We start from the raw sequence: 144,179 nt of genomic DNA on the forward strand, positions 1-144,179 counted from the left end.
ATGAGTTGTTCTTAATGAACAATTTTTTTAGCATCTTTTTATTTTAGCATTTTCGCTTTTGTAGCGTCTTAACTCCTAATGTACGTGTGCAACTGTCATTTATAACTGGTTCCGTGTCTTTTACTAAATACCATACAAGATGACATTTGCGTACTTGTATGAAAATGTACTATACTATAATTTCAATAAATATTTTAATTTTAATGTAATTGTATAGAAACATTCTAAACAAAAAAAATAGATATTTTATAGGTATATTACTAATATCGCTCGAATCGCTCACAAATAGCTATTTTTAAAGACCTAATAAATAATCTGACTAAATTCTAAGCACAATTTAAATTAATAAATGTTCTATACCAACCAACATTCAGGCATCTGGTGACGTTCATCCACAAAAGCACACATACATTATTATCAACATGCTTAACATTCCATTGCACAAGAACCCAATGGACCCTTTTTGCCTAGGTCAGTCACATTTTGTATATACATTACATACGTGATAATCCCTTGTCGTCAAAGGAATTTAGATATTTATAAAGCTTAATTGTGAAATACTTGCAAAAAATAGTAGAATAGTTATTTGTTATACAAGGGGGCAAAGTTGTATTTTAACGCCGAGTGTGGAATTGAACAACGAGCAAGTGAAAGGGTTCTATAGTTGAACCTCGAGCGAAGCGAGTGGTTCGAAAATAGAATCCTGAACTTGCGAGTTTTTTAACACACGAGATGTAAAATCCATTTGCACCCGAGTGTAACACAAAACTTTTCCCCTCACTACAGCGAGGAAACTACAAAGCAAAAAATGCGTTTATCGCTGCTTCCAGTAGTTCCACAGGTGGTAAATCATCTTTATTACTAGATTCACCTACTTTTATCAATTTTAAAGGAGTTGATTTGACTTTATTCAAGGTCAAATCACTTTACCCACTAGTGGATAAAATGCGTTTTTACCCGCTGGTATTAAAGGACAAAACACGTGTTTCCGAGCTAGTGAGGGGAAAATGTTTTTTTTTAATAATGTAACACTTACTGTTCTCGTACAGAAGTGACTCGATAGTTGCCACATGCAAAACTGTTTACATAGACGGTGGCGCCCCCATTAATTTCTACTCTTTTTCGCCAAGCTGTAGTTATTTTGAAAAAATCTGTCAAATTTTAGTATTGCTCTTTCAAATAGCTTTCAAGTGTTCAAAACAAAAATTATAGACTAAGGGCCAGTTGCGTCAACCACATTTGACAGACACATGCACGAGCAGACGTCTATGGAACTTCCCATACAGTAAAATTTAACGAACGCTTTAACGGCGACAGACGGTTTGATGCAACCGGCCCTAAGCTTTATACTCGAGCCTCCAAAATGAGTTAGTTGTCATTCTTGATTGGTCACAATGAACAGTCACCGGCAAAAACAAGTAACGATTTCTGTACCTTGTCGCTTTTAATCATTTGACACTTCTTATGACATTTCAAACAAGATGTTAATGTGGTATTGGCTTCGTGCGAAGTGCATGGAGGGGGTAAGCAAAGCGATCGCAGTGCTTGCGGTGGTCAAAATCGACACTGATTGTGGTTGTCATCTATCAAAACTCATAAAATATAATACAATGTGTAATGTTTGATATGAGGCATCAATGTTGTTTCGTTGTTAATTGTAAAAATAATGGCATAAATAGTCGTTGCACGTTCTATGCGTTTCTTAGAGCACACTGGAAATTGGATCAAAGAACTAAATGGATAGCTACGGTGAAAAGAAAACGTAAGTGACATGTCAAAACAAAACATTATAATATATTATATTTAAGCTTTGTTTACCTAATATTGTTCAATACGCTGTTAGTATTTTTCCTACCGTAAAAGATTATGCTTAAAGATTCAGGCCTGGCCTGGGAATAGGCCCGTGTCGGATATTTCTGCGGCCGCGGACATGACTAAGGTACTTACGTTTAGATTTGTTTTATATGGCATTAACGGGACGGAGGTTTAGCGAATACCATATCACTAGCTCGTAGAACTTGTACCATTACTCCTATGTTCTTCAAGATTCCTTATATGCCCTGCCAGCACCAATTTATTGACTCTTTCTGTAGTCTGGGGTTGGAAGTTTATACCGTGAGTAATGGCTTTGGAAACTGATTTTTGGTATTATATCCATGTCTTTATAATCTATCTACTTGAAATAGTAGCTCTTGTTATTCGATTTATTTAAAATTAACGAAAAATCGTTAAAATATAATGTTTGTTTACATGTCATTTTTTGACATTTTCCACTTCAAGTTCACATGGTAGTTTGCGTAATTGTCGTGCACGTAGCCAATAGTATGAATTTTCTGAGATGAACCTTTCGGTTTTGCCCTAATCTGTTAAACAAAGGCCTTTGTTTCTATTATTCGCGGCGGTTAGCTCCCGTTTCCACAGCACGTGCTAAAGTCTCAGTGTAGTTAAAAAGCAACTATCATGATAGCAATAAGGTTCAAATTTATTAAACAGTTTGCAGTGTGCAGGTAACTTTTTTTGAAGATGACAAAACGTGTTATCTCCGAAAGGGCTTTTTATGGATTTGAACCTTATTGCTATCATGATAGTTGCTTTTTAACTACACTGAGACTATAGCACGTGCCGTTTAAACGGGAGTTAACCGCCGCGAATAATAGAAACAAAGGCCTTTGTTTAACAGGATAGGGCAAAAGCGAAAAGTTCATCTCAGAAAATTCATACTATACAGATATCATCACTTATTTATGCAGGTGACTGAACTAGTATTAAAAACGGTATTTATAAGAAAATTCATACTATTTGAAAGTTTCACATTAGCACGTGCCAGATTGAAATGAGATGAAAATATCCGTCTGGGTGATAGCAATGATAACGTTTCATACATATAAAAGTCACAATGTTTGCCTGGACAATTGCCATGATAAAATACAAGCAGGTATATGCCAACATACAATATTTACAGGTTTCTGACAAATTGTAGAGGCAAAGAATTATGACATTACTAATATTTTAGCTCTCAAAACAAGTCAAAATCAAAACTGTACGAAAAAGTTCCCTCGATATTTGTGCAAAAATTAAGTGAATTGCACTTTTGCACACTCGGCCAAATTTAGGGCCCATTTAGACGGTACGAGAACTCGCATACGAGTTTTATTACATTGCGCTATTTGATGGCTGTGCAAAATTGTATGTACCCTCAACAGCCCGAAATGTAACTAAAATCGCATGCGAGTTCGCACGCCGTCTAAATCAGGTCTTAAGACATTTTAGCGATATTAAAAGAACTGCCGGCGGAGCCGAATAGCAATCGTCTAGACGCCGACCGATATGCAGTCTAGCTCGGTCGCGCCAATACGCAAGAGCGATAGAGATAGATAGCTACGTAACAGATATCGTGAACGTTTGTGCATTCGGCTACGCACGCTGATAGGATGAGTAAGATGACCCGAAAATGGACAGTGATATCATTTGAATAACGCCCTAGAATTATTTAAAATAGGGCTTACACAGTTAAACACACAACAGTTAAATCACAATTTGTACGAATTATTCAACATTAGGGCCAGCCAATTCTGAAATTTTACACAAACCAAGACTATATTTGTTATGCGTTTAAAACAGAAAATATTATATTTTACAATACACGGCTTGTGTTCATCTTTACCAAAGAATCAGTTCTCTTTTGTACAATTAACCAATTGGAACCCTAGGCCACTGTAGAACTATGTCATAGTGACATCTCTTACTAGATTATAAGAAATCTCTTACTGCTTGTCATTTTGACATGGTTTTAGAGTGGCCTAGGGTTCCAATTGGTTGACTGTACATGCCAACTTTCATGGTTAACTGTGAGACAGACAGAAGTAATAAAATAAGAAATCCTGGTCGCGGCACCAATTGAAACGAACCTCTCTGAAAGTGTAACATAAAGTCAACTCACGTGTGTTTGTAAGCTTTAGCTTAAGAAATCCATAGACATCAATTTAAAAATTAACATTATTTAAGCTCATCAAAGTCATCAGAGATTGAGATATTTTATTCTAACATATATGTAGATGGCGGTATGTGTTATGAAAACATTGAGCATTTAATAGTTGCTTAAAATCATGCTACATATTTCCATAATTTATACAATAACATTTACCAATTTCAACACATTAAACCGACAAATACATTGTAACAAGGATTGCGGTATAAGTAAATCCGATTTTAGTCATAACATTATTAGACAATCACCACGCAATTTTACCAAGTATCTGAAATATAACTATGGCCAGTTAAATGTGTTGAATTTAAACTTTGTCAACATGAAATAGGTATACGGGAACAGTCAGAGTGGCAGATTAACATACCATATGGCCAAATTACCACTTTTCCTCGTAACTATACTGAAACGCACCCAACTTCTCAGTAAAAGCGGCAAAGTCGCAACTACATTTTTTAAATTTGCCGTCTTTACCCACAAGATCGTACCAGAGTAGGTATACCTATTTGATGTAAACCATAAATTTATCTCAGAACTGTTCGAGCCCTACCTTAACTTGAGAACTTGACCAGGAGACCTAGCAGGCAAGCACGGTCGCGTGATAAACTATATAATATCAGGCCGTCCTTTTCACACTATTTGTAAGTGCGATTTACAAAAAAAAAACGGTTTTTTCTGACTTGAAAAAAAAAAACATGAAAAATAAACCTTGCAAAAACACAGTTTTTTTCTGGAATATTTTTTTTCTAATTTTCACGGAATCTGTAGTTGGTAGTTATCGCCGTTTACTATTGACGATGACGACATCACCGTCTCCCCAAAAAATGTTTGTATTCTTAATGTTTATCGAATTAAAATGTACGGTATTGTTATTGAAACGTTATAAATCACAAAAATATTTTACTGTCGTAATATTTGTTAGAAAAAAAAAACATATTTAGAAAAAAAAACAATGATGCCAGGCCCCGTAGCCGAATGGCATTTATGATGCGAAACGCCGCAGAAATGTAGTCTGGCTCTGTCGCGCCAATACGCAAGAGCGATAGAGATAGATAGCTACGAACGAGATATTATCGTGAGCGTTTGTGCATTCGGCTACACACACAGGTTTTTTTCATGTTTTTTTTTTACAATTTGAAAAAAAAATTTTTTTTTCTATTTGCAACCCTAGGGACGTACCGATGCGATAAAGTTTATTCAACTGGCGTAGCCCGCTAGCCGTCTGTGTGGACCTAGCTCGGCGGCTGAGGCTCGGTGCTGACGATGACCTGGACGATGTATCCGGGCGTGATCTTCGCTTCCTCGATGAGAAGGCGGTCGCCGAGCAGCTTCCCGCCGTAGAACCAGCGCTGCCGCCACGGTTCTATGTCTTCTTGAGCCTGGAGAAGTAAAATATAACGAACAAACGGTTTGGGCACTGTGAATATAAAATAAGTATTGTAATTAGAACGGTATTGTTGCTGTGTTTAATTGGACACTGATAAACAGCATTCGAAAATTAAAATTGAAATAGATATCATACACGAAAGAAAAAACGACAAGGCCCACTGGTGGCCGAGCCGGGAATCGAAACTAGGTCTTCAGCTTACGCGGCTAACGTCTTTACCACTAGACCACCCGCCGCGGGTGTATGATATCTATTTCAATTTTAATTTATATATAGTAGATGACTACTTGGACAAAAAAAGAACAAATAAAAAAAATATTCAATAAAATAATTTGATTTGTTCCCTAGTTGTAGCATTCGAAAATGTCAATGGTTTTCAGCAAGCGGGTAGGTGAAGGTAGGTTGTTCCAGCATTTGGTAGCCACGTATCGAAAACTACCACAAAAATCGACCGATTGAAGCAAAATATTGATAAAGGTAAAAAATTATAATATGAAAATACTTAAAAAATATCTCAATATCTAAGTAAGTAAGTAAACACTTTATTGTACAAGAAAATAATACAGCACATAATATTTAACATAAAAAGTTTCAGTACAAAGGCGAACTTATCCCTTTAAGGGATCTCTTCCAGTTAACCTTCAAGCATTTGAGGGAGAGTATCTATGATGACAAGACGACCGGTCTGGCCTAGTCGGACCCTGCCTGATGAGCCGATGGTCCTAGGTTCGAATCCCAGGCATTTATTTGAATGACGAACACAGATATTTGATCATGAGTCATGGATGTTTTCTGTGTACGTATCGTCGCCTAGCACCCATAGTATAAGCTTTGCTTAGTTTGGGGCTAGGTTGATCTTAGTAAGGTGTCCCCCAATGTTTATTATTTATTACTAGCTTTTGCCCGCGGCATCGCTCGCGTTAGAAATAGACAAAAAGTAGCCTATGTCACTCTCCATCCCTTCAACTATCTCCACTTAAAAAACCCACAATTCGTCGCTCCATTTTGCCGTGAAGGACGGACAAACAAACAGACACACACACTTTCCCATTTATAATATTAGTGTGGATTACAGTTAGTGTACTCACATGTAGTTTGTTCTTGCACTGCGCTATACTGTGCCTGGCGGTGGCTGCGAGAGTCACGTCACGACATGTGTGCGACAGTCGAAGGCGGAGCGCCACCTCCGCGCCGCCCTGTAAATAAAATGCATTATTTTATATGATTATCAATAACGATCACCTTTTACAATATACGTTTTTTTTTAACAGGAATGAAAAAAATGTATTTGACAGAGGTACAGGCGAGCTGCGAAACCGCATGGAGAAATTATGAATGCACTTTCGCAGCTCACTATACGTAAAAAAAATTTGATGCTCTATATATAAACAAAAAAATGACGACGGTACAGTACGTTGAAGTTTCGCGTGACGTCACGCCTAGGCACAATTTTTACTTAGAAGTGACGTCACAAGCCCCCACTCCGGAACTTTGATGCTCTATATATTTGTAGTTTTTCATTAATCAGAAAAAGCCAAAAATATGTGTTCAGTATTTTTGGACGATCTAACTGACGGACTAAACAATCCCATTTTTTAAATGTAGTCGCCATCCCTATTGTCTCGCGGGTTAGACGTTCTGCGTAAACGTGTCTCTGCGGAGGCAGTGTGTGCGTTATTCTTCGGTCGAGCAAGTTGCCTCCGCTGAGGCACGTATACATAGCACGTTTGCCTCGCAACATGCCTCGCTCTGCGTGGACCCGGCTATTTGACAATAATACTGACCTCCACGGGCTCAGACCATTCTGCGGGCGAGTCGCGTCCACTCGCCTCCTTCACCATGTTTATGGGGGGCGACAGGCAGTAGATGGGTACCTGAAATATAAAAACTGGCAGTGATTTTTAACTCTTTGAACGCCCAGGTTCAAGCTATATTGGTATATAAGGGGATTTTGAATTATATAAGGGTCGTCGTCTGTCGTACTTGCGACGCTATTAATCTATATGATAATAGTTTTTTTGTGGTAGCAGTGTCTGCACACTCTCGTGAGCGAGGACCCCGCTAAGTCCGTTTTCACATTATCCGATGCGATGTAGGACTGATATCCCATACATTACCGGCGCCATTTTGGATTTATTCTATTGAAATCCTTCCGACATTCGATATCGGATCGGATAAACAAAATTTTCAGGATATGGTGTCAATAACAACTTCATCAAACCAAAGACATGTATAGAACTCCGTATAGACAGATAAAGTCTAAGAAAAAAACGTACCTCAATACCATGCAGAAAAAGGTACGGTGGCCTAGATGGCATTACACCTTCGGGGTACGCTCAGCTAGATGGCGTTATATTTGACATGTTAAAACATATCAAGCTAAGAATATGGGCCAAATTGTCAAAACTGAGGTTCAAAAGTTTTAAGCCTGTGTCAAGAGATGACAGTCTATTGAGTCTATGCACTGTGATACACATTTTACTTAAGTTTTAAGCCTGTGTCAAGAGATGACAGTCTATTGAGTCTATGCACTGTGATACACATTTTACTTCGACAGTAACTCTCTATAATACTCGATCCTCTTTGATCAAACGTACAGTCAATCTATTGGAACCCTAATAGGCCGTCAAAATGACAAGCAGTAAGAGATTTCTTACAATCTGATTTATAACGTCACTATGACATACTGTACAAAGTTTCAATCCCGTGGCTCTTATACTTTAGATTTTATTATTATCTAAAAGCCAGGGTTTATAGAATTAGAAACTCTAGAGGAGATCTGAAAACTTTTGAGGTCAGCCATAATGGTATCGTCTTGGCAACATTTTACATGAAATGTTTTGGTGAGATCCATTTAGTCTGCAGTTACTACTAGGTAGATCCGATATTATTTCATACGCTAGGCTCAATTACGTATAATTTCACGTAATAGCTGAGTGATGGAATCGACTCCCGTGAATGGCGATCGGGTATCGATTGTGGACAGTTTGATGGCGTGACTCATTGTTGGTCTGTCCGTATTCCGGTAGGTATTTAATAATTATAAATATGGTTATGTTTTTACAATGAGGACCAATCAAATCAGCTCCTTTTTAGGGTTCTGTAGTCAACTAGGAACCCTTATAGTTTCGCCATGTCTGTCTGTCCGTCCGTCCGTCCGTCCGTCCGTCCGTCCGTCCGTCCGTCCGTCCGTCCGCGGATAATCTCAGTAACCGTTAGCACTAGAAAGCTGAAATTTGGTACCAATATGTATATTAATCACGCCAACAAAGTGCAAAAATAAAAATGGAAAAAAATGTTTTATTAGGGTACCCCCCCTACATGTAAAGTGGGGGCTGATATTTTTTTTCATTCTAACCCCAACGTGTGATATATTGTTGGATAGGTATTTAAAAATGAATAAGGGTTTACTAAGACCGTTTTTTGATAATATTAATGTTTTCGGAAATAATCGCTCCTAAATGAAAAAAAAGTGCGTCCCCCCCCTCTAACTTTTGAACCATATGTTTAAAAAATATGAAAAAAATCACAAATGTAGAACTTTATAAAGACTTTCTAGGAAAATTGTATTAAACTTGATAGGTACAGTAGTTTTTGAGAAAAATACGGAAAACTACGGAACCCTACACTGAGCGTGGCCCGACACGCTCTTGGCCGGTTTTTTTAGAAATGTTTATTATTTGTTATTACTATGAAATTTATATGAAATAATATAAAGTCACGATAGTATAACGAGCTGGTTAATCGAGTTACCTGCTCTTTTAATTATAGTTTTGAATGATTTATAAAATATTATGTAGCCTAATCAAAATAATAATAAGGAACTTGACTGTACTCAAAATAAAATATTTTATACCATTCACGAAATAAAGCATCGGATAAATATAAGAAAAACATGGATAGAAGTAGGTAGAAATATATAAAGTAAAAGTAACTGAGTTGACCGTGACGTCACTCAATTCGATTACATATTCATTCCATATTAGCAAGACGTTGAAATTCGTTTTGACAGTTCTTAAAAAGAAGCTGATTTGACTAGGAGGCAAGTAGCCTATTACTGCGGAATAAAAGCTTACAAACTGAATACATTATATTCTATTTTTATAAAATCCAGCAACCTCATTGTCTGATGTCGCCATTACTGTGTGGGTGACCCTCGCTGTATTATGTACCTATCTCTTTTACATATATATGTGTGTTTGTCAGTTTCAGGTCAATCGAACTAATATTTAAGGGAGTCGTAGGTGTTATTGATTCTGATAAATTGAAATGATGACCTCTGTCGGCTCGGCTGTGACTCCCTTTAGCCATAAAACTTGTCGGACGTTTGTTAAAAAACTTGTCTCGTTCTTACCAACACAAAGGATGGACGAATCAACTGGACAATTATCAACGACTTGTTAGATATGACCAAAGAGGATCGAGTATTGTAGAGAGTTACTGTCGAAGTAAAATATGTAATCACAGTGCATAGACTGCCATCTCTTGACACAGGCTTAAAACTTTTGAACCTGTTTTGACAATTTGGTCAATATTCGTAGCTCAATATGTGTTAAAATGTCAAATATTAATATTAGCGACATCTAGCTGAGCGTACCCCAAAGGTGTAATACCATCTAGGCCCCCGTACCGTTTTCTGTATGGTACTGAGGTACGTTTTTTTCTTAGACTTTATCTGTCTATACGGAGTTATATATGTCTTTGGATTTGACAGCTGTTAATTAGTACGCCAATGAATAACTTGTTTGAAATATTTTTTTAATAAGCAGAAAAGTTTAAGTCGATAAAACAGTATGTAAATTAACAAAAGTAGATTGTGTCAAGAGATATTTAACATATTTACGATTGGGCGTAAGGTACAGCGGGGCAAATCTCGACTGGGGGGCAATTGTAACTGATCCAATTTTTCCATTATTACACTATGATGTTGAGTTCTGCATGTATCCACTGGCCACTGGACACGCCTACCATATATAACCGGTAGTAGTGTATTTAATAATGAAAACATTGTAAAACATGGAAAAAATAGACGTTGCATTTAACCCCCCAGTCGAGATTTGTCCCGCTGTACCTTACATACGAATACATAAGTACGTACAATGTACAATGCACTGGAGTAAATATTAAATAAGATAAGAAACCAGATATACATTCATATCGATAATACAGATTACGTTGGGTGCAAACATTAAGATATTGAATATATTATAGATGTTATTTCAATGTTAAATATAACTTGTATAAAGTACCTACCGAGAATTTTGATCTCAAACAGTATATTATTTGTCGTGGTAAGACGTCAGCGGTGTTTTTTAAAAAATGGTGGCAAACAAACACCCCCCTCCCTCCTTCAATCCGGAGTTGACGGAGTTACCAATGAGTTCTGAACTTATGTGCGAAATGCCATTTGATATTTGCCAGTCGCTTTTCGGTGAAGGAAAACATCGTGAAAAAACCGGACTAATCCCAAAACATCGTGAGGAAACCGGACTAATCCCGGCCTAGTTACCCTTCGGGATGGAAGGTCAGATGGCAGTCGCTTTCGTAAAACTAGTGCCTACGCCAAATCTTGGGATTAGTTGTCAAAGCTGACCCCAGGCTCCTATGAGCCGTGGCAAATGCCGGGATAACGCAAGGAGGACGAGGATGATGATGGCGGCAAACAAGCGTACAGTTACAGCCCAACAAAACGGTACTGGAATGAAATGAAATATTTATTTTCCAAGTAGGCATATTACAATGCGCTTATGAACGTCAAATAAAGCTACGCCGGCTCTAACCCTACGCCTCAGTCTCGAGAAGATTTCAGTCCCCCCTCAGTTGGAGGGGGGTATCCACTATGGGACCGGCAAGAAACTCGGCGGGCCACTTCTTTTCAAAACATTACATCTTATACTTAACATGCATTAATACGGAATACGGTATTCTGCGGAAACTTGAATAACTAGCGACGTCACATACGAGTTTCTATCATTTAAAAACCTGTAGCGGGTTCACTACTGTCTTGCCGAAACTTTTTTCGCATATATTTGATTTGTATAATAGTTCTTGGCAGAAGCACAGTATAATAAAGAGTACTATCGTACAGTATGGCCACTCCCGCCCCCGATGAAAGCGCCGCCCACCCCCTCTCGGTTACCTCACAGTTACCGCCTGTCAAAAACGCGAACAGTCGACCTGTCATATCTCACTCATACAAGCATGTTACGCGTTCACCTACACGTGCTTAGAATGTGTGCAAGGAACGCGCCTCTTTCATATATTTGATTGCCAGTGTCCGAGATGTGGCAGAAGTCACGATTGGCAAAAACACCTTACGCAGAATATGTTTTGGCATAAATCATTTCGCAGATAATGTTGATGAGCATAATAGGCTTCTAGTCGAATAGTACTTTCGCAAGTAATAATTATGCATAATATTTAGGCGGCATAAAGTTGCACTTTGCTTTTTGATAGCGAGTCGGATGTTTTGGGGATGCAAGATTGCCTCCTCGCTTCGCTCGTCATCGTACCCAACGGGGCCTCTGGGGTTGTATTTCCTCTTCCAACACAGGCATTTATTTACTTACCGGGTGGCTCCATCCCTCGTAACATGTACGTTATACAAATAAATAATTTTTGAATTTGAATTTTTCGACAGTTATCATAAGTAACCCACATCTTAAGAAAACCATCAGTCTTAATTATCAAAACGTGTACATATTTATGACCTCGACGGAGCCTGAGTCAGTGTCAATGACCTCAAACCTGCAACTTTCATTTTAAGCGCCTGTCATAACAATGGCGACACACTTTAAAAGGACACGGGATGTGATACTCATGGAACTCTAATGATGGTTCAAAATATACAATAAGGGCCGATTTAGATAGTACGAGAACTCGCATACGAGTTTTATTACATTGCGGTATTTGATGACTGTGCAAAATTGTATGTAACCGCAACAGCCCGCAATGTAACTGAAATCGCATACGAGTTCGCACGCCGTCTAAATCAGGCCTAAGGCACCAAAAGCAAGTAAGCTATCGGCCGTAGAAACGAACAAAAGATCACCGTGTAAATAACCTAACCACAAAATTAACACATACATACAACATACAATCACGCCTGTATCGTATCCCATAAAGGGGTAGGCAGAACACATGAAACTACTAAAGCTTCAGTGCCACTCTTGGCAAATAAGGGGTTGAAAGAAAACGAAACTGTGACATTGCAGTGACAGGTTGCCAGCCTCTCGCCTACGCCACAATGTAACCCATATCCCACAGTCGCCTTCTACGACACCCACGGGAAGAAAGGGGGTGGTGAAATTCTTAACCCGTCACCACACAGGCTACAAAATTAAAATTTTGAAAAAGCCCCCGACCGCGACACAGTGGACCGATTTTCATAAAACATGGCAAGAACACTCCCGACTAACTCGGCTTTCAAACAAAAAAAAACTAAAAACTGAAAATAAATGTCATATACAAGGAAAAAATTACCAAGGCCTCCAAGTGTCCGATGCTGGATTCAAACCAGCGTACTCCGTTATAGCCACGGACGGACGGACGGTTTCGACCCTTGCTGCCGTGACCGGTTGGCTAAGTGGTTTAAGCATCCGTGGCGTAATTGATAAAAATGAGGTTCAAAAGTTTTAAGCCTGTGTCGAGAGATGGCAGTCTATGCACTGCGATTACACATTTTACTTTGACAGTAACTCTCTATAACACTCGATCCTCTTTAAAATAAGTGCATTATTTTTGGTTGAGATTGGACTACACTGTATAAGTAAATACACTGGTTATACATAACATAGTAAACTAAAACTGCCGGTCCCATAGTGGATACCCCCTCCAACTGAGGGGAGAATGAAATCTTCTCGAGGCTGAGGCGTAGGGTTAGAGCCGGCGTAGCTTAATTTGACGTTCATATGTGCATTGTGATATGCCTACTTGGAAAATAAATATTTCATTCATTCATTCATTGCAAAAGCTAAAATGGTGACCCTTCTAAGGGACCGGCCACATCAGAGCGTTGCGTGTCTCGGGGCGCGCAACGGACGTCCGCGCCACGCCACCTGAGTGTAATTCAAAAAACGTCTCCTCAGTACATTTTGTATAGGAAGGACGTAAGACGCGTTACACTCAGGTGGCGTGGCGCGGACGTCCGTTGCGCGCCCCGAGACACGCGACGCTTAAGTGGGAACGCTGGCTAACACTCTGTCAGCTATTTCTGTCCAGAGAAAGTTGTATTCAGAATATTCAGATGCTTGCACAGTCAACCAATTAGAATCCTAGGCCACTCTAGAACCCTGTCATATTGACACCATGCTTTATTTGCTATAGCAGTCACTTTGACTTTTACTGTGAAAAGGTTCTACAGTGGCCTAGGATTCAGATTTGTTGACTGTACAAAACAATTATTGTGTTTCATAAAATTTTGAAAACTAGATAGTAAGAATTCTGAATTTGTATTTATTATAGTTATTAGTATCTTAAATAGTTAGGTAAATATATTTATATAAGTCCCTATTTTTTCTATAACATAGTCCAATAAAATCAAGTCTTTAGTGTTCTTTACATATCCCGCACCTTTTTTGGTCTTCTCTGTTTGGCCTAAAGGTTGACTGGTAGAGAATACCATGTAGCATTAAGTCCGCCTTTTGTAACTGTATATTCTTACTGTGCAATAAAGTTTAAATAAATAAATTCTGTGTACTGATTATCTAATCTTTGGTTTAGAGTTCAATCTAGTGTTTAGATCCCTGATAATATTGATCAGTTATGCAACACTTACAAGAACAATGAAGATCAATGGGACAATTTGTCAGGAAGACAACCCTTTGAACCCAGGCCAGGCACCTACTGGGAATACTAAGCACTTGTTTTTGCTTTTCTTAGTCTCTGTTGTTTAATATTTTAATATTTATTATACTTTTTAGTGCTTTGAAGAAGTATTTCGTCACTACTTTGAAAAAAACTTGTATCTTCTTCTGTCAATGAAAAGAAAATTGTAGTAAGTATGTGTAGAATGCATATAGACTTACTGCGTTTTAACTTTGAGGAGAAGCATGAGATACGAGATTTTTTCAAAGTAGTGACGATTTGGACAAAAACATATTGTCATAGTGAGCAAGTTTTTGACCTTTAAAAGAGAATGTCAGTAATATGTTTGCATATTACTTCAAATTATATGTTTTCAATGCTGTCACCATTAACATCATTTAACATTAAGATGTTATCCTTGAGTAGTTCCCATAGCAAGTTCAACTAGTTGTATTTATTTATGACAATTTCATTCAATATAACCTAACCACAAATTTAATTTTTGAAAAAACCCCGACATAGTGGTCCGATTTTCATGAAACATGGCTAAGAACACTCCCCAACTAATTCAGCTTTCAAACAAAAAAAAAAAAACGAAATCTGAATTGATTCATCCGTTTGGGAGCTATGATGCCAAAGACAGACACACACACACACACATACACACACAGAGACAGACAGACAGGCAAACTTATAACACCCAATTGTTTTTGTTTTGGGGCTTAAAAACACAAGTTAAAGGAAAAGAGAAATTAATAAGTATAGAAATTCAAGTTTTGGAGACATAAAATAGTAAATATATGTTTTATATGGTGCATAACAGTAGGACAATAACAAGGTGATAAGTTTATCACACATTTCTAATCATGACTGACCTAGGTCATAGACATCAATGAAGTTGACATTTCTACTAGCATACTGCAATAAGGAGGATTTTTAAGGCAAGGTATGGGTAAAATCTTCACTTATACACATGCTGTGGCCCATAACAGTGTTTTAAAATCAATTTATGACTCATGACCCTGACTTCTCTCATTGACAAATCCACTATTACTAGTCAAAATGTGAGAAAAATGCTGAACTCACCTGATACCTAGTCCCCCACTCATCATAGCACTCTGTGAGGTAGCCATTAGGGACGGACACACTAGCGCCGTCCAGGATCGCCTGCGCCAGCTGGAAGTCCATGGCCTCCGCCGCCACGGCCGCTGCCCGCAGCGCGTCCCAGATCTCCTTCCGACCCTCAAAAGCTGGCGCTGTGTCCCAAAACTCATCCCGCTTACTCCGCAGCTGGCCCTCAGTAAGCGGCACGTCCGACTTCCACCTGATCGTCTCATGGCACAGCGACTGGTTCTTCCGCAGACCACCTAAAAGAATGCCTCCGTTTAGTCACAGTTCACACCACGCATTAGCCGTCACCACGGCGACAGAACTGCTACGGACCGGAATTAGGCCGAGACACCGTCCCCGAAGACTCCTCGCCCACGGGCCCGCTTCTGCTCCTAGTTATTCCGATGCAGCCGCCCATTATGATCACATTCTACAATTGCCCATTTAACAAATATTTACAAAAAAATATTAACAAATAACATTTTATCTTCTACTGTCAAAGGATTGTAGCTGTATTGGTTTTGTTATTGCTCCGGATATTTGTTTTACAAATTAATAAATATCACTGGTACTATTACTGTTTATTTTTTATAATTTCGAACTTAAAATTTCATTCTCTAAATTAAATCACATAATATTTCTTCCTGTACTTTATTTTATTGATGGATTTCTCATTTTTTGATTGAACTAAACGCAAAGCCTAAGAGACATCAAGCAAATGTTTTTACCGTTTGTTGCAGTTCACGTCAGCGTTTTTAACCATACCTCAAACAACAAAAAAAGTCAGTGTTGCTAGGTACTAGAAAAAATCCTTTATTTTAAAGAATTTATTGTATCTCTTTAAGAACAAAATTAAAACAATAAAATAAATATTTATTTCATAGAAATGTTTTTTAAATATAAACCCAATACAAAAAAACTTAATAACCCTTCAGGTGGCGGAGCTACAAGTTGCATAGGGGATAAGTGGCACGGTCGTTTTATAAAACATTCCGTTAAGTGGCAGGGGCCGGGAGTCGGACTCTGAGAAAATCAAGCCGATAAGTGGCAGGGACCGGCTTCCGGACCCCGTGCGACGATGTACCTAAATATATAAATAAAACCGTCTATAACTGTATCTAGCTTCCTCACACTTGCACGAACCATTCGTCACTAAACAAGGACGCCATTCAGTAAAGGTCCAACACCCTCAACTTCAAAACAGCTTGAAATATGACCCAATTTGATTGGACCAACCGCCTGCCATATTTGAGACACGTGTTTAAAAACCGTCTTTTTTGCAAAAATTGTACTGTAATTTGTGAAAGAAAGGGATATAAGTGTAAATAAATGTATATTTAAGTCCCTGAATTACTTTTTTATACAATTTACTGTTTGTTTTCCTAAATAAAGTTAATTTAATACATGGAAGTGGAAAACGTAGCCACCTGATATTTGATCGAGTCTAGCAAAATTCACATAAATGGAATGTATTTTTTGCTATGGAATGATTTTAGCCGTTTCATAATGAATCCAGTGATATAGAGTGTGGCTAATGAAATATTGCCCCAACTTTTGGCGGGAAATTCAAAAAATCTTGGGCTGGTCACACTTGGTATAGTAGGAGATATAGTTTTGATACTAGAAAATATTTTTGTTTTCTGTGCACACTTATATTGAAAATCAATAGAAATTGCTAATATATGTACAGAAATTTGACAAAATCTGTTAGCATTTGACGTATTAACCTAAAAGTTTTACGATGGTTATTGGCATTTAAATATTAATAATTAACGTGTATTACAAGCAGTAATGGGGAATGCACTATCGACATTTTTGCCGCTCATGTATAGACATGTTTCACCAAGATATTTTTATATATATTTTATATTTTTATTGCCATATAAGCAGTGGTGGCCGAGTGGATATGACGCCCGACTTTCAATCCGGAGGTCGCGGGTTCAAATCCTGGCTCGTACCAATGAGTTTTTGGGAACTTACGTACGAAATATCATTTAATATGTACCACTAGTTTACGGTGAAGGAAAACATCGTGAAATTCAAAGATTTATGTGAAGTCTCCAACCCGCATTGGGCTAGCGTGGAGACTATATAGCCCGAACCGTCTCAGACATGAGAGGAGGCCTGTGCCCAGCAGTGGAACGTATATAGGCTAAATTATATTATTTATTTTATTTTTTATATTTTTATATCAAATTACTACTGACCAGTCACTTCACTGATTTCTTCTAAATATTGGTTTTTCGTAAGTCGTTACGTTCCAATATTTTTATTTTATTAATGCTTTCCAGAGCTTCGAGTTTCTCCTTGTCTTTAAACTCTTTTCCTGTTTATGAAATTTAAGTTTTATTATATTCACATACTTAATCAAAGTTATAGGCAAATGTTAGAACTAGTACTTAAAGTATCAAAATAATAATAGAGCACCAACCTACTATATTGTTTACGACTTGTAAACATTGCAGTTTTTCATTATATGCCGCTTCACGTCGACTTCGCTCTTGGTTGTAATTATTTATTAGCTTAAACAGCAAATTGCGGACCTCGCTTGGTATCGTCATTGTTATAATATTTAAGATTTACCCTTAATAACCCGCGAACAATTTGAATAAGTGACATAAATTGACAGCAGACTTTTAGCCTTTTTTTTAAACCATAGACAATTGGTGATACCACAAGGAAATATCTGTCAACAATATTTGGCTAGCCAGACTCTATAGTTTATGCACAACATCCCTACACTTTTTGAGAAATTATAATTTTTGTAATACAAGTGACATTCGCGATGACCAGTAGTACTTGCTTTACGGTCATTCCAGAAAAATAATATAGCTTTATTTCTAGTTTGGAATTTGAAATTTTCGAGTATTTCGAGAAATCGGGACATTTTCTAATTTGTCGGGATTCGGGAACACATGTTAAAAATCGGGAAAATCCCGCCAAATCCCGACCGTCTGGCAACCCTAATGACCACCCGTGAGGGCCCCGCCACTCAAGGGTAAACTTTTTCTGTCATTTTATCGGTATCCTTGCCACTCAACAGCTTTTTATTTCAAGTCCGGCTCCCGGTTTCCTGCTACTTTACGTGCGGTCGGCTCCCGGATTTCGCCACCTGAAGGGATAAAGAAGTAAGCATTATATTTGTAAATGATTAATTTATGGAGCTATTAGAATTTAATCTAATCGTCACTTTATTGGGCGAAATTGAGAGAAACCTCATGGCAACACTACATTTGACGTCGGTAATCGGGGTAATCGTGACACTGACAAATGACAATAAACTTGACAGTTCAGATTGTGGCTTGTGGATGGATTGTTTTGAAACTATTTTGAAACTATATATATCATTTTGGGATGGTTTTCGTAGTTTAGGATTAATTATACGGCTTCCATTTGTTAAAAGACATGAACGGTATAGATCCGCACAGAGTTACATCGGTAAAACATCCTAGTTTTACATATCGGTACTATAACTCTTATTAGAGATAAACAATAAGTTATTAGACCTATCTCTTTCCAGGCTCCTACTACCGCTTACTACATATCCGAATTCATATCAGAAGATGAAGAGAAGTCTATACTTTCGAACATCTACGCGTCACCGAAGCCAAAATGGACGCAGCTCAGTAATAGAAGACTTCAAAACTGGGGCGGGATTCCACACAGCAAGGGCATGATCGCGGAGACAATTCCAACATGGCTGGATTCTTGCTTACAGACCATTCATAATTTAAACCTCATGGGAGGCCACAGGCCTAACCATGTTTTAGTGAATGAATATTTGCCTGGGCAGGGCATAATGCCCCATCTAGATGGTTCTTTATTCTACCCAACAATAACTACGATTTCTGTAGGCTCTCACACTGTTTTGAAGTTCTTAGAACCAAGTGAAGATGCTGAAATGGCTCAGAGGCCTGTTTTTTCCTTCCTTTTGGAACCTAGAAGCTTATTGGTCCTTCAAGACAAGCTTTTCAGTCATTATTTACATTGCATTGAAGAGGTTTATGAAGAAACTTTGGATGATTCTGTGATAAATTTACAGCAGTGTTCTGACAGATATGTAAATGGATCAACCATAAAAAGGGAGACAAGGATATCATTGACAATTAGACATGTTCCTAAAACTAGTTCTTTTAAAATTAATATTGGAAATAAAAGATAACATTTTGATATCTTATTTTATTCAATGGTCACAAAATTGTAACTTTATTGATTGAAGTTGGATAATAATTATGACACTTTCAATATAAAAACTTCTTAAGGTAAGTTAATTTGCATTTTCAATACATGCAACAACTGCAAATACAAAATTTTACTTTTAATAGCCATCCCACAAGTTTGAATACCCACTTTTGCAGTTCTTTTTCAATTTCAAGGTATATAAAATTGTTTAAAATATAACATTTATCTGTCAATGTTTCACACGAGTCACATTATCAGTTGTTGTTGTTGTTGTATGTCCTAAGGCACCCCATAGGTGCATAGGGCCTCCACAAGCTCCTACATTATCAGTCTATACATTAAAATCATTAAAAAATGGAATTAATATACTCAATTTATTAAATACTTATTCAACCTCCCTGCTCCCCTTCCAGATTCAAAATTACAAAAACACAAATCACATTTTTTTTCAAAATCAAGTTGGCTGCATTTCTTTCCACATTATGCATTTAATTTTTTAACATCATTTTTGTATATTTTTGTCATGGGCTTATCTAAATTACTGTTTAGTTCTAGATATCTTCAGAATGGTGTGGGGTACATGGGGCGGAGGCTGCTTGCCTCGGAGGCCGGCCACCCTCCGTGTGAAAGTCAAGAATCAGCAAAGAGTGCCGGCAGCGCGGGAGCAGTGAACAGGGTAACACTAATAGTAAATATTTATTTATGTAAGGTACGGGACAAATCTCGACTGGGGGGCAAATGAAACTGGTCCATTTTTTTTCCTTGTTTTACAATGTTTGCATTATTAAATAGTGTCCACTGGTTATATATGGTAGACATGTTCAGTGGATACATGTAGAACTCAACATCGTAGTGTGTCAGTGTGCCCAATCGAGGTTTGCCCCGCTGTACCTTAAACCTTTGGGAAACAAACAGGCAAATACAATGCATATAGTAAAATCATAATACACATACCAGCAGCGGCTGATCCATACAAGCCGATTCAAATTGATTACTATTGGGTTGGTAAGAAAGTAATGAGCGAATCATAACCAATATTGTAATTTTTATTTAATTTATTATTTTAATCATTTATCAAAAATATAATGGTCTTCGTTATCTACTACTTGTCTCCATCGTTCTGGTAAAGAATGAATAGCATCGGCAAAGAAGTTCTTAGGTTTAGATTCAAAAAACTCAGCTATGTACTGTCGTAGATGGGCTTGATCATCGAACTTTTTTTCATTCAAGGCATTGCTTAGCGATCTGAACAATGCGTAATCCGTAGGTGCCAAGTCTGGAGAGTACGGTGGATAAGGTATCACTTTCCAACCTAGCTCCAATAGCTTTAGCCGAGTCACTTTTGCAATGTGTGGGCGAGCATTGTCGTGTAAGAAAAAAACTTTAGCATGCTGTGGACGATTCTGACAGATTTTTTGGTTTAAATTTTCAAGCTGATTACAGTATACTGATGCGGTAACAGTCATTCCACTTGGTAGGAGTTCCCAGTGAATAATACCATGAATATCCCACCCAACGGACAGCATAACTTTTTTCGGGTGAGGCTCTGTTTTTGGTGCCTCTATTCCTTTTTCGTTTGGAGCTAGCCACTGACGTTTGCGTGTGTGATTTATATATAAGACCCATTTTTCATCTCCAGTGATAAGATGGTCCAACCAGTTGAATGTGCGGCGAAAAGACAGAAGTTGTATGCAGATATCGGCACGGCGGTTTAGTTGATCTCTATCAAGTTCGTGCGGTATCCAAACACTGTATTTGTAGTTTTTTCCCAACTCGTGTAAATTTGTTTCTATGGTGACATGAGAGCAGCCTAACTCGGTAGCAAGAGTACGACTCGTTAGCCTCGGATCTCCTTCAATTAAGGTTTTTAGGGTCCCCCCACATCTAGCGTCTCGCGAACGTCGTCGCCTCTCCAACGCCTGCGCGGCGTCGACGCCGCGCTTCCGCAGCGCCGACGCGACGTTGCGGCGCCTCTCGAACGTCGACGTCGCAGTTACGTCCGCGCGGCGTCGACGCCGCGTTAGCGCCGCGCCTCCTCGACGTCAGTGGCAGTAAACCAAAAGTAGCTTATACGTTAGTTCGTATGCCTTAACCAATTTTTTGAAAAGTTATTTCTATAATGTAGGTGCATCAAGGCGACTTGTTTACAGAGGGTCTGTGGCCTGTGTTGTATCAACTACGTTTGACGTATTGCTTCCCTGTCACACTTACGATTCCCAAGTGCGACAAATGTGTCGAAAGATTCACGGCAGGCCCTCCTCAATGAATGCTCTTGACACGTATCTTTATCTAATCTAGGTAATTATCGGAAAAACTGTCATTTCATAGAAATATTGTAAAAACACTAAACAGAGAATGTGTCGAAGAAACGGGATCAAAAAGCAATATTTACGCGTCTAGCGACCGTCATGATGCAGAAATTTAAGGTTTTTGATGAGTAGATTACGTTTATTTGCCATAATTGGTTAGTTACTAAAAATACCGGGAATCCGGTATTACAATATTAAATAAAGGTTTTGAAATCTACCCCAAAAATCCCGAGATACTGGGATCCCGGTATTGTAAGGCCTAGCTGGACGTTGGTCGCCGCTGGCATCGCGGAGGCGCTGCGCGGGCGCGGCGTTGGCGCTGCGTCGACGCCGCGCGGACGCCACTGCGACGTCGACGTTCGATAGGCGCCGCAACGTCGCGTCGACGCTGCGGGAGCGCGGCGTCGACGCCGCGCGGGCGTTGGAGAGGCGACGACGTTCGCGAGACGCTAGATGTGGGGGGACCCTTAATTTGGCTACATCAATCTTCACCGGTCGACCAGACTTAGGTTTATCTGATAATGAAAAGTCGCCACTACGAAACCGCTGGAACCATCGTTTCGCCGTGGCCTCAGACACAACTTCAGGAGCAACACGCTGACATATATTACGCACTGCTTCGGCGGCTGAATGGCCAGACTGAAATTCATATAGTAAGCAATGCCTTACATGCACTTTTAATTCGTCCATTTTCTTCCTTATATTAGCTCGGCGACAGCTAGTGAATGACTGACGAGAAACTGTGCGACTCGTCCTTTATATACTTTCGACCATAGAAGATTCTAGAACTCTCTCAAAAATTTTATGTGGAATTCAATCGATCGCTCATTACTTTCTTACCAACCCAATAGTTAAGTACCTAATGTTACCTAATCTTCCAAGCCGAGACATATGCAATAATTGCCTGTGTACATGAGAATATAGTTAGACAAATCCAAGGTAAGACTATCTATATACTCAGCGACAGTCAAGCGGCACTCAAAGCCTTCACATCGCCCAGAGTTACCTCTAGACTGGTATTAAACGGCATCCAAGCTCTTAACAAGCTTGGAAGGCAAAACAAGGTGCAACTGGTCTGGATACCGGGGCACGAAGGCTTCATTGGCAATGAAAACGCTGATGAACTTGCCAAGGCCGGATCTGAAGACAACTTCATAGGTCCGGAACCTTATGTGGGCCTTTCACAAGGAACCATTAGAACGGCTATGAAAGACCAAACAAAGGCTAGTCACCAAAAAGAGTGGGATGCCCTGGTTGGTCTGAAGCACTCAAAGCTCTTTATGCAGAGGGTAGACTCTGGATGGAGCAAAAAGCTAGGGAAGCTAGGTAAAAGACACCTCCAAATTATAACGGGGGTGTTCACAGGCCATTACGGGGTCAAAGGAATTTTGGTTAAGATGGGACACGCCGACAACACTGATTGTCGCATGTGTGGCGAAGGGGAAGAGACCGTCAGACATTTAATGTGTGAATGTCACGCCCTCGCCAGACAAAGAATGAAGAACTTCGGAGCAGGCTACCTGGCACCGAAGGACTTCAGAGAGCTACCCATGAGCCTCATCACCCGATACGTGGAAATGGTCGAGAAGCTCCTGAATAGCTGAAGGATCTTAGGATCGTAGGGGGTAATTGCACAAAAGATCCCGATGGGTCGAAGTGTATCCGTAAGGGCCCCCGCAGATTTAAGATAAGATAAGATAAGATAAGTACCTAATGTAAAGGTAGGTTTATTTTTGCTCAGTGTTGCCTAGCAGAAATTTTCACCAGCTACCACTGACACACACAACACAAGTCAGAGTTGATTTTAGTTGAGCTCCCAATATTTCCATGCAGTTACTGCAATGTAACATAACATGTAATGGGGAGCTCAACAAAAATTAACTAGTTGATCGGTCTATATCCTGGTCGAAGACATATTTAACCCCGTATAGACAGATAAAGTCTAAGAAAAAAACGTACCTCAAAGCCCTAGAGATAAAGGTGCGGTGGCCTAGATGGCGTTACACCTTTGGGGAACGCTCGGCTAGATGGCGCCATACCCCCTTATTTATAAACATTCACTAAAGTTATCAAGCCGAGTTCGTTTGTCCCTTTCCGAAGTATTGGTGTGACAGAAAAGGACAAACGAACTTTATCGGCTTGATAACTTGAGTGAACGTTTATGAAAAAGAGGGTTAGTCTGTATTTGTCCTATGCAAAGAAATATATCGTCACTACTTTTAAAAAAAATCGTATCTCACGTTGTTTCTCAAAATTAAAACGCAGTAAGTCTATATGCATTCCATACATACTTACTACAATTTTCTTTTCATTGACAGACGAAGATACAAGTTTTTTTAAAAGTAGTGACGATATGACTAATTGACTATTGTCAGGAGGGCGCTATTATTCTGATGTATTGATTGACAGTTCAGTTTAGTATTTTATTTCTTTATTTCTTTATTTCATTGTAGTCATGTGCATGATACAGTAGGTGTTACAAGTATATATAGGTAGGTACATGACGCCCTGTAAGGACACACAATATTCTTAAAGCTATACTTATGACTTATACAATATATTATCTAATTAATAGTTCTATTGCAATTTTATTAAATAATTGAAATGAGTAACAGTTAGTTTTATTTATTTCTTATTTATTTTGAGTCAATAGTTCATAAAAAGAAAAAATAATAAGGAGAATTCATAATTAAATTTTGTTATCATTGTGGAATTATAATGGGATTATAGCTTCACATTAAGAATCATTAATTAATTGCGTATATAGAATTATAATAATAAGAAATAAATAAATAAAACATTCATTATAAAAATTATTATAAAAATATTAGATGTCAGACAATAAAATATTAGATACAATGAAATATTAGATATTAGATGTGACGGGTAGTAATTTACATCAATGTTTTGTCTTCTAAGAATTCATCACAGAGAACCTCCTATAGAGTGGCAGTCTTGTATATTTGGTTCGCGATACGAGTCACCAGTGTTTGGGGTGCGAGGAGCGGGCGGGGAATGTGTTAAGAGCGCTATGACAAAAAAAGGCGATATATTGTAAAATGCACAATATTTATCGACAAAATTGTACACTTTACTCATACTAAAAGACAGTGAAAGTACTTGTTTCAGTTAGAACATCTTATTAACTGTCGGTTAAATAAAAAACATATGAAAAAAAAAGCTTTTTCAATTAGTAATGATTGTTTTTCTGATGCTCGTTTAGGAAAAACCGCGTGAAGCACAGAATTCGGAGCTCTTATTATGTACAATTTGATAAGATCACTCTCATAAATGAGGTAAATTTAAGTTCCAAATATCTTGTACTTAAGGCCCATTAAACAATATTTATCATTTAATCCTTTGAAATTGAGAAATTGAAAGTAAAACGAACTCAATTTTGTCTTGAAAATACATCGAAACAAGTGATCATTTCTCCGAAAATCTACATGTTATCGAAGTTATTTTAGTATATAAATAATCTGCACAATGTGCTTAAACTGCTGTTATCCATTTGTCGTTATAATATTTTATCATGATTTTTTGCCAATTTTTTGAAAACTAGCCTTCCTGTCGCTATTTTACCGGCGACGGACGCCTGCGATTTCAGTGCCGCGCCGGAGCTCGAGCAGGTAAGACGTATGTCGCTTTGGTCTCCGAGTTTTCATCGCAAACGTCGAGAATATTTATTGTTGTGTGGGTCGGACGCCTTGTTTCTACACGGGCTATCCTCGCATTGTGTGTGTGTAAACAGCGACCAACGAATTTGATCCTAGATCCGTAAATATTTGCTTTTGTCATACTTTGTTATGTTTGAATGTTAAAGTATTACAACGTTGTGATGATAAAAATGTGAAAATTACAATACGGTCAAGATGATAAGACACATCAAGATGGTACTCGGGATCTGATGATGGAGCCAGAAGGTGGTCACCAGTACCAGTGAACCATGTAAGTAAACGACTTCGTGTTTAGGCTCGTTGGGTTCGTCTCAACAAGACCTTTGACAAGAGGTGGTACTCAGGGTCTGATGATGGAGCCAGATGGTGGTCACCAGTACCAATGAACCATATAACTAAACCCAGAGATGGGGAAATCGTAATCGATTCCGGATTACACGATTACTTGATTTTACTTTGTAATCTGACACTACTGGGTGTCAGATTACTTGTAATGTAATCAAGTGAAACGGTAAATTACCATTACATGTAAAGGAATCACTAATCATCTATACAATCATTACTATTACCAATAACTCGGAATCATAGTCGATTCAAAATAACTGAAATTATTGACTTGATTACTTTCAGATTACGAATATGTAGTACCTCAGATTGCCGACTGTCACTTTGACACAAAAGTCATCATGGGTGTCGTAAAATAGGTTTTAGGGGGTGCTGATTACAAAATGAATGACCAATTTGGAATCTGGCAGTGCTGACTGTCACTTTGACACAAAAGTCGTCATGGGTGTCGTAAAATAGGTTTTAGGGGGTGCTGATTCCAAAATTAGTGACCAATGTGGAATCTGACATTGCTGACTGTCACTTTGACACAAAAGTCGTCATGGGTGTCGTAAAATAGGTTTTAGGAGGTGCTGATTCCAAAATTAATGACCAATGTTCAATCTGACATTGCTGACTGTCACTCTGACACAAAAGTCGTCATGGGTGTCGTAAAATAGGTTTTAGGGGGTGCTGATTCCAAAATTAATGACCAATTTGGAATCTGACATTGCTGACTGTCACTTTGACACAAAAGTCGTCATGGGTGTCGTAAAATAGGTTTTAGGGGGTGCTGATTCCAAAATTAATGACCAATGTGGAATCTGACATTGCTGACTGTCACTTTGACACAAAAGTCATCATGGGTGTCGTAAAATAGGTTTTAGGGGTGCTGATTCCAAAATTAATGACCAATGTTCAATCTGACATTGCTGACTGTCACTCTGACACAAAAGTCGTCATGGGTGTCGTAAAATAGGTTTTAGGGGTGCTGATTCCAAAATTAATGACCAATGTTCAATCTGACATTTCTGACTGTCACTTTGACACAAAAGTCGTCATGGGTGTCGTAAAATAGGTTTTAGGGGGTGCTGATTCCAAAATTAGTGACCAATTTGGAATCTGACATTGCTGACTGTCACTTTGACACAAAAGTCGTCATGGGTGTCGTCAAATAGGTATCCGGAGGTGTTTGAAAACTAATGACCAATTTGGAATCTGACACTGTTGACTGTCACTTTGACACAAAAGTGATCATGGGTGTCTTCAAATAGGTTTTCATGGGTACTGATCTCAATATTAATGATCAATTTGGAATCTGACATTGCTGACTGTCACTTTGACATAAAAGTCGTTATGGGTGTCGTCAAATAGGTTTCCAGGGGTACTGTGCAATGTCAGATTCCAAATCGGTCATAACTTTTTAAATCATTTCATTAATTTTGGAATCAGTACCCCCTAAAAACTATTTGACTACACCCATGATTCCTTTTGTGTCAAAATGACAATTAGCACTGTGAGATTCCAAAATAGTCGTTAATTTTGGAATCAGCACCCCCGGAAACCTTTTTTACGACACCCATGACGACTTTTGTGTCAAAGTGACAGTCAGCAATGTCAAGATTCCAAATCGGTCATTAACTTTCAAATCAGCACCTCCGGAAACCTATTTGACGACACCCATGATCACTTTTGTGTCAAAGTGACAGTCAGCAATGTTAGATTCCACATTAGTCATTATTTTTGGAATCAGCACCCCCTAAAACCTATTTTACGACACCCATGATGACTTTTGTGTCAAAGTGGCAGTCAGCAATGTTAGATTCCACATTGGTCATTATTTTTGGAATCAGCACCCCTAAAACCAATTTTACGACACCCATGACGACTTTTGTGTCAAAGTGACAGTCAGCAATGTCAGATTCCACATTGTTCATTAATTTTGGAATCAGCACCCCCGCAAACCTATTTGACGACACCCATGACGACTTTTGTGTCAAAGTGACAGTCAGCAATGTCAGATTCCACATTGGTCATTAATTTTGGAATCAGCACCCCCTAAAACCAATTTTACGACACCCATGACGACTTTTGTGTCAAAGTGACAGTCAGCAATGTCAGATTCCACATTGTTCATTAATTTTGGAATCAGCACCCCCTAAAACCTATTTTACGACACCCATGACGACTTTTGTGTCAAAGTGACAGTCAGCAATGTCAGATTCCACATTGTTCATTAATTTTGGAATCAGCACCCCCGCAAACCTATTTGACGACACCCATGACGACTTTTGTGTCAAAGTGACAGTCAGCAATGTCAGATTCCACATTGGTCAATAATTTTGGAATCAGCACCCCCTAAAACCAATTTTACGACACCCATGACGACTTTTGTGTCAAAGTGACAGTCAGCAATGTCAGATTCCACATTGTTCATTAATTTTGGAATCAGCACCCCCGCAAACCTATTTGACGACACCCATGACGACTTTTGTGTCAAAGTGACAGTCAGCAATGTCAGATTCCACATTGGTCATTAATTTTGGAATCAGCACCCCCTAAAACCTATTTTACGTCACCCATGATGACTTTTGTGTCAAAGTGACAGTCAGCAATGTCAGATTCCAAATCGGTCATTAATTTTTAAATCAGCACACCCGAAAACCTATACTCGTGGTATATGCACTTGAAATGTGAAAGTGAAAATGCTAGAATGACATGTAAACCACGAAGTTGTATAGTCATATTGTTCATTGGTGTTGGTGACCACCATCTGGCTCCATCATCAGACCCTGAGCACCACCTTGAAGTAATTAGAATTGTATTTGTCTTATTTTATCATCATATTAATATATATAATCGTATTAATATATACGTGTAATATTTATAATATTATTAATAAAATGTCTATGTCTATGTCTATGTCTATGTCTATGTCTATACTTTACTCTAATACTTATCATATAACAAAAGCAAATATTTGGGATGGGATCTACTTTTATAATTATTACTTTAATTTTTTAAATAAATTTTAACATAATTGATATTATTTCGCGCTATATTCTCGTATTTTCGTACAAAATAATGTTTATTAGAAACCAAAAGTTTATATCGAGATAGTAGATTGTGGTTGTTATCAAAATTCCATAGAAAGGATCAAGATTGTTTTGTCCATTATTGTAGTGCGAGCGAGTGATAAGACGTGCTAGAAAGGGTCGGCATATTGGGCTCGCGCGGCGGGTAAAATACCTAATTTCGCCCGACGCCGAAATGTTATAACGCTCTTAAGCGCGCTGTGATTGGCCGTTTCAAGGACGGCGGGCAGTCGCGCCAGATGAAAAGGGACAGAAGTATGACTGTCCCTCTACTGACGCGTAAGTGGCCAATGTAAGTTGACCTATGCCGGCTCTGAATAAATTATAAATATGACTTATTTGTGGAATGTAATGCCGTCTGTTTTTAAATTTGAGCTTCTTGTTACCTTTCCACACCATTTCACACTACAGGTGGACATCTTTAAGGCATCAAAATACCCTTTTCCAATTTTTTTGTGCGAAAAACACGCGCTGCTTTCGGGTCTGTTACTTGGTCGATACTGATCAGGCACGGCGAGCGCCCGCGCTTATATCAGTGCAAATACTAGGAAGGCTGGCCACCGCGAGTCGTCTTGTAATAGATGTCTATAGGGGTTGGTCTGTGGAATTCATTTACGGAGTAATATGCTTTGTCAAGTAATATTTTCTTAATGGCAATTTTAAATTTATTATCATCGGGTTCCTGTATAATATAGTATGAAGATAACCTAACCATAAAATTAAAATTTTGAAAAAACCCCCGACCGCGACATAGTAAATCGATTTTCATGAAACATGGCTAAGAACACTGCCGACTTACTCAGCTTTCAGACAAAAAAAAAACTAAATCTAAATCGGTTCATCCGTTCGGGAGCTACGATGCCACAGACAGACACACACACAGACAGACACGTCAAACAAACTTATAACACCCCGTCGTTGTTGCGTCGGAGGTTAAAAATAGTTCTAATGAAATTCCGCAAGATGGCGCGTAGTTATATATTTCTGGGCAGACTTTATATGTTTTTTGTTGAATGCTTGCTGAACGTTATTTTCAGAAAGCGGCCGTGTGCGGCGTTTACCAAACAAACGGCGGGTATGAGCTCTCCGAGTGGGCCGCTCAACTCGATGCAGAGTCCGGTAACAAGCTGACCAAACAACTTAATGTGTAAGTCACACTATAGGTACTTATAGATTAAATATGAGATCATACCATCCCACACATTAAAATGCGACAGTCTAAGAACGCGCATACACTACACCACACATAGATGGCGCCACAAAAATGCCTTGTTGCCATCGATTAATACGATTCGATTACCGACCATCTTGAACTTCTCGGAATCTCACTGACTTCGAAACTTAACTTCGGCCCGCACATTGAGTCGAAAGCTCAGTTAGCTGCAAAAAAGCTGGGCATCCTCAACAAGGTGAGGCATTATTTTACACCTAGGCAGCTGCTCGACCTGTACCAAGCACAAGTCCGGTCGTGTGTAGAATATTGTTCTCACCTGTGGGATGGTTCAGCGAAATACCAGCTTGCGGCGCTCGAGTCAGTCGAGAGGAGGGCCAAGAAGATCATCAATGACGACGAGCTGACCAATTCTCGACTACATAGCCTGGAGCATCGTCGGAAGGTTGCCAGTTTATCGGTATTTTACAGGATACATTTCGGTGAGGCGCTGAGGAACTGTACAACCTTGTTCCTCCGTCCCCATTTCACCATAGGACCACTAGACAATCGGCAATGCGGCATCGCATCATGGTCAGTATTCCACTAAGCACTAAGCGTTTCGCTTCAACATTTCTTTTGCGAACCGCCAAGGAGTGGAATGCCCTGCCTGAGTCTGTGTTTCCGCAACGAGTACAATCCAGTTCTCTTTAAAGCAAGAGTAAATAGGTATCTCATAGGTAAGCGTGCTCCACCGTAGACCGCATCATCACTTACCATCAGGTGTGATCGTGGTCAAACGTCTACCTATCCATACCTACTAAAAAAAAAAAAAAGATTATTTTTAGATTGGCGTTAAGTGTCACTTTCGAGCCATAAATCTATGTCAAAAGTGACACTTAGCGCCATCTACAAGTATAATCGAAAGCACAAGACATTTTTTTTGTGGCGCCATCTATGTGTGGCGTAGTGTATGCGCGTTCTTAGGCGGTCGCATTTTAATGTATGGGATGGTATGATCTTCTTATGTTTAATCTATGGTCACACTTATTTACAAGTTTCATCACTGTTGCAATTCAGTAAGTGCATAAAGGCGTATTGGGAGTTATAAAAATAGTTATTTGTTATACAAGGGGGCAAAGTTGTATTTTAACGCCGAGTGTGGAATTGAAAAACGAGGAAGTGAAAGGATTCTATAGTTGAACCACGAGCGAAGCGAGTGGTTCGAGAATAGAATCCTGAACTTGCGAGTTTCTTAACACACGAGAAGTAAAATACATTTGCACCCGAGTGTAACACAAAACTTTTCCCCTCACTATAGCGAGAAAACTACAACGCAAAAAATGCGTTTATCACTGCTTCCAGTAGTGCCACAGGTGGTAAATCATCTTTATTACTAGATTCACCTACTTTAATTAATTTTAAAGCAGTTAATTTGACTTTATTCAAGGTCAAATTACTTTACCCACTAGTGGATAAAATGCGTTTTTAGCCGCTGGTATTAAAGGACAAAACACGTGTTTCCGAGCTAGTGAGGGGAAAAAGCTTTTTCCCGGGAGTTATGTAATTTCTAGTATCATAATGAATTTGTATCTTCTTACAGTTGGTTTTATTGCAAGTGATCAAAAACAAAGTCTGTAACTCGTGTCACATCTCGGACACTGGCGATCAAATATATTTTATTTTATTTATTTAATTAAGAAACAAACAGTCTTATATAGTTATATATAAACACAGGATTTTTTTTTAAAACTAGACTTACAGTTTCCTTAAAGAAAATATTTAAACATCGTGTTCAGTAATAATTGCTACTTACACAAGCAGAGCTATTTGAACAGAGTATAACAACAAAAAAAATAAAAAAAAAACATATTTTACTTTTTTTTTTTTTACACAAAAAATATAAGCACTAACGTTTTGTATATATGAGTTCAAAACATGTTTCTTAATTGCGCCAACCTAATGATTGGTGTCATTATTATTACATTGCAAAGATAATGTTTTAAATCTATTAAGTTTTTCACAGAAAAAATCAAGACTGAAAAATTTTTCGTTGTACAACCTGCACGCCCTTCTGACAAAACTATTTTTTGCGTATGCAGTCCGACTGCGAGGTATGTAAAAGAGGGTTTTTTCCTGCAAGCGCGTTCACAACGTCTAGGCACTCTAAATGAGAGGGAATTTAATATAAACGGAGCATCAATTAAATTATTAATTACTTTATAAAGGGTTAAGATATCGGTTCGTTCCCGGCGATAACTAAGAGACGTTATATTGTGTATTCTCATGGCGGTGGCATAATCGGAATATTTATTTCTAATTCTGTATTCTAATGTTTTAGCAAATTTTTTTTGTACCTTTTCTATCCTATCACTGTGTATTTTATACAGTGGGCTCCAAACCGCACTAGCGAATTCCAACCGACTGCGAACATAACTGTTGAACAGTACCTTATACGTCAAAAGTCTCTTAAAGGGTTTGCCTACTCTTAATATAAAGCCTAACTGTTTAAATGCTTTACTTAGCATGTCATCTATGTGAGGAATAAAGGTGAGCTTCGAGTCCATAATGACTCCAAGGTCTCGAATTTGGTGAACTCGGCCTAATTTTTTATTACATAGGTTATATTCAGAAATAATACTATTTTTCTTGCTAAAAGTAATTACAAAACATTTATCGGGATTTATAGACAACTTGTTGGCATTACAATAGGACTCAAAATTATTTAAATCATCTTGCAAAATATGGCAATCATCTATATTACGAATGATTCTGAATATCTTTGCATCATCAGCATATAGTAATAAGTTTGAGTTTTTTATACATTCAGAGATGTCATTAATATAAATGATAAACAACAACGGCCCCAAATGGGATCCTTGCGGAACACCAGACGTGATAGCCTTGTACTGTGAAGTATAACCGCCCACTGCCACTGCCTGAGAACGATTCTCTATGTAGGATTTTATCCACCGGAAAAGGTCACCGTGTATACCGATATGCCATAGCTTCAACAGTAAACGCTCATGGCAGACTTTATCGAAGGCCTTGGCAAAATCGGTATACACGGCGTCCACTTGACAGTTATTATCTAGTGCGTTTAATAATATTTCAGTATAGGATATCAGATTGGATTCAACACTCCGGCCTTTAAGAAAACCATGCTGGTTTGGAATTATATGACGATGTATGGCAGTGGACAGTTGATCGGTCACAATTTTTTCCAAAATCTTGCCAAATTGGCACAATTTAGAGATTGGTCTATATTTTTCAATGTCATGGCTAACTTCACCTTTAGGTATAGGAGTGACTAGTGCACGTTTCCACATGGAGGGAACACACCCTGATGCAAGCGATTTTTTAAATAGTAATGTAACCGGTTCAACTAAATTGGAAGCACATTTATTTATAATTATAGGATGTATTAAATCTGGTCCGGCCCCTTTGTTTACATTTAAGGTTTTAAGATATTTAAGAACTAATTCTTTGGTGACGTAAACTGAATCAATTTCAAAAACCGAGTCATTTATTGGTGGAAGGTTATCTAAATCAACAGAACTGCTAGGTGGTTTCTCAAAAACCGAATGAAAGTGTTCATTGAAGAAATCGCATATTTGTGTACCACTCGAAACCGTCACACCCTTATATTGCATAACCTGTGGAAGACCTTTTTTAGAAAAAGTAGATTTTATGTAAGTCCAGAAGTACTTGGGATGAGTATTAATCTTAGTTTCAGTATAACTAATATAGTTTCTATAACATTGAGTTTCCAATTTTAGTATTTTTTTCTTTAAAAATTTGTAAGAGTCATGGTCTAAAGGGTTACCATATGTCTTCCACAGCTTATGGTATTTCTTTTTTTCATTTAAAAGTCTTCTTAGTGGTTTAGTATACCACGGGGGCTTCGAATAAGAAGTCCGTTGGGGAACCCTAGGAACATGTTTTTCTAATAAATTATTTAGTATGTCATAAAATATCGATACACAATCGTCAAGAGGTCGGCCCGAAAAGCGTTCCAACCATGCAATTTTAGATAGCTCGAGGTTTATTTCATTGAAGTTTGCGTCGAAGAATCGATGTACGAATGTACGGGCCGGCACAAGAGTACTAAACGAGTGAACAATTTTAAGTTCTATTTGAAGAGCCTTATGGTGCAAATCTTCTGGTGTTAAAGGATCATCGCTTGCGGATATTATGCAGTTTTTATTACAAAAAATAAGATCCAGAATTCGTTGATTAAAGTTTAAGCAACCATTGTACTGTTCTAAACCTGAAAATGAAAGAAACTCGCTAAGTAACTGTACATGCAAAGTGCCACCCCCAATAAGGTTCATTTTAGAACAATTTGATGTTTCCCACTGAGCATCTGAGATATTAAAGTCACCTGTTATGAGAAAAACATCATTAGGGTTTTCTATTATTAATTGACTGCAAATATCAAAAAAGTTTTCCAACGCATCCTTATACAGTGGACCGTGAGGTAAATAAACACAGCAAATATTCAGGGACGACTGGCCCTGTGCGGCGCGCTGAGTTAGAGGTATAGATACCCAGACACACTCGGAAGCGGCAGGCGACGGGCGCGGCCAGTCGCGGCGCGCCGGCCGATGCTCACGGCGCACCGCCACCGCCACCCCACCACCGCGCTCCGCGCCGCTCGCCTCTGCAGATCTATCGCAGCGATATAATACGTACCTGTTGTCGAACAGTTCCCCGTCATAAATATTTGAATTCAACCAGCTCTCGGTCACACAAATGAAATCATATTCCGACATTGAAACATGGGAATAAAAACATTGCGTTTTTGTGCGTAGTCCGCGTACGTTTTGATAATAACCGTTGAAATTAACAGTATTCGTTACGAGTGTTAAGAAATACACAGCCATTATTACTAAGCATTATTTTATAATTCAAATTATAAGTTTTTTCGTTATACGTTGTGAATTATAGGTATTTGAAAAATAGAAATCAATATTGGTTAGACGTTGTGAAGCAAACAAGAAATATTGGCAACAATTTATTTGTGAATCGGGTGACAGAAACAAAATATTTACTTTTTTTGTATAGGCAGCGCAGGTGGTACATTTAACTCGTACATGTTCGAGGCTCATAGTGATAAGGAAAATTACATTCAATAAATAACACAGGTTCGGGTTACAAACAACGACAAAGTTATTAGGCGCAATTAATGTAATTTTGATATAAAGAGATCTCAGGATTGATAAGAGGGACAGTCATTTTATTTTATTAAAATCGAAATTGTTATTTATGATCATAACCTTAGAAGTTTCGGTTTTTCTAGCAAGGATCTTACAGTCTCGTATCCATAAATACATGATTTTATTATCCTTCTTGAGGTCTCGTGCGCGTTTAAGCAGCATCTTGCTGGCCGGAGTGAGATGATCGCCCAAATAAAGATTCAATGACGGCCCGTGAAGGCCAATCGAGGACGTCGTGATGCCCTTGCGCGCACGGACTGCTGACAGAAGCTGGTCCTTATAAGCACGCCTGGTAAACTTTACGATGACAGCTGGCTCGCGGTACGTCGTCGTTCGCCCCTCGTCGTTATCGCCGCCGATGACCTTGTCGTCACCATGCTGGAAACGTCGTACTCGCTGTATGCTGTCGACAAAATGAGCCTCGAACTTTAGCCCTACTACAGTATAAATGTCCTGTAGGATGCTGATTAAGTTTTCTCCTTTCTTGAAGGGCAGGCCAGAGATTTCAATATTGTTAATCCGAGAATACTGTTCTCGCGCATCAAATTCCTGTTGGAGGGTGCTTATCATTTTTGTCGCCGTATTAAGATCCGATTGTAACTTAGCCACGACTTCGGTTTTTTCCTTCAATTGAGTTATACTGTCCTCTGCCAAGGACACGCGAGATTCCATCTCACTTAACTTTGTATTTATTTTGTCGATACCATTCTTGCACGATACCAGGTCAGACTTTATTAAACGAAAATCGTCACGAAATTCATGGATCTCTTTGAGGATGGAGGCAAAACCCTGCTGTAACTCGGCAGATGAAGCACTGGGCGCAGCTGGTGATGAAGTAGGGTCCTGCGGGGGTCGAATCTCAGCTGGTTCCGCATCCGTAGTGAGATTATTGCAAGCACGGCACGATGCACACCGCCATTTCTCTTTTTTCTCACTCGTCATTTTGCGATGCGTAGTTTCAGCGAGACCAGCACATCCAAAATGTAAAATCCCTTTGCAAGCACTGCAATTTACTCCATCCATAACTTCAAGACGACACTTAGCACAGATCATTATGAAAAATTATGATTTTATTAAAGCGGGACTCTGTCCGAAACAACTCTGTTATAGTGTATTAAAGTCGATAATCGTATGACGCGATAAGATTCACACGACGTAAACAAATGAGTCACACGGTAGGCCGCACGTAGCAACCGTTCGGGACGAATACCTGGCGATAACTATATGGCGATATATGAAAGAGGCGCGTTCCTAGCACACAGTCTAAGCTCGTGTAGGTGAACGCGTACTATGCTTGTATGAGTGAGATATGGCAGGTCGACTGTTCGCGTTTTTGACAGGTGGTAACTGTGAGGTAACCGAGAGGGGGTGGGCGGCACTTTCGGCGGGGACCAGGAGTGGCCATACTGTACGATAGTACTCTTTATTATACAGTACTCGGGGCGTAAAATGTAGTGCAAACTAGGGTCTTTAAATCTCTCCAGAAATCCGTCTCAAATTAACTATACTCTCGTTTGCAATGCTTAACAATAAACATCATCATCCTCCTTGCGTTATCCCGTCATTCGCCACGGCTCATAAGAGCCTGGTAGTCCGCTTTGACAACTGATCCCAAGATTTGGCGTAGACACTAGTTTTACGAAAGCGAATGCCATCTGACCTTTCAACCCGGGACTTTTTATTGGGATTAGTCCGGTTTCCTCACAATGTTTTTCTTCACCGAAAAGCGACTGGCAAATATCAAATGACATTTCACATACAGTATAAACTAACGAAAACCATTTACTGTAACCCGTAAATGTCCAGGTGATACTGAGAAACTTTTACTATGGGACCAACACCCAAAACGCGAAATAAAAATTTACTCTCCCATAGGAAATACTTACTATAAAAATAAAACTACCTATGAAACTGTCAGAAGATATTTTCGTGATTTCGGGGTTGATCCCATAGTAAAAGTTTCTCAGTATCACCTGGACATTTACGGGTTACAGTAAATGGTTTTCGTTAGTTTACATACTGTATAGATTTCGAAAAACTCATTGGTACGAGCCGGGGTTCGAACCTACGACCTCCGGATTGAAAGTCGCACGCTCTTACCGTTTAGCCACCACAGCTAGTCTCATAGACAATATTTTTATTATGATTCCCGCCCGTGCCCTTGCTACTGTTTGAATGTGGTTATAAGAACTTTGTGACAGGAGCCAGTAATGGTTGTATAAATTACCTACTATTTCTACACTACAAGATATAACCTAACCACAAAATTAAAATTTTGAAAAAGCCCCCGACCGCGACATAGTGGACCGATTTTCATAAAACATGGCTAAGAACACTCCCGACTAACTCAGCTTTCAAACAAAAAAAAACTAAATCTAAATCGGTTCATCCGTTCGGGAGCTACGATGCCACAGACAGACACACACAGACAGACAGACAAACAGATAGACAGACACACACACAGATAGACACGTCAGAGAGCGTGTTGCTCTTTCCAAAGGCTGGTTTTTCAGGATCTGGAAGTCACATTAAAAAAACCATGACTGATTTCCAAAGAAAAACACCTTGAGATACAAAATCAATCATAATCTATGTAACTTCCACTATATTCTAGAGTATTGTTTTGTTCTAGGCTGGGAGCTGATTTCAAAGTGGGCCAGGCGGTGGTTGTGTCAGATGTGGGCCAGTACGAGGCTGTAGCTCTCAGCAGCTTCGGGCCCAAGGAGGCTGCCGAGGATGAGCTGGAAGGTCTACACGAGGGGAAGGTAAGGACCGCCCTTGCAATAGTTCCTTTTCATAGAGTACGTCACATATTTACATACATACAATTATAAGATGTAATGTTTTGAAAAGAAGTGGCCCGCCGAGTTAGGAAGATCAGCGCTGACCCTGTGGTTAGCATTACGCTGAGGCGGGACCATTTCGTGGTAAACAATTCTATCAATGTGTTTTCTTTTTCTTTGTTTTTTAATTATTATTTTTTCGTTTAACTTTTGAATATGCTTGTATTGTTTTATATGTGTATGTTGTTTATCACGAATAAATGATTGGATTTGATTGGATTTGGATTTGGAGTTTCTTGCCGGTCCCATAGTGGATCCTCCCAACTGAGGGGGGACTGAAATCTTCTCGAGGCTGAGGCGTAGGGTTAGAGCCGGCGTAGCTTTATTTGACGTTCATATGCGCATTGTAATATGCCTACTTGAAAAATAAATATTTCATTTTCATTTACACGCCTGTATCTCATAAAGGGGTAGGCAGAGCACATGAACTACTCAAGTTTCAGTGCCACTCTTGGCAAAAAGGGGTTGAAATAAAACGAAATTTTGACATTGCAATGACAGGTTGCCGGCCTCTCGCCTACGCCACAATTTAACCCATATCCCACAGTCGACTTCTACGACACCCACGGGAAGAAAGGGGGTGGTCATATATTTATAATATTAATATAACTTCCAGGAAAACGTGCGGTGGGGTATAGGCGCCGGTCACAAAGTGCTAAGTCCGTACGGGTTCCACAATCTGCAGACTTGGTACGACCCCGGACAACACCCGGACGCTAGTGCGGAGAGTTTCACGCTTGCAGAGTGGAAGTAAGTGCATACGCTCATTTTATAATCTGTCGGTTGCGGAGCCTTTTACTGTGAGACTTTTTTTAGGCTGTGGTTGCGTCCACAGTATAAAATCTTTTGTGTTTTTAATCTGTCGGTTGCGGAGCCTTTTACTGTGAGACTTCTTTAGTCTGTGGTCGCGGTCGCAGAATGAAAACTTTTGTGTTTATAATCTGTCGGTTGCGGAGCCTCTTTCTATAGGAGTGTTTTAGTCTGTAGTCTTCACGCCTGCCCGGGCGCCAGTGCTGAGAGCTTCACGCTCGCAGAGTGGAAGTAAGTTCATATACTCATTTTATAATCTGTCGGTTGCGGAGCCTTTTACTGTGAGACTTTTTTAGTCTGTGGTCGCGGCCACAGTATAAAATTTTTTGTGTTTTTAATCTGTCGATTGCGGAGCCTCTTACTATAGGAGTGTTTTAGTCTGTAGTCTTCACGCCTGCCCGGGCGCCAGTGCTGAACTTCACGCTCGCATTGTGGAAGTGTGTCCATGTATTATTGTTCTAATCTGTAATTTGCCGCGACTCTTAATATAGGAGTTTAGTAGTCTGTGGTTGCGGTCACAGTATAAAACATTTTTGTGTTTTTAATCTGTTGGTCGTAGAGAGTTTTACTATGACAGTTTTTTTAGTCTGTGGCCACCACGCTTTCCTGGACGCTAGTATTGAAAGTTTCACGCTCCCAGAGTAAAAGTAAGTCCTTATACTAATGTTATAATCTGTCAGTTGCGACGCCCCTTTAGCTCAGAACATATAATACTAGAGAGCGGAACAGCCTCCGGCGGAAGTTTCCTAGTTAGCTCATTGAACATACAGTTGTCGTTGTATGCGTGATGACCCGATTCGCTAGTCGTTCGCATGTACACATCATGGAACAGGAGCTTCAGCGGGAGTTTTAGTGAATCGACCACAGACTTAGTATTTACCTGTGAAATGTGATCCCATGGGCTTGGAAATTATACAAGTCACTGCGATATTTACAAATAATTATTGCACAATTCGGCATTTTGGACAATAACTGATATTTATCGGTGAACAGCGCGCGTGTACACTCGATGACAGCGGACGGCGAACTGGCGGCGGTGTAGACCCAATGGGCCTACATCTGCGACCCGGCCGCGCGCGGCTTGTCCTCTCTATAGTATTTAATGTTCTGAGGAATCGACGCAAATATTTCTAAAATTCAATTTACCTCCTCAGGTTCGATAAGTTCCGTCACCGTCCCCCCCTCCCGCCGGGGGGGCAAATCCCGGTAGAGTCCGACGATGGCAAGGAGGGCCAGATCCGAGGGCAAGCCCAGAACTGGGCCCGATATCTGTCCGACATGCCGGCTAACAAGATGACACCCACGGATGTTGCACAGGTAATAACTTGCAATTACAAAAATACACAGACATACAGTCACCTGCAAGAATATGTCACACAGCGACCGCAAAAATATCCGACACGACCTTATTTTTAGAGCCATAAGAGCCTGTCACATATTTTTGCGGCCTGCAACATGCTCAAGTTTCAGTGCCACTCTTGGCAATTGAGGGGTTCATAGAAATAGTTATTTGCTATACAAGGGGGAAAAGTTGTATTTTAACGCCGAGTGTGGAATTGAAAAACGAGCAAGTGAAAGGATTCTATAGTTGAACCACGAGCGAAGCGAGTGGTTCGAGAATAGAATCCTGAACTTGCGAGTTTTCTAACACACGAGAAGTAAAATACATTTGCACCCGAGTGTAACACAAAACTTTTCCCCTCACTACAGCGAGGAAACTACAACGCAAAAAATTCCACAGTAGTTCCACAGGTGGTAAATCATCTTTACTAGTAGATTCACCTACTTTTATCAATTTTAAAGCAGTTAATTTGATTTTATTCAAGGTCAAATTACTTTACCCACGAGTGGATAAAATGCGTTTTTACCCGCTGGTATTAAAGGACAAAACACGTGTTTCCGAGCTAGTGAGGGGAAAATAAAATTGTGATATCACAAGTATTTTATGGACAGCCAGTAAAACTATTTGCATTTCTCCGTGCAACATAGGATATGCATAGACGTTCATACTTTCCGCCACACACCTGTGGCCCGTTTCTCGAAAGGTACAAGCCTTGTATTACAAGTGTGTTTCCATAACAACCCATACGATTTGACAGTTCGCGCACTTGTAATACAAGGCTTGTACCTTTCGAGAAACGGGCCCCTGGGTGCGTAGCCGAATGGCACTAACGCTCACGAAACGCTCACGAAACGAAACGCTAGTAGATATCTATCCCTGTCGCTCTTGCGTATTGGCGCGACAGAGCCGGACTACGTTTCGTTTTCGTTTGGCGTCGGAGAAATGCCATTCGGCTACGGGGCCTGGTCCACTCTCAATAATCATCCACGATGCCAAAGTGTCAGAAACCATAGTAATATATATGTCTAACACATAATTAAATTTGATTAACACTAACGTCGCATTTGCTTCGTCAGATTTGCCATACAGTACAGTACATACAAAAGTGTTTTCGTCAAATCATCGAATATACATTTCACAACCCACTTTTCATATTTTCCCAGGAAGCGATAGACGTCCTATGCCCGCTAGGTGTCAGAGTAACCGCCCACGACAGACATTGGATCGAAGCTAACAACATGCAGGCGTTCCTGACCGTAGCTAGGGGTTCTTGCGAACCCCCCATCTTTCTAGAGTGCGAATACAAAGGTCTGGAAAGCGGGAATACTATTCTGATGGCAGCAAAAGGCGTCACTTTCGATAGGTAAGCTATAGATGTGCTATACCCGCTAGAAATAAAACAATATGCAGGCCGTCCTTACCGTAGCCAGGGGTTCTTGCGAACCCCCCATCTTTCTAGAGTGCGAGTACAAAGGTCTGGAAAGCGGGAATACTATTTATGGCCGCTAAAGGTGTCACCTTCGATAGGTAACTGTCAGAGTAACAGCTTATGACAGACACGGGGTCGAAGCCAACAATATGCAAGCGTTCCTTACAGTAGCCAGGGGTTCTTGCGAACCGTCTGGAAAGCGGGAATACTATTCTGATGGCAGCAAAAGGCGTCACTTTCGATAGGTAAGCGATAGAGTTACAATAACCGTCTAAGATAAACTCTGGATCGAACCCAACAATATGCAAGCGTTCTCAACTGTAGTCAACTGTAGTGAGTTATAGAAAAATCGTTCTCCCAAGGGAATAATATAGAGTGCAATAAAAATCGAGCTCTCAGGGAGGCGCTCTTAGCCTCCGCCAACCTAAACCCATATGACGTTTGCGCCTTTATACACATTTTGAGTAAACCAACTTCAGACACGGCGAATATGGTGTATTGGTTGACGGACGCTATTCTTAACAATGTAATTTGAGGTTTGAGGCCATGCAAAGCAGACTGACAGGGCCGATATGTAATTTTTATAAAGGTCCTTTAAAAATAAATTGAAAAAAAAAGGGAATAATGAAATTTCTTGTACCGTACTTAACTTTTTTGCATCTAGCTGCTTGCTACTAACTCGAGTCTTTAAATCGTTCCGGCAAGCCGTCGCGATTTAACTTACTCTCGTTAGTAATATTCAACTTCCTCCCCTTGTTGCACAATGTACTATTTTCATCACACTCGTTCGTAAACGGTGTTATTACATGCCTGCATACTGATACGTAATGAGCTATTTTACCTCCCCTAGGGTGGTAAAGTGAATATCTGGTGCCTTCCACGACCTGTCAAAAATTACAAGATAGCGGACGAATGTTCGAAATGTCAGCGTCGGTATTTCAATACAGTTAGTTTAAATTTTGGGTCTTACTTCGCGAGTGTGATGAAACTGTTGAAAAACATTGTGTATATCACGGGCGGTTGAAGGATTACATATATAAATAAATATTGGAGAACACCTTACACAAATCAACCTGGCCCCAAACTAAGCAAAGCTTGTACTATGGGTACTTATATACATAGAAAACATTCATAACTCAGGAACAAATATTTGTGCTCATCACACAAATAAATGTCCTTACCGGGGTTCGAACCCGGGACCGCGGCTTAGCAGGCAGGGTCACTACCAACTGCCGCCAGACCGGTCGTCAAAAACAAACTCGAGTTATTAAAGCTCTCTTTCGGTGATGGGCTTCGTACGGCCTCTTGTTCGTAATCCTTCACTTTCCGCCCTTAATACAATGTCCTATTATTTTCTGTGGTCGCAGCGGCGGGCTGTGCCTGAAGCGGCCGGCCGACATGATCGAGAACCGCGGCAGCATGGCCGGCGCCGCCGCCGCGCTCGGCGCCATACAGGCGCTCGCGAGACTCAAGGTAACACTTCAGGACACTGTTTTATGCCTGTGTACAGCTTGACAAATAAATATAGTAGTGTATTAGTACACATGGCGCTATATTACCGCACTAGTATTAGTATATTCTTGCCCATTCTTGGTTATCATATGGAATTATCCTATGGGGGAATAGCACAAATGTAGAGTCACTATTCCTGTTACAAAAAAGGTGCATAAGAATATTAGCAAATATAAATGAAGAAGAGAGTTGCCTGCCTTATTTCAAAAAAATGAATATTTTAACACTTACCTCTTTGTATATTTTCGAATTATGTAAGTTTGTTAAAAAACAAAATCAATTATTTGAGCGTACACGAGACAATTTTCCCAGAAATCAAAACCTAAGGAAAAGAAATAAACTAGCAAGTACTTTTACAAACTTAAAAATAGTAAATTCTGGACCGTATCATATGGCAGTAACAGTGTACAACAACATTCCTTTAGAACTCAAACAGATAGAGAAAGAGTCAATATTCTATTCGAAACTCAAAAAGTTTCTGATTGAAAACTCTTTTTATAATATAAAGGAGTATCTTACTAATACGTTTTAATATTTTACTGTGTGCTAGTTTTTAAGACCTAGTCTGTAAGTGCTTACATTGCTGTGCCCTAACGGGGTTTATGCTGGAACTTAAATATGTGTTATAAAATCTTGTAAAACCCATAAAAGCAATAAATAGTGTGATACTATACAGCACGACCACGGATGATTTTATTAATTCTGATGCGGTACAAATTCACGAAAAAAAATGTACTTTTTTGTACTGACGTTTAAAAAAAACGTACCCTTATGATTTTGGAGTTTCGACATAGGGCCCGGGGTCGTGCTAGGTAGGTACTCCCTGGCACGACCACACTATATTTAATGAGATTTTAAATTTCTGTTGCAGTACAAATTCACGAAAAAAAATGTACTTTTTTGTACTTACCTTATAAAAAAAAATACCCTCATGGTTTCGGAGTTTTGACATGGAGTGTGGTCGTGCTAGATAGGTGGTACTTCCTGGCACGACCACACTATATTTATGTTTAATTTGATGGTCAAATTAATACTAAACAAGTGTTTTGAAATTGTACTATGTAAATTACTTCAAAAACTTAGTGCGGTCGTGCCAGGGAGTACCTATCTAGCGCGACCACTACCCATGTCGAAACTCCGAAACCATGAGGGTACTTTTTATAAAAAGGTAAGTACAGAAAAGTACATTTTTTTTCGTGAATTTGTACCACTACAGAAATTAAAAAAATCATTAAATATAGTGTGGTCGTGCCAGGAAGTACCACCTATCTAGCACGACCACACCCCATGTCAAAACTCCGAAACCATGAGGGTATTTTTTTTAAAAGGTAAGTACAAAAAAGTACATTTTTTTTCGTGAATTTGTACTGCAACAGAAATTTAAAATCTCATTAAATATAGTGTGGTCGTGCCAGGGAGTACCTACCTAGCACGACCCCGGGCCCTATGTCGAAACTCCAAAATCATAAGGGTACATTTTTTTTAAACGTCAGTACAAAAAAGTACATTTTTTTTCGTGAATTTGTACCGCATCAGAATTAATAAAATCATCCGTGGTCGTGCTGTATAGTATCACACAATAAATAAATTATGAATATGAATATGAATATGAATATTAATATATATCTCGGATCGTGGGCGTATCATACCAGAACCGTTGTCAGGACCTTCCGTAGCTGTTTATGAGAGCTTTCAATGAAATACCATGTTCATATCACAGAATTTACTGCACAAAACCGATTATCAATCAATTCAATCAATCAATTATTTATTCGTGATAACTACAAAATACACAAGTAAGAAAACAGAAACAGCAAATAATAGTTATTTGTTATACAAGGGGGCAAAGTTGTATTTTAACGCCGAGTGTGGAATTGAAAAACGAGCAAGTGAAAGGATCGCGAAAGGAAGCGAGTGGTTCGAGAATAGAATCCTGAACTTGCGAGTTTTTTAACACACGAGAAGTAAAATACATTTGCACCCGAGTGTAACACAAAACTTTTCCCCTCACTATAGCGAGGAAACTACAACGCAAAAAATGCGTTTATCACTGCTTCCAGTAGTTCCACAGGTGGTAAATCATCTTTATTACTAGATTCACCTACTTTTATCAATTTTACATCAGTTAATTTGACTTTATTCAAGGTCAAATTACTTTACCCACGAGTGGATAAAATGCGTTTTTACCCGCTGGTATTAAAGGACAAAACACGTGTTTCCGAGCTAGTGAGGGGAAAAAGAAATTAAACATAAGTTACCACGAAATGGTCCCGACTAAGCATAAAATGCTAACCCGAGGGTCAGCGCTGGTCTCCCGTCGGGACCATTTTGTTGGTCACGAACGCAGCTGTACACATCAATTCACATCAAATCACATCATAGAATACATTACGCCTATTATTTCGAGCAAACCGCCGGATTAGACCAATGAATCTCCAACAACGCCAGCACTCCTCAACCATTTTCCCTGCGGATCGATTGATAGCCTCCAATCATCTGTTCTTCGATTCTGTTCTTTTAGACAGTAGCGTCCTCTCTGAAGTTTTGGCAGAACTCAGTCGAATACCAGCCAGGTTGTACAAAGTTGTAAAACCCTTGTTTGCTCTATTTGTCAAATATAGCGTCATAAAACGTATCTTAACACATTGGACACCGCGTACCCGACAATCGGGTACTCGTAAACTTTACTCAGATGCCGGCATACCCGATAGTCGAGCAAGAGCTATAAACCTTCACGCTTGCCCGACTATCGGGTTCGCGGCGTCCGGCATTGAGTTGCACGTCGTTGCCCAACTATCGGGTACTGCCGGTTTCTGGGGTATTGTTCGAAATTTAGCCTGGTTGCGAAAGTGTAAACCACATTTTGGTCATTCTCCGACATATATAACAATATATTAGGTAGAGCATAGCGAATGATATTCCGCTTTGTGTGGTAGGGCACAGAATAGCGGATATCATCTCGCTCGAATCTAGAGCAGAGCCCGACTGGGGAAGTACCTCCGCCTTACAGAAGACCGCAGCCAAATAGCACTAGACCCTACTCATAGTGTTGTGTAGGCAGGGACCCGGTCTAATTCCTTGCCATCAGATATGTTGAAGCGTATTAAGCAATTTATATATGGTGGTCTTCCTGCCGGTGAGTAAGGCTGCCAGAGCACAACGAGGGTGTGGTGTGCTGATGACGGAAGGACCTACGGAACTAATTTATTCCGTCTATTGTCCTTTGAGTCGTCGGCAACCCAAACCCTCCTTAGAACTTGTGCACTCTTTTTTGCTGTGTACTTAACACAGCAAAAAAGAGTGTACAAATTTTTAATGGGCAACTGGGCTTTCTGGTCGGCTATACGCGCACGTGACACACCTTGAGTTGCAGGCGTCCATAGGTGACGATGACCGCTTTCCATCAGGCGGGCCGTATGATTGTCTACCGCCGACGTATATAGTATAAAATAGTTATTTGTTATACAAGGGGGCAAAGTTGTATTTTAACGCCGAGTGTGGAATTAAAAAACGAGCAAGTGAAAGGATTCTATAGTTGAACCACGAGCGAAACGAGTGGTTCGAGAATAGAATCCTGAACTTGCGAGTTTTTTAACACACGAGAAGTAAAATACATTTGCACCCGAGTGTAACACAAAATTTTTCCCATCACTACAGCGAGGAAACAACAACGCAAAAAATGCGTTTATCACTGCTTCCAGTACTTCCACAGGTGGTAAATCATCTTTATTACTAGATTCACCTACTTTTATCAATTTTAAACCAGTTAATTTGACTTTATTCAAGGTCAAATTACTTTACCCACTAGTGGATAAAATGCGTTTTTACCCGCTGGTATTAAAGGACAAAACACGTGTTTCCGAGCTAGTGAGGGGAAAAATATTTTTCAATAGTTGTATTAGGTACCATTAAGTTTCTAAAAGTCACCTAAAACCATATCTTAACAGCGCAAGATAAAATATCTGCCCTCACTGCTGCATTTTAAACCTCATTTAATCATAACACGCTTACACAGGCACGCTTTATGTATTATATAAGTATTTTATGAAGTTAACACTTTCGCTACCAAGAACCCGACTGTCGGGCACACCGCTCGTAGAAGCGTAGCCGATTACATGGGGAAACCCGTATGTAGCGAAAATGTCGTAGCGCCGCGTAGAGCCCGGTTTCGAAAGTGTTAATCAGTTGTTTTCGATAATTGTCATTGTCATTTTTCCTTCTCCTTGCAACATTTTTACATGTCTCTGTTTGGCCCGATGGTTGACTGGTAGTGAATGCCATTAGGGATTAAGTCCGCCATTTGTACATTTTTGTTTTATTTGTGCAATAAAGTTTAAATAAATAAACACTTTGTATGTTTCAGGCCAAAGTGAACGTGTCTCTAGTGGTCCCGCTCTGCGAAAACATGATCTCGGGCCAGTGTATGAAAGTCGGCGACATAGTACCGGCGCTCAACGGACTCAACATACAGGTAAAAGCTTAGGCAGCGTCCCCACTTAGGCGTCGCATGTCTCGCGGCGCGCAACGGAGGTCTCCGCCACGCCGCCTGAATGTAATTCAAAAAAACCGGCCAAGAGCGTGTCGGGCCACGCTCAGTGTAGGGTTCCGTAGTTTTCCGTATTTTTCTCAAAAACTACTGAACCTATCAAGTTCAAAACAATTTTCCTAGAAAGTTTTTATAAAGTTCTACTTTTGTGATTTTTTTTGACGCACTTTTTTTTCCTGTAGGAGCGATTATTTCCGAAAATAGTAATATTATCAAAAAACGATCTTAGTAAACCCTTATTCATTTTTAAATACCTATCCAACAATATATCACACGTTGGGGTTGGAATGAAAAAAAAAACAGCCCCACTTTACATGTAGGGGGGGGGGGGTACCCTAATAAAACATTTTTTTCCATTTTTTTTTGCACTTTGTTGGCGTAATTGATATACATATTGGTACCAAATTTCAGCTTTCTAGTGCTTACGGTTACTGAGATTATCCGCGGACGGACGGACGGACGGACGGACGGACAGACATGGCGAAACTATAAGGGTTCCTAGTTGACTACGGAACCCTAAAAACGTCTCAGTACATTTTGTATAGGAAGGACGTAAGACGCGCCCCCAGGCGGCGTGGCGCGCCGACGTCAGTTGCGCGCCGCGAGACATGCGTCTCATGAGTGTGGACGCTGGCTTACCTTTTATAGTGCTTCCACACTGCTGGCTGTTATAAATGTTATACACCGTGTTTTTATTGAATTCCGTTAACTTCGGCATATAGCTAGGTCCATTATAGGAAACAGAATGACGTAGTGAGTTTTCTGAAAATTGTATTTTTAACCCCCGACGCAAAAACGAAGGGGTGTTATAAGTTTGACGTGTCTGTCTGTCTGTCTGTGTGTCTGTCTGTGGCATCGTAGCTCCCGAACGGATGAACCGATTTAGATTTAGTTTTTTTTTGTCTGAAATCTGAGTTAGTCGGGAGTGTTCTTAGCCATGTTTCATGAAAATCGGTCCACTATGTCGGGGTTGTTTTTCAATATTTTTTTAAAAAACCAGACGTCTGCAATAGATGTTACTTCAATTGCTGTTGAGAAACGTGGCTTTACAATTAACTCACACTAACTAAGTGTCAAAACTATGACATGTCAATCGCATAGCCCGTTTCTTAACAGAAATTGATGTAACATCTATCGCAGATGTATGGTATTTTTCAGAAAAAAGTTAAAAAACACCACCCACTCACACCGTGTTATACAGAGTGGGGCCTGCAACAAAGGCGAAGAATTGAACTCTAGGCTATTCTCCTTATACTGATCAACATTTGTTCGGCGACTTTTAAAAATAACTTGTATTTTGATTTTTATCACCCTTGAAAGTTTTTTCTAAGAGGTAATGTATTGCGAATTCTGTTAAGTCTAAAGTGTGACAGACAACGTCAATGACAACAATAATGGCGTACATTGAAGCTAATATTTATTTTGTATGAAAAATTAAAAATTTAAAGACTTCATAATTTTTTAAAGTCACTGAACAAATGTTGATCAGTATAAGGAGAATAGCCTACAGTTCAATTTTTCGCCTTTGTTACAGGCCCCACTCTGTATAACATTTATAACAGCCCAGTGTGGAAGCACCGTTAGGTTTTGGACAAAGAGGATCGAGTATTAAAGAAAGTTACTGTCAAAGTAAAATGTGTAATCACAGTGTATACACCGCCATCTCACGACACAGACTTAAAACTTTTGAACCTCAGTTTTGACAATTTGGCCCATATTCTTAGCTTGATATGTGTTAAAATGTCAAATATTAGTATTAGCGCCATCTAGCTGAGCGTACCCCAAAGGTGTAATGCCATCTAGGCCAACGTACCTTTTTCTGTATGGTACTGAGGTACTTTTTTAGGGTTCCGTACTTCCGTAGTCAACTAGGAACCCTTATAGTTTCGCCATGTCTGTCTGTCCGTCCGTCCGTCCGTCCGTCCGTCCGTCCGCGGATAATCTCAGTAACCGTTAGCACTAGACAGCTGAAATTTGGTACCAATATGTATATCAATCACGCCAACAAAGTGCAAAAATAAAAAATGGAAAAAAATGTTTCATTAGGGTACCCCCCTACATATAAAGTGGGGGCTGAATTTTTTTTTATTCCAACCCCAACGTGTGATATATTGTTGGATAGGTATTTAAAAATGAATAAGGGTTTACTAAGATCGTTTTTTGATAATATTAATATTTTCGGAAATAATCGCTCCTAAAGGAAAAAAGTGCGTCCCCCCCCCCTCTAACTTTTGAACCATATGTTTAAAAAATATGAAAAAAATTACAAAAGTAGAACTTTATACAGACTTTCTAGGAAAATTGTTTTGAACTTGATAGGTTCAGTAGTTTTTGAGAAAAATACGGAAAACTACGGAACCCTACACTGAGCGTGGCCCGACACGCTCTTGGCCGGTTTTTTCCTAGACTTTATCTGTCTACACCGTGTTTTTTTTTTGTTTTACTGTAGGTATATCACTTTTTGTTAAATTCGCAAAAAAAATATTTCATCGTTTTCATACATAATAAATGAATTTATTAGTGTGAGAGACCCTTAAAAATTACATTGAAGTTAGTGTCAAGTGATTGACGGCACATGTCAAAACAAATAACACTAGGAATTGGTAAAGGCTGTAACACACGTGTTCAGTAATTATCTTAATTTTTTTAATAACTCGATAACCGTAAAAGTTAAGACGCTTGTTTCTTAGAGAAATTAATTGTATTCGATCTAAAGAACCTTCCCTTAAAGTTAACGGAATTCAATAAAAACAGGGTGTATACGGAGTGAATTATATGTCTTTACCTGTGGTAATGTTATTGTGTAGATCGAGGACACAGATATGGAAGGGCGGCTGATGTTGGCAGACGCGCTAGTGTACGGGCAGGCCAAGTACAGGCCATACACCATCGTCGATGTAGCCACGCTCACACGTAAGTTGCACCATAATAATGAGTACTATCGTACAGTATGGCCACTCCCTGCCTCCCTGCTGAATATGCCGCCCACCCGCTCTCGGTTACCTCACAGTTACCGCCTGTCAGAACAAGCCCCACTCATACAAGCATGGCACGCGGTCGCCTACACGAGCTTAGAGGCATTTTCAAAATTTAGGACCCAAAATTTACACTGGTCAAAAAGAGAAATAAAAAAACAAAGTGTGATGTAAAGCTGCATTTTTGGTATGTTATTTGGGATCCTTGGGGGAATGTAGGACTATATTTTGCAAGCAAAAAAATGGTGTGCTAACTTCGTAATTTAAAAAAAAAAGTAAAAAAATCAGACTTTTTTTGGTTATTGCCGTTTTATTAAAAAACTATGCATTTTTGGTCAAAAGTTGCTTTGTAATGTTGAAAGCGCATTAAATTCCAAACAGTTTGAAATCTTTTTTATCAATGTCCGTCAAATATTTTTTGAGATATGAAGCGTCAAAAAAGAGCATTTTTCCCCTTTATATGAAAATATTCGTTTTGCTAATATTTTGAGACAGATATCAGCAAAACAACTCAGGCTATTACATAAATTGTAAAATAAAAATGTAGAAAATTTCACTAGCTTTCATTTAAGACCAAAAGAGTGCCAGTTATTTGAAAAATAGGATTATATCATAAGTCTAGTATAACTGGATCAGAAATAATCGGTGGATGGTAATGGCCAAATGGGATAGTTTACATATATTTACAGGAGGCGTAGCGGAGAACGAATTATTATTATTATTTGGGGGCTGTTCAAGTATTACTCAGACACATATTTGCGTATATCAAATCAACACTTATTTAGTAAGTTAAGTTTACGGTCAGAAAGAGCTTAGGATCGCCGCTTGGCGGAAAAAAATATTTACGAGTAGAAAACCCTCATTAATTGAATCAGATTGTTCCGAAATTTATTGTTCTTGTACGGACTGGTTTTTAAAGCATATCACTGAGGGTCAATAACATCGATGCAATCTCACGAGCGTTGTCGTGGACGTGTCCGAATCATACTATTCTCCGTTTAACGAAATATCAGTACATAGTATGTGTTGTATTGCACGCGCAGGTCTCTCACCGCCGCGCAGGTGTAGTCGGACCATAACTCGACAGAATACACGCTTGTACAAAAACTGAGGAACAGCTGTATTTTTACGCTGTCACTACATTTGGCGAATCTTCTAGCCAACATGTTTGCCCTTACTGCGGTGGCTCGCCTCTGCCTTTCTATGTCCTCGTGGTCTTTTAAACTGGACAACAAGATGTGGCCAAGATATTTGACTTCGTGTACTCTCCGCAATTGAACTCCATCAAGCAAAAGAGGTGGTACATGTGTGGGCATATGTGCTGCCTCCATGAGCATAAATTCAGACTTGTCCGGATTGTATCTCACGTTATGCTGGCTGGCGTATCTCTCGCATTCTGCAAGTAACTCACGCATAGCTCCCACAGATGGTGCTAGTAGGACCATATCGTCTGCATATGCGATGTGATTTATCATTTGCCCATTGATGGAGCAGCCAACCTCGGTACTGGTCAAAACCTGCGACAGCCCATCCATGTACACGCTGAAGAGAGCCGGAGACATACTGCCTCCTTGTCTCACGCCACAGTTTAGCCCGCTGGCTGTGGACAGAGTTGACTTCCATCTTACTACGTTCTTCTGCTGGGAATAGGTACCACTTCTCCAGTATCTTAATAATTGGCGTGGGCGCTTTCCTTCCCGTAGTTTATTCCACAGCAATTGGTGGTCAAATACAACTCAAGTGGACTTTCTATCACTACAGGAGTTATGCCAACAAGATGCAGAACCAGGACCCTCAAAAAGGAAAAAGTAAAATGTAACTAATTCTGTTTTATTTTTCTAATTTACTAAACTTCAAAATTTTACTGTATTTTATTTCTTCATTAGTAATAGTCATATCGATGCAAAGTTAGCTTAGACAATTTTTTCAGATAAACGGATGTCAAAGAAAGTAAGATCGAATAGATAGCACTTTCAACCTAAAACTTTTACCGTAAACTATTTTACCTTAACCAATGGGTGATTCTCCGAGACCCTAATTTTCAATGTCCGGAGGCTTATTTCACTGAAAACTTTAGCTTAAAATCCTGTTTTTTTTTTTTCAGAGATACTTTACATCTCTAGTCGACTGGGTCATCGATTAGCTTTAGTATAAGGTCATTGTAATTTTTTATATTAAAAAAATATATCCGTTATTCTTACTACTCTGTCGTGTCCGTTCTCCATTTTTCTCTAAACATGTGATGATAACTTCAACTCAGTCAACTTAACGAATATTTTGATTGAGTACATGGATACATTATTAGTTACTACATTACTAAAATTTAACAAGTATTTTTTTATCTATAATTTTGTATTTAAAATTTAGGAAATAAGAGATGTCTGCGACAAAATTCTTATTTCTCTGGTGCGGGTTTTATTCGCCTGTATCGTAAACGTATTAAAGATTGTAGACAAACTTCCCCCCGCGGGGAATATTCAATCGCGCTCGGAACGTGGTACGAGGTGGAAGTGTCGGCTGTTGCACGTGGCTCCGGAATTACGAAGGTAAATATCTTATTCCTTTGTCCGTGGTTCAGGTATCATTCTTATTACTCTGTTCGATTTTTTGGGATTTGTGTAACTTTTAAAAATGTACTTTTTTGGTTAATTAATTGCTTTACGTACTATCTATTCATATTATTAACGACAGCCGCGTTGTATATACACATTATGAATCATTGGTTTTTTTTCGATAATTTCTTATTCCTCTGTCCCTTATTCCTATGGATTTTGGACAATGGAATAAGAATTTTCTAAATTTTTCTTGTTTTTCTTAACTGACTTTCAAAAAGAAGAGTAGTTATCAAGTGATTTCCTATATTTTAAAGTACCTTAATAAAAAAAAATAGGTCTTTATAAAAATATTAATAAAAAAAATTTAGATCTTTTTAGCACCTAGTGCATTTACAGTCTGAATGTTATTAATAAAAATAAATATAAAAATATTCTAGAATACTTTTTTGATAGTTTTGTGAACAAGAGTATAATATATAATTTATAAATATACGGTTTTTTAACATTTTTGTTAACCTATCCTGACTTATCTTATTCCTCTGGGCCTAAATTTCTTATTCCTCTGGACCAAAAAGTTAAAATAAATTTATTTTATGAATGAGTTCACAAAAATATGGGCCAAAACCATAGTTATGTCTAAAAATAAATCTATTTTCACAAGAGTATGTATTGGTCAAATTTCAAAAATAAAAAAGGACAGAGGAATAAGACAAAAATCGCTGTCTCGTAGAATGACCCCAATCTACCACACTCTTGGCTTCTCTATTTATAGATTTTTTTTTGTTTACCAAAGTAACTATTCGTCTTACTGACCTTTATTTGCACTAAAACTAAAGCAAAATAATTTTTATATAATGTTATATTGCAATATATATCATATCATGAAGTATTTTGCAGATATTTGTCTAAAAATATTGGCAAAATGCTACATTTTATAAATTCGTCAAAAATTAACCTTTTTGACGCTTCATATCTCGAAAACTATTTGACGGACATTGATAAAAAAGATGTCAAACTGTTTGAAATTTAATGCGCTTTCAACATTACAAAGCAACTTTTGACCAAAAACGCATAGTTTTTTTATAAAAAAATAAAAACCAAAAAAAGTCCGATTTTTTTACTTTTTTTTTTAAATTACGAAGTTAGCACACTTTTTTTTTGCTTGCAAAATATAGTCTTACATTCCCCCAAGGACTCCAAATAACATACCAAAAATCCAGCTTTACATCACACTTTGTTTTTTTAGCCGATTTTCATGTAAGATTTGACCGGTGTAATTAGCGTAAGTCGTTAACAAAAATTTACTCGCTGTCATTTTTGTGACGACAGTTAAGCATAAAATCTGTCTAAAAATTAACTTTTTTCACGTTCTAAATGTAGATTATCGTTTAAAGTCTATGTGATTATCCCAAAAACAATATTTTTATTGAAATTTCATGCTTAATTATAATTATCGTCACAAAACTGACAGTGAGTTAATTATTGTTAATGACTGTTTCACCATGATATCACACCTCGGACACTGGCGATCAAATATATGAAAGAAACGCGTTCCTACGTACACAGTCTAAGCTCGTGTAGGCGGACGCGTATGCTTGTATGAGTGAGATATGACAGGTCGACTGTTCGCGTGGTACAGGTAGCACTACTTCCAAAGTTATCGTCATATGTTGTTTCATTACCTACCTACACCTATACTTACTATCCATTCACTCCAAGTCTGTTATCCTATAACCTCGTAAGGCCCAATGTACATTACAATGTACATAGTTATTGCAATCTAATTTGAATCTTTCAAGAACCAAATAAAGTAGATTTTCCTTTGTTACATTGATTTATGAAACGAAATTCTTATCAATTTACTTATAGAACAAGGTTCAAAATAAAAATGTGAAAACTATGGTGGGCCTTACGGGGATAAGACTAAATTGAAAATCGCGCTGTCTTATCATATATAAATGCACTGACAAATACACAAGTTTGTTGCACGATTAAAAATCGTACGCAATTTTTACTAGCGCCATCTATCCTCCGATTACATCATTTATATCATTCACAGACGGAATCAAGATGGCGACTGGCGGCGGCTGCTACGGCTGCTTCTCCAATAAAGAGTGGCTGTGGGAGTGTGCTAAGCGAGCTGGAGCCATATCCGGAGACCGGCCTTGGAGATTCCCGCTCTGGGATTACTATAAGAAGCAGATTGTTGGTATGTATACTGAAAGACAACAGTAATATTCCATTGACAGATGGATTCAAGATGGCGGCTGCTTCTCCAATAAAGTGGCTGTGGGAGTGCGCCAAGCGCGCTGGCGCTATATCCGGGGACCGGCCTTGGAGATTCCCGCTCTGGGACTATTACAAGAAGCAAATCGTTGGTATGTATACTGAAAGACAACAGTAGTATTCCATTGACAGATGGATTCAAGATGGCGGCTGCTTCTCCAATAGAGTGGCTGTGGGAATGTGCCAAGCGCGCTGGCGCTATATCCGGGGACCGGCCTTGGAGATTCCCGCTCTGGGACTATTACAAGAAACAAATCGTTGGTATGTATACTGAAAGACAACAGTAGTATTCCATTGAGATGGATTCAAGATGGCGGCTGCTTCTCCAATAGAGTGGCTGTGGGAGTGTGCTAAGCGAGCTGGAGCCATATCCGGAGACCGGCCTTGGAGATTCCCGCTCTGAGATTACTATAAGAAGCAGATTGTTGGTATGTATACTGAAAGACAACAGTAGTATTCCATTGACAGATGGATTCAAGATGGCGGCTGCTTCTCCAATAAAGTCGCTGTGTGAGTGCGCCAAGAGGTCTGGCGCTATATCCAGGGACCGACCCTGGAGATTCCCGCTCTAGGACTATTATAAGAAGCTAATTGTTCGTATCTAAACTAAGACAACAGTAGTAAAGTCTATTGCCAGATGGATTCAAAATGGCGGCTGCTTGTCCAGTAAAGTGGCTGTGGGAGTGTGCCAAGCGCGCTGGCGCTATATCCGGGGACCGACCCTGGAGATTCCCGCTCTGGGACTATTACAAGAAGCAAATTGTTGGTATCTAAACTGAGACAACAGTAGTAAAGTCTATTGCCAGATAGATTCAATATGGCCGCTGCTTCTCCAATAAAGTGGCTGTGGGAATGTTCCAAGAGGGTTGGAGCTATATCCGACCGGCCCTGGACTGTGGGATTACTACAAGAAGCAAATCGTTGGTATATAAACTGAGTGAGACAACAATAGTGTTCTATTGACAGATGTTTTGAAGACGGCGGCTGTTTTTTTAACAAAGTGGTTGAGGGAATGAGCCAAGCGAGTTGGGGTTATATACGGGGAGGTTCCGTTGTGGGATTACTATAAGAAGCAAATTGTTGGTAGGAGAAAAAAATCTTTGGTTTACAATATAAATAAATAAAAATGCCTATTAAGGATTTACCCTGGTATTCTGTAGTTTTGAGTTAGGGTTCGCGTACCTATACCTACTTGTGATATGAGACGATTTTTCAATTTGTCTGAAATAGGTATATGGATGGATGAATCAACTTTTTCTTGCCTGTTATTGCCATGGTTACGGTCCCCTGAGTCACGCTGGTTTTATGCAAAATTATGCTACTTAAACTATGAAAACATGCATTTTCTGGTGTTAACAAGCGCTTTCCTTAATTTGCATAAAGCCAGCGTGACTCAGGGGACCGTAACATGTAGTCCATGTTTGTTGTTACAAACTGTTGTTGTTACAAAAGCATAATTTCAGTAGCAAAATTTTGCATAAAACCAGCGTGACTCGGGGGACCGTAACCATGGCAATAACAGGCAAAAAAAAGTTGATTCATCCGTATATCTTTTCTAAAATTTCTACCGGCTGTCCAGCCTGTACTTTGGTCCAAGAATTGTTACTAGGAGTCCATTATAATAACTACAGTCTAGAATACAAATACTCGTAAGGTGTTTCAGCGCCGATTTCCGCAAACTTTTCTTGTCAGTCCTGCGGTAGACTGTCGTTCTCGCATTGGTCTAATAAGTCATCAGAAAAGGTGCTCTTCTAATATTACACCATAAATCGTCTGCAACAGACGTTAAGGCCAATGATGATGATGAGACTACAAATAATAAAGTCACCGTGTTCTATTCTATTTCAGATGATCCGTCAGTGGACTTGAGGAACCGCGGCTCAGGAAAAGCAACGCCTTGCATCGGTGCAGCCTTCCTACAGGTACCTACGCTAATTTTAGTTAACATAATTTTTAAGAATAAGTGTGCCGTTCAGATTTGAGGAGTTCCGTCTTGGCTGATGATGGCTTCTCTTACCAATCTCGGTAAGGAGGGTAGATCGCGCGCTGTCTACGCAACTTTGACATCCACCCGCCTTCGTTAGTTTTCCGTGATCATGATGCATGCAACTGCGCCGAAATATCGGGAGCTCGACAAAAACCAAAAAGGTAATCACGGTCTATATGCCGGTCAATATAAGTCTAATGAAAATAACCGTGAATCATTCAAAACTCTTAAAGCTCGGCCACACATGCGCGTTTTGATAGCGTAGGCGGAGCGGTAGCGGAGCGCAACGATAGCGGTGCGCCGGACGAACGCTGGCGGGAACTAAAGAGCGCGGATTGCGAGCGGACGAACGCTACGCTATCAAAACGCTTTATGTGTGGCGGAGGCTTTATACTTATTCTTTTCCAGCAATTCGTCTGCGCCGACTGGCTCCACTTCGACATCACCGGCGTGGGCAAGCTGGCGCACGACCCGCCGCCATACCTGTGCTCCAAGCGCATGAGCGGCCGCCCCACTAGAGCGCTCACGCACACGCTCATGCACATCGCGCACTACGATGACAAGTGCAGGAACAAGCATCAATAAAGGTGCTGTTAGGGTCCCCCCACACCTAGCGTCTCGCGAGCGTCGCGTCGGGCCAACTGTATGGGCAAAGCCTGACGCTGCGTCGACGTCGCGTCGACGCGGCGTCTTTTTCCATACAGTTGGCCCGACGCGACGCTCGCGAGGCTAGATGTGGGGGGACCCTTACACAGCCAACACAATTGCCAGCAATTCACATATTATATTGCCGCAATTCGTCACTACTTTGAAAAAAAAAAAACTTGTATCTTCTGTCAATGAAAAGAAAAATGTAATAAGCATGTATGAAATGCATATAGACTTACTGCGTTTTAACTTTGAGCAGTGTGAGATACGAGATGTTTTCAAAATAGTGACGATTTGCTCCTTAGTTGGTGCGTCGCGGCAAGGATTCATGGAGGATCACATAACTGCACTGATGAGCCCCGCAAATTTCTTTGCAAAACGTATACTGAAGTAAATTAAAAAGTTCGCAAAAATATTCGTGAAAATGTGATTTCTGTCACTTCTAGGCTGTGAAATAGCGCCATCTAGGTTTATCCATGAATTGTGGGATATTTCAGAGGTACATTTTTTTGTACGAGATCATCAGTCCCGGTATATATCGTGCTTGATAATATGTAGAGAAGGCTCACTGCTTCGATGTTCACAAAACCCCGCCTTTCATAATTCTTACCTACATTAACAAACGGACCTCACTCGAGCAGTCGACGTTGAGTAGTATAGTGTCGCGCGAAGGTCGTCACTACTGAATGGGCCGCGAGTGCGGGGCCGCCGGCATGTACTTGTAGCTCGGCGAAAGAATCGCGGAGTGAGCCGCCCCTGTTAGAGATCGTTCACGAAAGCTGGCACGAATGTAATGGACAGAACTTTGATTTTATAAAATGACACCAGCCGGCGTATTATGCTTCCAATTTTATCACTTATCCACGTGGATATCTGTCACTCTCACATTGACATACTTGCCAAAGCGTGACGGATACTTTATCCACATAGATAAGTGATAAAATTGGAAAATGAAATATTTATTTTTCAAGTAAGGTCAGGTGGGGTAAGGGGGACTATGGGGGAAGGGAAACACTGATCGGTAACTCTGAATTCATAGACTGTAGCTGGGTCATTTGGTGGTCGGTAAGGTACTACCTAGGATTTAGTTACAAAACAAAAACAAAAATAGCGCTAGCTCTAAGGAGTGTGCGTCCTTGACAAAAACAAAAAATCAGTTGTCGTGCTACAAGACCACGAGTTGGACGAGTATTATTTGTGTAGTGATTTGAGTAGCAAAAAGTCATGTCCGAAGACTTTTGATATCTGTAAATATTCCTTTATATGTTTAATGTTCATGTCTGGTATTTGAATTTGAGAAAACTATGCTGTAAATATGAAAATTCAACGTGATTCATAACACAACCTACAAATGACATACCGGGGTAACGGGAACTACCATAGCCGGGGTAAGTGGAACATATGTTTCCTTTTCCCGATTTCAGGGGTCATGAACATTTTCAGAGACCCATATTCTATAAGTACAGAAATTTTGTATTGATCCAAGCTTCAGTATTTTAAATACGAATAATTACTAATAATTAATAGTCTTTTTTTAATTTGCAATACTGAAATTTGAATTTTCGAAAAAAACTTGTAAAAAAAATCTTTAATAACAATTATAATTTTTAGTTAACCACCCCTGTCTCAAGCCCATATGTTCCCCTTACCCCGAATTTCAATTTATGTAAATATTTTCTATTTTAAACTATATGTCAAAGAACCAAAGTCTCCATTTGATTGATGATGTTTTTTTTAATTTACATTGCCGGTATAATCCACACTAGCACCAATACTTTGAGATTTTAGCGAAGTGTTTCCCTTACCCCAAAACTCGGGAAAGGGAAACGGCAGGACCAGCCTAAACATTTTATAAATTTCCAGCTACATGCAATAAAGCTAGTTTAAAAATTAATTTCGCCCTAGAAAGCAGACTTAAAGAAGCATACTTTGTGTCGGTCAAGATGAATATACGACATTAAATAAAGTGATTAGAGCTCGATGTAAAATATAAAAAATGAAGTATGTTTCCCTTACCCCACCTGACCTTAGGCATATTACAATGCGCATACGAACAGGAAACATAAGTCGCCGGCAGTGTCTATTCATAGTCTATACACAGTTGTAACTGTCAACGGCTACCATTTTGTCGGTTAACCGTTTCTGTGCGGATGACACGAGAGGCGTGTCATTTTGAAATCGACAATAGTTCGCCGCCACAGCGTAGTTTTCGAAAATGAAACACGCAACGAATCGATTTATCTGTCGCATTTTTCATTTACTCATTCGTGCCATCTCTTATGAACGGACCTGTACGTGAGGCAATTCATTGTCTCGTCTTCCAACATAAGAATGTTTAACCTTTTGAACGCCAAGAATCTACAAGGGTCGTCGTTTGTTGTGCATGCGACGCCAATGACCACTAAGTGCGTTTTAACATTATCCGATCCGATATTGGATGTAGGACCGATATCCCATACATTACAGGCGCCATCTGAGTCTCACCATAAGGAAGGGTTCCTTTTGTACCTTTTTGGTACGGAACCCTAAAAATGGTGAGCGTCAGGACCCCTGGACCACCACAGATATTTGATGTTTAGTACATACTAAAATTTAGTACCTATTTGATACTATTTGGTACCTGAGTACATATATTTGGTACCTCCACTGATGTAGAAAAATCGAGCGAATAAAGTGGCCAGACCAGAAAGTGGTAAACCAAAAATGGTCCAGACATCCTGACGTCAGAATGTCTGGCCACTTTATTCGCTCGATTTTTCGATATCAGTGGAGGTACCAAATATATGTACTCGGGTACCAAATAGGTACTAAATTTTAGTATGTACTAAACATCAAATATCTGTAGTGGTCCAGGCCCTGTAGCCGAATGGCATTTCTCCGACGCCAAACGAAAGCGATACGCCGCTGGCTCTGTCGCGCCAATATGCAAGCGCGATAGAGATAGATATCTACTAGCGCTTCGTTTCGTGAGCGTTTCGTGAGCGATTGTGCCATTCGGGTCCTGACGCTCACTAAAAATGGTGTAGACACCAAAATGTCGATTGTTGAATAGCGAATATTCAAAACGTTTACCATGCACAAACGGGTCTATCAAAGGCTTTGCCAACTTAGTTTGTTTACAGAATATAATAGTACAAGAACAGAAGGCTCACTCCTTTGATGTTCACAAAACGCCGCCATTATAAATTCTTTCCTTATAATTACATCAAACGGACCGCACGCAAGCAGCCGACATTGAAATCTATTGCGCCGCGCGAAGGTCGTCGCCACTGAATGGGCCGCGAACTCGCGGCCGCCGGCATGTACTTGTAGGGCGGCGATAGAATCGCGGAGTAAGCCGCCCCTCTGGTCTATTTGCTAATTGCGCTCTCACCAATCGCCATTTTGGAGTCTACACCGTTTGGTGACCAGCACGGGAAGCATGGTCGTGCGATAGACGATAAAATATCAGGCCGTCCCTATCGCACTTACAAATAGTGCGATAGGGACGGCCTGCTATTTTATCGTCTATCGCGCGACCATGCTTCCCGTGCAGCATTCAAAGATAAAACATAGGAGTAGGTATTGTGTTCTACAACGGTACATTGTTTACAGGATTGGGGAGCACAAACAAGCTTCGTACCAAGTCTACCTCAGGATGGATAAATTGTATTGTACTTGTAACTTGGCGCCGTGATGTGTGAAAATTGTCTTGGACGATTTCTTAATTTTTACAAGCTAGTTGCGCCAAGTAGCAAAAAATGTATCTATAACACGTATATTTTAATAAGTTTAGTTCTATTATAATTTTCTTATTACTCTATCTTTAGGTATTTAAATCAATGTAAGCAAAATCTACCCACAAAGGTACCCTTTATACCAGTTGAGGGTAAATTAAAACATAACACTGCCAAATAAGAAGGTCGATCAATCACAGATTCACTTCGTTTTTATATCCTGGTCGGTTAACCGACAAATGTAACTACCCGAAAAAGTACAAATTACTCGTTTACGTTCATTTAAATACCTTAAAGTACAGATTATAAATGTAGACAATTTTTCCTTAAAAAAGTAATACAATCAGTTCAAGAAAAGTTGACAATGATTTCGACAACCTCGCCAGCACTATTCTTATTTTAAACGTCAAACTTCGATTAAGTTATGTCGTTGAGTCTTTTACACGTTCGACCCAGGCACTGCCTTACCAAAAGCCTCCACTACGCAGGTAGTTAACTAATAAATCGACTTCTTACAAACTTCTTATGAACGTTTTGAACACAACTGCCGTGTTTGCCGGCCTATGCCAGTAAATTTGTTTGAACACGTGTCACTGGCATAGGAGTTTGTTTTGATCACAGACCTTGTGTCACCGGCACCGAACGTGTTAACCCTTAGGGCTCAAAATCCTTGCCAACTTATGACTCAAAGATATTATAAACTTTTCACACACCACAGCTCGTGTACAGTAGTCTCAGGGATCGAACAATGACAACACACATTACAGCCATTCAGAATGTAATTGTTTTATGCAATAAATATAATTTGGAAATACTAACAGAGTGTTTTACTTCATTACATAGATTGAGAAATGTACACATGACATCCTACTTTAAGTACAGTTTGTGTCTATTAGAGGTATATAGAAAAAGGTCTAGTGATCAGGAGGCGACTAGTGTTTCTAATGTTCAGATACTAAAATGACAGATATGTCAAATTTACAATGTCTTAAGCCAAATAGTGCTTTTTGTAATACTTTCTATTACTCAGAACCTTTTAGATTAACTGCAAATGACATGCATGTTTCTGATCAGGATAATACGACACCTGTGAGATTATTGAATCACATCATTACTGAAGCAATGTAAAATACAGACAACACTGAATAGTCATTTAAGTATCTGAAAATTATAAACAAGGTTATTTTAGGTAATAGGCGAAATTATTCGAACCCGGTCGGAAATGAAACACCGATGCTTATTGACCTAAAAATGAAGAAACATTTATTTTCAGTATGTCTTTTGTATAATTTAATAACAGAATGAATCAAGTGTGTCGAGAGGATAACAGAGCGGAGTTTCCATTTCGATAGAATAAGTTTCACCAACAATAGAAATATAATATTTATCAAGTCATTTACAGTTACAAATGCAGTACCAATAAATCTAATTTCGTTTACCGAGTTAGTTAAATTTAAACATTTATTATGATCGCGAACGCACAGGGAGCCGAGCGCTCGCCGCTACGGACTTACGGGCACAGTATAGTATATTTTTTTGGGATTTTTTAAGTTTTTATTCATCACGTACTTTATAAATATCTCATACTTGAAAAAAAAATGACATTAAAATGTATCGGGTGCGGCGACACGGCCGCAAACAAGCACGCAGCAGGCACGCACTGGGCGGCTGGCGCCGCGCGCGTCACGCTGGCGACGCGCAGCGGACACGCAGCGAACACGCAGCGGACACGCCGGCCACACGCCGGCAGCACGCGCACGCGAGCGATCAGCCGCCGCTACCATCACATTGCGACGTTTCACACCTATTCGTTTCCCTTTGTACCGCTACAGTTAAAATTGTTTCTTACATAGTAAAATTAACGGAATAGTTTAAAATCTAAATAAAAAGGAGGCGGAGGCGCCGGCGCGCCTGTAGACGCCTGGAGACGTAACATTCGACTGAAACGATGTCAATTATTAAATTTATCGCAAACACTAGAGAAATGCAGGTCCGATACGATGGTAATATTGTGTGTCATGAAACAAAATGTATATTTGAATTCTCTGCTTTTTACACACACACTAGCCGGCGGCTCACTTCGACGTCATCATGGTGACGAATTCTGAAAACAAAAAAAGAAGAATTAGAGTCGGTCTTGAAGGCCGAGGGGAGTGGCGAGGCATGTTAGTAGGTACGAATAATTAAACACGACAGATAAATTAACCGATACGATTTGAGATGCACTAGAAGGGCCGCTAAGTTAGGGAGTCCGATAGATAGATAAGTATCAAACCCTTCGGATGGACAGTGACGACAGATGTGCTGATGTACGAAACGAACAACATAGAGACCGGTAACATTCGCCTGGTCATGCCACTACGGGGTCGGGAGAAATACCACCCTCCGTGGTATTTCCACAACTAAACGCTATACAGATATTAGACACATGCACCAGTATTAACAGAAAAACCTCCTAAAATTCCCAACGTAGAATCTCGATTGTAACTTTGAGAAGCCAAATTTCGCTTTAAAGTGAATGAGGGCATTCCAGAAAAATCTACATTCCATTATATTTAATAAACGTCTAATAAAGTTATTCTAAATATCATTTGATATTCAGCATGGTAATTTAACTTAGCTTGAAATTTAACGGTGTCTAACACAGGTTTCTACAATAAGTCGGCTCCCATAATGCATGACGGCATCGACAAACGTAGACCTTTTTAAAGAATGCCCCTTTGCAATAGTTTGTCAGAACATGATGGCAAGTTATTCCCAAACACAAAAGCGGCCATCATTATCCGATCTAACTTCTCAACAAAGTTACAATCGATTCCAGTCAAACCCAGAGCCAGCAACAGATTCGGTTGCCGAGTCGTGTGCGAGGACCCAAGAGTGAGATGCGGGTGGGCGGGGCAGCTAACAGGGTGAAGGAACAGTAAGATCAAACCATTCAGAACAGGTAGGTACCTATTGTCGTAGGCCGTACTACTAGGTATATCACAGCGTTATCGGTTAGTTACGAGGGGGTTTGGTCGGCGGCCCGCGAGAATACGAGTTTGGCGAGGGCATGGAAGTCTGCAAGAGAGAAACCAGCTGTAGCTTGGCCCGCCCGAGTACTACAGGCAACATCAACTAGCGGAATACCACGGAACTACGCATCTAAGGGAGCACTACACTCGCTGGAATAGTTTACATAATCAACTCGTAAAATGCCTGACATTTATCGCTTTAGAAGATCGTATCAGATATTTTTAACCGACTTCAAAAAAGGAGGAGGTTCTCAATTCGACTGAATGTTTTTTTTTTTATTATTTTTTTGTATGTATGTTACTCGATATCTCCGAGAATCGTGGACCGATTTTCAAAATTTTTTTTTTGATCGAACCGGTATAACCCCGAGATGGTCCCATTGGCACCAAGTCAGGGTCTGATGATGGAATCCTGGAGAAATCGAGGGAACTCTTCAAATGTTATAGGCACATGTAATGTTTTTAGTCTATTTTTCAAAGGTACACCAGTATTTACGTCTGATGGTAATAATTTTATGTGGCTGAGCTGATGATGGAAGGTCAACTCCTCAATGGTTAGGAGTTTAAGGATAATTCTTTCACTACTGTATATGTATTCGGACTGATACATATAATATCACTAGGAACCACTAAAAATCAACTGAGCTGATGATGGAAGGTCAACTCCTCAATGGTTAGGAGTTAAAGGATAATTCTTTCACTACTGTACATGTATTCGGACTGATACATATAATAACACTAGGAACCACTAAAAATCAACTGAGCTGATGATGGAAGGTCAACTCCTCAATGGTTAGGAGTTTAAGGATAATTCTTTCACTACTGTACATGTATTCGGACTGATACATATAATATCACTAGGAACCACTAAAAATCAACTGAGCTGATGATGGAAGGTCAACTCCTCAATGGTTAGGAGTTAAAGGATAATTCTTTCACTACTGTACATGTATTCGGACTGATACATATAATATCACTAGGAACCACTAAAAATCAACAAATAAATAAACTTTTTAACAAAAAATAAAACCGCCTTCAAAAATAAGCGCGTTACAAAACACGGAGAAACTAAAAAGCCAAAAATAATAAACCTTTCAATTCAGATTTCTTATCGTATTGCAATAAGCTAAACATCCAAATTATAAACAAATCAATTATTTTTGGAGTCGGTACCAGCCTGTGTATGGTTGGGTGGGGCAAACAGGCAATAGCAAGGCGACGAACAGGTCTGGTACCGACTACAAAAATAATTGATTTGTTTATAATTTGGATGTTTAGCTTATTGCAATACGATAAGAAATCTGAATTGAAAGGTTTATTATTTTTGGCTTTTTAGTTTTCGTATGTTTCTTCATATAAAACATAATTGCCTGACATACTGCATTCTTTTCCAATTTACGCTTGCTTAGTTTTCGTCAAATTAGAATAGCACCGCGAACAAAAAGCGCAAAAATGACGATGATTTTTAAGTCCAAAATCTTGTCATTACAGCATTTCATTTTCATACCCTGTACGGACAAATTCGAATTTGCGACTTTTGCGAGGATGCCGTTTGGTCTGAATACTGCGTTAAATTTTGCGCATGCGATACGGTGTCATGCGCCTCGACTCGAAATTTACTCTACGCGTTGTTGACAACCGGCGCATCGCACGTGATATTGGCGCGCGCCCAAAACGCAACGATCTTTTATAATCGTAGAAACATTACACTGTATCCATGCAGCGCTCGTGTTTCCCGTATACATGTCACATTCTTTTTACAAGCGAGCATTTTTCCCTTAATTATTTTCGAGTGATGCTACAGCGATTTTGTTATCGATCTAGAATTTTCTACTGGGACCGTGATAAAAGCAACATCGCGTGAGCAGATTCTGACATTCATGTCGGCCATATTTACAGCATCAACATTTAAACTTAATGATGGTATGTAAGCGCTCGGGTAATTTATGACTTATCAGAGACGCATTCGTATTTAAAATTTTGGAGGTTCGTAAATCACGAGTATCATAAACGTTGGGAGCGAGTAAAGTTTGTTCGCGGGGGGAAATTTATCGAGAGTGGAAATAGCTCCACCACCGGGTTAGTGCGCATGCGGGAGCCTAGAGGGTGGTATTCTCCTAGCTTACACATACTATGACCATTTATACATGTTGCTGAGCCAAAACGACTTGTGTCTAAGTCTACTTCGTGGTTCAAACAATCTGGAGCAGTTTTGGCTCAACATCGGGACAACATTCCTCCGTCTGAGACATTCCTAAGTGTGGAAGGAGCTTCAACAACCATAACATTGTTTTGTATCGCGTCTATAGGGAAATCTGTAAAGTTTTTATTTCAATAGAAGGTTCTGGACATCTTTTGCACAAACATTTATAACAGACAAACAAAGACAATACATTCTTTGACATAACAAATGGCTATAATGGTTTTTGATCAGGCGAGAGAGCGATAGATTCCGGTATGTAGTGAATGTGGCATGATGTGACGCGTTGTCAATGAAGTGCCAGAATGTGTTTACGAAGCCATTTCTACAATATTTTCATTCACTTGTAGGCAGTTGTAGGTCAAGTACAATGGCATTTGTTTTGGTATCCGCATCTTGCAGAAATATAATTGAAAGAGATTCATTTTCTAAGACAATTGTGTCTTTAGTCTGTTTAAGATGACCAGAGCTCTTCTTTAAGTGGCGTGACTTTAATCTTAAAATAGTATTTTTATTTATACCTTACTAAACCCACCAGATCCGAAGGGTGTTGATTTCACTTGCCGAAACATTGTGCTGTATTTACCCTTTAAAAGAATTGAATTTTGTTCGACACTTAAGACAATAAAGATTTGTTGGACAATTTGGCTTTACATCAGTAAGGGATCGCCAATTTTACACCTGTTACAACAGCCAATAAGTGTCTAATTGTACTTCACATTGAAAATACAACACGATGTTTTGGAGTTCAAGTGAAGAACAGATTCATTTTACACACAAGCTTTTCTAAGTTTTCTTAAATTCTAGCACTCAAATATTTATTAGATTATTTTACAATCTCGTCATATAAGTTGAGATTAAGTGCTTCCACTGAGTTTTAATAGGCACATTAGGATCAGTGGAAAGCTTGTGCCAGTTTTGTAATGGAGTGTACTCGCGGTACTACTTTTCTAAGTAGAAAGGAATCAGAAATTGCCAGATTCACGTCATACCAAGTCAGTACCAGGAGTATTCTCTTTTCCAAGGATCTCAAAGGCCTATTTCTGTCGTATTTGACACTTATTTATGCCAAAGACTTATGGTTGGAGATCGCTGCCCGATTTAGAAAGGTTCAAGAACTTACATGCGATTTACGACTAACTTGAATAACGTATGCAAGTTTTTAAACCGTTTAAGGCCTTGGCCTTTCTGACCTGGACGTTCGTCCGCGACGACCGCGACGTCTGTATGCTTTGTTTAAACATGTTTGGGAGTGGTCGTTCTCGGAGTGCAGCGTGTGGCTCTGGAAGTTACACGCGGCGGACGAGAACTACCACTCCAGAAAAATTTCAAACATAAACAGCTGTACGTCGCCGGCGACGGGTCAGAACGACCAAGGCCTAAGAGCCACTCCACTAGCATCGCCTGAGCGTCCGTAGCAATCTGACTGACGGACGCTCAAAAGACGCAAATGGCCTTGAATCTTTAGCATCTTAATCAGAGCCACAGTTGTATACGTACCCTCGTAATTGACCTGGCCGTCGCCGTCGATATCGGCCTCGCGGATCATCTCGTCCACCTCTTCGTCCGTCAGCTTCTCGCCGAGGTTGGTCATGACGTGGCGCAGCTCGGCCGCGGATATGAACCCGTTGCCGTCCTTGTCGAACACGCGGAACGCCTCGCGGATCTCCTCCTCGCTGTCCGTGTCTTTCATCTTGCGAGCCATCATTGTGAGGAACTCGGGGAAGTCTATCGTGCCGTTGCCTGGAAATTACAAAAGGTTGGCGTTAGTTACGTAATGGATTTAACATATTGCGTAAAAAAGAAAATTGGACCCACTGTTCCATTGTTCTTGGTTGTCCAGACAATTTCCTAATAGCAATTCGACTCGACTGAAAGGATGCAAAATACCACGGTTACATTTAGAAGTACTAAATAGCAGCTTCTAGTTCTATTCTATAAATGTCAGAAAGAAAGAGTAATGGAATACTTATCAAAATCATAACAAAGCCAGACATTCTTATTAAGATAAACTATCCGATTACGTATATAACAACGAGTTTCGGTATTTGATACACATACAGATTGGTATGTTGAAAATGTGACTACTGACTACTCAAAAGTATCCTTTATTATTGAAGTGCAATTTGCAGGGTTCCGTCGTGTTTTAACTGCAAAAGCAGATTGGAAGACTGGTAAGAAATCCACGCATTCGACTAGAACTTTAAAGCGCCGTAAAACGTTATGATTCCAAGTAGGATTGTTTCTATTTAATACATTCCTGCCCATTAAGTCAGCCTATAAGTAATAACAAGTTTTGGTTCTAGCGTGACTCACGTCAACCTTATTTACTATAAATTATTTCCATTTAAGTAATTTCATTTAGGCAACCTTGGAGTTTCACTTGTACCGATCGATTTAATCATAGTCCACCTACCGGAAGTCGTTCCTATAAGAATGACTAAGACAGTGCCGACCTGCACTCTCAATTATCTGACTGACATCATCTCAAATATCTCAATTATCTCAAACCAAAACTCATTTTGAAATTTTACATACCCCTGTTAAGGAAACATGTCACATAAGGACAAACTATTATTCAACGACATGTTATATTTGACGGACGTTTATGGATAACCTATTATTTTATGTCAATTCACTCTGTTATTATGGACTGTATGTAAAATAGTCTAAATCTCATTATTTTGAGAACACCCAATGAGAGTTTTTCTCGTAAACGATGACGTAACGGTAATTAGTGCTCATTAATCAATCCGCATGTTAATATTATCAGCAGACTGTTCATCGAAGTTCACGGAGCCAACCTTGGCACCTGGCATAATGGAATATTTTCCCATACGGTAAATATTATTCCTAGAGCAAGCTTTGTTTACGCGAACGAAGGATATGAGAGACCTTAATTGACGATCCAGAAATAAAATTGGAAACTAGGGAAGTAGTTATTCATAAGAGTGAATTCAAAGGAAATGAGACATAGGATGAGTTTATTCAATCAGGCAAGCCGGAGACAAATGAATAATGATAGATTAGTGTCTCAATAGACGCTTTCGGCTAGACCGTTTCAATTGGGACAGACTTGTTTCAAACATTAATCCTATAGCATAATAATATATTGAATGTAACCTGGGAGCCATAATATTCCGAAATGTCGACATTTCTGCAGCAAATCGCTTTAATGCCGACGATTCCGGGAAACAATATGGATGCTCCGATGGGCATCAAGGAAACAATAGGTTTCCGGAACGTCACGAGTTATATTTACGGCGCAATAAAGACTTATGAAGGCGTATGATTCGAATTGCCCATAAATGCGCCATGAAAATATATACGCGACTATGTAAGCTTAAGAGCTGTGCTAAAATTACTAAAAGGAGTAGTTTTGGCAAGCGAGGCGAGCGTTTTGCACAAAGAAGTTCATGACATCATTGCCGGCCGTTGATTAAGTCATCCGCACAGTAACGGCCGAATTTGTGTCCAACATGGTTGCTGTGTCAGTTATCAGCGTTAACACATCCATAAAGCTTGTCGAGGGCGCGGGCATTAAAAATTCCGAGCTGAAATGTTTGGACAACACACGGTGGACAAACAATCCGCGACGCGCGTTGCATTTTTAACATGTACACGTAGAGGAAATTTCCAGATTGGAAGCGTATTTTTACGGTTACAGTCTCGACATGGATGGAATTTAGATGCCGTCTCCGATAAGCCTTGGATTTGCATCCGGTGAAGGCGTATGTTTGAATAATTCGCTGCCGTAACAATGCGGCCGGGAGCGTGATCCGCACGACCGCATCTCGGCGAATCCGCGAAATAGAATAATTTACGAGCAAGATCGCGAGGGTTTTAGATGCTCATTAAAATTCTAACATTGCTTTTAGCTACCTAAGTAAGTTTAATACAAATTTATGCGGGAGTTTAATTACTCAAACCGCCTAAACTATTTTCCCTGATGTATTGGTCGTGTTCGCTATTCAAACGGTTCACTTTAATATTTGACGTGATGTTTATTACACCTATTGACTCGGGCGAGTGAATTAATTTCCTATAGTCTTTATACTCTTCAAAAAGATTATCCGTTATATTTTTATGCAAATCTAGCATACGGCCAGTCTGATGGTGAGCAGTCACCAATCACCATAGACTGTGGACGCCGGCAACTAAAGGGGAATTACATACATGGTTGGCGGCTCTTTAATAACCAGTACACCCTTATTCTGGAGAACCTCATACTGTAAAGCCGCTGAATAATTGAAGATTCTTGCAGAAGACCGAGTAGATCGTACCTGGCGATGATATCAGGGTGAACGCTCCTATCAGTGCACAAAAATAAGTTGGAGTTAAGTTTGGCGCGTCTAATTGTGGGTTAACCTTTGCGAGGTGGACCGAGGGCTATTTATACCGGCCGCGATGCGAACTTTCGAGAATGCAGCCGCATACCGGCCACTTGTTCTAGCACCTGGGCCCGGATCATTTGTCAACGCGCTCTTTTGTTTTAGCCAGATGGTAGGCAATGGTCATTGTCATACGTAAACAGACCTGTAGGGAAGGACACACCTAAGGATGATAATTATGTCGGTCAAAACAGCCATCAACACCTACAAGATATGTAAGTTGTAGGTAGGTCTGGACGCCTTTGACATGCAAGCTCTTTACAGAGAATACATCGAAGAATGAGATTTTATAGCTTGACATTCGTTTTTCTTTGAAACGGTTCTATCTATTGAAGATTAATATCAATGCGCAGCGAAAACGTCTTAGGAAGCTTAATGCAAATACGCGGAAGAAAACGTGATACCAGCTCGTTATTGCCAAGACCGTCGCGTCGTCTGCATTAATTGAGAAACACGATCTCTGCATGATCAATATCACTAATATTCATTTACAGATTGAAATGGCAAGCACATCAGACGAGATTTGAAGCAAATATTCAGTTGATAATAGGAAAAATATCTACAATAGTGATGAACCCGGTATAATCTCAGTTTGTTATTCCACGCACGGAATGAAAATATCATTGAGTTATCGCTTCTGGGTGAAGTTCATTGGCATTTGCGAACACAATGGGCGATTCTGAAGATATGGCGTCGCCATTAAAGGGTGGTGGGCGGTGGCACGGAATAACTAATAGTATTTTATGCAGAATGGACCCACCCCGTTCAGATGGGTAAGCAGAAACTAAAGCAGCGAAGTCTGCAGTTCAAATTTGTACCTTTTCAAGTAAATTATAACTTTCTTAAAGTCTTCAGTTTGGAAAATTAAAATACCCCATACAAGCATACTCCGAAATATTCCTACATTAGTCTTTCGTGCAAAATTTTCTATCATTACGGCATGTCACCTTAAAATATGCTTTTAAGGGTGGTGGGCGGCGAACGAATGGCGTTACCTTGAACCGCGATCGTTTGTTGTTTCTGCACAGTTTCCCACACTTCGGAAACTCCGAGTAGTTATTAATAACAAAGACCACATTGTAGTGTGTTTATGAAAAACCCGTTTAGTCAAGGACGTTAAGGATACTGCTTAAGTAATTCCCAGCGGGTGTCGAGAGGATGATTGGATCATTGGAGTGAACAAACAGGATAAATAAACAGTTTGTGTAAAATGTTACACGCTTTGAGTAACACATATTCTACCTAATATTACAAAGACTTACAAAATACTACAAGCTTATCAATAACGTTCGACTTCAATCAATCTCGTTCCACCTTCTTCCTCTTGCAAATTTAAGTATAACATATCATAATACATACATATATATACAAAAAGTTTGAAGACGAAGTAGCTTTTTAGACAATTTATAATGCTGGGCTTAAACAATGTACCTAATCCAACCAATGACGCTGACCTTAAATTTAAGTTGTACGTTTAAGTCATCTTAGGTCATTGACATAATAATTTATCTCATGTCTTTTAAGTACAGTCGAGTTCACACATACTACAAACTGCCAGTTATTTGCACCCTTTTGTCTCAGAAGGGTTTCAGTACATTTTTAGAAGGCGATGCATTAAAACGGTTACTATAACAAGAAATTACTAGAAAAGTCAGATTCGTCTGACATTGCAGCCGTATTCACTATATCATCAACCAAGCCGTGAGATTCACCAGTGGCGAGCCAGTGACATCTTTGTATTTTTTGTTAGTGAAGGTATTCAATATCTAGATGAAAGTGCCAAATATATGTATCCACAACTTTACTGCACCAGCGACAAAAGTCGTGTATACATGTTATTGTCACTCTGTCCGCATCTATATTTATTACCTTGACTAGGTCGTAGTGTGTTTGTAGGCCGCGACTCGCTTGGCTTCCCCTGGTCGATACCGCGTGAATAACGCAGGACGGGTGAGGCTTCAATTCTGTACAATCTCATTATTGTACAGCCTTTTAATGACGGTCTTACTTTCTCTAGTCACTAATGTGTCATGTCTTCTTTAGAATGTATTGATAGCCGATTTGATTAGTGTATCGAATGTGTTATTCAGTAAAACCAGTTTAAAATAATGTGTAATTTACCACGCGGTACGCCTTTCAAGGTCTCTGCAAGCTTGCAACTTGTTTATATACATTTGTTCTCTTTTTAGTTTAAAACGCGTTTTGAGTGTGGTCCCTTCTGCATCTTTTTAACCGGCTATTAGAATAGACTAGAATAGAATAAATTTTATTCGTAAACACACAAAAGAGAAAAATATTACAAATAGGAACACAAAAACGAGAAGGTGCCACGAAATGGTATTATTGTGCATTCAACAATTCAACATCAAACAAATAGTGCCAAACGCACAAGACCATTAAATCGATATATTTGGACACTTTGGCAGTCATTATCGATGTAATGCTAATATTACCAACAGTTTTATAAATAGTTTCCAATCCCGCAGATATATCTATCTAAATATTTTGCTGTCAAATTAATCTCAATCGTGATATCGTCATAAATCTGGGGAGAGTCAATTAAATCGGCAACAGTGCGGTCCGCCGCAATCGAACCGACAATCTAAAAGCAATTCTGTAAACACACGATTTCGGGGAAAGTCGGTTTCGATTCTGGACTATTCCATTAGCATACTAAGCATTTTATTTGAAACTTACCAGTGAATGTAAGTTCAAAAGTTCAATTCGATGACTACGCGATATAATTATATGCTACTGACGTACTGACTGACACATGTCAAAAGTGTCAAACATCTTGCGCGGCGATGAATTACTTGACGTTGTCAAATTGGAAAGCAGTGATTTTTCAGCTCTAGTAAGAGTACTAATATGACTGTGTCTAGATTTTTTAACAATGGCTAGATAGATGCGCCTGCAAACGTCCAAAACGATTAGAATATCTCGTACACAGGTATAGAACGTCTGAATCCAAAATGACGTAAGTATGTATGTAGTAGTTCTGATCATACGCCGTTACGCCTACGTGCGCGTTATCACGGCTATAAGGAGAGATGAACTCACTCGCATTGTCTTTAAAAATACATTATTCAGTGGAGTTTATGTAAGCCAAGGTATATAAAGCGTTAAGATTTATTGTTAATTAGTCATAGATTAACGCTAATGAGCAAACTGTGTATTATCAAGCACAGCTTCTAAATTGTACCATTGTGAGTTTTTAAGATGCTCTTTAGGTTAATTCATTGCCCAAGAAATGTGATGTCTAGATGTAGAATATAACTTCCACTAAATCAGACTGTTTAGTCAAAAAACCAAGGCCAAAAAGTGTACTGCAAGTACAATATTTTATGCGCTATATTCAGGGCAACATGAAACAATAGTCCCCGCTTCAGCGAGCAAGTAATGTGAACGGCTATGGTATATAAGCTACGTGTATTTTGCACATAACACAAGGCCACCGTGACTCAACATAGCGTCAGCGCACTCCTTATAAGACTGGCAATTAGATGAGCGAATACTAGATTAAAACGCCACCTATAGAACCATTAATTGTAGTGAGGAGCCAGACTGATGAATCTTAATTATTGATTTAAAAATATAATAGATTTGGCTAGAGTGAACGGAAGATTCAAACGGAGGTGAGCGTTCGCGTTATGCGTCGAATTTACGACCGAAACACATCAAAGCAAGCTCCAGCAATGGAGATAAGACTGCTCAAGTCTCCATGCTGTAAGAATAAACACATCAAATTAAGTAGACGGTGCTCCGACAAGCGATTACACGAGTCTGGTCCACGCGATCGCGACTGGCGTCCCGCCAAAAGGAATATGCAAATTCATTTGCAATCTGCGATTCCAGTCGCTGCGTTTTGCTCGGTGTCAACAATGTTTATACCGGATTATCTCCAAACTTCCATGCAAATTTGCCAACTCTGAGAACGCTCCCTTTATTTAACGGTACATTCGCTTCAATTAGAATGTATTCCGTACGAACGCTCCCTCGAATTACGAATCAATCCGATTAGTATGCGTCGGTTGTCGCCAAAGGCCCGGTCCAAATAGTCTGTTGGAGTAATTTGGTCCGTGATTCAGTTTCTCAAAGGGCACTCTGAGAGCAATTAGGACAAACAATGGGTCAGCTATCTAGGCGAGCTCACGGGGGCGATGCGACAATCCGATGGCCCGATAAATAGCTTGGCGGGCGGCCAAATCCTAACCATTAACACTACAGCTTGCCCGCTGACGGCTACACTTGGTGTAACTGATGTTAATGTGTTATATGAAATTACTGTGGACGCTTCAATGGACTGGAAGGCTTCGTTACAGTGCTCCAGTTCAATACAGCATTGCGGTTATGCGCCGCCGCAACGTCTATTTAAATGATCGCTTCTGGTTACTTGGAACGAGCGAGGAATGCTGCTACAAGTTTCACGATGTCGCTTTTGGTTTATCCGTTCATTCGTCGACCATCTTGAGTGATTTATGCCATCGCAGTTGACATGAACCAGACGCGTTCATAAAAACCTCGGCCCTTCACAATTAGCGAATAAAAATAATTTCAGTGGAGAACAAACAGGATAGTGTAGTGTGTTACAGTGTAACAAATAAGGTAAATGATTGTAGAAGGAAACTAATAGCCTGTTGACTAGGTGGCACTAATTGGAGCTGAAAAGTGGAGGCATGAAGCCACGAGGAAAACAAATGGTCAGAGCAAATGACGGCATCGGGGCGCGAATAACAATGCCGATGAAAGGTCAGCCCTTGACGCATTGCCTCCATAAAGCCGGACCAAATTGACTGCGATTCTTTATGAGAGGCGAAAAGCTATTACTCCGTGGAAGCACAAAATGGACCTAATTGCACGGAAATAGTTTTAGTGTCTTGCTTGACGTATAGAGGCAACATATAATGCATATGCAAGTGTCTTAAGACAGGCATTTAAAAGCACAAAACATCGGCATTAAGAACTCTGCGTTGTTTTTCTTCTTCCTTAGCGTTATCCCGTTTTTGCCACGGCTCATGAGAGCCTGGAGTCCGCTTTGACAACTAATCCCCGGATTTGCCATAGACACTACTTTTTACGTAAGCGCCTTACGTAAGGCCCTATTAGGATTAGTCGTATTTCCTCATAACAGTTTTCAAATCAAATCATATTATGTACATAATTTCCGGTAGTCATTGGGATGAGCGTGGGTTTGAACCCGCGACTTCCGGATTGAAAGTCGCCCGCTCTTACCGCCACGCCACCGGAGCTTAGTATTTTAGCTGCAGACTTGCAGAGTTGCTAATCCAAAAATTCTGCCAATCTCACGATACGGGATAAAATCAGTCTATTAGGCGGAGTATGACCTATTCTGCATAAGGTGTGGTGCACCCGGGATACAAGCGCATAAGTAGGTCTAAGAATTAAGAACATTTCTTTATACAGGTACCTGTTTTTCAGCACACTGTTGTTAAATCTTTACAAAATTGTCCAGGTTTTTAAAAAGCGGCCTGACAAGAGCGCCGTGCGGTCGGACGGATCGATCGAGTTGCTTGTAGACATGCGCGAAACAATGCTTCAAAATGTAATGCCATATCTCATCACTTTTCCGAGAAAGTAACATCTCACTGTGATGTCACATCACACATCACTCGAAACGTTACCCGACCTTGAACAGCGCGCGAGATGGCACCATCACAGTCATCACAGATATCAAGTATAGTTCCATTACATGTTGCTTTTTGTCACCGCTACGTGAATTATGTATATTTTATAAAATTTGCAAATGGTTACTTAATACTTATACTTACTGGATCATACGATACCACTACCACACATGTACGTAATGTACATCTAGATACATTATTAGCCGCGAAAGTCAACTAAACATATATTTCACAACAATAATAATAATGTTTTGTTTTCGGCGCGCCCAATTTCACAGACAAAATTACTCTGTTTACCCGCATCCACAAAATTATTATAAGAAATGATAATAATAAAATAAGCTCTATGAGGACGCATTACAGTTTTAAATCTTTTGGACTGTTATAAAATCATATTCGCAAGCGAAATTTGCAACTACGTAAACGCGACCGCGTTCGGCTGAGTGGCGTGTTCCGAACTCTTCCGGAAATAGCCGAAAGCATCGTATGATATTTTGATGGTTAAAACGAGAGCGATCGAGCGCTTAGTGCGGCGCGTGTGAGCGCGAGAGCGGGATAAGAAATAAGAAAGTAATAAGTGTAATAAGTGATGCTTTCAAACATCTCAGTTGTTACACCATTACAGTTTTCACATGGGGCAGTAAACATTACGCGCACTGTTTTAGTAGTTCCCGACATTTGCGTTCGGGTGATACGTAATGCTAGATGTGATGGTGGATTTCTCGGAGTGATACGTAATGCCATATTACGTGTTCAAGTGATATCACATTTGTGATATTACTCGCATTACTTACACATGTCTAGTTGCTTGACCGACAACCTATTTCCATTGTGATCCCGGATTAGAAGCATAAACACGCATGCGTTACTGTCTATAAATCAGAGAGATCGGCGTCACACGCGTCTATCAGCCCGATCTACCGGCCTAGTATGAAAGGAATTCAAAGGTCCAATATGTCGTATTTTCAAGGAAGAGGAGTCAAACCCAATACGATGATGCTTCACAATATGAGAGTCTAAAGAGTCCATAACAATAGGCCTGAACACGTAGGCCTTAGATGGTCTACTGTAAAGAAAGATTATTTGAAAGGTCAAAGACCTTTAATATTATCGAACACCAGTCATATTTTGTTTTGACTAATCGATATCTACTAATCGAAAAGTAAAACGTACTTGATGAGATTACAGGCGAAACGTTACCGTTTCTATAATCGCGGGACAGAACGTTCTGAAAACTCTCAAACAAACCTATTGCAATTATTCCACAACTGTCGTTAGTCAACTAGTCCGACTCCGAACCCTAGATCGATGATATCAGTTTCTATTATAATAAACCCGTTCCCAACTTTCTAAGTGAAAAGGTAGAAAATCGGAAACTCGGTCAACCTGTTACGAGTGCCGATCGATATATTCCCGACTTGAGTAATGGGGGGTCGATTCAGGTCAATCGAGTCAGAGTGGATCGCGTCGACTCGGCGCAGTCAGCCTAATTGGCGTAGGTACTAGAACGCAGCCCACCTGCGCGCGGGCTATTTGCATTTTTATGCAGGCGATTGAGCTGTGAATGGAGCTGTGTGTCGTATTAGCATGTTAAGAGGTTGAGGTAGATTTAAATAGGGTTTAATGTTCTTTAGGCTGGCTTAAACTGAATTATGATATATGTACTTTAGCCTCAAGTTGAGCGTGCACGCATAACTAATTTTGAGGCTTATTCAATAAGTGCTTGACGATACCCCTTTAAAAATTCTAACGTACGAAGTTCAAAAGTAATCATAACCCCTTCAAGTAAGACAGCTGCATGAGACAAATCTAAGTGATGTTATACTGTAAACTAATCGCCTGCTATGAATGGCGCTAACACGTTAGCGTGCTCAGGTGAACGTAGAAAACCGAAGCGGATTTAAAACGATTCCAACGTCGACCACGTTTTAAAGTTTACATTTCCGCTCAGAAATCTAATGCATGGCGAGGGGATTACGAACCCAGCTGCAGGGTGTGTTCCCATTCGTTTCACTAGTTCCCGAGCCAGACCAACGCACCCTCAGAACGCTGGAACGGGCCGGGCTCTTATACTGGTCGGTGTATACTGGACTAGCTCGGTAAGCGTCTGGAAGTGCTTCAAGCTCCAGAGGGCTTGAACCACGTGCCTGTATTGATCGCCGGCCGGCCCCTCCCTGTCCAGAGTCCTTGTTTCCCGAGTCGCGGTCTCGTGCTTTATCACCTCATTAAGAGTTATCTGCGTTCAGTCAGCTCGTTACTGAGCTTATAATTACGACAAGAGTTTTTATTTTAGCTGCGCTTTATTAGACGTCTCCAGTAATAAGAGTTGAGCCGTTCAATCAACGGATTCGTAGGCGTCGTTTAAGAGTAATTTATGTGTATGGCATTACAAAGATCCAATTCATTCCGGCACCAGCGTATCATTAGCGGCGAAGGTCGTGGGATTTATTAGGTGTTTAGAGCCGAAGATCCCAGTCAGCTGTCGAAGCCGGTTTAACGTCCCGCGGGATCCACAAATAGCGCCCGCCGCGCATCGCGAGTGAACGACTTCTTATCACGCGCAGTGACATCACCACAAGAACCTTGCCAACTAGGGGACAGGGAACTGTAGAAAAAAAGAGAAACATTCTGCAAAAGTCTATCTCGGATAAAGTTAACTCGTCGGAACTGGCCCCATTCCGCAGCTCATAGCCAGGATTCTCAGCTGCGCCGAGCGGTTCAGTGTTCGCGTAAAACTGCACTCGAAACGCCATAAAACGCTGCAGGGGTCAATGAAACCCGCCTGCAACTGGGCCTTTGCGGAAATCGGTCAGTGGGAGGACGCCAACGCGAAGCGCCGGGCGGAATTCGAAAAATCATTGGTTGTTAACGCGACCAAAATAAATAGTGTGACGTCGCCGGTTGTGTGAAAGTCAAACTGAGTTTATGTCGGCATTGCACTGGCGCTTTCTAGCAGAGATCATTTGTCACGTCTCGGCGACAGGGGACATCCGTCTGGATATCTGAGACCTACCGCAAGAATATCGAAATTTCCATTTGAATATTCGAATGATCGATAGGCAGATGAAGAAATCCATAGGAAATGTTAATTTCTTACTTTATATTTGATTTGAAACAGAAAAGCTATATCACACGATAGTTTACAAACCGATCGCAATAACGTTGCTTCGATGTTTTATTAAACAAATTGTGGGCGCGAGTTGGCAGGGCAATCTCCGGGAACATTAAATAATTACAAGACGTTAATTACCATTGAAGGTTTGGCCGGGGAATTTCGATATTAACTCATCGAAGCGTTATCGTAAGTATTCGGAAGCTGGAGCGAGAAAGAAATTTGTCAGCTCGAACGAATCTCCGCAACAGCAATTTAGATTTACCTGTTTAATTAAACTGTATTCGGCGAGGGTTCGGCAGAAAGAACTAGACTCAATTACTGTTTTAGCTGAATACGGATACAGGAGTAATTGAGTCTGGTCTTGGAATTGGATCTGGCTCGGTGTTGGAGTTAGTGAGGTGAAACTAGTATTCTTCCTACATTTTATCAAGGCCGATGTTCTAGGTCAATTAGTCTGAATCGCTTTAGTAAGGCATCCTGTGGTTTTTTCTTAAAACTACTCGGGAAAAGCAAACGGATACCCTGTTTCAGTCTTGCAACCTAACAAGATTCATAACAAAAAAGTTCAATACTCTTTCTCAAATGTAGTGTGTGTTTCTCGTATGTAATTCAAGATTATAATCGTGCCCGAGCCAAAAGCGACGACATAGAAAACCATAATACAATAGACGACTGCATACCTTTTTAACACGTATCTTTAAAGAAAATGTTTGCTCATGTGTTTCAGTTAGCAGCAATTCCCTGAACTTCGACATTTGAAAGTATAATATTACATCCAGCCTGACGTTGATAAGGCGGACAGGAAAACGGTGTTATCGGATTAATTTACTGCAGTCCGCAGGAAACGGCTTTACGCATCAACGGACCGACGAGACCTTTTTTCGACCGCATTTTCACTGATTCTAGCGATATAGACCTGAAGGTCATCACTACATTCACGAGTACACTGACTGACTGTTTAAAACCGTCTGAAATTGATTCTCTGCTGGTCCATTTAAACATTCTTCCAGTGAATAGCCGCCTAATCACATCAGAGTGGCGTTAAGAGCAAAGATTTCGGACTTTTGCAGGATTTGTCCGAAGTCCGACTTGAGGTCTAAGGTTTCATTGAATTCCCTGAGGAGTTAGGTTAGTTGGAGTAACCTGTCTCTCAGTACTTTAGGCTAAGGAGTCGCCAGTGGTCGACTTCCAATTCTTTGAAAACCTTCTCGTACATGTGTACATTTTTTCACCTTATTGCAACGTATTAAGATGAAGAAATGTACACATATTTTTGAACTCGACTGTAACACAAAAGGTCCTTGAAAATTTTAAATAACGGCGACATATCTGATCTTGTCAAGTTCATTCTAAGCCTGTTTATAGTGCTTATACCAAGACTATCTTGGTATAGTCATGCTCGGTCCATTGCTATCAGTCATGCGCAAGGCACAGTCCAGCGAGGTAGAAAGAGAGCGTTTCTACGAAGCCCACCGTTTTTTACTTTCTCTGTTAAACGGTGATGTTAGAGAGAATTCTGTACGTAGTATAATTTATTATGTCTAGAGCGACGTTTGGAGGGCTTCATGCAAATGTCATAGGCGAAGGTCAACCCACCCTTGTCAAGGCAGAGGCGATGCATGCGGCACTTCAAATGTGTTTTATATTCAATGACTACTTAATATAGGTACTCGTACTCACACTGACATTACTACATCTTCATTTCATCATTGTAGTAGAACTTGGAAATGATTATTGATTAGGTAAGTTATTTTAAGGGTCGGATACTGTTAAAGCGAGACTAGTTTGTTTTAAAATACGCTTACATGCATTTTTAGTTTTTTACTGAAAGAGAAACCACAACGTCTGGGTTAAAACAATAGATTAATTATTGCTGATGATTTATCCAAAACGTTTTATTACAAGCACTTTACACTCATGAGGTGCGTGGGAGTCTGTTGCAGTTGGCAACCGCACCTCCAGACAATGTCTGCGAGAACGAATAACGCAGAATAAATACGCAAAACGGCAAATTGTTATGACAGCCTTGTCAAGGCGACAAATAGCCTTCATAATATGAATATTATGTATAGTCTAACTAGCAGTCCATTACATGGTACTTAAGTTTGGTTGTGGGTGTGATTGTTTTTGGAACTTTCACTAGACACTAGAATAATAAAATAAATAAGTATTTGAGCCTATATACGCCCCACTGCTGGACATAGGCCTCTTCTCTGGGTTCGGGCTATAGTCCCAACTCCCAAAATATCGGGGCGGATAGTGTGGAGGTGGACCTCTATCCGTGAGCTCGGCGTCGGCGAAAGCTGGCGCGATACCGCTCAAGGCCGAGCAAAGTGTCGTGCTCTTGTGTTGGAGGCCAAAACTCATTTTGGGTTATCACGCCAGCCAAGTACCTAATTAAGGCCCCAATGCGGATTGCGGACTTCACATACCTACACCTTTTTATTTCATAAAATAAAATAAATGATGAACTATTTCTTAGAAGTAAAACACCGGAGCGACAGGCGTCTCGGCATAAAATCCGAACAATACGAACACGTACGAGGCAAGTTGCTTGAATGCTTTCTACTTATTATTCATTGCTTTCCCGTCAGGTCGTATTTGTTCATCCTTTCTGCAACGCGCTTTACAGTTTGCATGCAATTTTAAAACCTGTTCACTCTACAACAAGACTCGAAATTTTATTAAACCTACGAATTGTACATTCGTATGTTTTATGCTTTATTTCAACTCAGTAAGATGGTTTTACAGTTCTTTTCGTGAAAAAACACGCTACTGTGTGATGTGGTTGACATTAACGAGTTAATGTTATATTATTATGCAGATCGAGCTTCAGAATACGTAGAAAATATGACGTGATTAGGCTCGTGAAATGAAAATTACCATGAAAAATTGGCGTGACAAAGGTTACGTCTGGTAAGGACTTTTGTCAGGTTCAGAATGGCTATTTTCTGCATCTATATAAGCGATGTATGCCTAGATCTTATGGCCTAAGTACAAACATTTATTCTGAAAGTAGGCCACAACACAAGCCTTTTAGAAGTCACGCATATAATGCTCTTTATTCTTGGAATGCTTTCTATGTCAGACCAAAAACCGAGTTTTTACCCAAAATATAATGTTTTTCGTTTGAATTCGAACCTTAAGGCAGAAACATCGAGACATGTCGAAATCTCTTCAGGCACACCCGAAAGACTCCAACAGCTTTTTGTCTAATTTTGGTCTAAGCATTTTTTTAAGCTGCAGCCAAAACTTCGTTCAGGGCCTCTACGTGTCATTTTAGCCTCTAATTTTAGATAACGAGTAATATTACCTAGATGAGTAATACACGAGATAAGAATACAAACGATCAGTCATCATTGCGCTCGAGTGTGTCATTAAACCATAATCCTATACTTTCTGTATGCACTGCACATCACATCTAAATATACTGGTGGTGCGACTAATTAAAAAGACAATTGTAGTTGTCGATGCTTAACACTAGCGGACACGATTAATTGTGACATGTTAACTGAACCTACGTAGTTGATACATGTCACGGCTTGTTACGGTTAGGTTAGGTTTCAACTTTTAGTTCCTGTCAGTTTTAATATTAGCACTTAAACATGCTCAGGCTATTATTATTATATTATATTATTTTTACAAGCTTTTTTATAAAAAAATCTTATGGAAAATTTAAGTTAATGAAAACTGTCTAAAGTACTAAAATTGTCTAGAATACTCATTATTCACTAATCTTAGGGACCGGCCACATCAGAGCGTCGCGTGTCTCGGGGCGCGCAACGGACGTCCGCGCCACGCCACCTGAGTGTAAATTAATTCAAAAAACGTCTCCTCAGTACATTTTGTATAGGAAGGACGTAAGACGCGCCCCAGGTGGCGTGGCGCGCGCCGCGCCGCTTGGCGGCGCGTTTTACGTCCTTCCTATACAAAATGTACTGAGGAGACGTTTTTTGAATTACACTCAGGTGGCGTGGCGCGGACGTCCGTTGCGCGCCCCGAGACACTCGACGCCTAAGTGGGGACGCTGCCTTAAGTCTTATAAAGTATCTCCCTAAAAAGGGACCCTTGATTTGCGCACTGTACAAATAATGTTACCTCCTCTCAGGTATGAAAATGATTTGAGAAAGGATATTTTTTCCGGTTTGTCTGATGACGTCATGACGTACACGTCATTCATATAAAACGTCACTTTGACAGACTGACACATAATGTGTTTACCCAATGGCTGTATTGTATCATATTTTATTCTAAATGCAAAGGGCCAAGGACGTATAATTTTAGGCAGGTCATTAATATTAAAATATGTTTTTGTAAACATGCGCAGTATGCGTCAGTTATCCTGGTAAGCTAAATAGACGCTATTAGTCCAAATAATGTCACTAATGAGTTTTAAATTGCTATGCTTTTGTTTATTACTGAAACGAACGCATACATACACATTACACACATACTACCTTTCAGGAAATGTTCGATAACAAAGGAAGCTTGTACAATTTTATACGTATTTTAAGAACAGGATGCCAAATTGAATATGCAACAAGAAAAGTGCGCACGGACACCGGTTGTATTATAATATTTATAATGTATCGAAATATAAGACAGACTTCACACTACATAATCGACCTTACGCGTTATGTTACGGCATTCTACTTATAAATTGTCTGTAACTTATGCTATCATTGCTAGTATTAATAGAGTATGTCAACCAGTTAATGTGTATTTAATATCTTTTTCCCCTCACTAGCTCGGAAACACGTGTTTTGCCCTTTAATACCAGCGGGTAAAAACGCATTTTATCCACTAGTGGGTAAAGTAATTTGTCCTTGAATAAAGTCAAATTAACTGCTTTAAAATTGATAAAAGTAGGTGAATCTAGTAATAAAGATGATTTACCACCTGTGGAACTACTGGAAGCTGTGATAAACGCATTTTTTGCGTTGTAGTTTCCTCGCTATAGTGAGGGGAAAAGTTTTGTGTTACACTCGGGTGCAAATGTATTTTACTTCTCGTGTGTTAAAAAACTCGCAAGTTCAGGATTCTATTTTCGAACCACTCGCTTCGCTCGTGGTTCAACTATAGAATCCTTTCACTTACTCGTTTTTCAATTCCACACTCGGCGTTAAAATACAACTTTGCCCCCTTGTATAACAAATAACTGGGCCATTTTATTCAAAGTTGTCCACCCCGAAAAAAGTTGATATGAAAATGAAACCGATAGAAATTTATTAAAAGCTATTTTTATAGATTCTTTAATAAATCAATTTATATAAAATATAGAAGGTTCACTTGAATTTTAAGTAATTAATGAAAAAAATATGTTTTTGTTGAGTTGAGGAAAAGCGAGTGTTCCGTTCCGCAACCAAATTTAATCGCAGATAATGTAAATATAAAAGGTTTGGGAATTTTACAATATGTTTATTATTCATTCTAAAATAACAAATGAAGAAATTACACTTTTATTTTCACATAAATGCGGACTACTATTTTTTTAAACCCATATATATATCCGTTCCGTTACTTTCAGTACAAAGTAGAGGAGAATTTTTAAGATTACTATACTGTTTCAAAAGTTTATAGGATGCCATCACTTGTAATCAATAGTTTAAACGTTACTATTTCAATATAAAATAACGGAAACGTAGTTTAATAACAAATTGTATTTAATTTTTGCAAATAAAACTATTTGAAACATGGGACAGTAACGGATCTGACTGTATGGGTAACGGATGAAAGCTAAGGTCTCGTCTACACTTGAACGTGAGTACCTAAGACCTCCAAAGCATATCGCGCATAATGACTAAAACAACCGGAGTGTGTAATCCGTGATTGATTACCATATTTTAGATGAATTAGTTTTAATTCCATACGTTTTTCTTTTATTTCCCGCAATAAAATTAAACTAAAACATCACATTAAAACCACATGAATACCGCTTTATACTTCCATTCCGATACGTTTTTCTTTCCGCCTATACGAAACCAACGATCTAGTATCGGATCGGAAGTAACGGAACGCTACCTCCGGCGATATTTTACTTAATTATTTATTAAATAATCACAAATCTTGCTTTTAATTGGCTTATTTGGTTTCAGTATTAGTGCTTTGTTTTAGGAATCGATGTTAAAAGGTTGCATATTACGTATTTACCCGCAAATTTGGTTTCGGAAGGTGGAATGAGAAAAAGTTACCCCTGAGTACGAGCTACTTTGATTCGTGTTTGGCGGCAACTGGCAAATGCAAGATAGCGGTATTGAGTAGTTTTAAATTAATTTTGCCAAGCTGAATAAAATGCTACCAAATGTTAGGAACTTTCTTTTAATTTTAACAGTCATTCTGCGGTTTCGGAATGGAAAATTCCACAATTACCAGATTCCGTCTCGGCAAATTATACTTAATTTTAAATAGTACGTTTATTTATTAACATGAAATATTTTATAACATAATAGCGTATAACTCAATCTTTTCAAATTATGCCGTCATCAATATTTAGTACAATTAGTTGTAGAATAAAATCCATAACAAAAACGATATTTGACGTGGGACAGAAAAAAATTGCCCATTTTTTATCACATTATAATTTTTAACAAATACATAATTATAATAAAAATTTAAATGAATATTGTAAATTACTGTCAACTAAATTTGGGTTCGAATAAAAAATAGTCTTCATTAGTTTAGACTCTTTAAATACGCTAAATATTATATCAAAAGTATGGGACAAGCCAAAAACGGGGTGGACAACTTTGAAAAAAATGGCCCAACTATTACAATTTCTAAAACCTGCTACGTACTCTACGTAGGTAACATAGTAATTAGTATACAGATGCGTCGTCGCACTTTACATAATTATTTAACTTACATTTTACAACTGTAATCAGTTAAACGGTTAACCCCAGGTTAACAGAACAACTTAACTCCGGGTTTAGCGTTTAATCTCTGGTTAGTTGCTAACAGGAACGTGTCACTTAAAGACGTGTACACTTGTACATATATTTTTTCATCACACCCGCACTTTAAATGTGCTATTGCGCGCAGGCGGAGCGTGAGTTATAGAAAAATCGTTCTCCCAAGGGAATAATGAAATTTCTTGTACCGCACTTAACTTTTTTACATCTATTTACATATTTTTTGCATTGCGAGTGTGATGAAAAACATTGTGTGTAACTCGGGGAGTATGAATATTACAAACTCGAGTCTTTAAATCGCTCCGGCAAGCCGTCGCGATTTAACTTACTCTCGTTAGTAATATTCAACTTCCTCCCCTTGTTGCACAATGTACTATTGGCATGTTGGCTTGCAAAATTTGGCTGCGAGCGTCCTGTTCACTCATGGAAGCGGTCCGTTGAAAATGAGCTACGAGCGGCTGGTTTGAGCTGGAGCGCAGCCACAAGGGTCGCTGAAGATAGGAAGGCGTGGCGCGAGCTGGTGAAGGCCCTTTGCACCTCTGGGGTGCCTAGGACTACAACATGTTGGCTTGTAAAGATGTTTATGAACTCGATCATACTTAGCAAAATATTTACAGCAGAGCCGACTGATAAGGCGTATCATGGTGTGCCGGCTTACTACAGCAAACCACCATATCAGTTCCTGCATTAACAATATTTACTGTTGCGAGGCACCTCAGCGTCAGGCACTGGTCGTACCAAGAGCCATGAGCTCATCGCACATCACTTACGGCTCAGCCACGACATTGGTCTAAACGCGACAGCGGGGAGCGGCGGCCATACATTGGAGCGAGACACAGCGATGGGACTTTTCATTCGCACGTATGGCTGCCGCTCACCGCTGTCGCGCTTAGACCAATGTCGTGGCTGGGCCGTTACTCGCTTTTGGTATGATCAGTGCCTTGATTGAGCAAATGAGCATGGCGGATTTTTTCATCAGTTTCATCACCCACCGCTGTGTGAGTGAGTGATAGAATACTAGGAACACATAACATTCAATGGGTAGGTATTAGCGTATTTTTTTTTGTATTTACAGCAGAGCCGACTGATAAGGCTTATCGCAGTCTGCTGACTTGCTATAGCAAACTATGATATCAGTTCCTGTATTAATAATATTTACTGTAGCAGTTTAATTTGTCTTGTTCATAGCGAACTTTCCAAGAGAAGGATTACACTTTCTTGTCTAGTAAAGTTTTTGAAATCAAGGAAAGTATTAGGATATAATGTCAAATACTCAAATGTATGATTATTTTTATAATTAAACAATCTTTACGCGATCTTAGTATAAAAAGGCGTCTACGCTCTATTGCGAGTTGCGACTGAATCAATATATCAAATATCACAATGATACCTAACTACATAGCGTAGTAAGTATTTCATTACATTTTGTTTCACTATATCTCGTAGGTTCAACAAAACGGTTTACTTCTTATTTGGTTAGCCAAGTCAATATTTGAGTATCACGTGATTACAATCACATGTAGGTGTCACCTACATGCCCCGTTTGTTTTGTTTTTAAGAGAACAAAATGTACACGGCAACTGTTCACAATTCTTCTCATTTTGTACAAAAACAAGTATATTTCACTACATAGTATAAAAGGAAGTCGCTTCCCGCTGTCTATGTTTCTGTCCCTATGTATGCTTAGATCTTAAAAACTATGCAACGGATTTTGATGCGGTTTTTTTAATATATAGAGTGATTCAAGGGGAATGTTTAAATATCATGAGCCAAGATGGGGTCGGTGGCTAATTTGAAAATAAAACACATTCTCCTTGTTAAACTCAGGGGAAAAACTATCTCCATGCCAAACCATGGTATTGCTTTTAAGCTATGACTGCTTCTTCGTCAACAACGGATGTTACGGCCTAGTATATGACACGAGAAGAGCTATAAGCTCGTACAATGCAAGCGATGTGCCACCCGACTTACAAATGCGAACTCCGCAAAATGGTTGTGCATTCTTTAGACATCAGTTATTCAGAGTTTATTCAAAACTAGTTTACGAGTGACTCTTTAAAACTCCAAAGAATATTTAAACAGGGCTTTCAAAGCAAGATAGCTGTTAAGTCTTTAGTAAAAGGCATTTTTTCGCTTTGACGTTACCTTTTCCCATTGGTTTTTTTTTTAAAGGCAGATGCAAAATCGTTGGACCCTTGAGTGTTCGATATTCGCAGGGGAGCCTAATAAAGGAACTCGAGGGTCTTGAGACGGTTAGCCGCCATTTTGGACGCAAACAGCTGAAATCGGTTCATAAATGCGATCACGAGGGAATTATTAATGACATTCGCATGTTGAGATTGAAGGTTTTAATTAATCTAGATAATTAATTAATTATATTTTTTGATATTATTAATTATCGGACTTTTACCACAAGTTTTATATTCAAGATAATAAATTTAAACTTTTAATAGCCAGCAATTTACAACCCAATCTATCATTAATGTCATCATCATCATTTCAGCCCTTAATCGCCCACTGCTGGGCCAAGGCCTCCCTATTCTTCCATTTTCCCGGTTTTGAGCTGCAACTGTGGCCATTCTGTCAGTCCAAGTTATCCCGCCATAGGTGGCGAGGCCTGCCGGATTGTCGGTTTGACCAGTAGCCCTCCCAATCCATCATTATCTTGGCCCAAAAATCATACGGTAGACATGACAAGCCCATCTTTTTATAACTAAAAGTAATGTTTGAGCAATAAGTTCTTAGTGCTTGCTATTTAAGTGGCAGGCCTATAAGAGTCGAGTTGCTATAAGCATTAGCAATTATCGTATTGATAAGCAATCTTGCGATCAAGGACGACTGCCAAGCGCCTTAGTCTCGGGTATTATACACCTTTAATAGCCTAACTTAATAGCAGAAAACCGCCCGTGAAAAGTAATCATGTAGCTTACTAAACAATAAAATTATATCTTAATGAAACACTTAAACGATTTTTAATATAGCTTATTATAGCGGTCTGCGAAATGACAGTAAAGTGGCTATCCTTTTTTATTATACCTAAATAAATTAGAGTTACTGTCAAAGTAAAATGTGTAATCACAGTGCATAGACTGCCATCTCTTGACACAAACTTAAAACTTTTGAACCTCAGTTTTGACAATTTGGCCCATATTCTTAGCTTGATATGTTTTAAAATTTCAAATATTAATATTAGCGCCATCTAGTTGAGCTTACCCCAAAGGTGTAATGCCATCTAGGCCACCGTACCTTTTTCTGTATGGTACTGAGGTACGTTTCTTTCTTAGACTTTATCTGTTTATAGGGAGTTATATATTATGTCTTTGGTATGGTGAATATCGAATAGACGAGCTACACACGTGTTTTAACATTCAAGGTCAATAATTTTACATTCCTATAAACGCGTGACTAAAATTCAATAGCTAAACGAATGTGACGCGTCCTTTGGATTCCATAACATCCGCTGTATTTTAACAATTTGATAAATTTGACACATACGTGATAGGTATTTGTAAGGCAGCGTTCCCACTTATGCGTCGCGTGTCTCGGGGCACGCAACGGGCGTCCGCGCCACGCCGCTTAAGTGTAATTCAAAAAACGTCTCCTCAGTACATTTTGTATAGGAAAGACGTAAGACGCGCCCCAGGTGGCGTGGCGGCGGCGGGGCGCGCGCCGCGCCGCTTGGCGGCGCGCCTTACGTCCTTCCTATACAAAATGTACTGAGGAGACGCTTTTTGAATTACACTCAGGTGGCGTGGCGCGGACGCCCCTTGCGCGCCCCGAGACACGCGACGCATAAGTGGGAACGCTGCCTAAGTGTGTAAACAAATAGGTCTAACACGGGAGTGGTGCCACAATCCGCGCAAAAGACTACCAATTCTGAATTTTATTACCATATTAATACAACGAGCAAACGCATTCAGTCAAACGTGAGGTAATCGCGGACAAACATACATACAAAGTGCGAAACAACCTTTTACAAGCCGAACTCGAATTTGTACGATATTTTTTTTAAAAAGGGTCATACAGAAACTTTCTTCAAATCGGTCTTACAACAGCGTCAGTTTTCTCTAACCCTCGATTTAGTGAGCAATTCGATTCAATCAATTTTGTAACATGGTGATAATATGTACGATAATAAATACGGAATTTTACTTCACAATAAATCGATTGAGTACTTGTTTCTGACTCATTCATAAGTGTTTAAGACCACGTACGGTATACGGAGAATCGTATCAGCAACGCTATCTTAAGACCTGATAGGCATCAGAATATGAAATAAACTATGTAACTAGGTAAGGTAGGTATTAATTGTTATTAAGTAGTTAGATACCCAAGTTATCGAAGGTTAAAAACGCCGCATTAACTTTCGAGTTCGTTCCACTAGAAAATATTATAAGATTATTTGCGCAGACAAGTTTAGGTATCATCCTCCGAACTCGTCAATCGTTACTTACTATACCTGTCTATGAAACCTCAATAATAATTTCTGATAAAACGTCGTGAGTTCTTTCACATGGAGTGTACAACCATACACTAAGCCGTCTAGCCTCCAGAACGCTCCACGTGCGGTTACGTTAAGCTCTAGTGGTGAAGAATAGTACTTACAGTACGCAAACATGCTTAGTGTCAAAACATACCAATAACAGCCGCGGTTACAACTCCAAATCTGTGAAGTTATGTCCTAGAGAAAGGATATCCAAACAGAGCTGTTCTCATGACTCACCGTCCGCGTCGATCATGTCTTGCAAAAGTTACAATTCTGCCTCTGTGGGGTGCTGTCCTAACGAACGTAAGAACTGTTGGTCCACCGTCCGCTGTCCTATCGAGTGTTTGGGACTGTGAAGTCTTGAGCCAGAACTAGCTGTATATTAGGCTATGTACTCACCGTCCGCGTCAACCTCGTTGATCATGTCTTGTAACTCGGCCTCTGTGGGGTTCTGTCCTAGCGAGCGCATGACCAGCTCTCAGGCCGTCATTCTACTGAGCTGTAGGTATATTAGGCTAGGCACTCACCGTCCGCGTCAACCTCGTTGATAATGTCTTGTAACTCGGCCTCTGTGGGGTTCTGTCCTAGCGAGCGCATGACCAGCTCTCAGGCCGTCATTCTACTGAGCTGTAGGTATATTAGGCTAGGCACTCACCGTCCGCGTCAACCTCGTTGATCATGTCTTGTAACTCGGCCTCTGTGGGGTTCTGTCCTAGCGAGCGCATGACCGTGCCCAGCTCTTTGGTCGTGATGGTGCCGTCGCCATCCTTGTCGAACAGTGAGAACGCCTCCTTGAACTCGGCGATCTGTTCTTCTGTTAGCTGGTCAGCCTGGAAAAGGTGATATTAGGGTTATAACAGTTCATTTCGTTTTAACAATGAGTGATTATTGTTTATTGGCTGGCTGACTTTGATATAGCTTTAACTTGCGTTATCAACGCAATTTCACCGTAATCCTAAATAATTTTCCACATTTTAGATTTTTTACATTGTAGTACAACGCGCGAGACACAATTTTTAGCAATTCCTTTGCAAAGACACTAGTAAACTAAGAAGACCGTCTAATAATTAGCTTGTATAAAATAAAACTATATGAATAAATTGAATAATTGAGATTTTCCAATGCAAAACCTAGGTACAATTCATCAAATCATACCTAAAGATGTCAGAGCAGAATAATAGGTAAATAATAACCCAGACCATTAAATAACTATTTTCACATTTCAACGAAGACTTCAGTTTTTCTTATCAAGAATTACTACGTCATTTAGTAATTAACAATGCAGATGAAAATTCCAAGAAAAACAAGACCAACCCTATTAACAAGATAATGGCATTTTTCAACTTCATCACAGATAACAAACACTTAAGAATTAATCGAATTGCAGATTAAGAAACTGATGAATGACGACGTAGGTAAGCATCAGGAAAATAAACCAAAAGAACATGATAGGTACAAAATTGTTAGCAGGAATTGCCCTGTAAAGAATTCGGACGTTTCCAAACCAGTTTATAGATTGTACATATGTAATTAGGCGAAATGGAAGTCGCACTTTCACATAAAATTCCTTATCAGCTATGATTGTACTTTTTGAATGACACTTCCGTAGTGTGTCGCTTAACTTCAAACTTGGGTAAATCCATTCTGCTATAAAGTTGATTTATCTTTCAGATCAATATTATATTTTTTATATAATCAACCTTAAAAAAGAATGGATTTACCAAGTTTTAAGTTAAGCGACACGAGTGTTAGGGATCATCCATTAATTACGTCACACATTAAGGGGGAGGGAGGGGGTCGACGGAGTGTGACAATGTGTGACAAGGGGGAGGGAGGTGTCCTAAATTTCGTGACGTCACATTTCAAAATCTATCATAATCTAAGGGTTAAAAGACGAACTTTAAACTGTTACTTTATGAAAACCTCATAAACATATACAAATACAGGATGTTCGGTAACCGGATGAAAAGCCATTCGTTTTATACATATTTGTCATTCGTTTTTGAAGTACCTATCAAGAGAGCCTTATCTGCTGGTGTGGTGAAGAATAATTTAAGTACATAAATGGAAATAAGATTGATTTCAAACCGCTGTTTTCATTCAATAATTTCTACGTGTAAATTTGCAAAATATGTGACGTCACACTAGGGAGGGGGGAGTCTAACAAATGTGACTAGCTGTGACAAGGAGGGGGGGAGGGGTCAAAAATCATGTTTTTTAGTGTTACGTAATTTACGGATGATCCCCTGATGGTCAAAAATCGCAAGTGAGGGTGAACCCTCACGCTAGAAAAAGTTTTCACCAGAAATTGTTAAAAAATCAGCCTGACAGAAATGACAGTTTATATCACATAAACGAGAAGTTAAAAACACAATAAAATAAAATACATACAACCATGACGACCATCGTCAGGACCGGAGTATTAGAAACAGAGCGAGTCGTCGCCAGATATCTGATAACGGACTGATAACACAAGTAATTACTGTACGTCACACTGCGGTCTTTGATAGTACTGCTGCATCGTTATTAATGTTATCATCTTTTATTTTGATAATTTCGATAGGAACAGGATTATGTTACGATTGTTGCAAATTTCGGAGAACGGGTGTTTTTGAATTACCTAATACGAAATCTTTCAAATATGTGCGGTGGCGAACAATAAAATAAGGCTGAATAATCGTTTGCGAAAAATGATGACCAAAAATTACCTGTGTCAAGAAACTTATAAAACTTATAAATCATAATCACTGCATATTCCCAATGAACTACAGCATGGGGTTCTTCAAAAAACCGGCCAAGAGCGTGTCGGGCCACGCTCAGTGAAGGGTTCCGTAGTTTTCCGTATTTTTCTCAAAAACTACTAAACCTATCAAGTTCAAAACAATTTTCCTAGAAAGTCTTTATAAAGTTCTACTTTTGTGATTTTTTTCATATTTTTTAAACATATGGTTCAAAAGTTAGAGGGGGGGGACGCACTTTTTTTTCCTTTAGGAGCGATTATTTCCGAAAATATTAATATTATCAAAAAACGATCTTAGTAAACCCTTATTCATTTTTAAATACCTATCCAACAATATATCACACGTTGGGGTTAGAATGAAAAAAAATATCAGCCCCCACTTTACATGTAGGGGGGGGTACCCTAATAAAACATTTTTTTCCATTTTTTATTTTTGCACTTTGTTGGCGTGATTGATATACATATTGGTACCAAATTTCAGCTTTCTAGTGCTAACAGTTACTGAGATTATCCGCGGACGGACGGACGGACGGACGGACGGACGGACGGACGGACAGACAGACATGGCGAAACTATAAGGGTTCCGCTTAGTTTTATCTTCTGCACATTTTGCGTATTTATCATTTTGCCTGTTGTTACATTTTGCGCGTTGTGTACATTTTGCGGCCGAGGGGTTTCCATCAGGCGGGCCGTATACCTGTTTGCCACCGATGGTATAAAAAAAAAATTATAACATATTTTACTGATTACTTGTAATAATTTATGCAGGTAAAGCGACTATATAGTCCAGTCTAATAGTCCCTAGAGTTCAGCAAACAACTATTTTAATACAGCAATGAGTATAAAGTTTTTAATTAAGACAGGGAAGTAGCACATATTTTTAATATAATTTATTACAACGTTTGGTTCTTAATTAATTGAATTAAGGAAAAATAATTATAGGTACACTCAGTAACGGAATTAGATTACAACATAATGAGGGGAAAATCCATAATGAACAAAGATTAAAAAATTGTTTTAAATTGGGTCAAAATATTATTAAGCAATAACTGTAACTTAGAAACTAGGCTACTTGCCTTCTAGTCAAATCAGCCTTTTTTTTAAGAACTGTCAAAACGAATTTGACGACTTGCTAATATGGAATTTATATGATCGAATTGAGTGACGTCACGGTCAACTCAGTTACTTCATATATTTCTACCTGACTTGTTAAATAGAAATTGGATTTAAAAATAACTTCTGTCCAGGTTTTTCTTATAATTATCTGATGCTTTATTTCATGCATGGTATAAAATATTTTATTTTAACTACAGTCAAGTTCCCTATTGTTTATAACTTGTGTCCCTCCTGCTATTTATCCTTAACTGAACATTTTTCTGCTGGTTTTAAGAATACATGTAAAATAGACTTTTCCCCGTGTGGTGTTGGGTTGAGAATTTCATCACCCCCTTTCTTCCTGCCGGCGTATCATTCTTCCAATTTTATCACTTATCCACGTGGAATACGTGGATAAAGCATCCGTCACGCTTTAGCAAGTATGTCAGTGTGAGAGTGACAGATGTCTTCTTCTTCTTTGTCGTATCCTCATGACTGAGGGACGTGACGAATGTGGATGCTCTTCACCAGTTGTCTCCACGCCACTCGATCCTGGGCCCGGTCTGGGTCTGGGGCTGGGACAGATGTCTTATCCACGTGGATAAGTGATAAAATTGGCAGCATGATACGCCGGCTGTGGGTGTTGTAGAAGTCAACTGTGGGATTTGGGTTAAATTGTGGCTTAGGCGAGAGGCTGGCAACCTGTCAATGCAATGTCACAATTTGTATTTTATTTGTTTCAACCCCTTTTTGCCAAGAGTGGCACTGAAACTTAGTAGTTCATGTGCTCTTACCCCTTTATGGGATACAGGCATGATTATATGTATGTATGTAAAATAGACTTTTAAACTGTACCTGCACCTAAAATAATTTAATCCCTAAGTTTAAAGCATACAGCAGTAATGTTTTTTATTCTACATAATGAAACAAGCACACAAGAGTCACAAGTCATATTGTTAAGGAAATAAGCTTACAAAAAATCTACATGACAAAATATACCAGGAAAATTGGTATTAAATTCTTGTACGACGTTTTTGTAGAGGGGAATTGCATTACACACACCACTCAGGTGTAATATCTAACCTAATCTTCTGGTAACATACCTTGAAAGAGAACAACAATTTGAAGACTAACCAGATTATGAGAGAATTGGACGCACTTGTGTAAACGGGAACCAACCAACCAATCAAAAATTGTTGGATATCAAACTTTATTATTTAAACACTAGGTAAAAATTTCAATGAAGATTTCATGTCAGTTGGTTCCTGTTTCCAAAAATACATCCAATCAAGCAACGTAAATGAAATTAAAAAGGATTTGCTGCATCATGCTGGCAAATTGCATTTTTACTGTCTTCGACAAGTCAAAAATGATGTATGCATCTAGAAGAGAGGTTACTAGTGTGTTTGGCTGTGGCTAAAAGTTCAATTTTTTTATTTAATTCCATGAATTCATATTGTTATCTAGCTGTGATAAAATAAATTGATTACACATTCCAAATGGATCATTATCAGTGTAACAAATGAGTTATTATATAATTTAGTCTGATAATACTTTAGGAAAATTTTAGTAAATGTTGATAGTTTTAGTTTTCAATCCAGTTTCAATTGACAACCTTTTGGCCTGGTGGGTGACCCTGCCTTTGAAGCGTACAAGAGGAATGTTATCCTCATGAGGCTTAAAATATACAATCTAATTAGAGTGCAATGCAATCTAAAAAGAAATATCTATCATAATAACAAAATTATTCCAAATTTATTTAGACATGGAGGTTACAGCTAATACAAACAGACGGTACTGCAACTTGTATGTGTGCAATTGTGCATGCACTTCCAGTTCATCTGTATAGACCCTTAATTCATGTAATAATTCTACAATAGTCATTATTTCTTTTGCTTTAATCATAAGATTCCTCAAATTGTTTTACGGTGGAAATAGACAATGATTCACTAAAAACAATTCTGGCTTGTCACAAATGAGCATGCTTAATGGTTGAATCATGCATGATATATTTACATGATTATGTTTTTAGCCATTAAATATACATTTGAACCAACAAGTTAACTTCAAAATTATACTGTAAGTGGGTTAACCTTTTGACTGCTGTATTACAACAAAATTTTTGCTATCAGGGTTTGAAGCCACAATTTTTGACAATCACACACATGAAAGGATAAAAATATAATTAGTGCCACTAAAGTATACATAATAATGACTAAATAATACCTTATCTGTAGTACTTGGCTGCATCACCAGTGATTTAAACAGGAGTACAAACCCTACAGTTTAGGTTATGTTAAGACAATAGAATTGTCAAAGACTTCTACAGTACAAAAACTGTCATTCTAAACTACAACTGGTACAATTATCTGCCCAACAATTACAACCATCAAGAATAATTGTCAGTACAACAAAAACTAGCTTTATCTGACTCTCACGACTGCCATGAAGTTAACATAACAATCCTCTGACCTTCCTGTAACAATGTACTGATATCTTTTGAATACATTTAGTTGTAAATAACAATATGATGTCAAAAGACTGGTAAAGCAAATTGTATTAGGAAACTATGCCCAGTTCTACATATTGGCTTGTAATATGAATCACATTTCCAAATAAGCTGACTATTTACTGGCAAGAGATGTTCACCTTGGATTGCAAGTTTAATGACCATGACTTAGGGATTGTTATTATTGGTTTTTTAAGAATTAAATAGCCAAATATAGGGATGAGGAGTAGTCAGCAGTCTTCCACGACACAGAAAGTTCTAAACAATACGTAACGGTTTGGAATAATGGCAAAAAACCGGCCGCCTCGCATGACAACCAAACGTCAACCCATTTAGCCAAACAACTTTTCCACAAACATTACCATTGTTCAGAGCCGCGAGTCGCTCGGACGACGAAGATACACAGCAGAACTAGTTTTAATAACGAATTGCGTATGAATATATCGGTTTGAACAGTGCGAGCGATGAGTCAACGGGCGTTTGACAGTTGGGCCGTCCGATCGATCCGCCGCTTAGGGCGCGACGCAGCCTCGTAGATTCTTGCACGGAACCACTTGTTTCACACCGCGAACGCCATATTAGAGCTTCTGTTGACCAGATTTGACAGAGAGCGACGTCACGACACCGGCACCACCTACGGAACTATGGCGACGGTTCTCAAGACAGTAACGGTCGTTCGCGGACTAACGTCCCGGTTCCTGACCGGGCCCGGTCTCCCGTTCGTACCAGACCGGCCGCCAGCCCGGCGAAATTGGCGATCCGCAATGCGGTAAAAAACGGCCGTCACAATAATGGAGGCCGTCATCACTATAAACACCGATACACCACATTCCCGAAATATGCCCTGATCCTGGTGCGGAAAGATCCCCCGAATTCACTTTATACACCTCCGAACGAAAATAACACTCACCATTGTAGATTAACTTGGATTATCTGGAGCTACACTAAAAAAATCACAGACTACGCCGCAAAAGCGACCGCACGGACCGACGGTTGAAACGATACTGCCGCCCCCTTTCGCGCGAGCGGCTGCGCCGAGAAACTCCCGACGGCGCGCTCCGAACTCGGCCGCGAATCGTTCCGAATATCGTATTCGATTCACCGTATTTTCATATCCGATTTCCTAGAAATCGTTCGCACTGCACTATCACTATAGTAGTTTTCTTTTAGATGCGGGTCTCGCGAACGTGGAAGTCCATGTCTCGGGACGCACGGTACGGGATTAGTTTTGATCCGCAAAGGATAGTCGGTTTTATATCGGGCGGGTGCGGGTCGGACGGGCGGGCGGCGCGCGCCGATCGGCCGGGGCGCACCTGCAATGCGTCACTGCGGGCTCGAGCGGGACGTGCGGCAGCGATGCCGAGTGGCGAGCGCAGCGCGGGACCTCCGCCAGCGGCAGCGGCAAGCTCGGCCCGAGCTGCCCTACTTCCGCGGCCGAGGGCGCGCCGACGCCGCAGTGAGCTAACGAGATAACGGCGCGCGAGGCCTGCACCCTGCGCCCTGCACCCGACACCCGACACCCGGCCGACCCCCGCCTGCAGCCGGCCGAGGCCGACATTGCATCTCCATTAATGCCGCGCCGTATGTTATGACGCCGCGTCTCCACTCAATCAATTACTCGTAAAGGTTTTGTCGCGCGACGGCATAATATATTCTTATACCCTCATCTAATGAATAATATTGTACTCCGACGCTACGGCACTTTTAGCCTTGATACTTATAACTCTTGAAAGATAATTTTGGTAGTAAGTATTGTTTGTATGCTGAAATCATGATGACTTTCGGTATAAAATAAAAGGTTATCTTATAAGATACATCCCAAGGGAATCCTCGCTTTGTGTCACGTTTTATTCACCGTGAAACTTCGGTACCCCACGTGCGGGTCGTAAACTCTGAAACTTTACCTATGTATCCGTATAAGTATAGGACCCTCTCTCGCAGTTCGCAACGCAGAGCCCGCATCTTTAAGATTATCATCACATTAAGGTATACGAGTATGAATATGAATTTAAAATTAACGGAAACGGTTAAGTTAGGCCAACGATCCAGTACAAAAACAACAGTTTTATTTTGGAAATAAGTGGCCAATCAGTCACATTCCGTAGGGTATCATCAAAGCTATCTCACTCTATCGCGTTTCGTTTGACCACAGGCCCGGCTCATCTTAATCGGTTGAAATGATTATGATGATGATGAGCACATAACTTAACCACTTAAGCCAAATATCAGTCTTGTCAATATTTCGACATAATAATTAGATATTTTCCAATAATCCATGGTCATCACCACAATTATTTAAATTAAAATCGATTATTGAACAGACTAATATATCGAATCGATTAGTCAATCGATGTTTATTGTTTACCACCCTATTGACATAATATTTTGACACTCGATGACGTTATTTATTTTTATAACCGCCATTTGTTTTCGTTTGTTGGCGTAACTAGTAGCGCACTCTGTCGGCGAGTAGAAACAACTTTAATTGACAGATGTAAGTTAACTCCACTATCCGCCAGTAGATGACACTTGTAACCTGTTTCGTTTCGTTTGCAAAAACTTAATTTATCACAATTCACTAGATAAATACGTCAATTTTTGTGTTATGGCCTCCATCAAATTCTTGATGATTCTGCCAAAATACGTCACTATAGTAATTTTTTTATTTAAAAAAGTAAAAAAAAATAACAGATAGAAAACTAAGAGTTTTGAATGATTCACGGTTATTTTCATTAGACTTATATTGATTAAATATCGGGAGCTCGACAAAAATCAAAAAGGTAATCACGGTCTATATCCCGGTCAATATAAGTCTAGATAGAAAACTTTTAGGTAGGTATACAATTTGTATGTGAATCATTTTATTCATTGATGGGAACTGCACACTGAGTTTGTTAGGACGTTGGAGTGCAGTCGGCTTGCAGTCAAATCATCTAATTAAGTAAGCACTGGGATGTCTAGTCCCGTCCGTTTTCACATTATCCGGTCCGATAGACGGAAGAATTTCAAAAGGAAAAATCAAAGATGGCGTCCTTAATGTATAGAATATCGGTCCCACACCCGATATCGGATCGGATAATGTGAAAACGCACTAAGAGCCATTTCTACGCGTATAGTATACACATAAAGTTTACTCATATAACAAATTCAATATATGAAACATGTTTTCGCAATAGTGTAGGCTGAAGCCGAACAATTTAGCGCTGCACGAGAGGCATTCCACCATATTGGAATTCCTAGCTTTTATACACAGACATAATGTATTATGTAGGACAGAGACTAGTTAGTTCAAGGACGTACAATAGGGTTTTGACAACCAATCGAATTAGTGCCTTTAGTCGCTGGTTTGCCGATAATCCTACATATACTCTGTCAAACAAGTTTGTCAGTAAATAAGAACAAAGAAAACTATAGGTATCCTTTTCTCTAGCACCCTAAAGAAAAGGATGCATATAGTTTCGTAATTTAGCATATAGTCTCCGCTACACCATGCATTAACTCTTCTAAATGAAATACTGGCCAGTGACAGCAATCTGGACATGTTTTACAGCACGGAATCGCAATTCCTTTCGATTAGTAGCCGATACCTGGAAGCTAATACGACTCCAAGTTCCATTAGCTACTGATTATGAATCAATCATAAGACCTTAAGTGTGTACCCTATTGTATGAGTCTCTAAAACCACCCTCCTATTAACATGTATAGCTTGTCTGTTAGTGTTAATTTTAAGGAATTTATAAATAAAGAAATAAAGTTTTCTTTGTTCTTATTAACTGACAGACTTGTTTGACAGAGTATATCTGTTACTTTCTTCACCACCACCAACATCACTAACACCAGGATACCTACCCAATCAATTGATTCTGTTAGTATTCCGTAAGCAAATGCTTTTGGCAACAGTAGTTAGGTATTTATTTTATTTGATAGAGACCCCTGAAAATTACGAAGCAATTGAAGGGTAAGCGTTTCGCTAGCCCTCCCTATGGCTCTTGTAGTGGCGCGACCGAGCCAGACTGCGTTTAGATGTGGTTTAGATCGCCATTCGTCACGTAGCGTCAAGGATTGTCACTTCGGCTATCAGGCCGCCTGTGACCGTATCATGATCGTGATTTGTCATTTGTCATATCATGCGTCACTTTGGCACTTACTCACTTGTTAGAATGTGATGATTGTGACAAATGATAGACAGCTGTCCATCTTAGCCTTAAGGCTAACCACAGCTGATCCGAGGTGTGGTAGTTAGCTACCACACCTCGGATCAGCTGTGCAATGGCGATCAAATATGTGAAAGAAGCGCGTTCCTACTCACACTGCAAAGTCTAAGGTCGTGTAATAGACGCGAATGCGTGTATGACTGAGATAAGACAGGTCGACTGGTGGCGTCCTTTACAGGCGGTAAAGCTGAGTTTAGACCAGCAAGTTATTGCTGCAAGTTTCGAGACGCAACTATAGGTAAGAGTGAGTGGCAAATATCTGCATCTCTTTCGGGAAGCAGGGAGTTGCTATACTGTAAGATAGTACCATAGTACTCTTTATTATAGGTACTGAGGCTCAAAGCAAGGTTATCGTTATCATTATCTGGTCTCTGATGAAGACATTCCTGTAAGACGCGAGGCTGCGTGAAATGCACGATACATCGAGAGCTATGTATGGAAAGTTTTGAAACGAGTACAAGCCGCGATGTATTAAATATTTTCCCCTCACTAGCTCGGAAACACGTGTTTTGTCCTTTAATACCAGCGGGTAAAAACGCATTATATCCACTAGTGGGTAAAGTAATTTGACCTTGAATAAAGTCAAATTAACTGCTTTAAAATTGATAAAAGTAGGTGAATCTAGTAATAAAGATGATGTACCATCTGTGGAACTACTGGAAGCAGTGATAAACGCATTTTTTGCGTTGTAGTTTCCTCGCTATAGTGAGGGGAAAAGTTTTGTGTTACACTCGGGTGCAAATGTATTTTTCCCCTCACTAGCTCGGAAACACGTGTTTTGTCCTTTAATACCAGCGGGTAAAAACGCATTTTATCCACTAGTGGGTAAAGTAATTTGACCTTGAATAAAGTCAAATTAACTGGTTTAAAATTGATAAAAGTAGGTGAATCTAGTAATATAGATGATGTACCATCTGTGGAACTACTTGAAGCAGTGATAAACGCATTTTTTGCGTTGTAGTTTCCTCGCTATTGTGAGGGGAAAAGTTTTGTGTTACACTCGGGTGCAAATGTATTTTACTTCTCGTGTGTTAAAAAACTCGCAAGTTCATGATTCTATTCTCGAACCACTCGCTTCGCTCGTGGTTCAACTATAGAATCCTTTCGCTTGCTCGTTTTTCAATTCCACACTCGGCGTTAAAATACAACTTTGCCCCCTTGTATAACAAATAACTAGTGTATGTTATTTATTTCGTCCTGTAGCATGTGACACGCCTTCAAAAGACATTGGTCGATTGCTTTATTTAAGTACTAGCTTTTGCCCGCGGCTTCGCTCGCGTTAGAAAGAGACAAAAACTAGCCTATGTCACTCTCCATCCCTTCAACTACCAACAACTCCTATTAACAACTTAAAAAATTCATCGCTCCGTTTTGCCGTGAAAGATGGACAAACAAACAGACACACACACTTTCCCATTTATAATATTAGTATGGATGAAAATGCATGTGTTATAGGCTAATAATTTCTTCACGCTCTTCCGTCCCATGGGTGTCATAGGGTTACCTATCAAAAAGTCGAAAATTGTAATGTCGAATATTAGTAGCCCGAAAACGCTTCCCACTTTATTAATTGCCCTAAGTTTTGTTTGCCCGAAAGTACTTTTCCCCTATTATTATTTTCCTCATACTTATTTCGCTGTAATTTTGTTTCACTTATGATTCGAATCAACACTTATTAAAATGCTTAAGAATCATTTGACAACTACTTTTTGTCGCGTAAAGTTTTTAATCCGAAATATTATTTAGCCGCTATATCAAAACTTCGAAATTCGAATTAACACTTGTTAAAATTCCTAAGTATCATTTGACAGCTATTTTGTATGGCGTATAGTTTTATAATTCGAAATATTATTGAGCCGCTATATCAAAAGTTCAGTAAATCCTTAATTTTCTAACAAAAGTTTGTTGCCGACCCTCACGGTCGCAGTTCTTACTTGACTTAAGAATCCTTGCCATAAGGGTTTATGGCAAAGGTTTGTTTCTGTATGATCGCAGTTTTAACCTAACCTAACCCACTTTTCTAGCACAAGTTTGTTTCTGTATGGTCGCAGTTCTAGCCTAACCTAACCCACTTTTCTAGCACAAGTTTGTTTCTGTATGGTCGCAGTTCTAACCTAACCTAACCCACTTTTATAGCACAAGTTTGTTTCTGTATGGTCGCAGTTCTAACCTAACCTAACCCACTTTTCTAGCAAATGTTTGTTTCCGTGACGTAACCTAACCAATTTTTTTTGTATTTTTTTTACAATAATATTAGGGAACCATTTCGATGTCACGTTAGCATCGGATTTATGAAAAGGTGGTTAACGAAACGGTTGTCAAATGATAAGATTGGCAACCGTTCTTCTGGTTATTGAGTTTCTATAAAATGGTATTAGGGAAAATGGCATTTCGATGTTACGTAGCATGGGATTTATAAAAAGGTGGTTAACAAATCGGTTGTCAAATGATAAAGTTGGCAACCGTTCTTCTGGATATTGAATTTCGGGAAAACGATAATGTGGGATAGCAAACTAGCGACATATTGAAAGTATGGTAAACAATGTATTTGGATTATAAAAATTCTGTCAACCGTTTTCGGACAAGTGATAATCGGACAAAGGATTTTCGAAACATCGATAGGTTACCGTGTCATAGATGTCGATTCTGGGTTTTTGGTTCAGTGGTTTTGCGATGTGGGCGATGAGCTAGGTCTTGTCACTTCGATATCACAATTTCGGTTTCTTTCAACCTGGCAGGCATGTATGGTCGCGCGATAAATGATAAAACATCTGGCCGTCCCTATCGCACTTACAAATAGTGCGATAGGGATGGCCTGATGTTTTATCATTTATCTCGCGCGACCATGATTGCCTGCCTGTTATTTGCTTAGAGTTGTGTGTGATGTGTTTCTGTTATCCCTCCACAGAGAACAGTTGGTCTGTGTATCCCTCACTAGGGACATAGTAGGGCTTTTAGAAGAATCTTCCACTTTTCACGATCCTGGGCGACTGTGCAGTTTCATGTGCTCTGCCTGCCCCTATTGGGAATACAGGCGTGAATTTATGTTTGTTTGAAAACAAGTATAAATACGAGCCTATCGTATTGTCTATACTTAAAGCTTAAAATTGACAAAAATATACACGTATCATGAAACACGATATCTAATCTAGGTATACAGGATGACTTTATGTTATGTGTTAGTAATATTTTCGTTAAAATAAAATACATGGATTTGATGGATTACTATTAGAATAAAATATGAATAAAAGAAAGTAGGTATTTGAATAAACGTAAATGAATGTTTCTGGGACGACAAAGTTTCAGCAGTATATATCCCTTGGTCTCGCCGAGTTTGATTTGAATCATTGAATCAAATGAATGTTCGAGAAGATTTGGGCTTTCTTCGCAATACTCCGTAGGGAATTATAGTAAGAATTGGAATTATTATTAAATATAACGAACGAAAGTAGGCACTATAGGTACACATCTCGGACACTGGCGATCAAATATATGAAAGAGGCGCGTTCCTAGCACACAGTCTAAGCTCGTGTAGGTGAACGCGTACCGTACTTGTATGAGTGAGATATGACAGGTCGGCTGGTCGTGTTTTTGACAGGCGGTAACTGTGAGGTAACCGAGAGGGGGTGGGCGGCACTTTCAGCGGGGAGCGGGAGTGTACGATAGTACTCTTTATTATAGTGTGGCACTACTGTGCTTTGTGCTGTAAGTTCTTACCTTTGACGACCGGCGGTCTAGCCTAGCGAGTAGTGACCCTGCCTGGTATAAAATAAAATCCACAGATAAAATCTTATACTACCTATTTTATTTATTTTTATAACTTTAAACGAGAAATTTATGTATATTTGTTTATATACCGGCGATCTCGGAAACCGCTGTAACGATTTCGCTGAAATTTGTTATGTGGAGTTTTTTAGGGTTCCGTAGTCAACTAGGAACCCTTATAGTTTCGCCATGTCTGTCTGTCCGTCCGTCCGTCCGTCCGCGGATAATCTCAGTAACCGTTAGCACTAGAAAGCTGAAATTTAGTACCAATATGTATATCAATCACGCCAACAAAGTGCAAAAATAAAAAATGGAAAAAATGTTTTATTAGGGTACCCCCCTTACATGTAAAGTGGGGGCTGGTTTTTTTTTCATTCCAACCCCAACGTGTGATATATTGTTGGACAGGTATTTTAAAATGAATCGCTCCTAAAGGAAAAAAAAGTGCGTCCCCTCCCTCTAACTTTTGAACCATAATTGTTTAAAAATTATGAAAAAAATCAAAAAAGTAGAACTTTATAAAGACTTTCTAGGAAAATTGTTTTGAACTTGATAGGTTCAGTAGTTTTTGAGAAAAATACGGAAAACTACGGAACCCTACACTGAGCGTGGCCCGACACGCTCTTGGCCGGTTTTTGGGGTGAGAAATCGATCTAGCTTCAGTCTTAGGTTTTTCTTTCGCATTATTAAACGCAAAATACGATCGTTAATTTCGTCTTTACTCTCGCCGTACCTCGCTTCGTCGGCGTCTTAAGAGCGTGGGTCTAATAATCGAAGGATTCGCAGGTGTCGAGGGTTCGAATCCCGGCCAGGGTGCCGAATGGCACAAACGCTCACGAAACGAAACGCTCGTAGATATCTATCTTTATCGCTCGTGCGTATTCGCGCGACAGAGCCTGACTACCTTTCGCGGCGTTTTGTTTTCGTTTCGCGCCGCAGAAATGCCATTCGGCTACGGCACCAGAAAAAGTTTTTGTTTTTTTTACGTTTTTTTCATATCTAAAGAGACAATATAATAAAATTTAAATCCGTGCGAAGCTCGGTCGCCAAAGTACTATAACTTTGAACAAGCGAAGTATCTAATCTACAGCACCTGTTTAAAATTACTATGTATTTAATAATTGTAAAGTGTGTGAACCGCCTAGTGGGCCGAAGGTCGCCACACCCTCGAGTTGAGTGTAATTACGCTGCCGAGCCCTTGCGTGGGTGTTTTAGCGTGAAACGGCCGAGTCCACAAACATCTTAACAAGCCAACATGCCAAAAATATATACACATCTCTCAGATCGTGCGACGTCATGTATCACCATAATTCGCTTGCCCTTATCCCAATTACTTGAGGTCGGCGCAGATACAAGTGCGGAAAAAAGGAGGTTAGAAATCAGTGGCGATAAATTAAAACACGACCGAAGGGAACGATAATAAAAAGCACCATCTGTACTGAAAATACTTTTCAATGGTGATGGTGGCTTCGAAAAGGAAATTCGTCGTCTTAATTTATCGTCACTCGTTCTGAACTTCCTTTCCGCACTTGTGTCGTAATTTATTATTACAAGGTGATAAACAACAACTTCCCTCCCTTTCGGCATTTACCTCTACTAATTATGTACAGTCAACCAATTGAAACCCTAGGCCTAGGGTTGCAAAAAACGGTTTTTTTTTTGGCTTAAAAAAACATGAAAAAAAACCGTGAAAAAAAAACAGTTTTTTTTCTGGAGTATATTTTTTTTTCTAAAGTACGAAATCTCAAAATTTGCAAAGTATTTAGTTAATACTTTTATACGTTTTTTTAGACTTAATGTTAACTATTAAACGAATTTAATCAAATAACTTTAATTTCTGGTCTTATAAAAGTAACATTTACGAAATCTGTAGTTGGTAGTTATCACTATTTACTGTTGGAAACACCACCGCCTCTCCACGCTACACGCAGCATCGGGAATTCCCCAATATTAAACGTTTGTATACTGAATGTTAATTGAATTAAAATGTACGTTATTGTTATTGAAACACGTTACAACTGACGAAAAACCGTTATTGTCGTATTATTTGTTCATCTGAAAATTCACAATTCTGAAAAAAAAACATTTGGTTTTTTTTCTATTTACAACCGCTAGGCCACTGTAGAACTATGTCATAGTGACGTTATAAATGAGATGTGGTGTTGTAAGATATCTCTTACTGCTTGTCATTATGACATGGTTGTAGAGTGGCCTAGGGTTCCAATTGGTTGACTGTACTTATTATAAACGTTAACAATACGAGAATAGTTCAGCCGGCCGTACGCCATCATTGTTGTAATTAAATTCACGTTCCTTGTCATGCTTTAAATACTTACATAATTAATTATATCTAACACATTTCGCAAATTCCCAGCAATAAAATTTCCGAAATTTTCTTTAAAATACACACCGAAAATATTTTGAAAAGATGTTAATAATCAAAATCCCCCCCTTTTAAAGCCTCCGCCACACAAAGCGTTTTGATAGCGTAGCGTTAGCGGAGCGCAATGATAGCGGTGCGCCGGCGGAACGCTGGCGTTTCCACTCGCAATCCGCGCGCATTCCGCTCGCAATCCGCGCTCGTTAGTTCCCGCCGGCGTCCGCTGGGCGCAACGCCAGCGTTCGTCCGACGCACCGCTATCAATGCGCTCCGCTGACGCTCTGCTAACGCTCCGCCTACGCTCTCAAAAGGCGCATGTGTGGCCGAGCTTTAAATGAGCCTTAATACTTGCTTAATATGTACTTACCTACTGCTACCAATTATGTACGATACGAATATGTTTTGGCAGTGCCATAGTTCAGCCGGCCAAGTCCACGAGGCTCGAGCGAGCCAAATGGCTGCTGGCAACGCGGGCAGGAGCCTCGCCAGATAGATGATCGCTTAGCCTCTTCGAGCCCGGTGTGCTTTTAAAAGAACAATATGAAATCGACACTAGAACGCTAATGGATAAATCAGAAATGCAAACATTATTTGACGACCGGTCTGGCGCAGTCAGTAGTGACCCTGCCTGCTAAGCTGCGGTCCTGCAGGGTTAGCACATGATTGCCTCGAGAGTATGTCGCCGCGAGATAGACTACCCGTCCTTATGTCATTAATACAGTTAGAAGAAGACGTGTCATCTATCTCGCGGCGACATACTCTCGCGGCCATCATGTGCTAGGCCTACTGGCGTCGCAGAAATGCCATTCGGCTAGCAGACCAGTAGGCCTAGCACATGATGGCCGCGAGAGTATGTCGCCGCGAGATAGATGACACGTCTTCTTCTAACTGTATTAATGACATAAGGACGGGTAGTCTATCTCGCGGCGACATACTCTCGAGGCAATCATGTGCTAACCCTGCAGACGCCGATCGAAAGGCGCCAATATGCAAGAGCGATAGAGATAGATATCTACGAGCGTTTCGTTTCGCGAGCGTTTCGTGAGCGCTTGTGCCATTCGGCTACGTACCTTGGGTTCGAATCTAGATGTAGATGTAGTGTAGGGACGCCCGGCCGGATACAGGCGGGCTGTCGATCGCTGATGCGTTCATTCAGCCCAGTTCCCTGGAGTTGGAGCTGCAGGTTACTGTCCCGGCTGCCCTCCCACACTTCTCTCCTCAAATCTTCTTGTTTTCCTGCAGAACAGAAGGACATCTTTAAGTTCGACATCCTTGAGTTCATCTTCTCTCAAACTGTCTCTACCGAATGTATCATATCGAGGTGCCGCATAGGTACATGGGTTCGAATCTAAGGGCATTTATTTGTGTGTTGTGCACAGATATTTGCTCCTGAGTTATTTTCTATATAAAGAAGTATTTGTATATTATGTAGATCGCTGAATACCCACAACACAAGCCTTCTTGAGCTTCCCATAGGACTCAATTGTGTAAGACTGTCCTATAATATTAGTTTAATAATTTGCAAGGTTAGAATACCTACGCTACGATACGAAGTTTACGAAAAACTAAATGATTCTTCTTGGGTCAAAGGTTCAGTGATAAGGATGATAGGCGACATATATTCACTCTTTGTTTTTAGTGCGTTTTGACATTATCCGACTCGATATCGGATGTAGTACCGATATCCCATACATTCAAGCCGCCATCATTGATTTTTACTTTTGAAATCCTTCCGACATCCGATATCGGATCGGATAATGAAAACGCACTTAAAGATACCGAGGTCATATATTTCAGGAAACACCGAAGGTGGGAGCGCTGGTAGCCTAGCGGTAAGTGCGTACGACTTTCGTTCCGGAGGTCGCGGGTTCGAACCCCGGCTCGCGCCAATGAGTTTTTCGGAACTTATGTGCGAAATGTCATTTGATATTTGCCAGTCGCTTTTCGGTGAAGGAAAACATCGTGAGGAAACCGGACTAATTCCAATAAGGTCTAGTTATCCTTCGGGTTGGAAGGTCAGATAGCAGTCGCTTTCGTAAAACTAGTGCCTATGCCAAATCTTGGGATTAGTTGTCAAAGCGGACCCCAGACTCCCATGAGCCGTGGCAAATGCCGGGATAACGCAAGGAGGATGACGATGACCGATGGTGGGAGCGCATTTCATTCCTGCCATCACTTTTGTCATTCAATTGAGACATACGGTTAGTTCACTGTTAGGCACTGGTCCCACCGCGAGCTAGTAAGCTATGAGCTATCGGCTATAAAAACGAACAAAAGATAAGCACTCCCGTGTAAATAAAAGAGACACGGCGATGTTACTCGCCCAGCGGTGAGCTATCAAAATCGCCGTGTCTCTTTTATTTGCACGGGAGTGCTTATATTTTGTTCGTTTTTCTCATAGCTCGCAGTGGGACCAGTGCCTTACTGCTAGTCTCCATTCTATACATATCGTAATTTGCCTGTGTGAAGTAAATATAACATGCACCAATTAGAGAGAAAGCTTGAATTAGCGTAATTGAGGCGCGGCCGATGACGAAACGGTCGCGAGGCATGCGTGCCCTACCGAATATTGAGAGGAAAGGTGACACCATGTCTCCATTTCCCATTTTCCTCTGGCGATATTGATGCAAGAGAGCAAAGTTGATATTTGCATCGAGTGACTTTGAGCCCCGAAGAAGCGAAAGATTCTATAATAGGACCACGAGCGTGTCGAGTGGTTCTAATTTAGAATCTTAATTGAGCGTATAGTCATCATCCTCCTTGCGTTATCCCGGCATTTGCCACGGCTCATGGGAGCCTGGGGTCCGCTTTGACAAACTAATCCCAAGATTTAGCGTAGGCACTAGTTTTACGAAAGCGACTGCCATCTGACCTTCCACGCCGAAGGGTAACTAGACCTTATTGGAATTAGTCCGGTTTCCTCACGATGTTTTCCTTCACCGAAAAGCGACTGGCAAATATCAAATGACATTTCGCACATAAGTTCCGAAAAACTCATTGGTGCGAGCCGGGGTTCGAACCCGCGACCTCCAGAACGAAAGTCGCACGCACTTACGTCTAGGTTACCAGCGCTTCTAGAATCTTGAGCGTAGTGTGAGACTCAAAAGTTACAAAAAGTAAACAACAGTCTCGTGTCGCAGAAATAATTATTTTACGCACTAACTAATAAACTAACTATACTAACCACTACGTTTTAACTATTTTTATTTACGGGTTAAACATTTCATCCACCCCTTTCCACTCTTAGGTGTCGTAGAAGGCACGTTTAGAGCAGTTATCATGTGCTCTGCCAACCACTTTTGGGAATATAAACGGGATAGTTCATATATGTATTAATCGTAAATTAAAATTAGGATACACTTATACATACCTTTTAGATTGGCATTGTATATAAAAACCGGCCAAGAGCGTGTCGAGCCACGCTCAGTGTAGGGTTCCGTAGTTTTCCGTATATTTCTCAAAAACTACTGAACCTATCAAGTTCAAAACAATTTTCCTAGAAAGTCTTTATAAAGTTCTACTTTTGTGATTTTTTTCATATTTTTTAAACTTATGGTTCAAAAGTTAGAGGGGGGGACGCACTTTTTTTTCCTTTAGGAGCGATTATTTCCGAAAATATTAATATTATCAAAAAACGATCTTAGTAAACCCTTATTCATTTTTAAATACCTATCCAACAATATATCACACGTTGGGGTTGGATTGAAAAAAATATCAGCCCCCACTTTACATGTAGGGGGGGGGGGTACCCTAATAAAACATTTTTTTCCATTTTTTATTTTTGCACTTTGTTGGCGTGATTGATATACATATTGTAACCAAATTTCAGCTTTCTAGTGCTAACGGTTACTGAGATTATCCGCGGACGGACGGACGGACGGACGGACAGACAGACATGGCGAAACTATAAGGGTTCCTAGTTGACTACGGAACCCTAAAAACGATTTACCAAACCCCAGATACATTGCTATTAGAACACTCAATATCTAAAAGTAATCGTATTACACTTGTACAAACAACGAGTGCGAAAAACAAGTGAAGAACGAGAAAAATAACAAAACTCGGTAAAGTTACCGCCAAGTTCGGGACATCTGTCGCGAAGCTTGCGGCCAAGTTTCTACCAATCAATTTACTGGTTTCCTGTTTGTTTTATTTACTTTCTAGTGCCTTTACTATGAGTTTTTGGCGATTTAGAATATTATGTTACTCGATTGCATAAAAATGTATCTTGGAAAATTATATTGCATGGAGATAGTGAACGGCACCTCGATTATGGTCTTACAAGAATTAAAACTTATATGAATTTCCTATGACGTTTCCATTACAGAGTAAAGTATTTTAACTTCATAAATATTTATTTATAAGTCACATAGAGCGGGTTTAAACACACTCTCGAAACGATTGTGTTGCGTTGATACGTCTAGGTTAGGCCGGAGTAAGACAACATGCCAAATAAAAACAAGCATGGAAAAGTACTGTTTTTGTCAAATCTCCTATTTAATGACTTGTTTTAATAATTATGTAAATAGCCAACCGTATCCGAAATATGTTTGTAAGATGTCACAGTAATAAAATACCGATGTCAGTGATGATTGCCATGAACACACCATTGCTGACTGATCACTTTCATTTTAAAAACAGATCCAAAAACTGTAATTGGTATCAGGTAGAAAGGCTTGCATGACAATACAATATACATGTACATTATTCCATTTTTTCTTTCTTGCCCTGTACCGTTACCATGGGCTGCCCAAGTGAGAGCCGTATTACTTTACTCAGAAAGTAAGTGAGTTTACATTTGTTTACAATATATTGTGCCTAACTTCACGCCAAAGAAGCTGCTTCTATCCCTTTCTAAGTTTATCAATAAACGGAAAAAGAACTAAAGGCGAATGCTACGCCTCTGGTGTTTACGCGATGGAACTAAAATCATAAGTAAATGTAATTTACCTATCGAAATCTGTCAATATAGGGTCTACTGCAAATTTCGAAACATACGCACTGAGGTATTCTTTCTCTTTCACTTTATACTGATAAGAGTAAAAGAGACGCATGTCCACATTTCGATAACTTCGGTATTCGGTAGTAGGCCTCAAACCATAGGCCAAGTCAATCTGACGTGACATTTCTGTCAAGTTATACAAAAATCAAACGGAATTTTCACGATTATATTTGCAGTTTTAAAAAAAATTATGACTAACATATTGCATTAATTTATAATATAACGTGAAATTCAAGATTAGCTAAAATTGAATAAAAAGATAAACCAGTGAACAAATCAAATAAGAGTTATTTTTGGCCATCATTTTGTACTATTTACAATTGAGATGATTATATTGCTCAAAGCAGTTTTTGGTTTCAGAAAGATGACGGAAGCTATGATTGAAATCAATATTTCCGAACAAACCCGTATGGTATTCAGTCAACATGGAAGATGGTTCAATTGATATTAATACTGTGGCACTGTGGCAGTTACGCTACTCAAAACCTTAGGGCAGCAGAGGGGAGCAGTACCAATTTATAGGTGTTTTTGTTACGCGATGCACTTAATGGTATTATTGGCGATGATCATCACAGGTATATGTATAGAAGTGCTTCAATAAAGGAAAAAACCTCAACTCCAAAAAATAATCCTGTTACTAAAATAAAGTATTTCATTAATTGACTTTGTTTATTTCTGATGTTCTCGAGTAGTAAAGAAATAGAAATATTTTTACAGAAAAAGGGTACATAGCATCTTATATAGAATTAGCTTTTGCCCGCGGTTTCGCTCGCGTACTAAAAGAATTCTTATTCAAACATATACAAATAATAAAATTTTCATTTGGATCCGTAGGTTTCTAAACGCAGACAAACGTCTGCATAGAAAGTCACTTTCTATGCAGACGTTTGTCTGCGTTTTTTTCGATTACTCATATTACTATTGTTTTTAAAAAAGAAATGCTTGCAGTGGTTGTACAAATGTTACACAGCGACCACAGCGTAGGTAGTAGGTACGAGTAGGTATGTATTCTATATACACTGAGGGAACTACATATTGTACAACAGAACTCACATAGCTCCGTATCTCGGCACTATTGTCGGTGGGTAAAAAGTACTTTCTCGCATTATCGTTTACAATTACCGATTGCCGACCGATTACCCCTATCGGCCCTATCCCTAGCTATCCCTAACCCTACCCTTATCCCTATCCCTATTAGGGTTTGCTCCCGGGAAATACCGGTACCGAAAGTACCGGGAATTCCCAGGATTTTCAGCCAAGCAAAGAACCGGGAAATGAACTTGAAGGCTGTTTTAAGACGATACGGTAGGGGTCAATTCTCCATACAAACGCTCTCGACTATTTCCTCCCTGGTTTTTGAAGATAGAGCAATGATTTTTTCAACACAGATTTTTATTATTTTTATCTGTGTCGGACTGTTTTGATTTTTTTGATATTCTGCTTTTTAAAGATTCTAGAGCCAATCAAAAAATTCCAAAAACGGCCTTTTTCATTGTGGCGCAAAAAAAGGTGTGATACTCAAGATTGGTAACATATAACCAAAAAAGCTAAACGGTCCGACATAGATTATTTCGTTTTTATTCAGATTCTAAAACTTCGTTCCGATTGATTAAGTTTTGAAGGAGGAAAGAGTCGAGAGCGGAACCTCGATTTTAAAGATTTTTTTGAAATATCTTTTGACTGAGTTGTTCTTAATGGAAAATTTTTTTTCGATAAATCTAGTTAATAACACTTGTATATTTAACTAAAATTCCCAAGTTGAAAGGGGGGCACCTTTCCATTTTAGCATTTTCGCTACCGTATCCTCTTAAACCCTATAATTTATAAATTTATTATGCACACTATTGGTGCTTTGTAAATAATTTGTAATTGTTCAAAAATACTTCTTTTCATTCATAAAACATTGTATTGTGTAGTTACTAAATAGTCATAAGTTTAGCATTTCAATATGTGCAATATTGCTTTTATTATTGACGACCGGTCTGGCTCAGTCGGTAGTGACCCTGCCTGCTGTGCCGCGATCCTGGGTTCGAATCCCGGTTAGGGCATTTATTTGTGTGATGAGCACAGATATTTGTTCTTGAGTCATGGGTGTTTTCTATGTATATAAGTATGTATTTATCTATTTAAGTATGTATATTGTCGCTTAGCACCCATAGTACAAGCTTTGCTTATTTTGGGGCTAAGTTGATCTGTGTAAGGTGTCCCCCAATATTTATTTATTTTATTTATTTATTTATGATTAACAAAGTAATTGTTATTCCTGTAATTGTTTCTTCTGCTGTATGTTGTATTAAATATTGTATGTTTGCGCTGATGGCCAAGTTGCCAATGCTCCCAATAAATTAAAAAAAAAAACATTAGCTTTGTCAATTTTGACACAAGGACTTAGCTGAAATGTCAATCGTTGACGCTTAACCATGGACTTTAAATCTATGCGCTAAACGCCGATCGAAATTCAGTCTAGCTCTGTCATGTCAATACGGAAAAGTGATAGAGATAGCTAAGCTACGATAACGATGTTATCATAATCGTTTGTGCATTTGGCTACGTGCCCTGCCAAAAAATTAGATACAATTTTTACTTGTTTCAAAATGCTTTTTCTACTCAATTTTGTATCAAATTATAATCTTCATATACACCCCATAATGGCCTAATCGCCTTCAAAAGTTCTATACCTTACCTTAGACTTTGTCGTTACCTATGTATGTCGATGTCGTTGTAATTGATGTTTGATATGTACGTAAACGCTGAATTTTAGGTTTTTAGTTTTCGTCGTCAATTTATTAAATACTTACTGTTACTCAAGAATATTACAAAATAAACAAAATCACAGAATGAGATACTTTATTTCAGTAATAGGATAATTTTTTTGAAGTTTTTTCCTTTGGTTCACTTCTAATATATACCCACGAGATATGGTGTTATGGTGACTATAGGTACAAGTATTGTGCATGAATTGGTACTGCCTGCTGCTGTAGGTAATCAGTTGATTCTTAACTGCCTCATTCAGTATCAATTTGAACAATCTTCTACGTTGGGTTTGCTGAATACCATACGGCTTGCATGGAAATATTGTTTTCAATAATATCTTCTTTTTCTGAAAGCAACCAATATAATCATCTCAACTGTAGCTAAACAGTACAAAATGATGAATAAATATACCTAACTCATTACCTTTGTAAAAGTGTCAAGCACTGGTTTCATCACTGGTTTATCTTTTTATCGAACTACTAACTGCTACATTTAAGCTGTTCTTTAATTTCACGTAATATTATACATTAATACATATTAGTCATAATTGCATTTAAAATTGCAAATATAATCGTGAAAATGTTGTGGGATTGTTACATAATTTGACAGTGACACATCAGAGTGAATTGGTGGTTTACTTTTACGTTAGTGACTGTCATGATTACTCACGTAAAGTATTGAGTTTTCACTAGAGACTGTCAAATAGTTCTGGTTCTATTGACTTCATACAATCAGAAAGAGAGCGCCTTAGCTGTAAAGTTAGGAACGTATTAAAAACTCGGAGTAAACACGTTAATAACTTATGGTACCGATGAAAATTTTAGTACGTGAGCGTTTCCGCTTGGAGCGCTGTTCAGTTTTTCCATACATTTTCCGTAACTCTCACTGAAAACGTAACGTATTTTTTTACTTAAAAAAGTCATGGTAAGGCTACTGTTAGTATTTTTTCCACACTGTAACCAGTTTTCCTTATCAGTGTAATAGCTTGGCACCGCAGGAGACTGTGGAACTTGGCCCATAAATCCGTGGCTCTACACGGCCCCTCCATTAGTTACTCGGCTAGTTTTAACAAAGATGTTGGCTGGAAAAGATATGTAATGTAAACTATTAAAAGTGTAGGTATGTACCTACCGTCTGTTTGAAGCAAGTTCTTTTTCGTGATTTCAGCATTAGCTCCATATAAAAATTGTTCATTATAATCATTATAACTTGATTTCAAAAGTCATTATACAAAAAAAAAAAGTGGAATTGAGAACCTCCTCCTTTTTTTGAAGTCGGTTAAAAATATGCGTGGTTCTTAAAATTTCACTAAGTATCTTAGAATATAAGTCCCATGACTTAATCACATTATTTGGACTAGAAAAGACTTTTCACCACACCAACTGGTAATGGCTTACTTTGCTATTCGAAAACAGATAGCAAAGTTGCATTTTATCCACAAGAGTGCAAAGTAATTTCATACAAATTTTAACTTGATGTCTTAAGCTGACTGGTAGAATTTACCTATAAATGATGATTATGAATCATAAATATTGAATAAATTGATGGATTTGATTCAATTTGATGTTTTGTAGTATTTTGTTCGTGTTGGTGTGGTGAAAAATTTTGTGTTTCACTCGGGGGCAATGTTTGTTTAACTTTCGTGCCTTGAAACCCTCGAAACGTTCAAGATTCCACTTTTTGAACCACTCGCTATGCTCGCGGTTCAATATTGGAATCTTTCGCTTGCTCGGGCATCAATATTCACCCTACGGTTAAACAACTTTGCCCCCTTGTAAAACAAATAACTATTGTATATCTTATACAAGAAATTAAGTAATCTTTGCTTTTAGAAGAAATAACTATTTAATCGCTGCAGTTAAACTAACTGGAGGTTAGTGTGAAATTTATTTTCTCATATAACTTCATGTTGCCGGCCTTTATTAGGAAACGTAACTGGACGACCAAGAAGCTGTGTTTTTATTCTAGATACTAACCCCCTTATCATAAACGTTCACTAAAGTTATCAAGCCAATAATAGTTATTTGTTGTACAAGGGGGCAAAGTTGTATTTTAACGCCGAGTGTGGAATTTAAAAACGAGCAAGTGAAAGGATTCTATAGTTGAACCACGAGCGAAGCGAGTGGTTCGAGAATAGAATCCTGAACTTGCGAGTTTTTTAACACACGAAAAGTAGAATACATTTGCACCCGAGTGTAACACAAAACTTTTCCCTTCACTATAGCGAGGAAACTACAACACAAAAAATGAGTTTATCACTGCTTCCAGTAGTTCCACAGGTGGTAAATCATCTTTATTACTAGATTCACCTACTTTTATCAATTTTAAAGCAGTTAATTTGACTTTATTCAAGGTCAAATTACTGTACCCACTAGTGGATAAAATGCGTTTTTACCCGCTGGTATTAAAGGACAAAACACGTGTTTCCGAGCTAGTATGGGGAAAAGTTCGTTTGTCCCTTTCTATCACACCAATACGTCGGAAAGGGACAAACGAACTTTATCAGCTTGATAACTTTAGTGAACGTTTTAACGTTTATGAATAAGGGGGTTAATGTGGTGATTGGCTAATTTGGTTGTCATTGATTAATAAGGTTGTCATTGATTGACAGCTGGGAACCATGCAAGGGCAAATTATATCCATCCATCTAAATTCATAAAATCAAAGACTAAAAAAAAAACGGCACACGATAAAAATGTTAAAAGCTGTTTACATTAAAGCACGATGTAAAGTATTAAAATGCATAGCTTCTCCAAGTTTGCTCGGCGGGGGAAGTAGCTTATTTTATTAGCGCCTTCCGCCCCCCCCGCCCCACGCATGCGCCGTAAATAATGACAGCTCACTCAACTTACCAATTGGAAACACTGAGAATGATGTGGTCATGTTCAGAACAGCGCTTCAAAGATGTGAATACGATATCACTGCGATGTCATATCGATAATTTTTTTATTTTTGATACTGACGTATCAATTAATATCTAATCGTTGACGTACATAAATATTCGAATCGGGCCCGTGGATATCTGCGCTTTAGAAAATAATTTTTAAGAAAAAAAAACCGTCGCCCTTCTGGTTCTGGTGAAAGCTACTTGCGAATGTTGGATTATGTAGAAATGTGTAAGTATTTTTTTAAACTGCTTTTAATGCTTTAATTATTAGATGGCAACACAAATGAATATACGTATAACGTTAAGGTTTGAGGAGTTTCCTCAATTCCTCATGAATCCGATTATATTATAAGAAATCGAAGCTTGACAGACTTTGACTTCAAAACACAATATGCTTAACAAACATAACTAAACAAATGTCACTGTTCTGAACTTAAATGCATGCTTTTCTTACAAAAATACCAAAGTCACTATGATTGTGCCGTTCAGGTTTGAGGAGTTTGGTTCTGACTATCATCAGCAGTTCCACTGCACCAAATGTCACTGTTCTGGACGTAAGTGCATGCTGTTCTTATAAAAATACCAAAGTCACTATAAGCGTGCCGTTCAGATTTGAGGAGTTTGGTTCTGGCCAGCATCAGCAGTTCCACTGCACCAAATGTCACTGTTCTGGACGAAAGTGCATGCTGTTCTTATAAAAATACCAAAGTCACTATAAGCGTGCCGTTCAGATTTGAGGAGTTCGGTTCTGACCATCATCAGAAATTCCACTGCACCAAATGTCACTGTTCTGGACGAAAGTGCATGCTGTTCTTATAAAAATACCAAAGTCACTATAAGCGTGCCGTTCAGATTTGAGGAGTTCGGTTCTGACCATCATCAGAAATTCCACTGCTCCAAATGTCACTGTTCTGGACGAAAGTGCATGCTGTTCGTATAAAAATTCCAAAGTCACTATAAGCGTGCCGTTCAGATTTGAAGAGTTCCGTTCTGGCCATCATCAGCAGTTCCACGGCACCAAATGTCACTGTTCCGTACCTAAATGCATGCTGTTCCTTTAAAAACACAAAAATCACCATATGTATGCCTTTCAGATTTGAGGAGTTCCCTCGATTTCTCCAGGATCCCATCAGAACTGGGTTCTGAGAAAAATGGGACCAATCTGTATGTACGAGTATATACATTCAATCAAAAAAAAATAATTTCAAAATCGGTCCAGTAACGACGGAGATATCGAGGAACAAACATAAAAAAAAATAAAAAAAAATAAAAAAAAAACATACAGACGACTTGATAACCGTCCTTCTTGAGTATGAGGCGACGGTTAATGAAGGAGCATAACCTAACCACAAAATTAAAATTTTGAAAAAAACCCCGACTGCGACATAATAGACCGATTTTCATGAAACATGGCTAAGAACACTCCCGGCTAACGCACCTTTCAGACAAAAAAAAACAAATCTAAATCGGGTCATCCGTTCGGGAGCTACGATGCCACAGACAGACACACACACAGACAGACAGACAGACACGTCAAACTTATAACACCCCGTCATTTTTGCGTCGGGGGTTAAAAATGCATGATAACAGAATTAATTTCAGCTTTGATAGCTAGTATACATAGGTACTTACTCTAGGAATCATTTGAAGCACTGCTACGATTTCATAAATCTTTATTTCGTCATCATCATCATCCTCCTTGCATTATCCCGGCATTTGCCACGGCTCATGGGAGCCTGGGGTCCGCTTTGACAACTAATCCCAAGATTTGGCGTAGGCACTAGTTTTTACGAAAGCGACTGCCATCTGACCTTCCAACCCGAAGGGTAAACTAGACCTCATTGGAATTAGCCCGGTTTCATCAAGATGTTTTCCTTCACTGAAACTGGCAAATATCAAATGACATTTCGCACATAAATTCCGAAAAACTCATTGGTGCGAGCCGGGGTTCGAACCTGCTACCTCCGAAACGAAAGTCACACGTACTTACCGCTAGGCTACTGCGCTTCATAAATCTTTACTTCGTATACGTATACGATAAATACGTATTACATTACGTATGAAATGTGTCTGTTCAAGTTACACGAAGTCACCTCTGACTTACCTTTACTTACTTCCAAACTTTGTTGATGAGTTCGATCGATGCAGGCCAACTTTAAGCGGACGTTTCAAATTCAATCATATTCGCTTTCATAGTCCTTTAGTCGAAGCCTTGAGTAATAAGCGACAAGCGTCAATAAATATAAAATTAGACATTAAAGTACTTAGGTACCTACATCGTAAGGACATACTGTAATGAGCCTTGAATGGTGCACTTCATTAGCGTCAAAATCCCTTTGATTGACGGCAAGCGCGTCGTGTCACGAAGTGCATAAGGCCTGATTTAGACGGCGTGCGAACTCGCATGCGATTTTAGTTACATTGCGGGCTGTTAAGGGTGCATACGATTTTGCACAGCCATCAAATACCGCAATGTAATAAAACTCGTATGCGAGTTCTCGAACCGTCTACATGGGCCCTAATAGAAAACGTTCGATCGGCATGGGATCGTATGAGATGTAATGAGTCCAGGTCTTTCTGCCATCTCATTTTTGGTCTGCCTCGGCATCTGGTTATTTCTTTTCTTTTTTCTTAAATAAATAAATATTGGGGACACCTTACACAGATCAACTTAGCCCCAAACTAAGCAAAGCTTGTACTATGGGTGCTAAGCGACGATATACATACTTAAATAGATAAATACATACTTATATACATAGAAAACATCCATGACTCACAGGAACAAATGTCTGTGCTCATCACACAAACAAATGCCCTTACCGGGATTCGAACCCAGGACCGCGGCTCAGCAGGCAGGGTCACTACCGACTGAGCCAGACCGGTCGTCAAAAAAGCCATATGAATGAATATTGTTTCTTTTGCTACATAATTTTTAAGAAAAAAAAAACCGTCGCCTTTCGGGTTCTGGTGAAAGCTACTTGCGAATGTTGGATTATGTAGAAATGTGTAAGTATTTTTTAAAACTGCTTTTAATGCTTTAATTATTAGATGGAAACACAAATGAATATACGTATAACGTTAAGGTTTGAGGAGTTTCCTCAATTCCTCATGAATCCGATTATATTATAAGAAATCGAAGCTTGACAAACTTTGACTTCAAAACATATGCTTAACAAACATAACTAAATAAATGTCACTGTTCTGAACTTAAATGCATGCTTTTCTTACAAAAATACCAAAGTCACTATGAGTGTGCCGTTCAGGTTTGAGGAGTTTGGTTCTGGCCATCATCAGCAGTTCCACTGCACCAAATGTCACTGTTCTGGACGAAAGTGCATGCTGTTCTTATAAAAATACCAAAGTCACTATAAGTATGCCGTTCAGATTTGAGGAGTTCGGTTCTGACCATCATCAGAAATTCCACTGCACCAAATGTCACTGTTCTGGATGAAAGTGCATGCTGTTCTTATAAAAATGGCAAAGTCACTATAAGCGTGCCGTTCAGATTTGAGGAGTTTGGTTCTGGCCATCATCAGCAGTTCCACTGCACCAAATGTCACTGTTCTGAACGAAAGTGCATGATGTTCTTATAAAAATACCAAAGTCACTATAAGCGTGCCGTTCAGATTTGAGGAGTTCGGTTCTGACCATCATCAGAAATTCTACTGCACCAAATGTCACTGTTCTGGACGAAAGTGCATGCTGTTCTTATAAAAATGGCAAAGTCACTATAAGCGTGCCGTTCAGATTTGAGGAGTTTGGTTCTGGCCATCATCAGCAGTTCCACTGCACCAAATGTCACTGTTCTGGACGAAAGTGCATGCTGTTCTTATAAAAATACCAAAGTCACTATAAGCGTGCCGTTCAGATTTGAGGAGTTCGGTTCTGACCATCATCAGAAATTCCACTGCACCAAATGTCACTGTTCTGTACGAAAGTGCATGCTGTTCGTATAAAAATACCCAAGTCACTATAAGCGTGCCGTTCAGATTTGAAGAGTTCCGTTCTGGCCATCATCAGCAGTTCCACTGCACCAAATGTCACTGTTCCGTACCTAAATGCATGCTGTTCCTTTATTAACACAAAAATCACCATATGTATGCTTTTCAGATTTGAGGAGTTCCCTCGATTTCTCCAGGATCCCATCATCAGAACTGGGTTCTGAGAAAAATGGGACCAATCTGTATGTATATACATTCAATCAAAAAAAAATTTTTCAAAATCGGTCCAGGAACGACGGAGATATCGAGGAACAAACATAAAAAATAAAAAAAATAAAAACATACAGACGACTTGATAACCGTCCTTCTTGAGATATGAGGCGACGGTTAAAAAGTAGCCTACTTCCTTAGCCATAAAAGAAGCGTCTCTGGATTTAGACTTTGATGAAATCCTCTAGTATGTCCCCATTTTCTTGGATACTAAGATTCTTGTGCCTTAGGCTGAACGTCTATTTGCCGTCGAAAGCTTTCCGACATCCCCTAGGCTCGACCCCAGTCGAACCACCCCAAATTTTCACCCTCCATCTCTTCTTCAAATCTTTCTCTAGCTTATAAGCTAACACAACGAGCAATGGACAGGGAAATAAGGTGAGTTGTCGATGAATAGTCGGGAAAATAAAATGGCTTAATGCTGCGGGTAGAGTTTGAAACTTTGTAGCTGTAGGTGTAGGTGTATAAATTAACATATTTCTGTTAAATATTGAGAGTGTTCATTCTAATTGATAAGTCTGTTATGAGGCTTATGTGTTTGATTTCTATCTGAGACCTAGAGCTAGACTAGTCTAGGTTTTTAGGGTTTAGGTTACTTTAAAGAAGGAAGTAGCTAGTTATTTTGTTCTTAAGGCACTGGTCCCACCACGAGCTAGTAAGCTATGAGCTATCGGCTATAGTAGAGATGGGCCGAATATGGACTTTGCCGAATACGAATATTCGGCCGAACATTCGGTTCAGCTCTTACCGAACCGAACATTCGGCCGAATATTCGGTTACGCCATATTTAGAAAGCGAATGTTAAGAAAAAACTATTAAATGATTGATAATGGTTACATATGTTACTAGAACTATATATGTTATTACGATTTAGTGAATTTAACTAAAACTTAGTTAAAACAACTCTAAACTCTTCTCAACTCTTAAACTACGATTTTTTCAACTTTGTATTTGTATTTTGACGCATAGGCAATTATCTCTTTCTAGTAGTTCCTTAGAAAGCTACTAAAATAGGAGCTTATTATCCAAAGGAATATGTAAAATCTTCATTATTTTTTTACTTTGTTTATTCGGTAAATATTCGGCAAAGCAACCGAATTATTCGGCCGAATACGAACATTGAAAAACTTGCCCAATATGCCGAATACCGAATATTTACCGAATATTCGGCCCATCTCTAGTCTATAGAAACGAACAAAAGATAGTCGCTCCTGTGTAAATAAAAGAGACGCGAAGATAACGCGGGAGAGTTATAGTTCGTCAAATCGCTCTTTCTGTCTTTTATTAACCCCCGACGCAAAAACGGAGGGGTGTTATAAGTTTGACGTGTCTGTCTGTCTGTGTGTGTGTCTGTCTGTGGCATCGTAGCTCCCGAACGGATGAACCGATTTAGATTTAGTTTTTTTCTGTCTGAAAGCTGAGTTAGTCGGGAGTGTTCTTAGCCATGTTTCATGAAAATCGGTCAACTATGTCGCAGTCGGGGGTTTTTTCAAAATTTTAATTTTGTGGTTAGGTTATTAGCCAATAGCTCATAGTTTACTCGGTTTTGGTAGGACCAGTGCTTTATATCTTACTTTGCTGTGACAAGTGGAAAAATCTGAATAAGGCTCTGGGAGTAGTTTGCTTAGAATTTGCCCGGAGGGTCGGAAGATGTTGTCTTTAATTATTTGTATTTTATGGCTTGTGATCGCAATTAACAAGGTTCATTAATAAAATTAATCGTAATAGAAATGGATACAATTTATTGATATAATCAGAGCAACCCCTCCCTACTGCCTATCCCTACCTACCCCTCTGCCTACCCCTTTATGGGATACAGGCGTGATTATATGTATGTATGTATCAGAGCAACTTATCACGACTATGTAAAATATGTTCCATATGTGTCACAGAACACGCGTGCTATAATCCATACTAATATTATAAATGGGAAAGTGTGTGTGTCTGTTTGTTTGTCCGTCTTTCACGGCAAATCGGAGCAGCGAATTGACGTGATTTTTTAAGTGGTGATAGTTGAAGGGATGGAGAGTGACAAAGGCTACTTTTTGTCTCTTTCTAACGCGAGGGAAGCCGCGGGCAAAAGCTAGTAATATTTGAATGACATACATTTTACGTGTCGTGGAGATATGAATATCATTCTAGTTATTGATGTAAAAAATGTAAAAATTTCGATTCGTTAAAATTACCCGCCAGTTGAAATTGCTTCCTGTGGCCAAACCACAGTGACATTGACACTTGACATTGACAATTCTGTGCCTATTTCTGGGTTGATAAGTAACATTGTTACTCAGCGTCAATATTTCCTTGTCGAACATGCAATGAATGGCGAAGTGTCACTGTCGGGCGACAGCTGTCACTATTGTGTAATCGAGGGAACTCCTCGAATCTGAAAGGCATACATATGGTGCTTTTGTGTTTTTAAAGGAACAGCATGCATTTAGGTACGGAACAGTGACATTTGGTGCAGTGGAACTGCTGATGATGGCCAGAACGGAACTCTTCAAATCTGAACGGCACGCTTATAGTGACTTTGGTATTTTTATAAGAACAGCATGCACTTTCGTACAGAACAGTGACATTTGGTGCAGTGGAATTGCTGATGATGGTCAGAACCGAACTCCTCAAATCTGAACGGCACGCTTATAGTGACTTTGGTATTTTTATAAGAACAGCATGCACTTTCGTCCAGAACAGTGACATTTGGTGCAGTGGAACTGCTGATGATGGCCAGAACCAAACTCCTCAAATCTGAACGGCACGCTTATAGTGACTTTGCCATTTTTATAAGAACAGCATGCGCTTACGTCTAGAACAGTGACATTTGGTACAGTGGAACTGCTGATGATGGTCAGAACCGAACTACTCAAATCTGAACGGCACGCTTATAGTGACTTTGGTATTTTTATAAGAACAGCATGCACTTTACGTCCAGAACAGTGACAATGATAGTCAGAACAGAACCGTACTCCTTAAATCTGAACGGCACACTCATAAGTGACTTTGGTATTTTTGTAAGAAAAGCATGCATTTAAGTTCAGAACAGTGACATTTATTTAGTTATGTTTGTTAAGCATATTGAGTTTTCAAGTCAAAGTTTGTCAAGCTTCGATTTCTTATAATATAATCGGATTCATGAGGAATTGAGGAAACTCCTCAAACCTTAACGTTATACATACGTATATTCATTTGTGTTGCCATCTAATAATTAAAGCATTAAAAGCAGTTTTAAAAAATACCTACACATTTCTACATAATCCAACATTCGCAAGTAACTTTCACCAGAACCCGAAAGGCGACGCCGACGGTTTTATTTTCTTAAAAATTATTTTTAATAATGAAGGGCTATGATTATAATCGTAACTGTTTTTGTACATTTAAGTTGTTTACCCCAAGCCATTCAATCAAAACTAGCACATCCGGTATCCGGCCGGATAGTACGTAACTATCCGGCAGCCGGCCGAATATTAAAATAAGGGCCGAATAGGCCGGATACCGAATAGTAACCGAATAGTCGGTGCATCTCTAATTAAAAATTTCGATCACTTGACAAGAATTTATTTTGATACTAGGTCAAAAATATTTCTCAACACATAACCGTCTTTTAGAACTCCAGTAGGCGGTAAAGGGTTAAGGCGCCCGGCAGTTACGGGTTAAGTCCGCAGTTTCCCTCAGAACCCGTATATTTTACAGGCTTTTCAGCTCACCCCGGGCTGTATGAAATATGTATGTAAATGAGTAACTTTGTGCCTTGTTTACTCGCGGGGAATTGTTTGATCTTCCCTTTGAGTGTTAATTTCTTGGATAAAGTGGTGGTTATGTTGTCAGCGATAAGCGTTCATATGTACGAGTATTGTTTCTTTTCTCTATAAGTCCAGTGGCAATAGCGAGTTGTCTGCTCGTTTGCCTTCTATAGCATTAAAATGACAGACAGACAGACGAGTAGCTTAACTTCAAACCTGGGTAAATCCATTCTACTTTAAGGTTGAATATAAAAAATATATAATATGATCTGAAAGATAATCAACCTTATAACAGAATGGATTTACCCAGTTTTGAAGTTAAGCGACACAGACGGACGGAGTCACGCCATAAGGGTTCCTTTTGTACCTTTTTGGTACGGAACCCTAAAAAGCGGTATAGTCACACCTATCCAGTAAAAAGAATGGGAGACTGTGGTCGATGGACAATATTTTATTTATTGCGCTTTTATTTTTTTGGTCCCGTTAAAATCCACTAAAATCTAAACACCCATGGATATAAGTAACATCAGGCGAATAACTGATGCGTTGCCGACCTTTGAAAACTCTAAATACCTGCTTCTTGAAAAACCCCATAGCGTAAGGGAAACGAAGAAGGTAGGTGTCGCTACCTTTATGGCTCGAGCCTTACCGTTATTTGTGAAGATGGAGCCTTAATGGTCGGCATTAGTGAGCTATTAAGAACCGTTCCAAGCATTCCTTGTTCACTTCATTTTGCCTAATCTACTTTAACACCTTTATAAAGAGTAGGAGTAGGTATAAGTAAAGTAATGTATTTTTCACCATACCAACTGGTAAAGATCAATTTTGCTATTCGAAAACGGATAGCAAAATTTCGTTTTTTCCACAAGAGTGAAAAGTAATTTCATACAAATTTTAACTTGATGCCTTGAGCTGGCTGGTAGACCTATAAATAATTATTTTGAATCATAAATATTGAATAGATTGCTGGATTTGATTTAGTTTGATGTTAAAATTTTTATAGTCAGTATTTTGTTCGTGTTGGTGTGGTGAAAAATGTTGTATTTCACTCGGTGGCAAAGTTTGTTTAACCTATGTGCCTTGAAACCCTCGCAACGCTCATGATTCCATTTTTTGAACCACTCGCTACGCCCGCGGTTCAATATTGAAATCATTGTAAACATTGGTTTACTTATATCAATCGATCCCATTCCTCTACAGGATCAAAAGCTGTGTGGGACCATAAATTAAATATAACAAGATCATACCATCCCATACATTAAAATGCCTACGAACGCGCTTACACTCCACCACACATAGATGGCGCCACAAAAAATGCCTTGTTGCCACCGATTATTTGTAGATTGGTATTAAGTGTCAATTCCGAGCCGTAAATCTATGTCAAAAGTGACACTTAACGCCATCTACAAGTATAATCGAAAGCTACAAGACATTTTTTTTGTGGCGCCATCTACTAGTGTGGTGGAGTGTAAGCGCGGTTAGGCGGTCGCATTTTAATGTATGGGATGGTATGATCTTGTTATATTTAATTTATGGTGGGACCAAATGAAATTTACGTCTGGGAAGGTCATAAACCACTAAACACTTTTTACGCGACTGTACTGTTAAAACTTAAAACATTACGAGAATATTCGCGCCGTATCGAGCGACTAAGTCTCCCTTGAGGCAGGCTTGGCTTTAGTATTTAAGTAATTATGAAACTTTGTTAAAAATATAGCGTTTAAGTGTGATATAAGGCCAGTAATATTTATCATAGTAATCCAGGCTGCTCATCTGCGCTGGCTCGGCAGTATCATAGATTAAATTTAAGACATTTTTTTGTGGCGCCATCTATGTGTGGTGTAGTGTATGCGCGTTCTTAGGCGGTCGCATTTTAATGTATGGGATGGTATGATCTTCTGATCTCCTTATATTTAATCTATGGCAATATGGCGAGGATAAGAGAGGATCGTACGGCCAATAGTCCGTTGCTTCTGGAAAGTTATGTATGAAAATATTGGCATAATTAATGGAAGATTTTTTTTGATTAGGGTATGTGCATTATAGGCCGAAGTTATTTTTCATCAACCCTCCCCATCTCTCCCCCCTCTGCGTCACCCCTCTTCCCCCCCTTAAATAGCCGAAAATGCGGTTTTTCGCAATTTCTGACAAAACCGTTGCAGATACAGAAAAAGCGTGTAGAAACAAAGTAATCCTTAATAAATTTACTACAAACCATTCATTGTCACTTTGGTTCTAGCACTTATAGTTTTCGCGTAATCCATCACGAAAGTTGGTCCTTTGCTGCAATTTTCTTTAGTGAATGTTAAGCTTTCTCCCAAATTGCTTACAAAATCTGTTTGATATTACTAAAATATTATAAACTGAAAATGAATTTCAGGGGGAAAAATCACTACCATGGGTGGAACTTGAACTAACGGCTTCTGGATTAAAACTCCAGGGCTCTACCAACAGCTACCAAAAGCTCATCCCCAGTCATCGATATACTATATGGATCAATGGTACTCCTAGCGACTACTACCGTGAAAATATTACGTCTTAAATAGTTACTGGAATTCCAAGACATATTGGAAATTCCACCCATGGTAGTGATTTTTCCCCCTTAATTTTATTTTAGTCATGGGTTACTACAATATCTTAGTCATATCAAAAAAAAATCGACGATTTTGTAAGCATTTTGGGCGAAAACTTAACATTCATTAAAGAAAATTGCAGCAAAGGACCAACTTTCATGACGGATCACGCGAAAACTATAAGTGCTAGAACCAAAGTGTTAATAAATTATTTGTAGGAAATGTATTAAGGATTACTTCGTTCCTACGCGCTTTTTCTGTATCGTCAACAGTTTTGCCAGAAATCGAGAAAAACCGCATTTTTGGCACTTTAAGGGAGGGTAGAGGGGTGACGCAGAGGGGGGAGGAGTGGGGAGGGTTGATGAAAAATAACTTCAGTCTATAACGTACATATTTTAATTTAAAAAACCTTCCATTAATTATGCCGTAATTTTAGCTAATTTCCCCCTACTACAAAAGAGAGAAGGTACGAAGAAAAGAGAGAGATACGGCGAAAGAAGGAAAAGAAAGAAGTACGGCAGAAAGAAGACGGCGCTTACCTGCGATGATCTACTGAGAAACTTCAGATTGGAAGGCCCAGGTACCGATGGATCGATGAGGTCTAGAAAGACCTGTGTGACCTTCAAGTGACTGAGTCGTATCAGATCGCGCAGGATAGGAGCGAATGCTACTTCGGCTCTAAAGACTGTAAGTATTGTAAGTATATGTGCAGTTTAGACAGGCGTTCGGTCTTTTCACCATGGCTTGGTGGCAGGCCAGTTTATAATAAAAAAAAAAGAAAAAAAAGGCGGGCTGTCGATTACTTGTTGCGTTCATTCAGCTCAGCCAGCGTAGCCGAATGGCAATCGTCGACGCCAGGCGCCGACAGAAATGCAGTCTGGCTCTGTCGCTCTAATGTGCAAGTGCGATAGAGATAGATAGCTACAAAACAGATTTATTATCGTGAGTTTGTGGACGGACATTTGGCTATGGACCGCCTGTTCCCTGGAGTTGGAGCTGCAGGTTACTGTTCCGGCAGCACTCTCACACTTCTCTCTTCGAATCTTCTCGTTTTCCTGCAGAACAGAGGGCACTCTTGAGTTCGTCTAGTTTAGGACAATAGATAGCAAAACGCCAAAGAAACGTAGAAAACTTTGTAAGCACAACATTTATATTTGAATTCGTTTTGACCGCTTTGTTGTGTAGATATTTATATGCAGTAGCCAAGACGCAATGCGGCCTCATTTGCATTTGTGCACTGATTGCAGCGTCAAGCTTTTCCCCGGTAATTACAGCGGCGCGTACGCACTTACTCAAGAACGCAGCGTTTTTTACACGCGTTTATTTAACCGTTTAAACACCTCCATCGTAGTTTTAGAACTCTTAGAAGTAGGAATATGGGCTGGAGATTTGTTAATGTTTGTCAATACCAAAGAGAATACATATGTTACGAATTTTACAATCACAAACGCTTTCCCATCAGCTCTGATCCTCTTCGCATAAGACATATTACCGTGTACATATTCTAATTGCCGCGACGCTTCTATTTTCAGTGGAATTCTGATAAATTAGAGTTAGACCTGAAATTCCACTGAAAACAAATGAGTCGCGTCGCGGTAATTAAAATTCGCCCTTACGTCTTGAGATTCTTGAGAATGACCGCCAACGAGTCGTGCTAAAATAAATATTGACCTGACAATAGTTATTTGTTTTACAAGGGGGCAAAGTTGTGTTTAACCGCACGTGCCAATATTGATATCCGAGCAAGCGAAAGATTCCAATATTGAACCGCGAGCGTAGCGAGTGGTTCAAAAAGTGGAATCATGAGCGTTGCGAGGGTTTCAAGGCACGAAGGTTAAACAAACTTTGCCACCGAGTGAAACACAACATTTTTCACCACACCAACACGAACAAAATACTGACTATAAAAAATCAAACTAAATCGAATCCACCGATTTATTCAATATTTATGATTCAAAATCATCATTTATAGATAAATTCTATCAGCTAGATTAAGGAATCAAGTTAAAATTTATATGAAACTAGCTTTTGTCCTCTCGGCTTCGCTCGAGTTAAATTAGAAAATTGAGAAATGCTCCATACAAACGTCCACCTCCTATTTTAGGGAAGTGGGGGTTTAGAAAGAGACAAAAAGTATCCTATGTCACTATCCATCTCTTAAACTATCTCCACTTAAAAAATCACGTCAATTCGTCGCTCCGTTTTGCCGTGAAAGACGGACAAACAAACAGACACACACACTTTCCCATTTATAATATTAGTATAGATTACTTTGCACTCTTGTGGATAAAATGTTTTTGAATAGCAATGAGAGCCTTTACCAGTTGGTGTGGTGAAAAAGACTTTAAAGACTCGGAAAAAAACGCTCGTTTTTTTAACTTAAGTCGTACATGTGTAACGTATTGTGCTGCCTAGCAAGACCTGGGGGGTTACCATGACGTACTAAAGACGTTCAGTTTAGGTTGAGAGAAAGGGACACAGCTATAGCAGTTACATAGCTCCGTCCCTCTCTCTCAACCTAAACTGAACGGCTTTAGCACGTCATGGTAACCTCCCTGGGCTAGGAAGCCGGACGCTGTAATTGCCCGCCTGCACGCAGCACGAGCTAGTTAACAATAAATAATGAAACCTTTTTTAAAATCGATGTTTGTACTTTTTCTACTTAGTAGTAAAGTAACCAACTTTTTACAAGTAAACAATAGCATATTATATACAAGTTTTGATAGTTGAGGAGATGGAAAGTGCCATAGGCTAGTTTTTGTCTCTTTCTAACCTCCACTTCCTGAGGGGTAGGATTTTGTATGGAGCATTTTCGAATTTTACGCGAACGAAGCCGTGGAAAAAAGCTAGTTGGGCCATTTTTTTTAAAGTTGTCCACCCCACTTTTTTTTTGGATTTGGATTTTTTTATGTGGTTTCCACTCAGAATCGCGAGCTCTTCCAATTCTAATAGGAGAAAAAAAGTGTCCCAAGGTTTTTTTCCCATTCCGTTACCATTTTTTCATATATTTTGTATGGCGGTAACGGAATGGAAGTTTCAAAAAAATTTATGGAAATCTTGGGACATTTTTTTTCTCCTATCAGGATCGAAAGACCTCGCGATGCCGAGTATGAATCACGTAAAAAATACCCATGTTACAAAAAAAGTGGGGTGGACAACTTTGAAAAAAATGGCCCAGCTACTCAATAAAAGCCAAAAAGCCAAACAACATTAACATTAACTAAAAAATTTTGAATCAACATTAACTAAAAAACAATTAAAAATTCCACAAGCCAGCTTCGTCAACTATGCTAATGAGGCCCCATGATGAGTCCCACGGACCCCCGCGCGGCGGGGTGCGGGGTGCGGGACGCGGGGCACGCGCCCTGAATATTTAATGCATTTTCACATCTAATTTCACTAGATAAGAACCCGGTTTTCAGTTAAAAGGGTACACGGTTTTTGGGGTTCCGCAAGAAAGACGGAGTTCTTTCATAGATTCATTACATCACATACTCATCATCGTCCTCCTTGCGTTATCCCGGCATTTGCCACAGCTTATGGGAGCCTGGGGTCCGCTTTTACAACTGATCCCAAGATTTGGCGTAGGCACTAGTTTTATGAAAGCGACTCCCATCTGACCTTCCAACCCGAAGGGTAACTATTAGGCCTTATTGGAATTAGTCCGGTTTCCTCACGATGTTTTCCTTCACCGAAAAGCGACTGGCAAATATCAATAGACATTTCGTACATAAGTTCCGAAAAACTCATTAGTTCGAGTCGGGGTTCAAACCCGCGACCTCCGAATCGAAAGGCGCACGCTCTTACCGCTACCCATCCACCATCACATCAGATACTCAACCTTAAAAACTTAAGACACCCAAATTTCGACGGGTTCTGACGTGACTGAGTGGCACATAGGCTAAAGGCGTCAGCCCGGATCGCAAAACACGCCGGTTCGAATCCAGCGCGGCTTCCGTAGCTCAATTGGTTAAGAGCGGCCGCCCGGTCTGCGGTTGATGGGGGTTCGAGTCCCAAGTAGTCCCAAGTGATTTTTATTTCCTTTAATATAAAAATTTGAAGTATCGTTAGCGGACGTTTCCGCTTGTTAAATGCAGAAAAAAACGTTACCAACGCGCCGGTGCGAAATATTGGATACATTATTAAATACAAGTGCGGAAAAGAGAATATTAAAAACGAGTGGTGATAAATTTCTGACCGCGATCTGTACAGATTTATCTATATTTACATGAAGATAATTATAGTATAAGAAACTAAGACTAAACTTAAAAGCTAGCTAATGTCTAAAATATACAGGCCCTTGAGGCATTGTACCAACGATACTGGTGACATTTCCTCGCTGTATCGCAATGCTGATACGTAGTGCGAGGAAGTCGTCAGCTCTTCGGTCACCAATTACCTCAACCCAGACGCTTCGCGATTTCTTTGAACAACTTGTTCGCGCTGGGACCCCATGGACCTAGAGTTTCTACGCCAAATGGTACAGAAAGGTATTCTTTGCCAAGACTTTTGTATTAAATAAATTAAAACACGACTGAGAAGTTGTTAATTTGTGAAAAAAGTGTGATGAACGGAAACCTCAAATTTCTAGTCCAACTCGCACTTTACCAGTTTTTAAGAATATTAAGCTTTTAAATGAGTGAGCCACTAAATTGCTTTTTTAACGGACGCCATATTTGGGCGCGTTCAATTTAGTGTATAAATTTGGTTCCAGAACTTGCGAGAATATTTATTAGCGTGGAATTTGCATAGTTTCGCCATGTATTATGGTAATAATTTAATTAATTATCAATGTTGCCTCTTGTTTAGAGGAAAATACCTACTGGCACCTAAGAGGGCCCGGTTCTTAAGCTTTCCCAATTTTATACTTTTGTACAGTCACACTATAATAAAGAGTACTATCGTACAGTATGGCTATTCCCGCTCCCCGCTGAAAGTGCCGCCCACCCCCTCTCGGTTACCTCACAGTTACCGCCTGTCTAAAACGCGACCAGCCGACCTGTCATATCTCACTCATACAAGTACGAGCGAGCTTTGACTGTGTGCTAGGAACGCGCCTCTTTCATATAAGTATTTGGTCCCCAGTGACCGAGGTGTGGTAGTCAGCATTAATAGCAGCGGATGAAACAACGCAGGGGCGGCTCACTCCGCGATTCTTTCGCCGAGTTACAAGTGTTCATGCCGGTGGTCCATTCAGTGGTGACGACCTTCGCGCGGCGCAATAGAACTCAATGTCGGCTGCTCGTGTGCGGTCCGTTTGTTTGCGTAATAACCTAACCACAAAATTAAAATTTTGAAAAAACCCCCGACCGCGACATAGTACACCGATTTTCATGAAACATGGCTAAGAACACTCCCGATTAACTCAGCTTTCAGACAAAAAAACTAAATCTAAATCGGTTCATCCGTTCGGGAGCTACGATGCCACAGACAGACACACACACACAGACAGACGGACAAACAGACAGACAGACAGACAGACAGACAGACAGACAGACACACACACACACAGACAGACACGTCAAACTTATAACACCCCGTCGTTTTTGCGTCGGGGGTTAAAAATAGGCGAGACGACAAAAAAAAACTAATTAGTCCGTCAGTTAGATTATCAAAGAATTTTAGACACGTATTTTTTCTTTGTTCTCGTAAACGAAAAATGACGACGGTACAGTGCGTTGAAATTTCGCGTGACGTCACGCCTAGGTACAATTTTTACTTAGAAGTGACGTCACAAGCCCCCACTCCGGAACTTTGATGCTCTATATCTGTGTATTTTTTCATTACTTAATTAGAAAAAGCGAAAAATATGTAGACTTATATTGACCGGGATATAGACCGTGATTACCTTTTTGATTTTTGTCGAGCTCCCGATATTTCGACGCAGTTGCATGCAATCCGGTCCCCGGTCCCCGGTATCCCGGTATCCCGGTCAATATAAGTCTAATGAAAATAACCGTGAATCATTCAAAACTCTTATCGAAAAATATGTGTTTAGTATTTTTGGACGATCTAACTGACGGACTAAACAGAATGCCATTTTTTAACCCCCGACGCAAAAACGACGGGGTGTTATAAGTTTGACGTGTCTGTCTGTCTGTGTGTGTGTCTGTCTGTGGCATCGTAGCTCCCGAACGGATGAACCGATTTAGATTTAGTTTTTTTTTGTCTGAAAGCTGAGTTAGTCGGGAGTGTTCTTATTTATGTAGTCGTCATCCCTATTATAAAAGGCGGCATTTTGTGAACATCAAGTACTTGTACTATTCTGTGCTAAAACTGAGCATTTGAATTAATTGTCATAAATAAGTAAAGTCATATCACAGGATAGCCACATTGGTGCCGTAGCACTTCGTAGAGTTCGTAGACCCCACTACGGCGTAGCAAGAATTACTACGCAGACGCTTCGTCCCAGTTTTCCTCGGCGATAAATCTTACGCGTGTTTGAATATGAAATAGTTTAATTTCGATTTATTGTTGAGATTATGATGGTGTATTTTGATAGCGGGTCAGTGAGAGCAGCTACCAGATCTCGTGATGATACGAGAAAACGGTACCTAAGAAGACCTTCCATTGATTTCAAATTAATGAAGATTGTCGTTTACAGATTTTAAAAAATATGCTCGGTACAAGGAAAAGATAAAATTTGACAAACTTTTTTTGACAATCGTTCCCATTCCTAATAGAAAAACTTGACTGATATAAAAGAAAATCTTACTCACTTTGTTGACGCGACGACCCAAAGTGAGTCTTGGCCTCCAACATAAGAGCACGCCACTTTACGCGGTCCAGAGCGACCTCTCGCCAGCCCTCGCTGACGCAGAGTTCACGGAGATCTGCCTCCACTCTATCTGCCCTACGATATTTAGGATGGCTAGCAGGACGGCGTCCAGTTGGACAGCCCTGGGTGCGTAGCCGAATGGAACAAACGCTCACGAAACGCTCACGAAACGAAACGCTAGTAGCTATCTATCCGGGGCCTGGTGCCTTAGCAGAATGGCATTTCTGCGACGCGAAACGAAAACGAAACGCCGCGAAAGGTAGTCTGGCTCGTCGCGTTAATACGCACGAGCGATAGAGATAGATATCTACGAGAGTTTCGTTTAGTGAGCGTTTGTGCCATTCGGCTACTTACGTACCCAGATAGGTCCTCTTCTAACAGGCACTCTAAAAAAATCGGGAAAGAAAAAACCACAAATCGAAAAAAAAAACATTTCTCATACAGTTTGTGTGTAACTTAAAACTTTACGCTGAAGCACTATAATATCCATACTATATATATACATTATATATATTATATGTAATATTATAAATGGGAAAGTGTGTGTGTCTGTTTGTTTGTCCGTCTTTCACGGTAAAACGGAGCGACGAATTGACGTGATTTTTTAAGTGAAGATAGTTGATAGCCTAAGAACGGTGCGATATTTTTGAAAATAATTCTACAACAGTAGTTTTTTTTCATATACAGCGTTTAATCGCAATTTGAAAAACCTATATTTTCGAATCCACCAATAGTTTGGAATGGAAGATATTAAAAAAAACTACGCCCAAAAAATAAGCGTTTTCTTTCAGCAAAATACCTCACAGTAATTTAATGGTGGACACATGTAAAAAAAAATCAGTTTTAAGGTTTACAACCCGAAGCCACCTAAATATATGACGGGAAATAAGACTTTTTTTAATGATATAGAATTTTTGAATTTTTTCTAACGTGCTCTAGAGCAAATATAACAACAGATATTTTTAAGCAGAAATGAATAGCACATAATATTTCAGATATTTAGCATATAAAAACCACCAATATATTTATATGGAAATAAAAAAATCTAAATATTTGACCAGGCAAATTAGGAACAGATAATAGTACGAGGTTGACTTTTACTGTTCCTATTTAACAATATTAACAGCATGATAATCCACCCAATAAGTTTGACCTTTATTTAATACTTTAATTTAATAATATATTTACATTTTTTGCGTGGTTTGGTTTGGACCTTAGTGTCTTACATTTAGGAATCCATATGGCAAACCACCACGCCAGTGAGCTGGGCCGAGAGTAGGTGATGAGCAGTGTCGCATGCTTTTTATTCTGTTCTTCTATTACACATTAATGTAAATGAGGAGGCACACTGACATTTTACCCCGCCAGGCGGCGTCTATGCAAGAGTCTAGGCATGTCACTGTCATTCATATGTGAGAGAGAGAGAAAAAAATATAATTATCAGCTTCTCGCTCTCACGTCTCACGGACTAATAGGGTGGCGCCATCTGTCGTATCCTTTGAGTGTTCCTCCTCATTACATGCCTATTTCTACATAAGTAATATTTTAGGTAGATTAAAAACAGACGTTTCCCACCGATAATAAAGTCCAAAGTAATTTAAAAAATTACATATTTATTTTAGGCATGCGATTTGACAGTCGTCGAAAAGAGTATATACTTGTCAGTACATACATCTATCTCACGTTTTTCTCTTCTACCATTTGACAGATCTCCGTCATCTTGTGAAATGTATTCTTCCATTCTTCAGAATCGTTGAAGCAACGCTTGTTACAAACACGCGAAATCTATGCAAAGTCTAATTTCGACCCATATGTCACGGCCAGGTATAGCCCCGGCGATTATCGTTAGACTTACAAGCCACAGGTCACGGGTTCAAATCTCAGTCGTCGCATACGTAGGTCATAGATATTACAGCTTTTTTAATTCATTTTTTTATGTTTTATTCATATTATAAGTTGATAAGTACAAGCTACTGCAATGACATTAAATACAAGGACGCACAATTCATAACAAAAATGTTTTAAAAATCTGGGTCTAAATTGCATTTAAGTATAACATTCTTGTTGATGCTAATAATGTTAACTTCTTATCTGCTTAGGAAAAAAATCGTTCATGCCATAACCAACTTAGTGTATAAAGACCTAAGTATCAAAATTGCAAATGGAACTGCGACACACTAAAAACTCTTTATCAAAATACCTTTTGTCATAATATGCTCAAATGACTTAAATGTCAAAATGAATAGCGAACGAATATTGAACGAATGGAGCCGCTACCAATATATAATAAGTATGTAGGTATTGTAGGTATTAGATATTTCCAATTTATTCCATAAATAGAAATACCTAAAAAAGGCCGCAATTTTACTTCTTCATTACATAAACTTTAAAATACCCTGCTGTATCATCTTTATCTTGGTCACTTGTACTACGTTTATTACAATAAATGTATGACATGACATATCTTGTTGTCACAAAGAAAAATTTACAGGGCTTCCGAGAATCTCGAGCTGGAAGGATACAAATTAAAATATTTTCTATGAAAATAATTAAATTCGACAGCAGACAACCCAAATTTTAATCGGATTTATTTATTATAGGCATTTGTTTTAAATTAAATACCAGTGGCTCTGATCTGATAGTGGGACATTCTTTAAAATTTATTTTCAAAAGGAGATTTAATGTTGGTAATGCCATTCAAATAATATTAGAAGTGTCTACGCGAGTGTCCGAATTTAATTATAGGATAGTACATATTGAAAGTACTGTAATATAGGTACAGAAGCCTGCCTATTGAAATATAAAATACATAGCAAAAAGTATAGAAAGAACCTACTACTTTTAGACTTTTTATTTACACTACATACCGACCATACAACTGACTCTAATTAATCTTGGTTTTCAAAAGTGTAAAATGTAGACCTAAGTACGTTTTCGCATTATCTGATCCGATATCGGATGTCGGACCGATATCCCATACATTACAGGCGGAATCTTGGATTCATCTATTGATATCCTTCCGACATCCGTTATCGGATCGGATAATGTGAAAACGGTCTAATAGCGACTCAATTAGTTTTTGTTCCTTGACGGTCATTAATTTGAACTAAGTAATAAAATTATTTATTTAAATCTATACAATTACAACGAGTATTATAATGTATACATTCATTTTGTAATGTAATCCAACGAAATAACTTATAGAAATATATTCTACCCTTTTTGCTTGTTTTCCGATTACTATTTAGCCAATTTTTCATTGAGTCATACCATGGACTTTCAATAGGGACTGAGGTCACACTTTTTTTGCCATAATAAATTGAACTTTATCACCGGTGCAGAAAAACGTTCTTATTAGGATAGTAAAAGTGTATCCACATGAGAGGGTCAAAGTTGGGGCTGGTGTCCCTATCGCACGTGTTGCCAGTGTTAAAGAGATTACTATAGTAGTAGTGTTTTTACCTGTATGATAACTAAGTTAATAAACTTCTTAAATGATTTTTGTATTATATCGAGGCAAGGATAGTAATACCTTGTAGCGAATTGGTAAGTCATTATTATGAAGCCATAAAACCAAAGATTTGCGCAATTAAAAAAACCTTTAGTTCGGTATTAGTAGATTTGGTAGTAACTTTGAATATTGACTGGTATCCCCAAATAATGACAGTGATGTCGTCATTCAAATAATTTTGACAGTGGCAATAAGTGCGAGAGGGACACCAGCCCCAACTTTACCCTCTCATGTGGACACACTTTTTGGCCTAACAACTCAATCTAGCTTAATAATATATAAATCTATGAGTCATACCGGACAACTGTCACTGTACATTTGTAATCCTTATTACAAGGGCATAACGTCTAGCGATGGTTAGCTAAGACAGAGTATTGCGGTTGCGGGGAGGAACCGGAGGAACGATGTTGAACCTTAGGTTACCTTCAATCAATACTAATACTGAAATACAGTTTTCGACCTTATTGCATTACATGTGTCTAATAACATTTTAAAATGGCTAGGGAATTAAATATCTTGACTGTACCTAAATTACTCACAGCATTAAATAAAATGTTATATACAACAAAAAAAAAACAATATTTTAAATAAAGGGGGTAAAAAGGCGGTAAAAGAAAAATAAAATAAAAATTAAAAACCAAAAAAAGTTCATTTCGACTGCCGGGGATCGAACCCACGACATCAGGACCGTCCGTCATCTTACGTTACGCTAGTACAACCTGAGCTATTTAAGCGATAGTAGTGGCGACGAAATATATTATTATACCATGATGTAATGAAAATACGGTTGAACGCATGAGTCACTTTTGAAATAATGCAGGAAATTACATCGTCAATGGTAGAGAGTTTGTAGGTAAGAAGAATATGAAAATACTTATTTCAGTACGTACGTATATGGTTTTAGCGCTTCTTGGCGAGCATTTAAAGGTGGATTAATTTTTATTCTTCTTTATTATGATCCTAACGAAAAGTCTGTTGCAATTTTTTTGCTTATGTAATTTTTGCCGTGAATGTTATTCCGAGCTAGTAAAATATTGAACATCCGTCTTGTTTTTGGGGTGGTTTCAGTTTTCATAGTGTTTCAACATATAATGTATATACAAAACAACCATAACTTCACTTGTCCTTTTATTGCTTGTGTCATAACTGATTTAATTAGTCCGCTTTTTGCTACTACGAAGTATCATTCACAAAAATAGGTGGTTTCTTAATGTGTTATAAAGGTCATAAATTAAAGTAGTCGAATTTAAAACAAAAGTCCTGATTCCATTTTCGCCTGAATTTTAGTGAATTAAAATAATATTTTTTTTATTCTATTATACGTTTTTTGTCACAAATTTTGGTGGCTTAACTAAAAAAACTATTTCAAATTACCAAACTTAATTTTTGGTGACATAAAAAGTACTGTTATAGAATTAAGTTATTTTCCCAGCAGTAGCAAGACCGGATGGTTCCTAGGCTATGAAGGGATGGAGAGTGACATAGGCTACTTTTAGTCTCTTTGTACCGCGAGCGAAGCCGCGGGCAAAAGCTAGTTCTGAAATAAGTAAAAGGGCAATCTCAAAACCGCCAGTAAACCGGACGCGGGTAAAATTCCGATATTTAACGACGCGGAGTAATCCGGCTCTTCTGCCGGCGTCGACTACCAATCGTGGACGCCAGACGCCGACAGAAATGCAGTCTGGCTCTGTCACGCCAATACGCAAGAGCGATAGAGATAGATAGCTACGAAACATATTATCGTGAGCGTTTGTGCATGTGGCTTTGTATCCTGATAAGCTGAGCCGTCTGCGGGGCTTAGCCGCGATTTGCCGGGCTTATATCGAAGATGCATTAATGGCGTTGCTGTTTTATCGTAAAAATCTAAATCTTAGAGCCCGCATCGGAAATCGCATGCGATTTTAGTTATAGTATCAATTTTCTGAGATGAACTCCCGTTTCCACAGCACGTGCTAAAGTCTCAGTGTAGTTAAAAAGCAACTATCATGATAGCAATAAGGTTCAAATTTATTAAACAGTTTGCAGTATACAGGTAACTTTTTTTGAATGGCAAAACACAAAACGTGTTATCTCCGAAAGGTCTTTTTATGGATTTGAACCTTATTACTATCATGGTAGTTGCTTTTTAACTACACTGAGAATATAGCACGTGCCGTTTAAACGGGAGCTAGCCGCCGTGAATAATAGAAACAAAGGCCTTTGTTTAACAGATTACGGCTAAAGCGAAAAGTTCATCTCAGAAAATTCACACTATTACATGACAGATAGTTGAGGTTACAGTCTGACTAAACATAGTTTATGCGTCCGTGGCACACAAATGGTCTCGCCGGAAGATCAGCGCTGACCCTGTGGTTAGCATTACGCTGAGGCGGGACCATTTCGTGGTAAACAACTAAGTACATCAATATGTGTTTTTTTCTTTGTTTTTTAATTATTAATTTTTCTTGTAACTTTTGAATGTGCTTGTATTGTTTTATATGTGTTATATCTTGTTTATCACAAATAAATGATTTGTATGGTATTGTAAATTAAAAAATGGTAATATCGTATAGTGTCGTCCCGTTTTCTTACACATATTGATTTGAAAGGGATAACACTACGACGTTGCCACTTTCAAATTTCTACTCTTTTTGGTCAGACTGTACAAAGAAATCAGCACACGTAAAAAGTGTAATGAAACTCGCTTGCGATTTCTCGTGCTGTGTAAATGGGCCCTTAGAATCAATCTTCTAACATCTTCTAACATTTAATAAGTATGTATTTATCTGTTTAAGTATGTATATCGTCGCTTAGCACCCATAGTACAAGCTTTGCTTAGTTTGGGGCTAAGTTGATCTGTGTAAGGTGTCCCCAATATTTATTTATATATTTATTATCTTCATACGCGGAATAGGCTCTAGCCAATCAAAAATCGCTCGTTTATCCATTGTCCAAAATTCCTCTAGCACTTAATTTGTATCTCGTAGCGTTGAATTGGTGAAATAGGCTAAATACCTCTATATGCTACCATCGGACTCATCTTAGACGCACGGCCGGTCTCCATCCTTACTTGGTAAATATTCCGCGAATTCGCACGAAGCGCTTTGCTTCTTCTTTTCTTATGCGCGCTGCCAAGGAGTGAAATTCCTTGCCGGTGGCTATATTTCCGAGCTCATATAACCCGGCAACCTTCAAATGAAGAGTGAACAGGCATCTTCTGGGCGAGCTCACTCCATCGTAGGCCACGTCTTTGCCTTTGGCTAGTCTGCGGCCAAGAGTAAGCCCATTTATAATATAAAAAAATGCTTCATTTAATCCATTCCGAAATCGATTAAAGATGAAAAATTGCATCACAAAAGCTTTTATTGGAGTCTACGGGTATCCCCAAACCTATCAACCTATCTACAGCGTCGAGTTTGAGGAAACCGTCAGCATCGCGCGCTTATTTTCAATCAATACCGTTGGTGACTCCTGGCTGTAGGCCTACCGACTGTGCCAATAATCAGAGGTTGCCAACAATTTCCCTGTTAACCTACATACCTTAACGATTGCTTATCTAACCTTCACTTCTCTTACGTATATACAATCTTTGATTTTTTTTTCGATATCCCCCGATTTTCTCTTTCGTAATACATTGTTTGTGCAAATGCAATGTTTATATACGTTTTTCTCAAACATGCAATGAAATATTGTCTTTACGTTCCTTAAAATGGGCTGGGAAGTACCTATCGCTTTTTGGGCGCAACAACTCGAGAGGACTGTAAAGGGATTTCATATTATTTTTTAGGCCTAGGCCTGCAAAGTAACTTTTTTTTATAAAATATTGTCCTTTAGAGCATTTTTTTTATTTCATTGTATGTTTGAGAAAAGCACTATACATGCCTCGGCGTGAAAACGGATTCCCGGCCTCGTATCCCTATCCGGCCTCGCTCGCACGCTCGCTCGTATATACCCACTTGGCTGGAAATCCTCATTTTCCCGGCCTCTGATGTAATGTACTATTTTTGTAAAAAAAGGATTTGTTAGAGATTTGCAATGTCACAATTTGGATTTCTTTCACAACCCCTTTTTGCCAAGAGTGGCACTGAAACTTAGTCGTTCATGTGCTCTGCTTATCCCTTTATGGGATACAGGCGTGATTATATGTATGTATGTATATTATTAGAGATTACATTTCTATGAAATTATGACATTTATTTATTATATACCAGTTTTTGCCCGCGGCTTCGCTCGCGTTAGAAAGAGACAAAAAGTAGCCTATGTCACTCTCCATCCCTTCAACTATCTCCACTTAAAAAATCATGACAATTCGTCGCTCCGTTTTGCCGTGAAGGACGGACAAACAAACAGACACACACACTTTACGATTAATACTTACAGAGAGGTTGTC

At 39.3% G+C, this 144,179-nt stretch overlaps 4 protein-coding genes across 6 annotated transcripts; 2 read left to right on the forward strand and 2 right to left on the reverse strand.

The window, feature by feature from the left end:
- Positions 1–5,086: 5,086 nt before the first annotated feature.
- LOC125229525 (ubiquitin domain-containing protein 2) lies at positions 5,087–15,754 on the reverse strand. Its single transcript, XM_048134388.1, has 5 exons — positions 15,621–15,754; positions 15,264–15,544; positions 7,157–7,246; positions 6,461–6,568; positions 5,087–5,364 (listed from the first exon to the last, which is right to left on the reverse strand). Exons 1-5 carry the CDS (start codon positions 15,703–15,705, stop codon positions 5,218–5,220), a joined length of 711 nt encoding a protein of 236 aa, XP_047990345.1. The 5' UTR covers positions 15,706–15,754; the 3' UTR covers positions 5,087–5,217.
- Positions 15,755–18,605: 2,851 nt separating this feature from the next.
- LOC125229661 (alpha-ketoglutarate-dependent dioxygenase alkB homolog 6) lies at positions 18,606–19,499 on the forward strand. Its single transcript, XM_048134552.1, has 2 exons — positions 18,606–18,725; positions 18,808–19,499. The coding sequence occupies exons 1-2, from the start codon at positions 18,693–18,695 to the stop codon at positions 19,447–19,449; spliced, it is 675 nt and encodes a 224-aa protein (XP_047990509.1). The 5' UTR covers positions 18,606–18,692; the 3' UTR covers positions 19,450–19,499.
- Positions 19,500–19,934: 435 nt separating this feature from the next.
- LOC125229890 (cytosol aminopeptidase-like) lies at positions 19,935–62,710 on the forward strand. The gene is made up of 13 exons (XM_048134827.1): positions 19,935–20,145; positions 29,912–30,021; positions 37,876–38,008; positions 38,703–38,836; positions 40,051–40,213; positions 41,402–41,601; positions 43,035–43,140; positions 47,543–47,650; positions 50,533–50,638; positions 55,315–55,464; positions 57,390–57,463; positions 57,937–58,115; positions 61,771–62,710. Exons 1-12 carry the CDS (start codon positions 19,993–19,995, stop codon positions 58,111–58,113), a joined length of 1,614 nt encoding a protein of 537 aa, XP_047990784.1. The 5' UTR covers positions 19,935–19,992; the 3' UTR covers positions 58,114–58,115; positions 61,771–62,710.
- Positions 62,711–63,128: 418 nt separating this feature from the next.
- LOC125229891 (calmodulin) lies at positions 63,129–99,055 on the reverse strand. 3 transcript variants are annotated; one of them, XM_048134829.1, is made up of 4 exons: positions 98,906–99,055; positions 92,307–92,481; positions 68,607–68,849; positions 63,129–63,996 (listed from the first exon to the last, which is right to left on the reverse strand). In XM_048134829.1, the coding sequence occupies exons 1-4, from the start codon at positions 98,906–98,908 to the stop codon at positions 63,968–63,970; spliced, it is 450 nt and encodes a 149-aa protein (XP_047990786.1). In that variant the 5' UTR covers positions 98,909–99,055; the 3' UTR covers positions 63,129–63,967. The 3 variants fall into 3 exon arrangements, with proteins under 3 accessions (XP_047990786.1, XP_047990787.1, XP_047990785.1); XM_048134830.1 differs by lacking the exon at positions 98,906–99,055 and adding an exon at positions 98,358–98,521; XM_048134828.1 differs by lacking the exon at positions 98,906–99,055 and adding an exon at positions 94,043–94,133.
- Positions 99,056–144,179: the final 45,124 nt, after the last annotated feature.

Source organism: Leguminivora glycinivorella, chromosome 9, assembly GCF_023078275.1.
Source record: "Leguminivora glycinivorella isolate SPB_JAAS2020 chromosome 9, LegGlyc_1.1, whole genome shotgun sequence".
NCBI classification, from domain to species: domain Eukaryota; kingdom Metazoa; phylum Arthropoda; class Insecta; order Lepidoptera; family Tortricidae; genus Leguminivora; species Leguminivora glycinivorella.

What these genes read in the sequence shown, in the direction of transcription:
- LOC125229661 (XM_048134552.1), top strand. Translation starts at nt 18,693, where the DNA reads ATGAACGGTATAGATCCGCACAGAGTTACATCG. An exon ending in ATCCGCACAGAGTTACATCG is followed by an intron (nt 18,726 to 18,807) that starts GTAAAACATCCT and finishes ATCTCTTTCCAG; the next exon opens with GCTCCTACTACCGCTTACTA.
- LOC125229890 (XM_048134827.1), top strand. Translation starts at nt 19,993, where the DNA reads ATGGGCTTATCTAAATTACTGTTTAGTTCTAGATATCTTCAGAATGGT. An exon ending in AAAGGCGTCACTTTCGATAG is followed by an intron (nt 41,602 to 43,034) that starts GTAAGCTATAGA and finishes CTGTGGTCGCAG; the next exon opens with CGGCGGGCTGTGCCTGAAGC. An exon ending in CGATGTAGCCACGCTCACAC is followed by an intron (nt 50,639 to 55,314) that starts GTAAGTTGCACC and finishes TATCATTCACAG; the next exon opens with ACGGAATCAAGATGGCGACT.
- LOC125229525 (XM_048134388.1), bottom strand. Translation starts at nt 15,705, where the DNA reads ATGGGCGGCTGCATCGGAATAACTAGGAGCAGAAGCGGGCCCGTGGGC. An exon ending in AGTGGGGGACTAGGTATCAG is followed by an intron (nt 7,247 to 15,263) that starts GTGAGTTCAGCA and finishes TTTATATTTCAG; the next exon opens with GTACCCATCTACTGCCTGTC. An exon ending in AATGGTCTGAGCCCGTGGAG is followed by an intron (nt 6,569 to 7,156) that starts GTCAGTATTATT and finishes TTTTATTTACAG; the next exon opens with GGCGGCGCGGAGGTGGCGCT.
- LOC125229891 (XM_048134828.1), bottom strand. An exon ending in CAACGAGGTTGACGCGGACG is followed by an intron (nt 68,850 to 92,306) that starts GTGAGTGCCTAG and finishes TGTAATTTCCAG; the next exon opens with GCAACGGCACGATAGACTTC. An exon ending in CGGCCAGGTCAATTACGAGG is followed by an intron (nt 63,997 to 68,606) that starts GTACGTATACAA and finishes TTTTGTTTTCAG; the next exon opens with AATTCGTCACCATGATGACG.